At 38.1% G+C, this 144,179-nt stretch overlaps 4 protein-coding genes across 4 annotated transcripts in view; all 4 read right to left on the reverse strand.

Moving 5' to 3' along the window:
• LOC308688262 (B-cell receptor CD22-like) overlaps positions 1-16,000 on the reverse strand; it is a 50,847-nt gene extending 34,847 nt beyond the window's left edge. The window contains exons 1-4 of the mRNA XM_081361219.1: positions 15,965-16,000; positions 3,504-3,569; positions 2,812-3,147; positions 2,468-2,716 (exon numbers count right to left, since the gene is read on the reverse strand). Of these exons, the coding sequence (XP_081217345.1) occupies positions 2,468-2,716; positions 2,812-3,147; positions 3,504-3,567 (649 nt within the window). The 5' untranslated portion in view covers positions 3,568-3,569; positions 15,965-16,000. The remainder of the gene's footprint in view (positions 1-2,467; positions 2,717-2,811; positions 3,148-3,503; positions 3,570-15,964) is intronic.
• An 18,757-nt stretch (positions 16,001-34,757) lies between these two features.
• On the reverse strand, positions 34,758-58,168 carry LOC308687954 (B-cell receptor CD22-like; the record flags this gene model as incomplete). The annotated part of the gene is made up of 7 exons (XM_081360773.1): positions 34,758-35,110; positions 35,195-35,449; positions 35,537-35,785; positions 35,885-36,226; positions 55,865-56,009; positions 56,105-56,176; positions 58,157-58,168. The coding sequence occupies 7 exons, from the start codon at positions 58,166-58,168 to the stop codon at positions 34,758-34,760; spliced, it is 1,428 nt and encodes a 475-aa protein (XP_081216899.1).
• Positions 58,169-58,407: 239 nt separating this feature from the next.
• LOC308688261 (B-cell receptor CD22-like) lies at positions 58,408-92,452 on the reverse strand. Its single transcript, XM_081361218.1, has 13 exons — positions 92,416-92,452; positions 87,555-87,620; positions 86,850-87,200; positions 86,503-86,751; positions 81,326-81,673; positions 80,979-81,227; positions 77,683-78,030; positions 77,336-77,584; positions 60,562-60,816; positions 60,235-60,477; positions 60,055-60,151; positions 59,895-59,934; positions 58,408-59,288 (listed from the first exon to the last, which is right to left on the reverse strand). The coding sequence occupies exons 2-13, from the start codon at positions 87,616-87,618 to the stop codon at positions 59,232-59,234; spliced, it is 2,550 nt and encodes an 849-aa protein (XP_081217344.1). The 5' UTR covers positions 87,619-87,620; positions 92,416-92,452; the 3' UTR covers positions 58,408-59,231.
• Positions 92,453-113,104: 20,652 nt separating this feature from the next.
• LOC308687955 (B-cell receptor CD22-like) lies at positions 113,105-118,293 on the reverse strand (the record flags this gene model as incomplete). Its single annotated transcript, XM_081360774.1, has 8 exons — positions 118,241-118,293; positions 118,023-118,079; positions 117,036-117,389; positions 116,689-116,937; positions 114,730-114,984; positions 114,319-114,570; positions 113,981-114,235; positions 113,105-113,223 (listed from the first exon to the last, which is right to left on the reverse strand). Exons 2-8 carry the CDS (start codon positions 118,075-118,077, stop codon positions 113,105-113,107), a joined length of 1,539 nt encoding a protein of 512 aa, XP_081216900.1. The 5' UTR covers positions 118,078-118,079; positions 118,241-118,293.
• Positions 118,294-144,179: the final 25,886 nt, after the last annotated feature.

Consider the following 144,179-nt stretch of genomic DNA (forward strand, 5'->3'; position numbering starts at 1 on the left):
TTAAGTTTTGCGACAAGATTTCGAGCCACGTTTCTTCTGCAAAGCCAGCTTCAAACAAAGACTTTCATTCCGCCAGCACGCCACGTGACTGACCACGTGACCCAGACATCAGGCACGCGGAGACCAGCCAACGAACGGACCGGGAAAACCCTTTACACCCAACAAAAGGGAATCCCCAAAAGCAAAGACAAGCAAGTACTGCCTCCAGACTCTTAAACTGAACTGGTGTATTTGATACTGATTTAATAACCTAGGAAACGATAAAAGGGTTAAACTAATGATTGATGGTTCATTCAGGTTGTGTTTTATAAGTGCATAGAAACTTGGGATTACATCATCTCACTCTTAAACTCACTCTTAAAACTTAATCTTTCCTTACTCTCTTTCTTTCTGCAACGCGTATGAATGTGTGTGTCTGTGTTAGATATTAGTTGTATGTGTTAGAATAATCAATAAAGTCTTGTTTGTATTTTAAAGAGAAATATTACTTGTGTTATTGTGCTTACAAATTTAATGTCTTAAACTTCTGATCTAAGTTACCTTGCTAACTATATAGTGTTTCACTATAGTTCGGATATTTATATCCGTTGCAGAGTTGATAATTGCAGCCAGTTCAAATGAACCGCGAACGAGTCATTTGCTCGGTTGTAATAAGTGACTCTTTTGAATTCCCTATAAATTAATTAATAATTCCTTTGAGCTAAATTGTAATCACTACAGAATACATAATATCTTACATTACATATATTTAGAATGTGTTTTATGGCCTTATTTCAGAAACTTTAGTTTTTTGTTTTTGAAAAAAACATGCATAAACATTATTCTATCAAAAATACAAACATGTACATGCAAGTTGTTCACATATTATGGTAGCCCTGTTTGTGCTAAATAGAGTGAATTTACACCTTTGCCATTAATATGTTTATAAGCAACTGAAAAAAGCACAAATGTCAGGGCATGTCAGAACATCTCAAGGACCCCAAAAACCCCTCAGACCCCAGAGGGTTAAAAATGTCACAATGTTATTTATTGTTTTGATCAAATAAATGCAGCCTTGGGAGCATAAGACTCTTCTTTCAAAAACATTTTTAAAAATCTTAATTTATTTAAAGACCACCCATTGGCCCAAAGACTGAGTCCAACGGTCTTGGTGAAGGTATAATGCGTGTATGTCTTTTCAGCGCTCCAGTGAAGTTCACTTAATTTATTGGAATTTAGTTTCAATATTACTTTAGCTGTACACTTAATCTGACTTCAATTGCAAATGATAATCAAATTTAGATTGTGTTTCTTATTAGAAAATATTCATAAATATTGATTATGAATTAATTTTGATCTTTGATTATTCTGGGTATCCCATATTTTAATTATTCATTCATTAAGGACCCGGTGTCGCTTTGAGACGTCACGTCACGAATGTGCGCTCCCGATCACAAACATAGCCAGTTCTGAAACAGTCAGAGGATGCAGTGCAAACTATTTTACCCTTAAGCAGTTGCCCATGCTTCCCTAAAGGAGTATTTTTTTGTAATAGTCGCAAGATGCAACGTGCTAAGTCAGTGATAGTCAGAAATCGGAAGGTCTCTTTAATGATGTGCCCCATGCTCCATTCATAGTGCCTTCGGTGTGATCTATCCTGGACAGAGATTTGCGGGAACACCAGACTACACATTAATCTACTACGAATAATGATTTCAAAATACTTTTGTACTAGAATAAATCAAGATGTAACATTTATTTGTCAGGTAAAAACGTATCATGCCAAATACACAAGTGATTAAAAGCCAATTCAGAAATAATACATGACATCAATTACTCAAAGATGACTCTAAAAGTAAGCAATGCATTCCTGACAGAGACACACAGGGGTGTGTGAGTGTGTTCCAAGTGTAAGACTTGAGAAAACACTGACACAGCACTGCATGGGCTTTTTCCTGGTTACAGGTTCCCAAAGTCTTCCCAAAGTCTGCCACTTCCTCTTAAATACTTAGACCAGAACAAAAGGGTTATACCAATATTTTTTGAGTTGTTTTGGGTCAATTCATGTACCCCAGGGGGTAACGCCTGGTTTCGGACATTTAGACATTTAAACTGAGACATTTAAAATGATACCAAACATGAAAAGGAAAAACAATAGATTTACAAGATACATCATTATGTGATATATAGACATTATTACTTTTGGTGACTTGACTCAGGAGGAGAGGAAGGGAGAAGGGAGGAGGGAGATGGGATGCAGAGATAAGGCAGAAGAAAAGTTTGGACAAGACAATGTCCTGTGCTCTTTCTTTGTGATCTTCTGTCCAGGGTGCGTTTTATTGCTTTATTGTACAGTGAATTTTATCTAAGCTTTTGTTTTAGCAGGAAAATCAGTTCTTACATTTAAAACTTATGACTAGTAGGGGTGAATCGTCAACGAAAATACGTTGTTAAATAAAACACTGAAGTACATAAAACACATACTCACACGTGACATTGAGCTGAACATCAGGAGAGATGTGAGTGTGTCCGTCTACAGCACAGCTATATCTGCCTGAATCCTCTCTTCTGACTGACTGCAGCAGGAGTTCATTGTTTCTGTCTCTTCTCTCAGTCAATGGCTGTGAGTTTCTGTACCAGATGAATGTTGCTCTGTCAGTCAGAGCGCAGCTGCTTTTACATCTCAGAGTGACTGAATCTCCCTCTGTCACTCTCTTAGGAAACTCCACTTGAAGATCTGAACACAACACACACATTATATCTAGTGCTGCTGTCATACACTGATTATTATTCAACATAATGCACAGAAGAGATAAACCTCATCAAACTCACCTGTGACAGTAAGAGTCACTCCTGGTTTACCAATCCATTTGTCTTTATTAGTGATGAATCTGAAATAGTACATGTGTTCATCCTTCAGTGTCACATGACTCAGTCTGACGGTGCAGTTCTGCTGTTTATCTCCCAGATACTGAAGCCTCTGATTGTATTCAGGGTCCTCAGACAGATCTGGTGGCTCGAAACCGCTATCGTATTTGGTCCAGAACACTTTCATGATCTGATATCCAGTAGGGTATGTATAAGTGCATCTCATTATCACTGTTGAGTCCTTTAGTGCACAGATGTGTGAAGGACTGTAACTCACACCCCAATCAGCACCAGAAACCCCTGAAACACAGATTATAGGGATAGTTTACACACACACACAAAAAAATATTTTACAATTACCCTCATGTAGTTCCAAATCTTTACGCTGTTACTTTTTTCCCTGGAACACATGAACTGTCAACATTGCAACACAATTTAAATAATAGTTAGTGATTTACAGTACATAACTTGTACATTGATTTTTATCTTGATATGTTGTAGTTTGGAGGAAACAATGAAACATTTAGATGAACTTTAATTTTTTATTAAACTAAAGACTAAAATTTGCTTAATATTATATTTTTGACTCATACAAAAAATGTGAAAGGGGGTTCAAAAGGATGATTGACTAAAGTTAAAATGAACTTGTAGCTCACCGTGAAATGCAGGAATCATGAGCAGAAGTATCAGAGGAAGAGGAGGAGCCATTCTGACTGACATCACTGCAAGATCAACAAAATAATCAGGCTTGATTCCAGAATCAGATCACTGAAGGCGCTTCTGAAATTAGTTACAGTGCTCAAAGTGCTTGCACTCCTTGCATTATGTATCCCCATTATGTATTTAAACAAAAAAATGAATGTCCAATCTGTGGCAAGAGAGTATTGTTGGTGAATATACTTGGCATAATGTAGCGTGTGCACAACGCTCCTGCTCCTGTCTGCCTCGCTGCCTGCTGTGAGTGTGTTTGTGTGCTTCGGTGCGGTAAGCTCCGTCTTAGCCTTATATTTCTTTGTTTTGAACCATCATTTTACTACCATTTCTAGTTGTTTATACTACTACATTTTACCCAACATCTCAGATTAACCTGACATCGCTAGCTTTTGTTATTAGTACTACTAGCACAAAACGCTAGTAATTCGCTAGCCTGCTAACGCGCCACCCGTGCGCTCAGCTATTTTATTTATTTATTTTTCTCTCGTGCGTCCGCGCCTTTGAGTTCATAAAAAGCTCAGGTGAGTAAGAATCAGTCAACAAACACGGTGAGTAATGTCTTGTCCTGTTATTGTCACTTGCACTTCATGTCACATGTTTAGCATAGGCTTCTCTGTCGACAATATAGGATTTATATGTGATAAATGTAAGGAGACAGTTAGGTTGACAGAGAAGATTTCAGAATTAGAAACACGCATCCAAACTTTAATTGAGGATAGTAAGAGTGCTAGTGCTTTAGATGTTTTGGATGCGCATAGAATAGTGAACACTTTACATGGCGTGGTTCCGGCTGAAGTAGAGCCCGTGCAGCCGGGCAAATGGGTGACAGTGAGGGATCGCTATAGTCGCGGATCTAAAAACCACTCTTCCGTTCCGATTACCATAACAAATCGATTTGCCCCGCTCAGTGAAACACCCACTGAGAATGATTGTGCCCTAGTTATTGGCGATTCTATTACACGGAACGTGAAAATAGAGACACCAACCACCATAGTCACATGTTTGCCGGGAGCCAGAGCGCCTGACATCAAAGCAAATTTAAAAGTGCTGGCTAATGCTAATCGTAAATTCTCTAAGATCATTATTCATGTCGGCACTAATGATGTTCGACTCCGCCAGTCGGAGATCATCAAAATTAATATTAAAGAGGTGTGTGAACTTGCAAGTACGATGTCAAGGACTGTAATTTGCTCTGGCCCCCTTCCTGTTCGCAGGAGTGATGAGATAGTTAGTAGATTGTGTTCGCTCAATGGTTGGCTGTCTCGGTGGTGTCCGCTTAATAATATAGAATTCATAGACAATTGGAAAAGTTTTTGGGGCAAACCTGACCTGTTGAAAAGAGATGGTATTCATCCCTCCTGGGATGGTGCTGCTCTTCTCTCTAGTAATATGGCTCATAGTCTTAGAGCTCAAACATGACAATCTGGGGCTCAGGTCAGGAAGCAGACAGACTGGCTTAACCGACTGTCTGCTAGCGGCCTCACGTCACCAAGGTCAGATAAATCCCATCACATAGAGCCTCTTTCACCTAGCTATCATCATATAGAGACTGTGTCTGGTCCCCGAATTTGGAAATCCAAAAAACGTTTAAACCCAACTAAGGTTAAAAATTTAATTGATGTTCAACAAATAAAAAACAGCTATATTACAGATGAGCAAATGCTAAAGCTTGGGTTGCTGAATATTCGATCGCTTACTTCAAAAGCACTCGTTGTTAACGATATGATTTCAGATAATAACCTAGATGTGCTGTGTTTGACAGAAACCTGGCTAAAACCAAACGATTACATTACTTTAAATGAATCAACCCTGCAAGATTACTGTTATAAACATGAGCCTCGTCTGAAACGCAAAGGGGGTGGTGTTGCTGTAATTTATAGTAATAGTTTCAAAACCACTAAGAAATCAAGTTTTAAATATAATTCTTTTGAAGCATTGGTGCTTAATGTAAAAATATATAGTGTAAACGATAAATTACGTTTGAGATTTGTGCTGGCTGCTGTATACAGGCCACCAGGGCACCATACAGGCTTTATCAAAGAATTTGCGGACTTTCTATCAGAATTAATATTGACTGCAGATAAAGTACTAATTGTTGGTGATTTTAATATACACATCGATAATGAAAAAGATGCATTGGGATTGGCATTTAAAGACATTGTAAATTCAATTGGAGTTAGACAACACGTGTCAGGACCTACTCATCGTCGTAATCATACTCTAGATCTAATATTATCACACGGAATAGATGTTGATGCCGTTGAAATTCTGCAGCAGAGCGATGACATCTCAGATCATTACCTAGTCTCGTGTAATTTGCATTTAGCCAAGGCTGCAAAGCCGACTCCGTGTTTCAAATATGTGAGACCTATCACTTCTGCTACTAAAGATTGCTTTATTAATAATCTTCCTAATCAGTTTCATCATCTCAGCATCTCAGATAGCTTAGAAGAACTCGATATTACAACAGAAACGTTTAACTCTCTCTTTTCCAGCACTTTAGACACAGTTGCTCCGTTGCGCTTAAAGAAGATTAAAGAAAATAGTCCAACGCCGTGGTACAACGAGCACACTCGGGCCCTTAAGAGAGCAGCCAGAAAAATGGAGCGCAACTGGAAGAAAACAAAACTAGAGGTATTTCGCATTTCATGGAAAGAGAGCTCAATTACTTACAGAGAGGCTTTAAAAGCTGCTAGATCTGCTTATTTTTCAACTCTATTAGAAGAAAATAAACATAATCCTAGGTATTTATTTGAAACGGTGGCTAAACTAACGAAAAATAAAGCTTCAAGCACCGAAGTTTCCAAGCAACACAGCAGTAATGACTTTATGAACTTCTTCACTTATAAGATTGATAATATCAGGGACAAAATTATAACTATGCAACCGTCTATTACAGTATCGCATCAGGCAGTGCATTGTAGTCTCCCTGAGGAAAAATTTGATTCATTCGTTGTTATAGGAGAGGAAGAATTTACTAAACTCATTAAATCATCTAAATCTACAACATGTATGTTAGACCCTATGACGACTAAGCTACTGAAAGAGATGCTTCCAGAGGTCATAGATCCTCTTCTTAATATCATTAATTCGTCTTTGTCTCTGGGATACGTACCAAAAAACTTTAAGCTGGCTATGATTAAACCGCTTGTTAAAAAAACGCAACTTGATCCTTCAGAATTAGTCAATTACAGGCCGATCTCGAATCTACCTTTTCTGTCAAAGATATTAGAAAAGGCAGTATCCTCACAACTGTGTTCCTTTCTTGAAAGAAATGATATCTGCGAGGATTTCCAGTCAGGATTTAGACCGTACCATAGTACAGAAACAGCTCTCGTTAGAGTCACAAATGATTTGCTCTTATCATCCGATCGTGGTTGTATCTCGCTATTAGTGTTACTCGATCTTAGTGCTGCATTTGACACCATCGACCACAACGTTCTTTTAAATAGATTAGAACATTATGTTGGCATTACGGGAAATGCACTAGCATGGTTTAAATCATACTTATCTGACCGTTATCAATTTGTAGCAGTAAATGATGAGATGTCTCATCGATCACAAGTTCAGTATGGCGTACCACAAGGCTCAGTACTAGGACCGCTGCTGTTCACTCTGTACATGCTACCCTTAGGAGATATCATTAGGAAACATGGCATTAGCTTTCACTGTTATGCCGATGATACTCAGCTCTATATTTCTTCAAAACCTAACGAAACTTATCAATTCACAAAATTAACGGAATGCATAGCGGATATAAAAAATTGGATGACTTGTAATTTCCTACTTCTAAATTCTGAAAAAAACAGAGTTTCTAATTATTGGACAAAAAACTTCCTCACATAATAATCTAGAATACTGTCTAACACTCGATGGCTGCTCTGTTAAGTCTTCGTCGTCGGTTAGGAACCTAGGTGTGCTCTTTGATACCAATCTTTCATTTGAAATTCACGTGTCTAGTATCTGTAAAACTGCATTTTTCCATCTTAAAAATATATCTAAATTACGTCATATGCTCTCATTGACAAATGCGGAACAATTGGTTCATGCGTTCATGACCTCAAGGCTAGATTATTGTAATGCTCTGCTGGGTGGTTGCCCTGCACGCTTAATAAACAAACTACAGCTAGTTCAAAACGCAGCAGCTCGAGTTCTTACCAGAACCAGGAAGTATGACCATATTAGCCCAGTTCTGTCAAAACTGCATTGGCTCCCTATTAAACATCGCATCAATTTTAAAATATTGCTGATTACTTACAAAGCACTGAATGGTTTAGCTCCGCAGTACTTGAGCGAGCTCTTAACGCATTATAGTCCTTCACGTCTATTACGATCTCAAAATTCCGGCCAGTTGATAATACCTAGAATATCAAAATCGACTGCTGGCGGTAGATCCTTTTCCTATTTAGCACCAAAACTCTGGAACAGTCTTCCTACCATTGTCCGGGAAGCAGACACACTCTGTCAGTTCAAAGCTAGATTAAAGACACATCTCTTTGACCTAGCATTCACATAATACATTATAGACTTCTATAATTTAATGTTAGGCTGCATATAGTAGGTCAGCCGGAACCGGGAACACTTCCCAAAAATCCTGATGTACTCGTTACATCATGAGAAGAATGGCATCTATGCTAATTTTAGTGTCTGTGTTTATCCCGAGGTTTTCCTGCAGCCTGCCGGATCCAGGCCGTATCCAGATCTGACGAAGGACCTTCGCCTGGACCGATGACAACGCAGTGCTGAAGTGCCAACTAGTCTCTCCCTATGGAGGATCCCTCTACCACTATACAGATAAGGCGTTGTCGGGAAAATTCGTCTCGCGGTCCTACCCCAAAGCAACAAATAAAATATAATTCCTTATCAAAATTTATAGGGAAAGACAAGTATTTTGTTTAGGCTTGGCTTGTAGGGAATTCCAAACCTGCGTATATTCAAACGCACATAACTATAGAACCCATTCTAAATGCGCATGTGAACGCCATCAGCGTTCCTCACAGGATCGCGTTTAAAGTCTGTGTAGAGAGAATGGTGTCGTCTTAGCGGCCCCTAATTTAATAACAAATGATCATTGCGACAGAAGCAAATCAATTAAAACTAACTTTAGATGGAAATAACTTAACTCTGCTATAAAGCCAAAACAATCTCTGTTACCTTAAATTATACGCTTATCTCTGTAAAGCTGCTTTGAAACAATCTACATTGTTAAAAGCGCTATATAAATGAAGATGACTTGACTTGACTTGACACATTGCTTCTCTCACCAACACACAGACGCAGCAGTTCACATTTTTGCAAACCATACATAATTACAAGGAAAAATATTACCACACAAAGGAAATCATTGTTGAGTCCATGAAGATGTGAAAAAATAGGCATAAATCTAGCTTACACATTTACCCAAATTATCATACGCCTGTTTAACCGAAGCTTATTTGGGTGGGTTTCTCCCGTCCCCATTCAATGTCACTTCTCTGTGTTTTACGGCCCTGACGAGAATGTTGGTCTCCTCGGCTGTGAACCGCTGATGGCAAATCCACCGTTATAATAGAAATCCGCCATGGAACAAGCGTGCCTGCTCTTAAAGGGAATGAGAGATGTCGCTCTGATTGGTTTATTTCACGTTACGCCCAAACCACACCTATGAATAATGAAGCTACTTCAGACCAACACATTTTAGATTTGCGTCGGGCGCAAGAGTCATTTATCCCGCCGGTATAATAGCAACAGTGCCCGAGATCCACCCACAAAGTTACTTGCGTTTCGCGTTTGATACTTGCGTTTCAGATCGTTAAAATAGGGCCCTAAAGCAATATTAGTGCAATAAAAATTGGGGTGTAACGATACTCGTATTCGTATTGAACCGTTCGGTACAAGGCTTTTGGTATGCATTACAAACCGAACGAACCGCTGGAATGGTTGGAACTGAACGAATGGGTTGGAGCATTTTTCCTGCAGACCAAAATTACGTTATTTCAAATGTAGGCGCATGGCAAGCGCGCTCATAATGTAAGAGATGCTGGCGCGACCACAACATTGCCCAACATCAAATGACAAACGCAATGAAAGTGGAACGAAACTGCGTTACTCGTTATTTTGTGCTTCACGGACCATTTATAAGTTATCAGACCAATGCAGCGCAAGCCGATCTTGATCAAGCGACACTGTTATTACACAGCGCTAAGAGATCCAGTACAGAACGTATTTGAATTCGCCACTGAAGTAATAACATTGCTGCGAGATCTAGTGAGAAGCATTCACATTCTCCGTTATTAACGGATCAAACAGAACTGACGTGGAAACCAGGAAGAAACAAACCTTGTGCTTTCAAGTAACGTTGGTTTTATTTCGACATTATGAATAAAATTGCTGCCCTCAAATGTTAATCTGAAATAAAATAAACCTTTGTTTATTACTACTACAATATTACATTTCTTTTCTTTTTTTTATAAGGAGCTGTATTTGTTTTATATGCTCCAAAGAAGAGTCAAGTATAGCTCCATCATTGCTCAAAGTAAAAAAAAAATCATAATTTATGATGTTAGTGTCACAGGTCGGGGTGGACTTCCCTCCCCTTCGCAACGTACCACCTCGAGGAGTTACCCAGAGACACGACAGACCAGACAAGATATTGATCAAAAACGTATATTTTATTTAGTTAAAAACAAGTCCAATCTCCACTTAAATCCAGCAGGTCGCGTGGGTAGTTCACCCAACAGTTCCTCTCGACCAGAGGTAAACGATGGAGCAAGCACTGATGGGGTTTCGCACAGTGGTTCCTCTTCAGCCGGACGTAAGTAATGGGGCGGGTACTGGTAGGGGTTTCGCACAGCAACTCCTCTTCGGCTGGAGGTAAGTAATGGCTCAGGCACTGGCAAGGGTTTACACAGCAACTCCTCTTCGGCTGGAGGTAAGTAATGGCCCAGGCACTGGCAGGGATTTGCACAGCAACTCCTCTTCGGCTGGAGGTAAGTAATGGCTCAGGCACTGGCAAGGGTTTACACTGCAACTCCTCTTCGGCTGGAGGTAAGTAATGGCCCAGGCACTGGCAGGGATTTGCACAGCAACTCCTCTTCGGCTGGAGGTAAGTAATGGCTCAGGCACTGGCAGGGATTTGCACAGCAACTCCTCTTCGGCTGGAAGTAAGTAATGGCTCAGGCACTGGCAGGGATTTGCACAGCAACTCCTCTTCGGCTGGAGGTAAGTAATGGCTCAGGCACTGGCAGGGGTTTACACCGCGACTCCTCTTCGGCTGGAGGTAAGTACTGGAGCACGTGCTAGTGGGAAATTGACAGCAAAGGAAGGGGATTACTCGTCTCACAGGACAACATCAATTATTTGAGTGTCGCCTCTCTTTGGGATAGAGGGGAGGATCGGGCAGGGGAAGCGTCAACCGCGCTCCAGCACTTCGTCGCAGATGACCACCGAGGAACTCTCTCGTTCCCTCCACGGGACACACTCACTAGCTGGGGGCAGCTCCCCCTCCACAACCGTCGAGTCGCAACAGTCGCTCTCTTCCCCACAGAACGGTGTTGGCCACTTCCACTAACAGGGCAGTCCTCAGAGCAGCGATGGCAGTATTCGATAGCAGAGGGCAGTTTATTTATGTTCAAAGAACCACAGAAATGAATACAGGTTTCAATCGTCAACAGCTGAGCCTTCTCCCCACAGGACAGCGACAACAGCATTCAATAGCAGAGGGCAGTTTCTCTATGTTCACAGAACAATCGTGATGAATGGAAGACTTGACATTCAGCAACTGAATCTTCTTACCGCAAAGCAGCGATGGCAGTATTTAATGGCAGAGGGCAGTCTCTCTATGTTCACAGAACCACAGAAGTGAATGTGATCAGTGAATCGACAACAACAGATTTCCTCCAGTCTGCGTCCGCCCAAAAGACTTCTTACCCCAAAACTCCAGCACAAAACTTAGACTTCGCTGCCAGACTGCACAAAAGAACTTTTCAAAAGGACCACACTTCCTGCCCATCAACCGGATCCTTTTATAATCCCCCTCGTGGCTCAATCTCTGCTCATCGCCCAGCTGTCACTCGTTTTCCTAATCAGCGAGCTCCGTCAGACTGTTTACACAGGAAGACCCGGAACCGTTCCGGTGTTACATCGAACTTGCTCCCCCTGGAAACAAGTATAGAGCGGGGCAGTTCCACTTAATCGTCACCCCGTGACATTAGTTTGGATTAAAAAAAATCAAGGACATTTTTCTGGCATTACTTTTTTTTTTTTTTTGCTGTATCGAAAACGTACTGAACCGTCACACCAGTGTATCATATCGAACCGAACCGTGAATTTTGTGAACCGTTACACCCCTAAATAAAAAGTATTGCAACTGTTCAGATCTGATTTGTGTTGCCAGTGGCACTCTTTTATTTTCCGGAATATCCACATTGCACTGTAAAACTTTGACCTGTAAATTAATGGTAAAATAATTTAGAGTTCTTTGCTATAATCTACGGTATGTTACTGTTTTAATTGAAAATGGTATGTTACTGTCAGAATATGGCCATTTTTTTACTGCAAGGTTTAACTGTGTGGTTACTATAGCAATGATGTTGTGTTGGTATAAGCCAAAAAACAGCAACCGCAACATAGAGGGGTTTACAGTAAAGATGTAGTCTTATTTACAACATGACAACATGTAGTTGCCGGCTGAACTACAAATACTTTATAGGTACACTATAATAGTCACGAAGATAGTCTTGTGGGTTAAGATTATTGTAGGATTATCCTTGAACAGTCCATTTCATATTAACCCAACACCACATTCCACAGTTCGGAACGATTCCCCAGTGAATCATTAGTAAGTCATAAAACACAGTCATGGTGCCGAGATGGCTAAAGGAGATGTCACCCCCCTTTCCCGTGTTGTGCGTGTCTTATCTCAAACCAGCGATGCCAGGACAGCAGGAAAAGATTCCTCTTTGTTCCACAAACTTAAGACCAAATGGCCAAGAAACCCTGTGGTGACCCCAATGCATAAATCCACAGCCTTATCAGGAAACGAAGGATGCTAAAGCATTCTTATGGCCCAGAATCACCACAAACCCTAAACCAGAGGACACCCCCCTTTCTGCAGTTGTAAATTCCAGAGACTTTTGTCTCCAAAACCAATAGACTGAAATTAACCCACTTGTGGTTTAATACAAACAACGATCTCAAAATTGCTTCCAATAAGCTGAATTGATCACCAGTATTTACCTCACATATATCTTAAGTATCATGTATATTTTATGTAACCTGTGGAGTTCTTTCTGTGTGTTTAACTTTCATTACAGCCTATTTGTAAGGTTTTCTACCTCAGTTATAGGAACTAATCACCAGAAGTTGCCTCATACATGTGTATTCTCTGTATTATGTATGCTGTATATTACTGAAGTTAATTTTGTGTGTTAAACACTTATAACAGCAAAATCCTTATTTAGTTCCACCTCCACTATGGGAAGTATATGTATTTTGGTACCTACTTGATGGGTAAATGATTTCTAGAATGTTGATATAAAGTAGATGTGTGTAGGATGCACCATATTTAAACTATTAAGTTTACTTATTAAAGCGTTTAACTAAACTCTCAGGAGTTTGGGCACACGTGATCATGTGGACTTTACGCTAATTACATGCAAGAACCGGAAAACGGGGCGTAGGTCCCGCCCAAGACAATATCTGATTGGCTGTCGCACTAGGAAGGACGGGTCAGATGGACACGCTTATAACCCAATGACAAGCAGCTATGAGTTGCTTTTTGCCTTGCTTTTTGCCTTGCTTTTTGCCTGCCTTGTGCCTCGCTTTTGCAGTGACTTTTGCTCTTGCTGACCTTTCCATTGTCCAGCGTGTATGCTTACATACTCTTCAAACCACCAAGAGCTCACGCAAAACTCATCAACTCTTCCGTAAGATCCTTCGTTGAACTTCGTCAAAGAAACCCCTCTCAGAGTCGCTCCAGACTCAGAGGAAACTAGGGCTGTCAAAATTGCTCAAAAATTGACGTTCGAATATTCCCTCTAAAAAACACTCGAATATTCGAACTATTCGAACATCTGTTTGCGCATTTTGTCAATGACGCGCATTACTTCAATAACAGGACAAATTAATACAAAGAGACATAACTACTTGTATATGTAGTAAATTTAAGTTTAAACATATTTGACAATGTATTACCAACACAAAACCAAGTAAATAAACTAATGGCCAAGACCACAGACCTCACTCTCGCTCACTCGCTCACTCGCAGGCACTCTCTCTCTCTCTCTCTCTCTCTCTCTCTCTCTCTCTCTCTCTCTCTCTCTCTCTCCCTCTCTCCCTCTCTCCCTCTCTCTCTCTCTCTCGCCCTCGCGCTCACGCTGTCTCTGCGCATAACGGTTTAAATTAACAACAACAATAAGCACATGTTGAGTGCTGATCAAGAGTTTTGTGCGAGCAATTTAAGGTCGCGACTCTTGTCCCAAATATAGCAGGCTTTATTCAGTGATTGAAACAAATTTATTAACATTAATTGAAGTTTTACAGTATAGAACCGACATTGAACGCTCCGAGCGAGCTGTGCTGTGGTAAACATGGAACTTTTCTGTTTAACGTTAAATAAAATGAGGCACACAATTCCGAGAAATGTGACAAAGAAATTTTACCCTGAGGTTCATAAAAAATAAAGTGCTATTAAAAAAGAAAAAGGCTACTTACATTCTTGGTGCTTGTATTAAAAAAAGGAAAAACTGACTGCAATTTATTCCATTGTCTTTTTAGTGCACTGTCAATTTTCAGCAGTGACGCTGTGCTAGACAGTGCGACTCGTGTGACCTGTCCCTCAGGCAGCGCGTGCGCCCACTCGCAAAGCAGACAGCCGCGCCTCTGCTTCCGCGGGCGTGTTTTTCCATATTCGAAATTCACATTCGAATATTAATTTTCACGTTCGAATTCCTGTTTTTTAAAACTATTCGAATATATATTCGAATTTAGAATATTCGTTGACAGCCCTAGAGGAAACTCCGTTGCATAGCAACACGCAATCCAGGAAATCCCGCGAACGAAGCGCCACCCGGCAAAGCCAACCAACCACTCACCATCGAGTGCTGTCCCTCAGAACGCATCATCAACCGACTGCCAGCCAATCAGCGCCGAAGAGATTCCCTCTCCAGCAACTTCGTCACAGGGAACGCACGCGCTCAGGAGCATCTAAACGCAAGTACACAATTCTCCTAATTCTGGCTGAAGTGAACTGGTGCAAATCTTATTAAGAAAACGAACTAAGATTAAAGTGCTAGTAGGTTGATTCTCTCAGGTTGCGGTCAAGAAATAGTGTCTAACGCTAGACATTTGGGACTCCATTCACCCTCCGTTAATAACATCATAATAACATCTGTCACTGTTTGAATGAATGTTTGTGTGTTTTCGTGTTAGTTTAGTTTGTGTGTATTAGAGTAGTTCAATAAAGTCTTGGTTGATTTTACATACAAGCGTCTTGTGCTGTGTGCTTACAAGTTACTGCCTTAAACTGTAGATTTTGCTACCTTGCTCATATTAATCAGTTATCATAACTTTATGATATTATTACCGTAGGCCACGGGATAATATTCTGTCTAGAATTGATAAAATACCCTAATCTCAATTTATCGGTGGACGAATAGTTGATAAAGTGTTAAATATTAATTCTGAATAATTTGCATAATAATTCGGTTCTTATTCCCTGTAATTCAATCCCCTTTGAGTTATATTGATCTTAATTCCCTTATTAATCTTACATTATACAGTAAGAAGTAATGACACCAACTATGAAAAACAGCATATGTTGGTCTTCGTAATAAGCTTCGTAACAAGGATATTTACTCACTGAGCTGGAAAAATCATATAACATATTTAAATCAACAACAGCATATTATCTCATAAAATCAGAACAATTAGTACAAATGTGTGTGAATACGTACAGTATTCACACAGACAAACTGGGTTTAGTTTTCACACGTTTACTCCAGTGAATATTTCTAAAGGTAGATTTCGTTTTAAAAGTAACTTTCTGTATAGAGACACAGCTTAAAGACTTGGGCATGGCCCGTGCTAGGAAGGGGCTAGCAGTTGCTTCAGCACCCCCGTTAAAGACCAAAGCACTTCCATAACACCCTCACACATTGTTTTCTGGAAGTAATAATATACAGGCTGGGTGTTATATTTAATAAGTTGATAATAAAAGCAACAAATGAAATAAAATAAAAGCATTTGACTCATTACACATGCATGACGTGGTTTGCAGCTACTGTCACACTTTTTGTAATGTTATAGCATGCAAACCCACTAGAACTTTTGACCTTAAACCTTATAGTGACTGTGTGACAACTAGCCCCAGTCTCCCCTATAACATATTTGAATTTAAAGATTGATTAGTAAATGATGCTCTTACCCGTTTCACCAAAACTCCAATGACGAATGAACAGGCTGAAACCAGCATTGGGTTTTTATGTGGTCAGCATTTTATATTTAATATGAGGATATGAAACTTCATAGTGCTGACACCGGAAGCAAAGTTTAAACAGTGACATAGCAACATCAGAGAAAACATTAGACTAAAGTAATAAAACAAAAGTTAAACTGGATAAACTTTATGTCAGTCTATAGAGATGCTCATGAGCATGTTTTTAAACATTCATATTTAACCAGTTCCTATAGGACCAAGAACATACACAGCAAAAACTCCCGTGTAAACGAACTCTCCTGGGAGTTTATATGGCTCCAGACTCAAGAGTGTTAAAGTGTTAAAATATGAATGTTAAATTAACACTCAAGAGTGTTAAAGTTAATGAGCTAATTAAGTGATTGATTGATTGAGTGATGATTGACCATTATTGAAGACACCTGAGTTGGGCTCTTGACCCTTAAATCATTAACTTTAGATTTTGTTTGGCTGTTGTTTCTGGGTTGTAACTCTCGTATTAACAAAGAGAAAAGTTGATCAGGTGGTGTTGGTTATGTTTTGACATAATTATCATTTGACCTGAATCACAAATCTCATTTAGAGAGTTATGTCTACCTTGTTGATTACAGCAGCCCTGTTGCTTGATTGTGCATTTGATGAACCTTGATTCCTCGTTCCTCACCTCCTCTCGGTGCAATTACGGTGTTTTTCTCGGCTCGCTTTACTTTGGCTCTGTTCCTGCCAAACTTTGAATTCGTTAATTACTTATATCTGGTAATAATATATAGTATTATAAATATATATATATATATATATATATATCGTTTTTTTCGGAAAATGTTTCATTATGTACATTTCCGACGGATTTGCACGTCAGGACCGCTGCGGGCCTCCACCAGAGTTTCCTCTGGCTTCGCCCTGCCCAGGCATAGTTCACCATCTTTCGGGGTACCATTACGCGCGCTCTCGCTCCACCTCCCCAGCGGACCAGGTGAGACGGGCAGGTGGTGCATCCCCCTCCAGGGAGGGGGGATCCCACCTGAGCCGGCAGGCAGCGGCCTTCACCTTCATTGCGCCGTGGGGGCTCGTAGACACCCTCTGACTCGTGCATGCGTTAGACTCCTTGGTCCGTGTTTCAAGATGGGTCAGATGGGTGGCCGACATCGCCGCGGACCTCGAGCGCCCGTTTCAGCGTTTCTCTGAGGACATCTGCTGGTCAAATGCATGTAAATGCAAAGATAAGACCCAGGAACAAGCTAAATAATACAACACAATTTATTGATAATATCTGAAAAATCCTTCAACACACACAGTAAATTCCCCAGTGTTAAATCAACACTGCTCAGAGCACATATGGTCCCACTCTATATGGTGTTAAAGTAACACTGAAGCAGTGTTAAAGTTAATGAGACAATTAAGTGATTAATTGAGTGATGATTGAGCATTATTGAAGACACCTGATGATAACAAGCAGAATCTCTGAAGGAGAAAATCTCAAATTGTAAGCCACCGTTATGGTGATGGGTGTTTGCTTTAGTTGGGCTCTTGACCCTTAAATTATTAACTTTAATTTTTGTTTGGCTGTTGTATCTGAGTTATAACTGCCAGATGAACAAAGAAAAAAAGAAATCTGATGGTGTTGGTTATGTTATGACAATCATCATTTGAACTTTTTGACTTATGTTGTTGGTTACAGCATAACTGTGATTCTGCATAAATATCCAGAATTTTAGATATAATATAAAGCATTTCTTAAAAGTTTTTTTTTTTTTCTAAATCTTTCTTTTAGGCACACACAGACATAAAGATTCAGTCCATGCATCTCAACAATGGTAACGAGCAGAATATTCAATTAGGAAAAGTAAATTACATAGACAATTTAGATCATAATTTATTCATACCGCAATGCATGATGGGAGCCATTAATGAGTTGTGATTGGTGGCAGCCACTGCAACATGCTTTATTATTGTCACCATTGTTGAGATTCACTGGCTGATTATTGATGTCTGTGTTTCTAAATAACAGAACAATGTTTATTAAATATATTGGATTATAAGAAAAATGCTGATAATCATATGCTGTAGAATCACAGAGCTGCTGCTAACAAGTTACACCAAAGTATCTCAATAAGTTTCATTTTTCAGATCACAGCATGCTTACGTCAAAACATAACCAACACTATCAAATCACACTTTTTCTTTGTTCATTTGACTGTTATAAATCAATAACAGCAGACAAACAAAGTCTAAAGTTAATAATATACAGTAAGGGTCAAGAGCCCAACTAAAGCAAACACCCATCACCATAACGGTGGCTTACAATTTGAGATTTTCTCCTTCAGTGATTCTGCTTATTAACATCAGGTGTCTTCAATAATGCTCAATCAATCACTCAATTAATCACTTAATTATCTCATTAACTTTAACACTGCTTCAGTGTTACTTTAACACCATGTAGAGTGGGACCATATGTGCTCTGAGCAGTGTTAGTTTAACACTGGGGAATTTACTGTGCACTGATGGATATTTTAAAGACTATAGAACTTAATATACAAGAGAAGTCTTTCATGATTAATATTAGTGTTTTATTTGTGTTTTAATTTTAAATTAATCTTACTTATATGTAGCAGGATGCAGTTGACTGGCTCATGCCTCCCTAAGTGACGCTTAATTTGCTGCAGCTGAGAGTGGTTCTGGGCAGTTAACTTTGAGCCAATCGCAAGGGCTACACCCCTTTATAAACTGGGACTTTTCTCTTGACAAATGATGTCACCGGTATGCGACTTGTCTTGTTTACCTGCCCAGCGACCTGATGTCTGCCTGGTTATCTGTCTACCGTAGCGCCGCAGGTATGGTTAGCTTTGTTCTCATTCCACTTGTTAACTCTATAACGTGGGCTTATAGGGAATGTTTTGTGCTATAGAATCCCCAGTGCGGCAGCAGCCCTTTCACCAGCTGAGTGTGCGCCCTGCGATCAGCGATCAGAGCTCAGGGCCTGTGACGTAACGCTGTTAATCATAGGTATGTTGCTATACTGAGTAATAGTTGAATGGTTAATGTGGGACATATTTGTAAATGGACATCCTGTGCATTTTAGGGAGTGCTATTTAACCCGGGGTGCGGCCGCCAGTTGGCTACATTGACGCTGAACATCTGCTGCTTTGCTTATACTCTTCATGTTACATGTTCACGGATTTACGTCGTACCCGACTGCCTTTTCACACTGGACCAAGGAGTATTGAACTTAATAATTAGCTCAAGTTAACAGGCGACTGGCTAGCATGTTACATCGTTGCCTGTTTAACACTGTTTGATCCTTCTTCCTGTCTTTGTTGTGAATCAGTGTTTGAGAGTGTTTGATGGACTGACACCATTTTGATTTTGTTTTGTTTATTTCTTTTAACTCTTGTATGGAGGCCTTTTCTTGCTGCTGATATCCAAGAGGATTGGCCTAATTGTGATTTCTTTTTGACCTTTCTATGTGATTTTTGTCCAGGTTTGATTGTTTATTTTTGATTTATTGTGTGATTGAGTCTCTGTTCATATTGCTAACCCTATCACCTTGGGCTTTAGAATGGGTGGCTTATTAGACATTGTGTATTGTAATTTTTGTGTGTAATTTCATTTAACTTCCATTGTCTGACCATTGTCCAGGTGTTGAGAACTGCCAGTGGGAGCAGTGCCCCTTGCGGTGGCGGGTCCCTTGGTGTGCTGTGGCTGCGTGTTCACCAAGTGTGGTCATTTCTCTTGCGGTGTATGTGAAATTTGACACGTGTGATTGGGGTGTTTTTCATGGATGCTCATTGCACGAGCCACTAGCCTCCCACTATTAAGATTCCGCCCTATTGTCCTTCTCTCTCGTGTGTGCGTTGCGAATTGAGTATAGTGAGTGGAGTGAATATTGAGTGTTTTGTTATTTGATTTGGTGTACAGTGCATGTTGTTTATTATGAAATCTCAATCATTGTTGGAGTGAAAATAAAAATGTCTATTTTTGTACTGGACCACTGTCTCTGGCTATCCATCAATGAACTTGAGTGCCTGGTTAGAACAAAATAGTTAATTCTTTGGGTGTAAGTCCCATTGTGGCGTAGTCCGCAAACTGCTTGGGCCTAAGCCCTGAAATGTGTATCCTTTCATGCCACATATACAATATTTATGTTGGATTTGTGTAATTGTAATTATTGATTATATCTTATAGTATCTATGAAACATCTGTATATTGAGTGTTTAAGGTTTTTTTTAAACCCCTGATGTGTAAAAACCCACAACATTTTCAGCTCAGGTGTTTGCTCATCGCCCTCTAGCCTCAAAGCATCAGAATTTCAAAACATGGTTTGAAACAATATAAGCCAGTTTAATACACGCTCTAAAGCACTCATTCAAAACAGAAGGTTGAATGGCTTGTGTACCTTTTTAAAATTTAATGTGTTTTTAAAAAGGAATAAAGTTAAAACCATTTAATAAACTGCTATATATTATCGGGCATGATTTACTCACACAAGTCCTTTAAAGCAACAGCTCAGTGGTAAACCCATTTATTAATGAACATAAACCATTACTTTCTACAAAAGCAATGAGAAACATCACTTCCCTGCAGAATGGACACTCTAAAGGTGTGTTCACACACAAAGTTCTTCATTTTCATTGGTAGTTGTGATGTGGGCGTGTCCAATGATGCAACACAAGTTGAGTAAAGTTTAACTTGTGCTTCATCTTAGCGCTGCGTCTTGGCATGTATTGTTATTGTTAAGGGAAACACATTAGCTGAGATCGGAAAACATTTTTAAAAACCACATGAATAAAGCAAACACTTCAATGGTACAAATAGTCTTTCTCACATATTTTAACAATTTGATTACTGTTGGTGAGATTGCTCATTGCTCATATAGTATAGATTGAAAAGAATGAATGTAAAGACTGTATAGTATCTATTGAGTCAGAGTGATGGGAGTTTCTCCTTGAGAAGACTTGAAGAGCTACTGAAGAGACAGATTCTCATATTCAGAAGAGCCAGACTGGTGAACAGCAGGATCCGAGACAGACTGTGTGAAAGACAGAGAGATTATTACCTACATTTTGAATGAACAAACTGTTTTGCAATTTGCACATGTAGTTTTCAACATTTCTCTTACTGTGAGTGTGTCGTAGAGGTCAGACGATCTGGACTTGAGCTCAAGAGCTGCATATGTGTTTGCACTGGGATCATCGCTCTACAGGGAAACATACTCCGTTATTATAGCGCAACCACAGTTCCCTGAGATAACGGGAACGAGTACTGCATCGCTGGACACAATGGGAAATCTCCTTTTTCTCTGATTTACTGCAGTTTTAATAAAATCACGCAGTTAAACTGCACGAGCCAATGGGCAGGGCCAGCCCTCTATATAAGCATGCATTCTGCCCATAGGAATCAGGTTAATTTGACTGAAGCGACGATACGGCAAGTGACACAGTACTCGTTCCCGTTATCTCAGGGAACCAAGGTTACGCTTGTAACAGAGTACGTTGCGTATCGATACGGCTCACTCGTATTGCGTCGCTAGACTTAGAACTGTGGAATGTCAGATAGTCAGTCTATGGCCCAGGCCTAGGGCGCTTGAATAAGGGCCCAAGAGTGCCAAGGCTAAACAGGGCTGAAGTAACTTCTGAAAAGCCCTTTATTGAAATGTTATTTTCTTTAATGTGTTGTGTTACAGAGAAACAAGTAATTCGATAATGTTCGATAAAGTTAATGTTGTAAATACATTGGAAGGTAAGAAAAGATTCAGAGTTAATTCAATTTTGCCGGAGCTTGCAGCCAGTACTCCTGTCTTTTCCACTTTATTTCGATAACTTTGCAACTACATGTCAACTAACTCGTATTAATAGACTGTAGTAGACTGTCAGTAGACTGTTAGCTTATGGTTGTGTTAGGGTTCGGGTTAGTAGAATAAGTTGACTTGTAGTTGCCAAGTTACTTATAGTCAGTAGAATATCTGTTTGGAGAACATCAGAATAAAGAGTTATCAGATATTAAGCAGACAGTCTACACAGCAAAAACTCCAGTGTTAAATTAACACTCCTGGGAGTATATGTGACCAGTCACGGAAAGTAGGGACACAAGTCGGTTCTGGGGCATTTTGAGTTATTCACAGATTCTGAAAGTGTAGTTTCCAAGCTTTCCAACGATGTGTAACACATGGAAATCTGATAATATTTGGAGAAGTTGTGGCCATTTGAAGGTAGGCACTCAAAAAAGCTCAAAGGGGAGAAAACAGCCTCTAAAGATTGTTCAGTTCTCACCTCACTCTCCTGCAGGGAGTGACAATAGGGCTCATTTACATATTTAGATAAGCCATACCCCCTGTAAAGCTCCCCCCTGTAAAGCTGTAAAGCACATGGGGGAGCAAAAAGGTCAGGAAAATGTGAAAAAGTTTGCAAACAGGTAATATATAAATAAATGTCTCTTAGCATCTACCGATAAAACTGTATAGGCAACTCTTATGTAGGCCTACACTGAATAAAAAATAAGATAAACTCTAGACAATGTTCAAATCAAAAACAGGATGTGCTATGTGAGATATATATATATATATATATGTGTGTGTGTGTGTGTGTGTGACCCGTCACGGAAACCAGGGACTCAAGTCGGCAGCTCAACTTTCGAGCAAAATGAGAAAGAAGCTTTTTTTTTCAAAATTGGTGATTTTCGTTTTTTTGCAGAATCTGTTAGCCCTTATGTGCTGTTGGGGATGTTTTCATCCACTATGGGGTATTTTTGAGTCTAAATTTGGCCATAACTTTTTCTGTGTTTCAGCAAATGGAATGATTTTTGGTGACAAATCTTATTTTGACACATATTTTGAGAAAATGCTTTGAAATTTTTCAAAAACTCAACAGTACACTGTGGGCAAATTTACTACCCTTTCGTTATGTTTGTGGCTGAAAACAGCCACTACTTTAAACTGCTGTAAAAATTTATCAGATAAATATTTTTTTCAATTTTTTTTGCATAAATCTATTAATCAACCTCAGTCCTGCTCAAAAATACTAAATGTTTAAAAAAAAATTCAGGATTTTAACTCTTTAATTGCCAAATTTGTAAATGATGTCACTGATTTGGGAAAAAAACACACAAAATGACACATTTTCAATATAAAATGTGATTGTGGACTGGATTTTTTTTTACCTTTTATCACAGTCTTGGACATGTCAAAGATTAGAAACAACATTGGTTTTGATGCATTGTTAGTTTTTGTGCAGCATCAGATTTTAACTTTTTCTCCCTCATTTACTGTTCGTGGCTGTTTTTGCCCCATTGACTTCCATTATAACCATATTTTTTGATTGCAAAGCCATGACACCATATAATCATGCATTTTTGATTGTTGGTGGTTTTCCCTGTTGGGAAGAGGTAAAATTTGTAATTTTTACTGTTGATAACCGGGTGGCACCATTTACCCTTTAGATAGGCCTGTGCCAAAAAAAGCTTAGTTTCTGGCTTTTACATGGAGTTATATGGAGTATAACAGCATAATAAAGTGTGTGTTTGTGTGTGTGTGTGTGTGTGTGTGTGTGTGTGTGTGTGTGTGTGTGTGTGTGTGTGTGTGTGTGTGAACTCACCTTGATGCATCTAAGAAAATCAAAATATGCACCTCAGCTCTCAGAACTGCATGGAGTAAACAAAAACAAAGTAAGTGTATTTATGCATCTGCTGCCTTTTGATGGTGAGAAATGCAGACTAAACAAAAACAAAGCAAGTGGATTTAAACGCGTGCATGCAAGCCTGCTGGTCATTTGATGGTGAGAAGAGCAGCCAGCAACATGAGAAAGGGCTTGACTTGTAGTGAAGTTTTAGAGATGATTATGCAGCCTGACCCTTCCAGCGAGCTGCAGGATGTTTCGTCTTCTCCCTCTGACACCACAGACTCAGGAGAGTCAGATCCTGATTTGGATGTGGCACCCTCATCATCCTCTCTAGCTTCCACTGAAGGCGAGGAGGATTCGGAGGATCCTGGATCTGGGTGGATTGGGAGAAACGGCGAAGTGTGGTTTTCCACCAACGCGGAGACAACTCCCTTTCTTCAGCCTGCCAGTGGCGTGACTCCAGGGCCGACGCGCTATGCCTTCGCAAGGGTCCAGAACATGGATTCCGTGTTCAATCTGTTTTTTACGGAGGAGATGATTGACCTCATTGTCAGCATGACTTGCGTCAACACATACATGTTTGTACAGTCATACAAACATGTATGACTATGCCTTGTGATGGCATAGCGCGTCGGCCCTGGAGTCACGCCACTGGCAGGCTGAAGAAAGAGAGTTGTCTCTTTCTCCCGAGAGTTGTTAGTGGAAAACAACACTTCGCCGTTTCTCCCAATCCACCCAGATCCAGGATCCTCCGAATCCTCCTCGCCTTCAGTGGAAGCTAGAGAGGATGATGAGGGTGCCACATCCAAATCAGGATCTGACTCTCCTGAGTCTGTGGTGTCAGAGGGAGAAGACGATACATCCTGCAGCTCGCTGGAAGGGTCAGGCTGCATAATCATCTCTAAAACTTCACTACAAGTCAAGCCCTTTCTCATGTTGCTTGCTGCTCTTCTCACCATCAAATGACCAGCAGGCTTGCATGCACGCGTTTAAATCCACTTGCTTTGTTTTTGTTTAGTCTGCATTTCTCACCATCAAAAGGCAGCAGGTGCATAAATACACTTACTTTGTTTTTGTTTACTCCATGCAGTTCTGAGAGCTGAGGTGCATATTTTGATTTTCTCAGACGCATCAAGGTGAGTTCACACACACACACACACACACACACACACACACACACACACACACACACACACACACACACACACACACACACACACACACACACACACACACACACACTTTATTATGCTGTTATACTCCATATAACTCCATGTAAAAGCCAGAAACTAAGCTTTTTTTGGCACAGGCCTATCTAAAGGGTTAATGGTGCCACCCGGTTATCAACAGTAAAAAATACAAATTTTACCTCTTCCCAACAGGGAAAACCACCAACAATCAAAAATGCATGATTATATGGTATCATGGCTTTGCAATCAAAAAATGTGGTTATAATGGAAGTCAATGGGGCAAAAACAGCCACGAACAGTAAATGAGGGAGAAAAAGTTAAAATCTGATACTGCACAAAAACTAACAATGCATCAAAACCAATGTTGTTTCTAATCTTTGACATGTCCAAGACTGTGATAAAAGGTAAAAAAAAATCCAGTCCACAATCACATTTTATATTGAAAATGAGTAATTTTGTGTTTTTTTTCCCCCCCAAATCAGTGACATAATTTACGAATTTGGCAATTAAAGAGTTAAAATCCTGAATTTTTTTTAAACATTTAATATTTTTGAGCAGGACTGAGGTTGATTAATAGATTAATGCAAAAAAATTTGAAAAAAATATTTATCTGATACATTTTTACAGCAGTTTAAAGTAGTGGCTGTTTTCAGCCACAAACATAACGAAAGGATGTAAATTCTAACAATGCACAAGGGTTAGTTGAGATCACGAAGAAGCCTCTGCATGTTTGAGATAGCAGTATTGGTATATTTAAAAGCGTACATTTTGATTTTGAAATCGGCTTGTTTTTCGGAGATTCTAGCACGCAGTAGGGACGTGTCATTGTCTGTGTGTATTTCCATACTGAATATTACATATTTTCCTAATACATGTTGTCAGTGCCAATATATAGATCCGCCAATTTAACTAATGTGTATCTTAATGGTCCAGTGGTAGAGCTTTCGCCAGCTGTGTCAGAGGGTCTGAGTTCGAACCCGCCCTAGTATAGTTTTTTTTTTCGTATAGTTTTTTTTTTTTTCGTATAGTTTTTTTCTCTCATCAAAACGATTATGTTCAGCAGTGGTTGTATATCAAGCAGGGACACGCAAACGTTTGCATTATGTTTTGTGATATTAAAGGGTTAGTTCACCCAAAAATGAAAATTCTGTCAGTAATTACTCACCCTCATGTTGTTCCAACCGCGTAAGACCTTCGTTCATCTTCGGAACACAAATTAAGATATTTTTGATGAAATCTGAGCCATGTCTCACTCCTCCATAGGCTTCTATGTGACCGAAACTTGCTGGCCCAGAAAAGTTATTAAAGAGATCGTTAATATAGTCCAAGTAACTCCAGTGGCTCAATCTTAAGTATATCAAGCGACGAGAATACTTTTTGTGCGCAAAAACAAACAAAAATAACGACTTTATTCCACTATTCATTTCCTTCTCTCTGGACCTCTAGTTGGTTCGCATAGTGTTTTTGCGCAGCGCGTCTGTGTTACACGTCACCACGTAGGCTCACTATTGGCCGACGCCGGTCATGTGTGTGATGCGTGATGACGTGCAACACAGACGTGCAGCGCAAAAACACTACGAGGCCCAGAGAGAAGGAAATGAATAGTAGAATAAAGTCGTTATTTTTGTTTGTTTAACTGGCAGAGCATTCATTTCGTTCGTTTTTTAAATAAGAGACTAGCGCTGACATGTCTTTTTTAAAATCAAGTGATCAAACTGCTCGTTGCCGTAGCGATCAGTGGCGCGGATACAGTATTTTCTCGTGTGGCTCGCGCACACACCGCACTGTCTTCAATCTGTCTTCAATCGCGCGCTTCAATCCGTTGCGGATACTATCTATTTGTTCTGGTGAAACCACAAAACATAATGCAAACGTTTGCGTGAACTTATTCAAACGTTAATTATGAACAAAATCGTTTTGATGAGAGAAAAAAAAAACTATACAAGGGCAGGTTTGAACTCAGACCCTCTGACACGGCTGGCGAAAGCTCTACCACTAGACGATTTAGATACACATTAGTTAAAAAGGCGGATCTATGTATTGGCACTGACAACATGTATTAGGCTACATCTCATTAAACGACAAATTAAACCCCATGTAGCCTACTATTTAAATCGATTGCTGGACATCGTAATGTTATTGGCGTCCATCTTCATTGAATTTTGAAATCAGATAGAGCCGGCCAGAGCGCTGCATAATAGCCTAAGTAGCCACGCTGTTCCCTTGCAGGGTGGGGGCAATAACAAAATTCAGTATGGAAATACGCACCGACAATGACACGCCCCTAATGCGTGCTAGAATCTCAGAAAAACAAGCCGATTTCAAACTAAAAATGTACGCTTTTAAATATACCAATACTGCTATCTCAAACATGGAGAGGCTTCTTCGTGATCTCAACTAACAGATTCTGCAAAAAAACGAAAATCGCCAATTTTGAAAGTTGTGCTGCCGACTTGTGTCCCTGGTTTCCGTGACGGGTCACATATATGAGACCACACTTGTAGAGTGTAAAGTGTTAAAATATGAGTGTTAATTTAATTAACACTCAAGAGTGTTAAAGTTAATGAGATAATTAAGTGATTAATTGAGTGATGATTGATCATTATTGAAGACACCTGATGTTAACAAGGTCAGAATCACTGAAGGAGAAAATCACAAATTGTAAGCCACCGTTATGGTGATTATTGTTTGCTTTAGTGGGGCTCTTGACCCTTATATTATTAACTTTAGATTTTGTTAGGCTGTTGTATCTGAGTTATAACTGCCAGATGAACAAAGAGAAAAAGTGATCTGATGGTGTTGGTTATGTTATGACAATCATCATTTGAACTTGATCACTGAACTCTTATTTCTGACTTAAGATTTATGTTGTTGGTTACAGCATAACTGTGATTCTGCATAAATATCCAAAATTTTAGATATAATACAAAGGACTTCTTAAAAGTTGTTTTGAAAAAACAAATCTTTCTTTTAGGCACACAAAGACATCAAGATTCAGTCTATGCATCTCAACAATGGTGACGAGCAGAATATTCAATTAGGAAAAGTAAATTACATAGACAATTCAGATCATAATTTATTCATACCGCAATGCATGAGGGGAGCCATTAATGAGTTGTGATTGGTGGCAGCCACTGCAACATGCTTTATTATTGTCACCATTGTTGAGATTCACAGGCTGATATTGATGTCTGTGTTTCTAAATAAATCAATTCATTTGAAAGTCTTTTGATCAGAACAATGTTTATTAAATATTTTGGATTACATGAAAAATACTGAAAATCATAAGCTGTAGAATCACAGAGCTGCTGTAATTAACAAATCCAAACTATCTCAATAAGTTTAGTTTTTCAGATCACAACATGATTATGTCAAAACATAACCAACACCATCGGACACATTTTGTCTTTGTTCATCTGACTGTTATAAATCAATAACAGCAGACAAGCAAAATTTAAAGTAAACGTATAAGGGTCAAGAGCCCAACTAAAGCAAACAATAATCACCATTACGGTGGCTTACAATTTGTGATTTTCTCCTTCAGTGATTCTGCTTGTTAACATCAGGTGTCTTCAATAATGATCAATCATCACTCAATTAATCACTTAATTATCTCATTAACTTTAACACTCTTGAGTGTTAATTTAACACTCATATTTTAACACTTTACACTCTACAAGTCAAGTCAAGTCAAGTTTATTTATATAGCGCTTTTCACAACATGGGTTGTATCAAAGCAGCTTCACAGTAATAAATTAAAACAATACATCAATGTTTGTTTCTAGTGGAACGTCCACGTTTGGTAATGCTGATCAATGGTATCGTTGATTGATTAATTCAATTAAATATCCCCAAATATGCCCAACTGAGCAAGCCAAAGGCAACAGTGGCAAGGAACCGAAAAACTACATCAGGTGACCTAATGGAGAAAAAAAAACCTTGGGAGAACCCGGGCTCAGTCGGGGGCCAGTTCTCCTCTGGCGTTTATGAACTAGAGACCGGATTTAACTGTAAGATTAAAAGTATTATATAAATGCCTGGCTGAAGAGATGCGTCTTTAATCTAGTTTCTGAACTGGGAGAGCGAGTCTGAGCAACGAACAGTATCCGGAAGACTATTCCAGAGTTTTGGAGCTAAATGTGAAAATGCTCTCCCTCCTTTGGTGGATCTGGATATCCTAGGTATGACCAAAAGCCTCGAATTTAGTGATCTTAAAGAGCGCGATGGATTATTGGGCGATAGAAGATCGGTTAAATAGACTGGAGCTAAGCCGTTTAGGGCTTTATAAGTCAGTAGCAATACCTTGTAATTAATACGTGACTTTATAGGTAACCAATGTAGTGATGATAAAATTGGTGTTATATGATCATATTTTCTTGATCTAGTTAGAACTCTAGCGGCGGCATTTTGAACTAACTGTAGCTTGTTTATTGAGGATGCAGGACAACCAGCTAATAAAGCATTACAGTAATCTAGTCTCGAGGTCATGAATGCATGAACTAACTTTTCTGCATCAGAAACAGATAGCATATTACGTAGCTTAGCAATGTTTCTAAGGTGGAAAAAGGCTGTTTTTGTAACATATGAAATATGATTTTCAAAAGACAGGTTGCAGTCTAGTATAACACCCAGGTCTTTTACTTTAGAGGATGACAGGACATCATACTATGTTAAAGTTGTATTGTGAGAGGTTTTGTGGGTGGTCTTTTGAACCGATAAGTATTACCTCTGTCTTGTCTGGATTCAATAAAAGGAAATTGCACATCATCCAATCTTTTATATCTTTAACACACTCTGTCAATTTGGACAATTTAGCGTTTTCATCCGGCCGTGATGAAATATATATTTGAGTGTCATCAGCATAACAATGGAAACTAATTCCATGTTTCCTTATAATATTTCCAAGTGGCAGCATATATATTGAGAATAATAGAGGGCCTAAGACAGATCCCTGCGGCACTCCATAGTTTACTGGAGTTATGATCGATTTTTCTCCATTTAAATAAACAAAATGGTAGCGGTCAGATAAATACGATCTAAACCAGCTTAATGCTTGTCCTTGAACACCAGTATAATTTTGTAGTCGATCTAAGAGTATTGTATGATCTATAGTATCGAACGCAGCACTAAGATCAAGTAAAACTAGTATTGAGATACAGCCTTGGTCAGAAGCTAAAAGTAAATCATTTGTGATTTTAACGAGCGCAGTTTCAGTGCTATGATGTGGCCTGAACCCAGACTGAAACTTTTCATAGATGTCATTTTCTTGCAAGAAAGAGCCCAGTTGAGAGGACACAACTTTTTCTAGTATTTTAGACATAAAAGGTAGATTTGAAATGGGTCTATAATTTGCTAGATTATGTGGATCTAATTGTGGTTTCTTAATGAGAGGTTTTATAACTGCCAGTTTAAATGTTCTTGGAACATAACCTAATGATAAAGATGAGTTAATAATATTGAGGAGAGGCTCCTCCACTACAGGTAACACTTCTTTCAATAGTTTAGTTGGTATAGGATCTAATAAACATGTTGTTGTTTTAGATGAAATGATAAGTTTATTTAACTCTTTTTGTTCTATAGTTGTAAAGCACTGTAATTGTTCTTGCGGGGTGATAATTGAGGCCGAATTATAAGGCGCGATTGAGGATTGAACGTTTACAATTGTGGTTCTGATGTTTTCTATTTTCTCAGTGAAGAACTTCATGAAATCATTACTACTAAACTGTAACAGAATATTTTGTTCAGGAGACATCTGTTTATTTGTTAGTCTAGCCACAGTGTTAAATAAGAACCTAGGATTGTTATGGTTGTTTTCTATTAGATTGCGGAGATGCTCAACCCTGGCCTCTTTTAGGGCCTTTTTATAACGTGACATACTGTCTTTCCATGCGATTCTAAAGACCTCTAAGTTAGTTTTTTTTTCCATTTACGCCTTAAATTACGGGTTTCTCTCTTTAGAACATGCGTAGTATTGTTGTACCATGGTGCTTTACTTTTCTCTGACCTTTCTTAGTCTAATGGGTGCAACAATATCCAATGTACCAGAGAGAATGGTGCTCATAGTGCTAGTTAATTCCTCAAGTTCATCTGTTTGTTTGGGTTCACTGAGCAGCTGAGACAAATCAGATAAGCTATTTGAAAAATGATCTATGGTGGATGGAAGGATTGTTCTGCCTAATCGATAACGCGGCGCAGCATGATATATTACAGGGGTACGTAATATACAAGTTACCATGTAATGGTCAGTGACATCTTCACTTTGTGGAATGATATCTATATCGGTTGGATCGGTTCCATGTGATATAATTAAATCGAGTGTATGATTAAAACGATGAGTTGGTCCGGTAACGTTTTGCTTAATCCCAAAGGAATTTAATAAATCTGTAAACGCAGCCCCTAGCGCATCATTTGAATTATCTACGTGGATATTAAAGTCTCCAACAATTAATGCTTTATCGAAATTAACTAATAGGTCTGAGAGAAAATCTGCAAACTCTTTTAGGAAATCAGCGTAAGGCCCAGGCGGTCTATATACGGTAGCCAAAGCTAGAGATAATAGGGATGTTTTTCTAACATCTAAGAGCGTAACATTTAGTACAAGTACTTCAAACGAAATAAACTTATAGCCCGTTTTCTGAGTAACATTGAGAATATCTCTATAGATTGTTGCAACACCGCCGCCACGACCAATCAGACGGGGTTCGTGCTTATAGGAGTATCCTGATGGAGTAGACTCATTTAGACCGAAATAATCATTTGGTTTAAGCCAGGTTTCAGTAAGGCAAAGTACATCGAAGCTATTATCTGTGACTATTTCATTTACAATAACTGCCTTAGGTGTGAGTGATCTAATGTTAAGAAGACCTAGCTTTAGAAATTGTTTTTGATTACTAATAGCAACATTTTCTGTTTTAATAACAATTAGATTTTTTCTAGATCCTGCAGTAGATTTATTATTTGATCTCACTAAACGAGGAATAGACACAGATTTTATGCAATGTTCAACACTATTTATATCAGTTAAATTGGTGCAGCAGAGACTATGATTTGGACTTTTGGTTACTAGTCAAAAGGTATTTAACGTTTTGGAGATGTTATCTGACAGAAGATCCGATCCGAATCTGTTTGGGTGTAAGCCATCAGCACGGTAAAGCCTAGGACGCTCCCAAAACAGATTCCAATTATTTACAAAGAGCAGGTTCTGCTCAGTGCACTATGACATTAACCATTCATTTAGCGCGAATAATCTACTAAACTTTTCATGACCTAGTCGGTACGTGGGAAGCGGTCCTGACACAATGATCGTTATATCAGGCGATGTGCTGCGTACCGTATCGATCAGATTCCTGAAGTCTTTTTTCAGAACTTCCGTCTGGCGCAGCCTGATGTCGTTCAATCCCGCGTGCAGGACCACAGTTCCGACGCGCTCGTTCAGAATCTCGGGAAGGCGAGCGGCGATTTCAGAGACACGAGCACCAGGAAAACAGTGACTGTGCACCTTACTTTTATTTAACGTAGCGTGTATGTGTCGAACGATGGAATCGCCGATGATCACAGCATCGCGTTCTGTTTCGCGAAGAGGGGAGAAGCGGTTTTGTGTGGATATCTCGAAAACCGGGAGGGTCGGAGAGAGTTTTATTGGTCTAGACCTGACTCGCGTCTTCCGCTGCGGAACTATCCAGGCTTCGTGGTGGCATGTTGGAGCCGGAGTGAACGAGACCATGGCTGATCGCGACCTCGACCTCGACGCTCGGGATCGATGTTGAGAAACGCACGGAGTAGACGAGGTCGGAGTCAGCGGGTTAGTAACGTTAATCTCTGATTTGTGTGCATCGGCGCGTGATGTTTCAAGAGCCAAACGCCGGTCTATCAGCTCGGCTTTTCTCACTAAAAGGTCGTGGATCTGGTTCTCAACAGCTTCCAGCTCAGACTGCACAGCGTGCAGCTCAAAATTTGTCCTCACCTGTACCAAAACATAGGCTACTTACATCTGATATATTTGCCATTTTAACTGATGGATAGTACGTTAAGTTAGCAACGACGCTACCAGTGATGCTATCAATATTAATACTAATTTATGGCTTAAGTCTTGGAAATAATCCGTCTTTTTAGTGGTACGGGTGTAGAGTAGACGCACGATAGGCGAAAAAAAGATGTTTGTTTGTAAATGAATGCGGAGAAGACGCGTTCAGCCGTGATCCACGGACGTAACCTATAAGAGTATCCTGCGTTGGATCACTAGGCTTGAGACGCGTCTGCTCAACAGTCCGCGTTGTAACTATGAGGTGAGGAAAAGTAGAAAATGTTCGTTGTAAGTGAGTTTAAAGAGAAATCAAGAATTAAAAAATCAATCGATGGAGCTCCAAAGACAACAACGCGTTCAGACGCGACGCATGCACATTCCAAAAGTGTGGTCTCATATACACTCCCAGGAGTGTTTATTTAACACTGGAGTTTTTGCTGTGTACTAATACTCCAGTGAGAGTTAGTTGACATGTAGTTGCAAAGTTACTTATAGTTAGTGGAATGTCTAAAGTGGACTATCGAAATAAAGTGTTACCCTCCTGTCTCACAGCGTTTCTTTAATTATTCTACAGAGCCGGCAAGAGTGGTTCATTCAACTTACCCACACAGGCTTCCCAGCCCTGATGCTGGTAACACTCACTTAGTCCCATTCATTCAGCCCAGTGGCTCCATTCTTGCTTCGTCTCATGCTTGAGAGAAAAAGAATGGTGGAGAACGAGGAGTTGCCGCTTTCTTCAGAGAAAGCAGTCCAATAATGCAGCGAGGCGAGACTCGCGCCCTCATACTGAAAGTATCCGTTATCAATGAACGCGGCTTGCGGGGGGCAGGGCCGGTGTTGTGCCGAATTTTAACCCCCGCCAAATTATTACCCCCCTAGCATTAGTAGGTTTAGGATTAGTTGTGGGGGAGGGGTTATGATTAGGGGTGGGGTTAGGATTAGCCAATCAGGTACTGACTTCAACGAGGGGGGTAATAATTTGGCAGGGGGTCGAAATTCAGCACAACACCAGCAAGCGAAGCAAAGCGTTTTAGAGGCACGGCGTTTTAAAACAAACGCCAGCTAAAAGTGCTCTTTTAGAGAAATAGGCTCTGTTATTCTGTTTTTGTCATTCTCAGCCGCCCAATGTCAGCAGAATGCACCGAAATTTGCCTTTATAGTACTGGCCGGATAACTCAGCGGGCTCTGGCGGGCTTTCACGCCATAGGTTCGTTCCTCTCCGCGGAGCATCCTTTGGCTCGTGCAGTTTTACTGTGTGATTTTATTAAAACTTCAGTAAAATCTGAGAAAAAGGAGCGATGCAGTACGAGTGCACCGTATCGATAGGGAACAAGGAGAAGGACTTACAGTACAAAACAAGAAATTTTAAATGCTGTGAGTTCACATCTCAGTATTTGTCAGTTTGCCATGAGATGTTTGAGCAGTCTGATAATTTCCCAACATATTATGTAATCTGACTTGATCACAAACTGTTGCAGTAACAATAAAGGAAGAGTTTTTGCCAACTCCCTAGGAACAGAAGCGTCAATCAAGTATCAAAAGTGTTGTCACTCTACAGTCTCTTACTCAAACAGTAAAACATAATTATGCTCAAATCAATATTTCACATTGGACCAGCTGTAAAAAGAAAACCATCTCTGAATTTACAAAAAAATCTAATTTTATTCTTTCAATGATATTATTCTGTGGTTCTTTGATCATCTCACCTCATTTATAGCAGATCTTCTGTTTATCCTTTTCTTCTTACTGTCAAAAACACAAACAAGTAATTTCATTGTTTCATATAGCCTACCATTAATAATCAAATATCTTTCTGAATTAGTTTGAAAGTATTACTGTATATTTATGCACTCTTTATTGATAGACTTTTATTTACATAATAAATGATAATAATAATATGATGATGAAGAAAACTCCTCCAGATGCCGCTGTGATCACAATCACATTCCTACCAGCAACATGATGAACTGAAAGAGGAAGATCATCATGATTAACTCTCCAAACTGATGAATGATGTGAAGATACAGGAGTGTGTTAATAAAAGCTTCACCTGTGACAGTTACAGCGTCTGATCTCTGAGATCCATGTTGATTGTGAGCCTGACAGTAGAAGCGTCCACTCTGTAGTGCACTGAAACTCTGTCCAGATCCAACAGCTGAGGTTTCATTCTCCTTAAACCAGCTGAAGTTCAGAGCAGGAGGGTTTGAGTCACTGATGCAGTTCAGAGTCACTGAATCTCCCTCCACTATTACATCAGATCCACTCATCAACACTGAGACGCTCCTGGGAGGATCTAAACATAAAAATTCACTATATAGATATTAGAAAATGATGAACTTGGAAATTTGAAACAATGTGCAGATGATCATGAACTCACACATGACGTTTAAAGTCACAGCATCAGAGTATTTCTCTCCATGTTTATTGATGGACTTGCACTTGTATTCTCCACTGTCATCAGAGCTGATCTTTGAGATGCTGTAGATTCTTCCAGATCCTACAATCGTTCCTCCTTTAATCCAGCTGATTTCTGCAGGAGGGTTTGAGTCACTGATGCAGTTCAGAGTCACTGAATCTCCCTCCACTATTACACCAGATCCATTTATCAACACTGAGATGTTCTTTGGAGGGTCTAAAAAGTGCAAAAATTAAAACCTTAAATCATCTAATTCAAACACAATCTCCTAATCTTAAAATTAATTAATTAATCTGTACTCACACATGACACTGAGCTGGACATCAGGAGAGATGTGAGTGTGTCCGTCTACAGCACAGCTATATCTGCCTGAATCCTCTCTTATGACTGACTGCAGCAGGAGTTCATTGTTTCTGTCTCTTCTCTCAGTTAATGGCTGTGAGTTTCTGTACCAGATGAATGTTGCTCTGTCAGTCAGAGCGCAGCTGCTTTTACATCTCAGAGTGACTGAATCTCCCTCTGTCACTCTCTTAGGAGACTCCACCTGAAGATCTGAACACAACACACACATTATATCTAGTGCTGCTGTCATACACTGATTATTTATTCAACATAATGCACAGAAGAAGAGATAAACCTCACCAAAAACACTTGTGACAGTCAGAGTCACTCCTGGTTTACCAATCCATTTTTCTTTATCAGTGATGAATCTGAAATAGTACATGTGTGAATCCTTCAGTGTCACATGACTCAGTCTGACGGTGCAGTTCTGCTGTTTATCTCCCAGATACTGAAGCCTCTGACTGTATTCAGGGTCCTCAGACAGATCTGGAGGCTCGACATAATCTATTACCAGTGTTTTGGCCCAGAACACTTTCATGATCTTATATCCAGTAGGGTATTTATAAGTGCAGCTCATTATCACTGTTGAGTCCTCTAGTGCACAGATGTGTGAAGGACTGTAACTCACACCCCAATCATACCTAGAAACCCCTGAAACACAGAATATAGGGATAGTTTACACACACACACACACACACACACACACACACACACACACACACACACACACACACACACACACACACACACACACACAAATTACAATTACCCTCATGTTGTTCCAAATGTTTACGCTGTTACTTTTTTCTCTGGAACACATGAACTGTTTACATTGTAAAGCAATAAAAATAATAGTTAGTGATGTACAGTACATAACTTTGATTTTACATTGATTTTTATCTTGGTATGTTTTTTACTAAACTAAAGACTAACATTTGCTTAATATTATATTTTTGATTCATACAAAAAATGTGAAAGGGGGTTCAAAAGGATGATTGACTAAAGTTAAAATGAACTCGTAGCTCACCGTGAAATGCGAGAATCATGAGCAGAAGTATCAGAGGAAGAGGAGGAGCCATTCTGACTGACATCACTGCAAGATCAACAATATAATCAGGCTTGATTCCAGAATCAGATCACTGAAGGCGCTTCTGAAATTAGTTACAGTGCTCAAAGTGTGTAAGCAACGGCTCCTTGCACCACCGTAGCAATAGCATAATGTACATGGGAAACTTATGAGATTACTAGTCATAACTTCAACAAATAATTATGCAACAGCGTTCAATAATATTATTAGGGCATGTGTTGCTGACTAATGAGAAAGTGATTTCATTAGTCAGTATCAAGACCAGTAAAATTTCAGGATTCTTGGTAGCAATTTCACTCCAAAGCAAACAATAATTGGATCACACTCCCTTTAACCCTTTACGAATTTTATTTAACTATTTAAAAAAAAAAAAAAAAAAAAATATATATATATATATATATATATAATTAAATAATCATTTATAATTCTAAGTAAATGCTAATATTATTTACTTATCTAATAATACAATTATGTAACTCTCAGATATTTTTTTTTAATGAATCTGTTATTCTGTATTCTTAATCTGTTATTCGGTTAATCTTCTTTCTTTATTTTTTTATTGAATTAATTTTTATTTATTTTTTTGGGACAATTTTGTCTTGTCCGTTGCCATGGTTATCACTATGTCAAATCATCGCAATTTCGGGAGTGACTCACGGAACGAATATTTAGCGTATTCATTAGCAGTTGTTACTCCTGAATCTTTGCAGTGTGTACGTGGCCATCGATCCAATTAGCAGCATGAAAAACAAAACTTTCATTCAAATTGTGAATGGATTATACATATAAATCCCTTTATAATCACTGAAGCTGTCAATCACTTCAGTTTAGTGCGAGCTCTTCATTCCTGCTAAATTCCCGTTCTAATCAATTAAGCTGACTACACTGCATAATGACTCATTTACACTTTGTTGGTTATAATGAGAGGATTCACAAGAGTGCAGAACTCAGTGTTGTATTGAGTGGACTCTGACTAACTGAAACACATCTGATTGGCCATTGCTTTTACGTGCTCAGAATGAATATAGTTTCAACTGCTCTTTAGCACCCCGTTGAACCAGGCCTGAATATAATACATGCATCAGGATAAAAACACAATCTTTATCTTCAAAAGCATTGCCATAACGCATCATGATGCTCTGAGCAGAGTTTAGAATGAGAATATTTCTACAACAGTATTAAACTGACTATATTCACATTTTAACCTGAGGATCTCTTACCGTGTTCTGGTGTGTCTGATCAGCAGGCATTAAACTGATGACTTTAACATGGTTAACAGTATTTATTTAAAAAAGCCCTGACAGAAATGTTTCTTCCTCTTTCTTATCTCCTGTGCACACAAGGAACAGCTGAGTGCAACTAATAGACCATTCTGATTACGAGAATGATAATGTATAGATAAAAAAAAAAAAAAAAAACATTTATTTCGGTTCCTGAGTCATTCGAAACATTTTCTGATTTGGGAAAAAGTCTTGAGTAAGAGTGGATGGTGTCACATTGGCTACATTCACACTGTCAGTCTAAATCTGTTCATTTGTGTATCCAATTGGAATCTAATGTAAAATTATTGACTGTCCACGATGTGTATTGCAACTATCCAGATCCGATTTGTGTTGCCAGTGGCACTCTTTCATTTTCCGGAATATCTGCATTGCACTGTAAAACTTTGACCTGTAAATTAATGGTAAAATAATTTACTGTTAATTGAACAGTTCTTTACTGTAATCTACGGTATGTTACTGTTTTAATTGAAAATGGTATGTTACTGTCAGAATTTGGCCATTTTTTTACAGCAAGGTTTAACTGTATAAGCCAAAAACAGCAACAAACGCAACATAGAGAGGTTTACAATACAGATCTTGTCTTATTTACAACATGACAACATGTAGTTGCCATGCTGAACAACTGCATCTTATGAGGCAGAACCGTATGAAGCTGGTATGAGCGCATAAGTCACACTGTTAACCCTTGCTGTAAAAAAAGGCCAAATTCTGACAATATCATACCATTTTCCATTAAAACAGTAATATACCGTATAAAATAAAACTAGCCTACAGGAATATACTGTGAATTAACAGTGCTCAAAGTCGACAATCAGAGGCTGTTTTCACTCACACCCTATATCCTCAATCACTATTGCCTACATTAGTTCACTAATATAGTCCACTTGAATGAAAAGAAGTGAGTGAATTGAGAAACTGATGAACACCTGATAAGCAGAATCACTGAAGGACAGAGAAACAAGAACAGAAAAAAGAGAAACACAAAAACTACAATTGACTTCCAGGAACACTGAGTGTGAAACCAGTTTACAAACCAGTTTACGATTATTTGTTTCAGACATGTACAAAAGTTCTTGTTGAGAATTTACAGAGATTGAGTTAATAATAAAGTTTGTTTTCACCATGATGGAGATCAGTATTTGCTTTAGTTGGTCACTTGTCCCTTGACTACTTACCGTTCATTTCTCTCTGGCTGCTGTAACAGTGAGTTTATAAAACACATTTGTTGTGGCAAGAAAAAGTCAAGAGGAAGATGATTAGTTATTATTGGCTTTTGTGATTGTTTACCAATCATCCTGGACATGTCTGATATTCAGATCTTTCCTGTATATTCTTTGAATTTATGGGTATTTCATATTTAGCATATATAATTGTGAATCTACAACATGAAATCAACATTTCTATTATCAGGTCTTCTGAACAATATAGTAATCATATAGTGCATTAAAACATGTTTAACTCCTGGTTGACTCAGACACACACAGAAATCAACAATCAGCACATGAATCTCAACAATGGTGACAATCAAAAGTTTCATGTCGCAATGCATGCTGGGTTCCAGGATAGTATAAAACTCCCAGCATGCACTGCTGCATGAATAATAAAAAAATATTGCCACCATTGTTGAGATTCATGTGCTAAATTGTGATATCTATGTTTTTCTAAAAGACAGCATAGCTTTGTTATTTTTTGGTTTATGCATGATGTGTTAAACAAATAAGTAATTATAATTTATTGCTGTGGTTTCACAGTGCTAATGTAACACTTTTAAATGAAGATAAAACTCTGAATGAGTAGGAATGACCTCCTTAGTGAATAAACAGGCAATATGATGATTTTATCACCATAATCAACATAACCGCATTCATTCATAAACTGTGTGTGTGCACAAGTGTGACTTGCACAAAAACACAGCTGAAGCAGCAAAAGAAACACTAATGTTTTAGCATCAGCATCCCAACTAAAGCAAACACTGATCTCTAAAATGGTAACTTCAAACAAACGTTTTCAATTAAACATCTCAATAACAACTTCTGTAGATGTATGAAATAAAGTCATACTGGTTAATAATAAGTGTAATAATGTGTAATGGCTGGAAGTCAGTTGTAGGTCTTGTGTTTCTCTATTTTCTGTTCTAACAGCAGGTGTTCATCACTAATGCTCAACAATCACTTACATATTCCCTTAATTATCTCACTGCAACACTGTCTCAATGTTACTTTTACTCTTTGTAGTGTGGATTTCCCTGTGGGGTTGAAAGGGTTAACAGTGTAAGATAAAAAGACACACCCACAGAATGTATTTTACAGTAATAAACTGTAAGTTAAAAAACAGGTATATACTGGCAACACTGTTGCCAGTAGTTTACTGTAAAATGTATTTTTTGGGTCACCATTGTGCAGAAGAGTAGAGCCTGTGCTTCAGTCCAGGAGAAGATCTATAAACATTGATGATTTGCTGCATGTTGCTTTATTTAACAGGCAGTGACTGTGTAGATGCTGATCCAGTGGAAATCTCTTTATTTACCGAAATTTTTTTGTGGTTTCAAATGAAATAAGTTCACAGTAATACTTTGCTCACTTTATTAATGCATTATAAATTTTAGTTAATACTTTTAAATGACAGTTGGTTAATTTAAGACAGTCGGTTTCGGCAAGTGAAATTAGTTAACTCGAGTTTTAGTGCATTTTTACAGTGCATTTTATTCTGAATGTGCCAATGTGTCAGATTGACCTAGTGGTACTGAGAAATTCTCCAATGTCAGGTCTGTCTATTTTTTGCTCCAGAATACAGTCATGATCTGATGGTCAGTAGGGTATGTATAAGTGCATCTCATTATCACTGTTGAGTCCTTTAGTGCACAGATGTGTGAAGGACTGTAACTCACACCCCAATCAGCACTAGAAACCCCTGAAACACAGAAATTAGCAGCAAAGTAGCAGCTATTGTTTATAAAAAATGTGGTATGCAAAATCTTTTGAGAGTTTCTGAAGTGTTGCACTGACTAACCGTAAGCCATGAGCAGAAAGATCAGAGGAAAATGAGGAGGAATTCTGACCGACATCACCATAGCAACACCTACAACAAATGTACAGTGGCTTATTTCTGTTAAATTCAATGGTTTAATTATGTTGTCATTTTTATAGTACATTACCTAGTAAACAAACAAATATAACTTAAAAAAAAAATCACTTCAGTCATACTCATTGCAACTGGTTTAGAAATGGTTAATTTAAACACACAAGCCCTTAACTTCCTCTTTTGGGCCAGTTCAAATTGAGCACCATCAACCGTACAAGCTGTTGACGAAGAATTGAGTGATGATTGACCATTATTGAAGACACCTGATGTTAACAAGCAGAATCACCAAAAGAGAAAATATTTTTTTTAAGATACCGTTATGAAGATCAGTGTTTGCTTTAGTTGGGCTCTTTATTCATAAACTGTAAACATAAGATTATCTTTGGCTGTTGTACCTGAGTTATAACTGCCAGATGAACAAAGAGAAAGTTGATCAAGTTTTGTTGGTTATGTTTTGACATAATCATAATTTCACCTGTATTACTGAACTCATTTAGAGTCTAATCTCTGACTTAAATGTATATTGTTGATTGCAGCGTCACTGTGATTCTACAGCATAAGATCTTTTTTTCTAACTAGTCTAAAGGATTTCTTAAAAGTTGTTCTGATAAAACAAAATCTTTCTTGTAGGCACACACAGACATCAAGAATCAGTGTATCAATCTCAACAATGGTGAGAAACAGAATATTCAATTAGGAAAAGGAAATTAGTAAGACAATTCAGATCATAATTTATTCATTCCGCAATGCATGATGGGAGCCATGAATGAGTTTTGATTGGTGGAACCCAGAATGCACTGCAACATGCTTTATTATTGTCACCATTGTTGAGATTCACAGGCTGATTCTTGATGTCTGTGTGTCTAATTAAAGCAAATTTCTAGGTATTTTTATCAGAATTTTTAAGAAATATATTGCATTATATTGAAAATAATAAAATTAATTTGCTGTAGAATCACAGGCTCTGTAATCAAAAAGGTAAATCTGACTCTCTAAATGACAGCTGATATTCAGGTGAAATTATGATTATCAAATCATAACCAACACCACCTGATCACCTTTTTTCTTTGTTCATCTGAGAGTTATAACTCAGATACAACAGCCAAACAAAGTGTAAAGTTAATGATTTATGGGTCAAGAGACCAACTAAATCAAACACTGATCTCCATAACGGTTACTTAAAAAAAAACAGATTTTCTCCTTCAGTGATTCTGCTTGCTAACATCAGGTGTCTTCAATAATGCTCAATTATCACTCAATTAATCACTTAATGAGCTCATAACCTTTAACACTCTTGAGTGTTAATTTAACACTCATATTTTAACACTGACTCTGGAGCCATATAAACTCCCAGGAGAGTTAATTTAACACTGGACTTTTTGCTGTGTAGGCTATAATAAAATGATGCATGGAAAAGAAACTGTCGACAGTCTCAGTGAGTTTATGCTGGATTTAGTGCGTAAATCATTTTGTTTACAAATTAGATGCTTTGCAGTTGTTATATAACCTACATGTTAAAGATTTTATTTTGGATGTGTTCATTGTGATTATATTGGCTGGGTTTATAAAAGTTTATAAAATTGAAAGGATCATTGCTTGGTGCATTTGGAAACAAAGCTTGTCTATTTCTAAATGTAATCGCGTGCATCTGTCTGTGTGTTGAAAAAAAACTTCGATTAAACACACTCGCAACAGACACAAAGCGAGACGTTAGCGGCACTGAGCGGACTTTTGCCTCATTCGCGCCGCGGGACCTCTAGACGCACGTAAACGCGTCTTTGCATTGACTTAACATTGAAATCACTCGCGCGGCGTCGCGCCAGACGCTCTATTCGCGTTTGGTATAAACGCACCATAACAATAACATTAGAGCGACAGCACTACCAACGTCCACAAGCGACTAGCGACATACAGCGACAAAATCTGACAAGTTAAAACAATATGACCTTTTCAGCTCATCATAAACCTGAACATGGGAGGCCCCTGAACTTGGGAGGCCCCTGGGCTTCAGCCCAGGTAAGCCCGTGCATTAATGCGGGCTTGGCAATGTCAACAAACTCAGTTTCAAGTAGGGCTGGGCGATATATCGCGCGATATTGTTAGGCGCATCTCATCAGTAAAGCCGGTTCCCTTGATTAGTAGTAAATCGCCATCACCTGCTTTCAGATGGAGCGGTGTTAAATTAACACTCCTGGGGCGAATGTGTTGCCTGGGGCTGTGAGTGTATATGAGTCCACACTCAAGAGTGTAAAGTGTTAAAATAAGAGTGTTAAATTAACACTCAAGAGTGTTAAAGGTAATGACATAATTAAGTGATTAATTTAGTGATGATTGAACATTATTGAAGACACCTGATGTTAGCAAGCAGAATCACTGAAGAAGAAAATCACAAATTGTAAGCCACCGTTATTGTGATGGGTGTTTGCTTTAGTTGGGCTCTAGACCATTACATGTTTACTTTAATTTTTACTGTTGTTTGTCTGCTGTTATTGATTTATAACAGTTAAATGAACAAAGTAAAGTGTGATCTGATAGTGTTGGTTATGTTTTGACATAATCATGCTGTGATCTGAAAAAGAAAACTTATTGAAATAGTTTGGTTTGATTTGATAGCTGCAGTTTTGTGATTCTTCAGCTTACGATTATCAGTATTTTACTTGTAAATCAAAAATATTTAATAAACATTGTCCTGATCAAAAGACTTTCAAATTATTTTATTTTAGAAACACAGACATCAATAATCAGCCTGTGAATCTCAACAATGGTGACAATAATAAAGCATGTTGCAGTGCCTGCCACCAATCACAACTCATTAATGGCTTCCATCATGCATTGCGTTATGAATAAATTATGATCTGAATTGTCTATGTAATTTACTTTTCCTAATTGAATATTCTGCTCGTCACCATTGTTGAGATACATTGACTGAATCTTGACGTCTGTGTATGCCTAAAAAAAAAAAATTTTTAAAACAACTTTTAAGAAATCTTTTATATTATATTAATAATTCTGGGCATTTATGCAGATTCACAGTAATGCTGCAACTAACAACATACATCTAAGTCAGAAAGAAGGATCTTAATGAGTTCAGTGATCAAGTTCAAATGATGATTGTCATAACATAACCAACACCATCAGATCACTTTTTATTCTTTGTTTATCTGTCTGTTATAACTCAGATACAACAGCCAAACAAAGTCTAAAGTAAACATATAATGGTCTAGAGCCCAACTAAAGCAAACACCCATCACCACAATGGTAACTTACAATTTGTGATTTTCTCCTTCTGTGATTCTGCTTGTTAACATCAGGTGTCTTCAATAATAGTCAATCATCACTAAATTAATCACTTAGTTATCTCATTAACTTAAAGACTCTTGAGTGTGGACTCATACACTCCCAGGGGTGTTAATTTAACACTGGATGTTTCGCTGTGTACAAAGAGCCGTAGTTAACTGACAAGCTGAGCCATATCGCATTAAATATCGCTGGCGATACGTCCGCGATATTAATGCGATATGGCTCAGCTTGTCAGTTAATTACGGCTCTTTGTAGTAAATGCCGCTTCATCTGAAAGCAGGTGATGGTGATTTACTACTAATCAAGGAACCGGCTTTACTGATGAGATGCGCATAACAATATCGTGCGATATATCGCCCAGCCCTAGCAAGTTATTTTTATTCACACTGTAAAATCCAACATTGGTTCTTACTAAAACTTTTTTAGTTAACTTTACTTAATGTCTTAACTTAATTGTAAAAATCTAGTAATCTGTACTATTCACATACTATGTTTTATTTACTCAGAAAACCCAAGTTAAGATTAATTGATTGGTTTGAGTGTGGTTTTTGAGGCAGGGAAATTCTTAATGGACCTTTCACTCATTTCCTCCACTTCTGCAGTTATTTGTCTTTGTTTGCATTCACTCATTTCCCAAAGTAATCTTGAATGTTGAATTGTCAATACAACTGAAAAATTTGTGAGAACATAACATAAGTTGACTACATAAATTGATTTTGATTTTCCTAAAATATTTATGGCGATTAGTGATCCCTTTGTTTGGGCATTAGGAACGATATTTTCTTTATTATGATTCTCTTTCTGTTGATGCAGTGATGCAACAATAAATCAGTTGTTTAGTGTCAAAGAAAGAGAAGGACACAGCAAAATCCCCAGTGTTAAATTAACACCGAAAAGTGTGAATTAAATAAACTCTGAGCAGAGTGTTAAACGAACACCGAAGCAGTGTTAAAGTTAATGAGATAATTAAGTGATTAATTGAGTTATGATTGAGCATTATTGAAGACACCTGATGTTAACAAGCAGAATCACTGAAGGAGAAAATCACAAATTGTAAGTTACCATTATGGAGAATAGTGTTTGCTTTAGTTGGGCTCTTGACCATTACATGTTTACTTTAAATTTTGTTTGTCTGCTGTTATTGATTTATAACAGTCAGATGAACGAAAAACTAATGTGATCTGATGGTGTTGGTTATGTTTAGACATAATCGTGTTATGATCTGAAAAATCAAATTTATTGAGAAATGTGGTTTAATTTGATAATTACAGCAGCTCTGTGATTCTTCAACCTATGATTTTCAGTATTTTTAATATAATCCAAAATATTTAATAAACATTGTTCTGATCAAAAGACTTATTGATAAACACAGACATCAATAATCAGCCTGTGAATCTCAACAATGGTAACAATAACTTTTCCTCTGGCTGCCACCAATCACAACACATTAATGGCTCCCATCATGCATTGCAGTATGAATAAATTATGAACTGAATTATCTTAGTAATTTCCTTTTTCTAATTGTATATTCTGCTCGTCACCATTGTTGAGATGCATACACTGGATCTTGATGTCTGTGTGTGCCTAAAAGAAAGATTTTTATTTATTTTTTTCAAACAGTAATCCTTTGTACTATATCTAAAATTCTAGATATGTAGAATCTCGGCTATGCTGTAATCAACAACATAAATCTAAGTCAGAAATAAGGGTCTCATTGAGTTCAGTGAAGCTAATCAAGTTCAAACTAGGTTATGTTGGATTTATGTAACATTATTTATTTCAATTAACTTAAGTTAATTACATAAGGTTAATCCAGTACCGTTTAGTTGGATAAGGTTAACAGTCTTAATTTTGTCCAAAATTAACTAAAAACACTAAAGGCCATGTCACAGGTCGAGGTGGAGCGCCAGCGGGCCGCCCACCCCTTCGCTTGCGTGCCGCCCCTGAGGAGCCGGCCGTGGGCACGAAGGACATGGCAGACACAGCATTCAAAATAAATATACTCTTTATTAAATAATAAAAACAATGTTAAAAGTCTCTTCAGTTCAAGTTATCTCTTCATGTATCTCTTCGCATTTCTCAGCACCTTCGGACAGAGAGAGGAATGGACATAATCCACAACTTCCGCATTCTCTTCGCGTTTCTCAGCACCTTCGGACAGAGAGAGGAATGGACATAATCCACAACTTCCGCATTCTCTTCGCGTTTCTCAGCACCTTCGGACAGAGAGAGGACTGGACACAATCCACAGCTTCCGCATTCTCTTCAGCGTTCTCTTCGCGTTTCTCGGCACAGCATTAGCAGGCTCTTCACTGGACTCAGACAGAGGGAGGAATAGACACGTGTAACTCACAGCATTAGCAGGCTCTTCACTGGACTCAGACAGAGGGAGGAATAGACACGTGTAACTCACAGCATTAGCAGGCTCTTCACTGGACTCAGACAGAGGGAGGAATAGACACGTGTAACTCACGGCATTAGCAGGCTCTTCCAGCATTAGCAGGCTCTTCAAGCATTAGCCGGCTCTTCAAGCATTAGCAGGCTCTTCAAGCATTAGCAGGCTCTTCACTGGACTCAGACAGAGAGAGGAATAGACACGTGTAACTCACAGCATTAGCAGGCTCTTCACTGGACTCAGACAGAGGGAGGAACAGACACGTGTAACTCACAGCATTAGCAGGCTCTTCACTGGACTCAGACAGAGGGAGGAATAGACACGTGTAACTCACAGCATTAGCAGGCTCTTCACTGGACTCAGACAGAGGGAGGAATAGACACGTGTAACTCACGGCATTAGCAGGCTCTTCCAGCATTAGCAGGCTCTTCAAGCATTAGCCGGCTCTTCAAGCATTAACCGGCTCTTCAAGCATTAGCCGGCTCTTCAAGCATTAGCCGGCTCTTCACTGGACTCAGACAGAGAGAGGAATAGACACGTGTAACTCACAGCATTAGCAGGCTCTTCCAGCATTAGCAGGCTCTTCAAGCATTAGCCGGCTCTTCAAGCATTAGCAGGCTCTTCAAGCATTAGCAGGCTCTTCACTGGACTCAGACAGAGAGAGGAATAGACACGTGTAACTCACAGCATTAGCAGGCTCTTCACTGGACTCAGACAGAGGGAGGAACAGACACGTGTAACTCACAGCATTAGCAGGCTCTTCACTGGACTCAGACAGAGGGAGGAACAGACACGTGTAACTCACAGCATTAGCAGGCTCTTCACTGGTCTCAGACAGAGGGAGGAACAGACACGTGTAACTCACAGCATTAGCAGGCTCTTCCAGCATTAGCAGGCTCTTCAAGCATTAGCCGGCTCTTCACTGGACTCAGACAGAGAGAGGAATAGACACGTGTAACTCACAGCATTAGCAGGCTCTTCACTGGACTCAGACAGAGGGAGGAATAGACACGTGTAACTCACAGCATTAGCAGGCTCTTCACTGGACTCAGACAGAGGGAGGAACAGACACGTGTAACTCACAGCATTAGCAGGCTCTTCCAGCATTAGCAGGCTCTTCAAGCATTAGCCGGCTCTTCACTGGACTCAGACAGAGAGAGGAATAGACACGTGTAACTCACAGCATTAGCAGGCTCTTCACTGGACTCAGACAGAGGGAGGAACAGACACGTGTAACTCACAGCATTAGCAGGCTCTTCACTGGACTCAGACAGAGAGAGGAGAATATGTATAACTCACAGCATTAGCAGGCTCTTCACTGGACTCAGACAGAGAGAGGAGAATATGTATAACTCACAGCATTAGCAGGCTCTTCACTGGACTCAGACAGAGAGAGGAGAATATGTATAACTCACAGCGTTAGCAGGTTCTTCCAGCATTAGCAGGCTCTTCACTGGACTCAGACAGAGGGAGGAACAGACACGTGATTGCGAGTGAACAGCAGAAACAATTCCCACACTCACATTTCCACCACACACTGTAAGGTTTCACTCGTGCTCATTTCCACAATAAAACCGCAACTCAACAGACCCACAGTGCACCAAGGCCTCCGCCCGCATTCCAGCCGAAGTTCTCTCTGGCTCTCTCATCTATCTCTCTCATCTGTCTCTCTCGTCTGTCTCTCTCTCGTTCTGTCTCTCTCTCGTCCTCTCTCTCCCGCGGCCTCCCGCCGCGACCGCGGCCACGGCCGCTCACCTGCTGCGCGTCTCACCCCTCACCCTCCTTGTGTGTTTTATCCTCCCAAAAAGCGGGAGTGGCCTCAATCAGACGTTCAGAGTGAAGTCCCTACACCTGTCGCCAATCTGCCGTTTAGTTGTCATGACGACAAACACTCATACAGATCTGGAGCTGTTTGTCACCCCGTGACAGCCACTCAGAAGGCCACTTAAAAAAGAAAAGAAAAAAAAGAGCAGCTTGCCTGTAGTCACCATGCTGCAATGAACTGCGGAAATGAAAACCCGCTAGAATCGACGTCATGACTTGACGCCAATGAGAAGAGATGTGGAGAGACGAGACGTGCAGCCCTGCCTCAATCGACGTCATCACTTTTCCACTAACCAATGAGAAGCATTGTCTGGCCTGTTGAATACCTTGGTCCAAAGCGGGCCAGCTCGGGCTAGAGGTTACGAACAGACATGGAGTTTACCTGAGTCTAGAGACGGCAGCACCGGATGATTCTGTCAGCATTAAAGACTTTTAAAATAATTTACCTCACTTTCATGTTTGAAGGACTTCTGTTTGTGATCCGATGTGGATTCTGATCACCGTATAAGGTAGACATATTTATACGCTATGCAAAAGAATATGCACGCTAACCATTAACATAGTAAATATGAACGCTTGAAGAAATCAGACAAATCATAATGGCTATCACAATCATGTTTTTATTTGATCTGTCAGTTGCCTACGTCTCGTCTCTTTATACCGGACTATCATAAAATAAAGCAACTTTTTTTTCAGGAGCTTCCTCTGTTTCTCTGACTGAAAATATAACTGTACTGGGAGAGAGTGCTAAAGCTCCAGGTCGTATTTTTGGTGGCATATATTTGTAGAAATGATCATTCTTTCTAAATGTGATGTAAATCTGTCCTGTAACTACCAAATAAACAGAACGTCGATGCTTGTGTTTTAAATATTCAAGTAAACAACAAAAATGCCAGCAAACGGTGGCACGATCTCACTGTTTCCAGTGATTTTTTTCTGTTTAGTTTTTGGTAAAACTTCTTTTTTTCTATTTTATAAAACTTCCATTTGTTGGTGTAAAGATGGGTTAGTGTCACGGGCACGTTTTAGCGAAGCAAGCACTGTGGAGCTTCTGGCTCAATAGTGGAAACACAACTAATATGAACAAATTCAAAAATTAATGGTGTGCAGAGTCTACAGTTTAGACTCACAAAGACAATAAGAATCAGCACATGAATCTCAACAATGGTGACAATGAACAAAATATTAACAAACAGATCAACTCTGAACATCACAAAAAAAAGCTACTAAAGTCACAAAAAAAAAAGCAAAAAAAAAAAAAAAAAAAAAAAGCAAACAGGAACAATCAATGACAATTACAGGACAATTCAGCTGCATAATATATTCATGTTGCAATGCATAATTGGAGCCATGGGTGCGTTTTGATTGGTGGCTCCCATCGTGCACTGCAACATGAAGCTTTTTGCTTGATTGTTACCATTGCTGAGGTTCATATGCAGATTTTTGATATCCGTGTGTGTACAGAAAAAAAAATTGTCTAAAGGCATTTCTGAATCTTAAGCAGTAACATCACAGATTTAATGTAGTAAAAAATTAACAAACCTTTAATAATGCTGGATAAGACAGTCTGTGATTCAAGCAACTACATGATGAAAATGTCATCAAAACATTTATACTGTCATGATCTTGGCTGCATTTCCCTAAACACTAAGTTGATTGTAGAACAATTGCAACAAATGTTCTTTATGATCAATGTAATTGGCTGTAATGTGACCACAGTTATAAATGTGATTGGTTATAAAAGGCACATGTGGTCCGAGTTAGCCATTATGGTTCAGGTTGTTTTGGCAACTTAAAATGATAGTGTAATCATCATTAAATAGCCTGATTCATGATCTCATTCATAATATAATAACTGATGCTGATTGGTTTGCCCTTATTTTTAAGTTTTGAATTGTCATCCTTGTATAACTACAGCATGACATGTACTGTAAAAACACAGCAAAGGATTTTTTTTTTAAATGTTCTGCATAAGTTTTTGTTTTTTTGTTATAGTCAGTCACTCTGAGACATCAAGAATCATCATGATATTCTAAATGATAAACCACCCGTTTTGAATTATCTCAGCTTCTCCTAATAGTGTTAATGCATGGTAGTGATCAAAGTAATATTTTTTAAGTTGTTTGACAAAGTACATATTTAATTCATATTATATCAACCAACTGTAAGTCATACTAACAATCAGGTTGTACTTTCCCAGCGACTTACCCTCAACTGCATACAGTCAAACTAACCTTCTTCAGATGATCTCTCTTCATTTATATTACAACATACAAATGTTTTTAGTAAAAACACAATTGCAGATGCTGAAAAAAAATTAATCAACAAAAGTCAAGGGTCAAGAGCCCAACTAAAGCAAACACTGATACACAAAATGGTGATTTCAAACTATTATTTTCAATAAAACATCAACATCTAAACTGTTAATTCACAATAAAAGTTCTGTAGACGTCTGACAGAAATAAAGGTTAGTAATAAGTGAAGCTGGTAATGCTGTTTGTGGAGTTGTTTAATCCTCCTCTGCTGAGATCTTCATAGATTTAACCCCCTGTGGTCGGCTCGTTTTTTTTCCGTATGAGTACAAAAAAAGAAAGAAAAAAAAATATTAATTTTTATCTTATACATCAATCGATCCTGTTTAGTGTGTATTTTTTTTTGTGTGCTCATAATAAAAACAAAGTGTTGTGCTTTTCGCTAAATAAAGAAAAATAAACATGATGCGAGTTCTGCCTACTCTCCATCAGTGAAGTCAATTCTGAAACGCGTCCGAAAATGAACTGTAACTCAGCGAATACTCAGTCAAACAGGCATACAGACACACAGGCATGAAGCTTGAATTCTCTTATTTTAAATGAAGTAATTTTTATAAAAAACAAATATTCACAGTTTATATAATATGTATGTAAAGAGAGAGATGTCAGTCGTTCTCATCTCAGCTAATTAAGTTTTAATGTGACTCCGCCTACGGAGACCGCGCTATTCAAACGCAAATGTGAGGCGATCAAAACAAACCTGTGAAACGCCCACATCCGCTGGATAAGGCGGGTGAAACACTGGATGCGTGGCGTAAGCGTCTCAGCTGCGTGGCGTGTCCGTTTTTATTTCGGCTCCCATGTTAACAGTTTAGAGTTTGCACACTGCCTGTGTGAGACGCGCGTCTCAGGCCCGGCACGAGCCGCGTGGAAAACGCGTGCATTCTAGAAATAGAACCAACGCCTATTTTTCACGCGACACGCAAACGTCTTGGAAGCGTTTCCATGCAAAATTGAATAGGAAAATCTGTTTATTTGTCATTTTGACACGAATACATATTAATAAATGTCCTTTTGATGTTTAAAAGTGTCTAGGTTTTGACATAAATGCAAATATAAATGTAATTTTACAAAATATGATTGATTTTCAAATACTGCTGTATTGAATGAACAGCTTTTAGCAAACTCTATTGCTATACTGAGATGAGGAATATATACTGTATGTGTTTTGTCAAAAATAAAGTCATCAACTAACTAATGAATCCTTTACTTTGAAATACGTATGATAAAATGTATACTTTAGTTCTGAAAGACGTTGACTAGTTTTGAAAAGATTATAAAGTATGTATGTGCATGCATATATGTGTGTGTATATCAGAGCATGTGAGCGGAGTGGAGCGGTGAGAATCTCTGCTCATCGCTCACGGAACTGTTCACCCCTCCGTTCCCCCGCTCAAAGCTACATCAGGCCGCTCCGCTCATTATCGCTCAGCGCTCAACGAAGTTTGCTTCGCGCTCCACTCAAATCGCCTCCGCTCGCTCCAAAAAAGGAAAAAAATCTACATGTATATCACTTTTAGCTTAGACCACAGCCTTACCTCCTAAACAACTAATGAGTAACAACAACATTTTTCAAATAGAAATGTTTTATTTCAAATTACAGGCCTATGTAAGAAGGAATATAGCCTACACAAAAAGTCCTGTAAAATTAAACGAATAAATGGGCCTAATAATATAAATAATAATTATATAAACAAAAATATACATACATTTTTTAAAAGTAAATTAACTATAAGGCCAGAATTTTGATAAGTGAACTTTTGCGCAACGCACACAATTAAAATTTAAATTGGCTTCCATACACACAAACTGCTGTAAAATTAAACGAATAAATGAGCCTAATAATATAAATATTATTATGGACGACACAAATTCGGCTAAATAAAACGAACCATTAGGTCTACTTGAATGAAAAAAAAACAAATTTGTTTGAATATTACGCTATATTTAGGCTAATTTACACTTTGTTACAAGTTACCGTATTCAATTTGCTAACCTTTTGTTTTCTTCCCAGCGTGTTCGCGTAGCTCACGTTCATGTTTTCGAGAGATGTCTTTTGAGATTCCAAAATGAATCTTTGCTGACTGAAACGATGTCTCCACATTCGTTTTCTTGTACCACATTATCATTGTTAGTTAGTTATATTAATAGTAGGCTACACCTGACCTGTATGACTTCTCATTTTCCTTTTTGAAGTATAGCCTACTTTTTGAACTCCATTACTGAGCCGAGTTTTGACTGAAAATAGTCTACTGTTGATGACTGTGCAAGACAGATGGATCCTGGTTTAGGTTTGACTGAGCATGCTTCAGACTCGTGGTGTGAGCGGAGCGAAATTGGAGCGGGAAATAAGGCGACGCTCTGTCCTTTTAAAAATGCCGCTCTGCGCTCTGTCCAAGATCCTCCCGCTCCCCGCTCGCTCCCGCTCCACTCCGCTCACATGCTCTGGTGTATATATGAAGAGTTCAGATGCAAAAGCCTCTAAATGCCATCTGAAATTTTCTCCAAGAATGATCATTTTTATGAAGCTTGTATATTTAAGTTAGCTATAGGTGACACACCTGAATGAATGGCTCATTAAGTATGCAGGGACGTAGTCTCACCAGGTGTGAACTACTAAATATGCATGATGCTGTTGGAGCGTTTACGCCCCATCCGCATATTGGCTTTCCAAACTAAAAGTGTTTCACAAAACTAAAATCAATGTATCGTTTTATGTGAATGATTAGGCAGGATGATTTTCACATCATTTTGAAGAAAAAAATCTAGGCGATGACATCCATTAGACAAAAGTCTTATTGCCACATATTTAGTATGTGTTTTGTGGCCTTATTTCAGAAACTTTAATTTTTAGTTTTTTCGATAACCATGCATAAACATTATTCTCTCAAAAATGAAAACATGTACATACATGTGGCTCACATATTATGGAAGTCCTGTTTGTGCTATATAGAGTGAATTTACACCTTTGCTATTAATATGTTTATAAGCAACTGAAAAAAGCACAAATGTCAGGGCATGTCAGAACATCTCAAGGACCCCAAAAACACCCCAGACCCCAGAGGGTTAATGTCTTCTTTTCTCTTCAGGCTTTCATCTTAGGCTGTGGCTGAAGTCAGTTGTAGTTTCTGTTATTGTTGTTCCTCTTTCCTTCTGCTTTTTATTAATTAATTATCTCATTAGCTCTGACATGTTGCCTGTAGTGTGCACACTGAGCAGTGTTCATTTCATCTGGCTAACCCATGTGGGGCCTACAAGGAAACTGTGGACAAAACTGGCTGGAACCCAGTTTGATAACCCAGGCCAAACCCATCTTGGTCCCATCTGGTTGTGCTGGTTTGCTACATGATTGGGCAATTCAGTAATGGGAAATGACATCAATCAAACATAAAACTCATATATTATTTTAAAACAATCATGAACAGTTTTACCAGACTCTTATAAGGATATGAACTGCAATATCTGCACAGAGACACAGCAATAATATAAATATATATAAATTATTTCTGAGGGGTGGACTTCAAATTTGCTGTGGGATCATAGCCCTCTAGTGCCAAATTAACACAATTTCAAAACATGGTTTGAAACATTATGGGCTTGTTCGACTTGAACCGGAGCTGCACAGACTGATTGTGAATGACACCAAAGTACCGCAAGAGCGATTAGAGAGCAGACGGCTCGTATGCTTTTGAATCACTCTCGAGGTACTTTGACGTCATAAACCGATCGGTCTGTGCAGCTCCGGTTCAAGTCAAACAAGCCTAAAACGTACTAAAGTCTCGTTTGTTGAAATCACGTGACAGGTTGATACGAGCTTCAAAGCACCAATATGAAACAATGGGCTGAAATTGGTCCGTTTATTTTTGCAAATTTAATTTCTATTTAAAAAAAATAAAATAAAGATAAACTATCAGTCACACAGTTCCTTTAATAAACAGATAATATTTGCACATAATTCAGTCACACTATAATATGTGTAAGGTCCTTTCAGCAATAGCTCATAGTGAAAAACATGTATATTGATGACAATACTGTTCATTCATCACACACTTGAATATAATCCATTACTTTGTTCGACAAAAACTATAAACATACTTATATGAAAAATATAAGAACAGAAACTCTACAGTGACGCTCACAGATAAAGTCGCTCATTTTTATTGGTAGTTGTGATGTGGGTGTGTCCAGAGATGCCACAAAAGTTGAGTAAAGTTTAAGTGTACTTCATTTTACCATGGCGGCTTGTAGTGTGGCTACAACAGATATGAGAGAAGATCATTTAAGTGATTATAATTGATGAAAATTAAAGTGATGTTCACTATCTATTGACGAGTACGAGGACAATTTCTCTATTGATAATATATTATATAATATATTGAGAAGACCTGAGGATCTCACACTTACTGAAACATTTTCATTTTCAGAAGAGCCCGACTGGTGAACAGCAGGTCTGGGATGAACAGTCTATGTGAAAAACACATAGATTATTTATTATCTGAATTTTGAATGCAAATCTTTTGCACATGTAGTTTTAGACATTTCACTTACTGTGAGTGTGTTGTACTGGTCAGAAGATCTGGTCCTGAGGTCAAGAGCTGTATATGAGCCTGCACTGGGATCATCTTTCTACATATATTTATATATATATATATATATATATATATATATATATATATATATTACACACACACACACACACACACACACACACACACACAATCTCTGCATGGATGAATATGATTTCTCTACTCACCTGTGATATCCACCTGTCTAACGCTCTCCTACTGTGAGTCTGGCACCAGTTTGTGAGGAAGTGAGCCGTGATCCCTCTACTCACCTGTGATACTCACCTGTCTACTGCTCTCCCACTGCGAGTCTGGCACCAGTCTGGAAAGGAAGTGCACCTTGAACCCTCTACTCACCTGTGATACTCACCTGTCTACTACTCTCCCACCGTGAGTCTGGCACCAGTCTATGGAGGAAGTGAGCCGTGATTTCTCTACTCACCTGTGACATCCACCTGTCCAACGCTCTCCCACTGGGCGTCTGACACCAGTCCGTGAAGGAAGTGAGCCTCGATATCCTTACTCACCTGTGATACTCGCCTGAGATACTCGCCGGTCCATACCCGCGGCGGTGCTGTTCTGGGTTCCTGGGAAGAAGAGGACAAGGAATTTTAGATTACGATTTCTTAATTGCTTTTTAATAGAAAATAAAGTTGCCATTCCTTTTACTCCTGCCTCTTGCCTCCTCCTTGATACGCTCCTCTGGGTGACAGTGGTTTAGGGGTGGGCGCAGTCTGGCTTGGCCCACCCCGACCTGTGACAATTTTAACTCTGAATTATAACTTCAAGTTTAGTCTTTTTCGACAAAAAAAAAAAAAAAAATAGGAAAAAGCAATTAGGCTTCAGAAGACTTGCAACACAACCCATAACACATGAGTTGTGAACTCATTGATTATTTTTAGGATCTTTTCTGGGACATTTTTGGAGCTTAACCATTTTTACATAAATTGTTGCATTGAATTGAACTAGACAAGTGTACATAAGAATGGTTTAATGAATGATTTACACATTTTTTTCATGCAGTGAAAGCGAACGGTGACTGGGATTGCATTGTGCATGAGATCTGCTTTTGGGTTCCACAGACAGAAAGTCAAACAGGTTTGGAACGTCACAAGGCTGAGGAAATTATTAAATTTCACAACTATCACTTTAATAACATTACTAACAGTAAATGTTGTACTTTGCAGGGAACTCGGTAAGCTGAAATACAAGTTTGATCAAGAATAAAAATCCTCCTGTAGACCTGAAAATCATTGAAGTGTCTGGACCATCCACCAGAAAAGAAGAAAAACAAACGGAAAACGATGCTGTACCTTTTCACTTTTCTAACTCTTTAAGTACCTCACACCAACTTGGTCCCATAGTGACATTTTTGACCACAAACGAAATTGCTGATCGTGTGGATTCTTAGTGAAATGACTGGAATTCACCAGTGAACATTCACAGAACAACAGATAATTTTACTGCACCTTAATACTGTTTCCGGGTCAAAGCCTCTACTTCTACTTCCTCTTAGCCTGGCAAGCCAGACCTCAAGATGTTAGGTCTGGAAACTCACCATAGTCACGGCTCAATCCGAGGGGCGGGATAAACGGCTGTCTTTCTAATTCCCTCTGCACGCAATAGGACAGCGCTTCAACCAACCAGAGCGTTTTCCCAACAGCGGAGCTTAGTTGATAGATTCAACTTTTGCCATATCTGGCCGGCAAAACGACGAACACATCTTCCTTTTTTTAAGAATGACTTAAGTGCCGTTCTTTGCTCTTTTCTCAAAGAAAAACTTAACTCCAAGTCCTCCAGAGTCGCGGCCAAAGCCGATTCGAAAGACCGTTGTTCTCCATCAGCAGCCGCCATTCTTTGTTTTCAAGTAGCAGCAGCCAGGTAACCGTCGCAACTCTGTCGTGTATGTTAAGCCCGCCCCCGCCTACTCTATACACAACGTGATTGGCCTGACCCAATCTGGGTTTTTGCAGCGAGAAGGTTTATTGAGAGTTGCTAGACGTACCTGGCTGCGAAATACATTTTGCTGCCGCTAGGGTGCGTCTAGATTTCTAGGCTAACTTCCTCTGTCTTGTTTCATGAGAATACTCAACAACCATTTATGAACACTGTTGATTCAAGTCACACATTTAAGCTTTTCAAAAGCCACAGTGTACATTACAGTCTCCAGTCTAACGGTATCCCAGACTTCAACACTTTATGATTCAAAATAGCTGAATAACTAACCATCTGAGATTTCAGTATAGAGATAAAGGTTACAGCACAATGAGTGTATATTAGCACTGTTTGTTTGTTTTTGGCATCTGATAGAGCTTTTGGACTTGGAAACAGTGATGTCAGACTTACCATCGGACTGAAACACAAATGTTTTAAAGTTAAGTATGATGGACATTTTTAATTAGTTCAAATGTTATTTTTTTACATTGATTTATTTCGTGGAACATATGTGTTTCCATGCATTTTGTTGAGATATCTTTTCTTGTTTATCTATTGTATACACATGGTTGATTATTCATGTTGCTTATGTATTATACTATTTTTTTGGGTATTCATTTATATTAAATGAGGTTTTATTTAACAAAGTTCGGGAGGAGCAGGTTCAGATAATTAACCAAATCATGCACAGCTGTTGATTAATCAGTAATCAACTCAATGACAGAGTATAAATTCACAGCAGACCTGTCTCTGTTCATTGAAAGTTTGTCAGCATCCCTCCTCCACCCCATCTCCTCACTTCCAGTTCCATCTACACTTCCATTTCCATCTACTCTTACCAACTGGGGGGAGTACTTTTAGTTCGGGCCTAACTCCGAGCTCGGAGCCCTCCCCCCGGACAGCACGCCAAATACGCATAAACTTATTGTATTACTTATATGTAGATGTGAACTCGTGAATCTGTAGTTAGCTTTTTTTCCCCATGTGCATGGAAGTGTATGTATAAAAATGAATATCAAATATGTAATAAACAATTCTTATTTTGTATTTGGTTCAATTTGTTTATTATAATAGATGTCAAAGGTAACCATAGTAACAACATGAAATTAAATATTTAAAAAAATGAAATTTGGTTCCTGGAGGCACCCAAAGTGGTTCCACACAGTGCCTAATATAAGAGTTCCTCAGGAAACCTGTGTGGTTCCTCAGAGAACCTTTTATTTTTACAGTGTGGTTTGAAAAAACTACTAGCCAGTTTGATACACACTCTAAAGCACACATTCAAAACAGAATGTTGAATGGCCATGTACCTTTTTATAATTGAATGTGTTATTTAAAAATGAATAAAGATAAACCCTTTAATAAACTGCTATATATTATCGGGCATGATTTACTCACGCAAGTCTTTAATAAAGCAACAGCTCACAGTGGTAAACTCATTTATTAATGAACATAAACCATTACTTTCCACAAAAGCAGTGAGAAACATCACTTCCCTGCAGAATGGAAACTCTAAAAGTGTGTTCACACACAAAGTTCTTCATTTTCATTGGTAGTTGTGATGTGGGCGTGTCCAATGATGCAACAAAAGATGAGTAAAGTTTAACTTGTGCTTCATCTTAGCGCTGTGTCTATTGTTATTGTTAAGGGAAACACATTTGACAAGGTCTGCAAACATTTTTAAAAACCACATGAATAAAGCCAACACTACAATGGTACAAATAATCTTTCTCACATATTTTAACAATTTGATTACTGTTGGTGATATTGCTCATATAGTATAGATCGAAAAGAATAAATGCAAGGACTGTATAGTATCTATTGAGTAAGAGTGATGAGAGTTTCTTCTTGAGAAGACTTGAAGAGCTACTGAGCTACAGATTCTCATATCCAAAAGAGCCGGACTCGTGAACAGCAGGATCCGAGACAGACTGTGTGAAAGACAGAAAGATTATTACCTACATTTTGAATGAACAAACTGTTTTGCACATGTAGTTTTCAACATTTCTAGCGGGCTTTCACACCATAGGTTCGTTCCTCTCCGCGGAGCATCCATTGGCTCGTGCAGTTTCAATGCGTGATTTTATTAAAACTTCAGTAAAATCTGAGAAAAAGGAGCGATGCAGTACGAGTGAACCGTATCGATAGGGAACAAGGAGAAGGACTTACAGCACAAAACAAGAAATTTTAAATGCTGTGAGTTCACGTAGTATTTGTCAGTTTGCCATGAGATGTTTGAGCAGTCTGATAATTTCCCAACATATTATGTATATAGATATATAGATATTGACTTGATCACAAACTGTTGCAGTAACAATAAAGGAAGAGTTTTTGCCAACTCCCTAGGAACAGAAGCGTCAATCAAGTATCAAAAGTGTTGTCACTCTACAGTCTCTTACTCAAACAGTAAAACATAATTATGCTCAAATTAATATTTCACATTGGACCAGCTGTAAAGAAAACCATCTCTGAATTTACAAAAAAAGCTAATTTTATTCTTTCAATGATATTATTCTGTGGTTCTTTGATTATCTCACCTCATTTATAGCAGATCTTCTGTTTATCCTTTTCTTCTTACTGTCAAAAACACAAACAAGTAATTTCATTGTTTCATATACCATTAATAATCAAATATCTTTCTGAATTAGTTTGAAAGTATTATATTTATGTGCTCTTTATTGATATACTTTTATTTACATAATAAATGATAATAATAATAATAATATGATGATGAAGACAAATCCTCCAGATGCCGCTGTGATCACAATCCCATTCCTACCAGCAACATGATGAACTGAAAGAGGAAGATCATCATGATTAACTCTCCAAACTGATGAATGATGTGAAGATACAGGAGTGTGTTAATAAAAGCTTCACCTGTGACAGTTACAGCGTCTGATCTCTGAGATCCATGTTGATTGTGAGCCTGACAGTAGAAGCGTCCACTCTGTAGTGCACTGAAACTCTGTCCAGATCCAACAGCTGAGGTTTCATTCTCCTTAAACCAGCTGAAGTTCAGAGCAGGAGGGTTTGAGTCACTGATGCAGTTCAGAGTCACTGAATCTCCCTCCACTATTACATCAGATCCATTTATCAACACTGAGACGCTCCTGGGAGGATCTAAAAATCAAAATTCACTATATAGATATTAGAAAATTATGAACTTGGAAATTTGAAACAATGTGCAGATGATCATGAACTCACACATGACGTTTAAAGTCACAGTATCAGAGTATTTCTCTCCATGTTTATTGATGGACTTGCACTTGTATTCTCCACTGTCATCAGAGCTGATCTTTGAGATGCTGAAGATTCTTCCAGATCCTACAATCGTTCCTCCTTTAATCCAGCTGATTTCTGCAGGAGGGTTTGAGTCACTGATGCAGTTCAGAGTCACTGAATCTCCCTCCACTATTACACCAGATCCACTCATCAACACTGAGACGTTCTTTGGAGAGTCTAAAACAGACAAAAATTAAGATTCAATATAGATATGGCCTGGCGAAAATTGCAATTGCAGGAATTTATATTAAGTACATAAATATGTTAATGTATTTGTAGTATACTTAGCATAAAATAAATGTAGTTCAAATAAAATATTTTCGTCTATTTCTTTTTCACAATGGTAGCAGAAAATATTGTTGGTGAATATGTAACGGGAGGGGAACACTGACTGTTTGACAACCTGTGAGGGTGGGTTAATGTCTATCAAGTGTGCATGTGTATCAAGTCTCTGTTCACAGGTGCATCCAATATTACTGATGAGCCAGTGGTACAACGCGATTGGCAGATTCATTGAATAAAAACCAGCAGGCAGCCCTCCATGGTGTGCTCCTTCACCCCAACTAATGCCCGAAACGTGACGCCCGAAATTCTTACTACTTACGAATGAGTGGGCACTGACGTGTATCTGTTTAGAACTGATTTCCCTTCCCCTGTCGCGCAGCTCGGATCAACGGCTCCGGTTTCCCTGCTGGCCATTTGGAGTGTACTGGAAATTGTCCAAAGCCGTGAATTGTGTGTGCAACTGCAGACTACCGCCTTCTTGCTGTTAGTGTCTTCCGTGTGCACTACCAGTGCGGAGTGGACTGGGTCGTGAGTGAAGGACTTTTGACTGTGTTTCATGAAACTCTGCTAAATGCATATAACTGTAATATTTTGCTTGTTTGCATTTCCCTTGGCTTGGTGGGATAGTTATTGTGGCTGCTCGCCTATGTTTTATAGTCAACTGTCCATGTCATCCTCCATACTGGAGTAAAATAGTTACCAAAAAGTAATACTTAATACTTTTAATACTTAAAAAAGGCTACCATTGATTAAACTAATAGTTGTGGAATTGTATCTCCCAATGTGTAGGGTTCATTTTGCAGTGCTTACATCAGTGTTCGCTTTAGTTGGGCAGTTTGACTCTTAGCTTTTTGTCAGTTTGTGGTCTTTTTAACACTGTTTACCAAAACACATAATTTGTTGCAAAGGAAGCCAGAAACAAAGACGATCAGGTGATATAGTTTTCATCATAATAAAATTCAATTATTTACTTTATTCCTGACCAAAATTGGTTATTGTTATGAATAGATTTTATTTGTAACCATAATACTTAAAAAACACAGGACTTTCACCCTTGTGATACACAAGTAACAGACGTACACAGAAATCTTGTAAAAGTGCAAAAAATATTTATCATAAGTATCTTATGATTTATATCAAAATATAAGTATCAGTTTTAAAACTATACACAGTAATATGCATGACCAAGAAGGCGGAAATACACAATAAATGTAGCTTACTACTCCAGTTCAATGGCTATGGGGAATGTTAAAATCTGGCGCCCCCTGGCTGGCCAGCGAATAAAAGTGAGAGGCTATAACACGAATTTCCCTTATGAAGTTATATCTAGCACAGCACAGTCACACGTGAGATTTACAAAGCAAAAGCAAATAGCAGGTATAATAACGTACAGGTCACCATAATGGTGACCAAACATTTTCAATAAAACAAACATCTTAACCTCTGTCAATTCTCAATAAGAACTTCTGTAGATGAATGGCAGAAATAAAGCCAGTATGGTTAGTTATAAGTGAAGCTGGTAATGCTGTTTGTGGAGTTGTTTAATTCTCCTCTGCTGAAATCTTGAGAGATTTAATGTATTTTATCTTCAGTTGATTCATCTAAGGCTGTGGCTGGAAATCAGTTGTAGTTCCCTATCATTTGGTCACTCTGAACGTACGACGTGACTGATGAATAGGAATCTCGCTAGAGAGGCCAATCTACTTCGAGTGAAACTAAATGAGCCAATGCACATTGGTGTGCCATCATTTGCATCAGCTGCTCAGCCACACAGTGCTGGTATATAATGAGTAGAAGGTGCGATTGCACTTCAGCTTTTTGCTTCGGAGCCAAGCGTTTCGATGCTTTTTTGTCTACTGAGTGATCAAACAATAAGCAAACGCTTCAGGAGGATCTCTCGTGTCTGGTGCGGGTGATGCAGCGGAGTCAAATTTCTTTCTCTCTCTGTTTTTGTGTTACTGAGCAAAACAAAAAGGCTGTTTTCACAGCTGGTGACGGTGCGCCAAGAGCGCTGTATAGCCGTTCTTACGGCTGGTAAGACCGGCATGACAGGTTGCACATTTCCTGTCTGTGTCCGCTGCGACCGTTCCCCTGCGTGCTTCAGGACCAAGGAGAGCATTCCCCTGAAAGAGCTTCATGGGTATGAATTGCGTCTTTCTAAAGATGACATTCCACCCTTGTGTTTCTGGTTGCGGTCATTTACTGTCCTCACTGACGGCCACGATCACTATCTTGCTTGCCTGGGAAACATGTGAGACTGTGTTCGTGGGTGGTTCATGTTTCCGCATGAGGATATGACCCTGTCGGCACACCGGTTGACTCTTTTTTCTCCGGAAAGCTCGAGTCCCCTCTGTTGTTGGCCAGCCACTGCTTGTGTGTAAAAGCAGAGCTGCAGGTCTGCTCGACACTCTAGGAGAACGTGAAGATCTGCGAGAGCTTCTGCCGGACAAAACCCGACGGGTCTCTCGCTCCTCAGCGTGTCGTGTGCCGCCGAGTTGCCGGGCTGCAGCGTGGGTTGTCATGGCAACCCAGTGCTCGCTCTGCACTCTAGGTGCACGGCCTCTTTGTCTATTCACCATTGTAGCGTCCTGAGCAGCTTCTGGATGGGATTGCTGGTCCTTAAAAAAAAATAAAATGGAGGAACTTAGCGTTTCATTCACGGCTCCAGCTGAGGGCAGATGTCGATTGTTGCATCAGAGAGAGGGGAACTGCTATTTCGCTCTGGAAATGAGGATGATGCTGAGTTCCCACTGTAATAGTGTGTGTACTTATGCTGAATCAGATTCAGACCTGACAGCCATCCTTTCCCGGGTCTTTCTCGGATGTGCATTGAAAACTTAGCAGTATGGAGTTATATTGGTGCCAAAATATGGAACACCAAAAGTGCCAAATTCTGCATAAAAGTTTTCACCTCTCTCACTACTCTTGACGGTGGGGCCACCTCCGCCAGGCCACCTCCGCCCTGCATGCGAGGCCAAGGCACTCTTATTGCACAAGGATAGTTCTGAGCCGGATTTGAGCTGCGCTTGTCGATCAAGTCACAGCGCTGGCCCTCGGTCAGACGATGTCCACCTTGGGGGTCCAAAAGCGCCCCTGGCTGTCCTTTCAGAGGTGCGAAAGGTCGTTAAAGTACGCTTTCTAGATGCTCCCATCTTACAAGGTGGCCTTTTCGGCGACACTGTTGAGGACTGGCCCAGCAGTTCTCCGCAGTTCATGTCAAAAGGGAAAAGAGCAAACTCTGCCCTGTACAAAGGATCTCTTTTCTCAGTATGGAGTTGGATTTGGTCGCACAGACAGCGCGCCTCACAGAGGAACGCTCTCAGTCGGGGCTGAGCTGCTTGAACACTTTCAAAGGCAGGACGGCGGTCCCACTGAAATTGGGAAAAGCGGTAACTCTGCTCAGGCTGCTCCATATGAGACCGCTTCAGCACTGCCTTCACAGCCGAGTCCTGAGATGTGGCATTACAGCACTAACCGGGTGACAATCACACCGGCGTGCCGCCATACCTTCAGCCCGTGGTCAGACCCCTCGTTTCTGCGGGCAGGAGTGCCCTTGGAACAGCTGTCCAGGCATGCTGTGGTGTTCACAGATGCCTCTGCCACAGGCTGGGGTGCCATGTTCAATGGGCATGCAGTTTCAGGGGTGTGGACAGGCCCCCAATTGCATTGGCACATCAACTGCCTCGAGTTGCTAACAGTACTTCTCGCTCTGAGCCACTTAAAAAGGCCACTACAGGGCAGGGACGTGCTGGTCCATATGGACAACACTGCACCCGTTGCGTACATCAACCGACGAGGTTGTCTACGCACCCGTCGCATGTCGCAACTTGCCTGCCATCTCCTCCTCTGCTCCTTGCAGCATGAATTAATTATGCAGCTGAATTATTTTTTGATTGTCACCATTGTTAAGGTTTGTATGACAAGTGCTGATGTCGAAATGTGTCGTTTTAAACTTTATATTTGAAGAATCTTACACAAATTTCTTCAATTACAAATTATTTTTATCACATCAATTGAATTCATTACCTTCTTTTCTAATTACTTTCAAGTTCCAAAAGTGAGCAAAACTACAGTGAAAGCAATTGTTTAATATAGTCCTTTGTCTGTTATTAAAACAGACATGTTGTTCTCCATAAACACCTGCAAATGCTGATAAAGCGCCAACTTATACAAAGTCAAGGATCAAGAGCTCAACTAAGGCAAACAGTGATCTCCATGATGGTGACCTCAAACGAAACATTTTCAATAAGACATCAATATCTAAACCTCTGTTAATTCTCAATAAGAACTTCTGTAGATGTGTGACAGAAATAAAGTCAGTCTGGTTAGTAATAAGTGAAGCTGGTAATGCTGTTTGTGGAGTTGTTTAATCAGATCTTGAGAAAGTTAACTTTTATCTAAGGCTGTTTCTGAAGAAAGTTGTAGTTTCTGTTCTTATTACTCTTTCGAAAGATGATTGAAAGAATGTTTCAGGAACATCACACTAACCTTTAAATAAAAAATAAATAAATCAACGCTCCTATAATGTTTTTTTTAATCAAAATTAAGTTGAAAGAACGTTTGAGGAACATTATACCTTTGTTAAGCTGCAACCCCACTTTTGAAAAATCCCCAGAAATGACATACCCAAACTGAAACAGATACAGTTCATGAACCCTTTGCACTAAAAGCACAAGTATGATCTCGTTTGAAAGCTGACACCTGGCAGTTTATTGTAAATGTAGAATTAATTATTGTCATAATGACAAAAATTGATATAAATAGCTTCAAAGTTTTGTGAAGTTATTAGAAATTAATTTTTATGAAACATCCTCATGAAAATAAAATTGAAGTTGGCACTGTAGCAATCTAGAAATGCACTGCAGTTAAAGCCACATGTCTGACCATTTTATATTTAAAATCTGAAGATAATAAGTCCAAAACTCTGTATTTAGTTAAATGTTTTTCAAGACCATGTCAAATGACTTTATTTTGATTTGACGCTAAAATGCTACTGATGTTTATTGTCATCTTCTAAGCATCTATCCAGTATACTGTCTCTATTGTTTTGTGGTGCAAACGATCCCCATTCAGTCTCCCCATGCACACATTCACACCTCTCCAGCCTGGTTATGGCTCTAAATATGCATTTCTTTTGTCTGCATTATAGTTACTAACGACTGGCTATTCACAGGCTATTCATAGGGTTTCAGTCCCTAATTTCTTTTCTCAAAGTTCACCTCACATTTTAAACTGTATCAAATGCATTTCTTGAATAAAGAAACATTTCAGTAAGCATTCAAAAAATAATAAAAGTATAACTTCTAGGTAGCAGGTGCACCTAGGGCTAGCTAGCATGTTAGCTTAGCACACCATCAATACACAACAATTTATGAGATTAAAACCATGTTTGTGCTCCAAACGTACTTTTTAACGCACGTCGAGTATTTTAAATAATCTGTGATGTAATTTGGCTTCAGATAAAAAAATCAGACAGAAAATATACTATTGGACAGTGTTCTGCACAATGATAGTCTATATAGATTAGTGTCACAGGTCAGGGTGGGCCAAGCCAGACTGCACCCACCCCTGGGACCCCGGAACCACCTCGAGGAACGTGTCAAGGACCAGACAGACAAGGAAGTGAAGGAATAACAGTTTTCTTTATTAAGTTAAAAACAGGAATTTGGAAAAGTCCCAATTAATATCTTCTTTCTTGCCGCCAGAGGGAATTCGGTAGTCTTCTGGACCGTAGAGGGAGGAACAATCGTGGCGGCCCTACGGTTCGTTGGAGTGGGATCAGAGGGAAGACTCGCACCGTCTAGGTAAGTCACTGGGTAAGTACCCTTGACAGGACTCAAGAGGAGATCATGGTTATACGGACCCCATTCGGACTGGAACCAGTTAAGTATTCAAGGGCGGACGTGAAGCGAGTCACTGATGCTGCTCCGAAGGTAGGTACTCGGGGGACGGTTGCCTCAGACTCGGACGGAACGCAGGGGAACAGGTGGCGAGCGGGCCGGGCCAGGAGAGGAAACAGATAAGTATATCCCAGTAGGTGTCTTCAACGCCGGGCAAGAGTAGAACAGGGGCCTTTAGCCGGAGCGTGAGGGGACCTTTGGGCAGCAGGAAGACACTTCGATGGAGGCACGTGCTACAGCTATTCCCTGGAACGACACAGTTAGCTGACACCAACAGGTGAGGATACTCAGGTGGGGTTACCTTCTCCTTAAGGGGGGAAGGCAGAACTGGAATGAAGCCCGTAGGAACCACCAGGCGGGAATAACCCCTTTTTTTAGACGGGAGCTCCCCTTCGGCTGTGCACTGCGACGATACAGCAAAGGTTTAACTGTTCAACAGTATATGAAACATTCAGCTGAAATACCTTCTCTCTTTCTGAACAGGGCAAGGCTTCCAATAGGAGCGTATGGAGACCACCAGGCGGGGAGGACACTTTGGACGAGACGCTCCCCTTCAGCTGTACACTGTAACAATGTAGCAGCGTTTAACTGTTCAACAGCATATAAAACATTCAGCTGAAATACCTCCTCTCTTCCAGACAGGGCAAAGACTTTCAATTAGGACGGGTGAAGACCACCAGGCGGGGAGGACACTTTGAGCTAGACGCTCCACTTCGGCTGTACACTGTAATGATGTGGCAGGGTTTAACTATTCAACAGTATGTGAAACATTCAGCTGAAATACCTTCTCTCTTTCCAAACAGGGCAAAGCTTCCAATAAGGGCGTGTGGAAACCACCAGGCGGGAAGGACACTTCGAGCGCAACGCTCCACTTGGACTGTGCACTGCAACAGTGTAGCAGGGTTTAACTATTCAACAGTATATAAAACATTCAGCTGAAATACCTTCTTTCTTTCTGAACAGGGCGGAGGCTTTCAAATAAGGGCGTGTGGAAACCACCAGGCGGGACGGACACTTCAAGCGAAACGCTCCACTTGGACTGTGCACTGCAACAATACAACAAGGTTTAACTGTTCAACAGCATATAGAACATTCAGCATTGACAGAGCCGGGTTGTCTCAACATAGTAAGTTGGACGCTTGATGTATCGGAAGCCCTTCCTTGGAACAGCGGGTGAAAGACTGTAAGAGGAGAGTGCGCAGCAGACTTCTATTACTTCTCCACACAATAAACTTCACTCCATAACACCAACCGTGTGAATCGTCACTTCAAGCACTACATCTCCACTCTCACACCGTGCATTCGGGCCAGCACTCACCCACCGGTCTTTCTCCCACCGGATCAAGTCTCGTCTTTTACGAGGGCTCAGCTTCTCTCCAGAAAAAACAGAAGACGGGTGCAGTTATTGTCACATTCGGCAAAGGGGAAGACAGAAGTTGGAGACCGATCAACAATTCACTCAGTGTACTAGTTCACTCGTGCCACACACTTTCCAAACTCTCCACACCACTTCAGTGTTAGTGCATATAAACAACGAATCCAATACTCATCCCTTTGCGTCTTTCCCACTGCTGACGATATTCTTTGGGTTTTCGCTGACAAATCTTTCACTCTCTTCTCTCTGCTTCTCCACTTCGACCCTCGCCCGCTCCACAGCCCAGGCTCAATAAAAAGAACAACCCGTCGACAAACACAGTATCTCACGGGAGGAGAACCACCCCGCCAGTCTGCTTCCTCTCTGTTTTAAAGCCTCATCAGAATACGTGTCCCTCTCACAACTCTCCCTGTAATTACTCCACACCTGCCGTCAATCGGGCAATTAGCCTTGCTGCCATGGCAACTAATTCGCAGTGCATAGAGACGGGTGTCCACTGGAGATCTCTAAATAACACTGCATTCACAAGGACTTTAGTCCTGTTCTCATTTTTAAATATAATCTATTATTATGAAAATACCTGGCATGGCTTAAAAAACACAGGTAACTCAAATATCATTGCAATCATGTTTATTGTCTTCAAAACATCTTTATCTGCATGTTACAGCGCGATCTCTGTAGCTTTGTGTGTATCAGTGACGTCCTGGAATGTCACATGATCATGGCTCTTCTTCATGTTCTATATTCACCTTATTCCGCCCCGCCCACTTTTACTTCTGTCCAGTACTTCCGTTGTAAACCAACTTCCGGTTTAGTGGACCCTCATTCAATTTCGAGGAGAACTGCAGAGAAGTCTCACTGATAAAATGTCACATAAGATAAGCTAATTTGTGCCAAATGTGCTATGTACGTGTGTACCAACAGCACAGCAATGCACTGTTTCTCGGGGTAATTTTTAAACGACTTTTAGGTGTTTATATGACCCGTCTGCCTGTCTGATCGCAGCCCGGCCGATGTGTAGTGTTTAGCCTACATTAGCCACAAACATCTAATGTTGTAATGGTCTCACTACAGGACACATACACATGCTATACCTTGTTTGAAAGCTATGGTCCTCTAGAATTCAGTCGCTGGATTTATTTTACAGCCATTACTTGTGTTAGAGATCAAACCATAAGAAATTGCAGCTAGCAGTTAGCTAAGCTAACGTTACCCTCTTGTTCATCTAGTTGAGGCTCTACTTTCTTTCTACACCAGTTCGTGGCTATTTTTTTCTCATCTGTTGGCTATACACTGCAAATGTATCTGCACTGTTAGACCTTACCGGGTTTTTTTACGGTGAAATACTGGCAACACTGTTGCCAGTAATTTACTGTTAATTGTGCAGTTCTTTACTGTAAAAGTGCACTAAAACTCGAGTTAACTAATTTCACTTGCAGAAACCGACTGCCTTAAATTGACCAACTGTCATTTAAATGTATTTATATATGCATTAATAAAGCTGTGAGCAAAGTATTACTGTGAAATTATTTCATTTGAAACCACAACAAAACTTTTGCAAATAAAGAGATTTCCACTGGACCAGCAACTACACAGTCACCGCCTGTTAAATAAAGCAACATGCAGCAAATCATCAATGTTTTAGATCTTCTCCTGGACTGAAGCACAGGCTCTACTCTTCAGCACAATGGTGACCCAAAAATACATTTTACAGTAAACTACTGGCAACAGTGTTGCCAGTATATACCTGATTTATGATTTACAGTTTATTACTGTTAAAATACATTTTGTGGGTGTGTCTTTTTATCTTACACTGTTAACCCTTTCAACCCCACAGGAAAATCCACACTACAAAGAGTAAAAGTAACGTTGAGACAATGTTGCAGTGAGATAATTAAGGGAATATGTAAGTGATTGTTGAGCATTAGTGATGAACACCTGCTGTTAGAACAGAAAATAGAGAAACACAAGACCTACAACTGACTTCCAGCCATTACACATTATTACACTTATTATTAACCAGTATGACTTTATTTCATACATCTACAGAAGTTGTTATTAAGATGTTTAATTGAAAATGTTTGGTTTGAGGTTACCATTATAGAGATCAGTGCTTGCTTTAGTTGGGATGCTGATGCTATAACATTAGTGTTTCTTTTGCTGCTTCAGCTGTGTTTTTGTGGAAGTCACACTTGTGCACACACACAGTTTATGACTGATTGCGGTTATAATGATTATGATGACAAAATCATCATATTGCCTGTTCATTCACTAAGGAATTCATCCTCAATTAAAAGTGTTTCATTAGCACCACTGTGAAATTAAACAATAAATTACAATGATTCATTTTTTTAACACATCATGCATAACCAGAGAAACAGAACAACACTGTCTTTTAGAAACACAGAGATATCACAATTTAGCACATGAATCTCAACAACGGTGGCAATATATTTTTTTTTATTCATGCAGCAGTGCATGCTGGGAGTTTTATATTATCCTGGAACCCAGCATGCATTGCGACATGAAACTTTTGATTGTCACCATTGTTGAGATTCATGTGCTGATTGTTGATGTCTGTGTGTGTCTGAGTCAAGCAAGAGTTTTTTAATGCACTATATGAATACAATATTCTTCAGAAGACCTTATTAAAGAAGTATTGATTTTATGTTGTAGATTTACAGATATATGCTAAATATGAAATACCCATAAATTCAATGAATAAATACAGAAAAGATCAGAAAATCAGACATGTCCAGAATGATTGTGACTTTATCACAAAAGCCAAAAACACCTGATCATCTTCCTCTTGGCTCTTTCATGCCATAACAAATGTGTTTTATAAACTCACTGTTAGAGCAGTCAGAGAGAGATGAATGGTAAAAAGTCAAGGGACAAGTGACCAACTAAAGCAAATACTGATCTCCATCATGGTGACAACAAACTTTATTATTAACTATATCTCTGTTAATTCTCAACAAGAACTTTTGTACATGTATGAAAGAAATAATCGTAAACTGGTTTCACACTCAGTGTCGCTGGAAGTCGATTGTAGTTTTTGTGTTTCTCTTTTTTCTGTTCTTGTTTCTATGTCCTTCAGTGATTCTGCTTATCAGGTGTTCATCAGTTTCTCAATTCACTCACTTCTTTTCATTCACTCTGTCAAGGGGACTTTATCAGTGAACTAATGTGGGAATAGTGAATGAGGGTATAGGGTGTGATTGGGAAAACAGCCTCTGAGTGTCGATTTTGAGCGCTGTTAATTCACAGTATATTCCTGTAGGCTAGTTTTGTTTTCTACGGTATATTACTGTTTTAATGGAAAATGGTATGATATTGTCAGAATTTGGCCTTTTTTTACAGCAAGGGTTAACAGTGTGGTGATTAAGCAAACAAACTGTGGTGTAATAATGTTTCAAACTTTACATGTAGTAGTGTTTGTGCACATCTTCATAACTAAGTAATAGCTATTAGAAAGACACAGCTATTAAATAATTTGATTGTGGCATTGTTTCAAAAGCTTCAAGTGAAATGTACTTTAGTACGTTGCAGCAGTTGTTAATAACCATAGGCCAACACATTTGGCTATAATATTATAGTCTATCTACTTGTATCAAGACAGATAACAGATTGGACCCATAGACAGTATGATTGGACCAGGGCAAACAAAGCGCTAAGTAGCTAAACCAGGAAGTGAGATTACGCGGATGGCGCCACCCAGTGCTACTTCCGGAATAAGGTGAATATGGACTATTATTGTGCATGTAGCGCCCTCAGGCTATTGGTATGAATTGAAAACACAGTATCAGAGTACCAAATGCTCATAAAGATTACATCGACGCATTTGGGTATAAATTCAATAAATATTATTCCTGTCTATAGAAATATGATGTAAATCTATGAGAATCTATCAATATTTCTCCAAATCTGTACATTTTTGAGCTAAAGCCCTGAAGGACGTTGTTTTGTGAATTGCTGTCATGACGACAGCACAGGAGTTTTTTATGAATGAAAGCGGCTGACGGTCATAATTCATATTAAAGGTATCGACTCATTTTTTCATTTCATAACTCCTGACACAAATTAAGACATAACTGTCACTATGAGTTTCTCAGAATACAATAGTGGTCAAATACTGAAACTTGAGTATAATATCTTTTTAATTATGTATAGTTTGTCAAGGTATAACATTAAATCTGATAGTAATTTTGAATTAAATAAATAAATAACGCTTCAGTGCACGGGCGCACTGGCAACGTTTAACAGGTTAAAACACGTTCCTCTAACGTCAAGAAAACTGGACATTTTTCACGTTCCCAGAACCAACACTGAATATTTGGAGAACGTTCTTATAACAAAAGTCTGTTAGCTGGGAAGTAGGCCAAATATACTTCTGAGAAATAAATAAAATATATTTCTGAGAAGTGTACAAAAAGTGGACTGAAAGTATACTTTCTTATTTTAAATTTAAAAGAAGTATACTAATAGCACACTTGAATAAATACATTTTTCATAAGGGATGTCTCGTAAGCGATTGGGGTGTTTAGTTGTTGGATGTAAGAGTGAACATAGCCTTACTTATATACTTGATGTTATATACTTGACGAACATATACTTGTTTACTAGTCCTGACATCAGAGCCGCTAGTGTTGTCAAAAGTATCGACTTCGAAACCAAGGTGTAACCCAGGTTACAAAAATAAAATAAAAAGCATTAACACATGAATGAGCAGAATATTAATTTTCTTTTCATTTTATTAGTTATTTTTGTGTGTTTTAGAAAAGCCAATTAAAATAATTTTTGTTTGGAAGGGCCGACCAATGAGAGTTGGGAATGTTGTGTAGCGCATTTTTTGTTTTCTCAGTCTGAGCTGAGAACTGCTAAAACCTTACTATAGCCTACAGTCGACAAAACTAAAAGTTGATACATGTCTCCAGTATGTTAAATACGTTATGTTTTGATTAAAACATTATAAACATTTACTTTGCACCCTTAAAACCTTGGCAAGAGTTTACGTCAAAAATGTATATCAACTTACTTAGGAATTAAATTAGCTGTTCCTGAAAATAATGTTTTAGTATAATAATAAATGTTTAGTTTTACAATTGATTCATTGTGTTTCCAATCTTTAAAATAATACTGTGAAAAGACAGAATGTGATAAACATGTTTTCAACATGTTTTATTTTGTTACAAAATACTTAAGAAACATGCATTTCGTCCCTCTGAAAAAAATTGCACGCATGCTCAGCTCAACAGCTCATCAGCTCATCAGGTTCTCAGTATGTCGAACATGTCCGAAATAAACAGTTCTCCAACAGAGAACTGCTGTACCTGTACGTTCGGTAGTGCATGCATGAATAATTTCAGTGGAGTTACCGTTATTATTTTTCGCGTCATCAACCCTTTGCAGGGAGTTTGATTGACAGGTGATCTGACCAATCATAATCCGCCATCCACCATTTTGTCCGACAAAGCAGTCAGGAGAGTAGTAGATTAACATTGGAGGATTTAAACTTGAAAAACGAAGTGTACCGACGTCTTTCCGCGGTTAAAACAACATTCCTTCTTATGTTCATTCATGTTTATTTGATGCTATAAATTAACTAGAAGGAAGAGATGATCGGTTAACGAGCAGCTTTAACTGATCGATCTGTCAGACACATTAAAGAGACACAAAACGGTATCTATTGTTAAATTTCTTTAAAAAATGACTAAATTTGAAAAGTGAGACTTTGTTTCATATAAAAAATAACCTGGTCTGTCCTGTCTGTCAGTGTGTTGTCAGTGTCCTCTCTGCTCCGCAATGTGTGTTTCACTGCGTGAGAACTTGGTGTGGCGTGAGAGGCGTCGCTTGTTGGACATAGCAACGGTAACTAAAGGGGGCGGGTCTTTGCGAACGGTCAATTGGATGGGAATATACGTTGCAATTGACGCACCACTACAAGACGACTCGACAGATTCGGCGACATTCATTTGCGGCAAATCATTACATGTAGATTCCTTTAGATGTTAAGGGGAAGATTAAAAAAGAGAAACTGGATCTGTGAATTTTCACAGAATCACAATTAAATTCATATGTTGCTACTCATTCAGAATCTTATTAACCTGGAGTCCCAGTCTCTGTCACAATAATCATAGGCTATGTGATGTTTTAGGCCTATTGGCAGACATCCATTTAAAATGTAGGCAATGGCATATAAAGAACCTTTTTTCCAAATCCACTTAGGTTTCTCAGCTTGCACTCTACACAGTAAAAACCCCAGTGTTAAATCAACACTGCTCAGAGCACATATGGTCCCACTCTACAGAGTGTTAAAATTAACATTGAAGCAGTGTTGAAGTTAATGAGATAATTAAGTTAACACTGAAGCAGTGTTGAAGTTAATGAGATAATTAAGTTAACACTGAAGCAGTGTAAGTTAATGAGATATTTAAGTGATTAATTAAGTGATGATTGGCCATTAGTGGTGACACCTTATGATAACAATTAGACTCACTGAAGGAAAGAGAAACAAGAACAGAAAAAAGAGAAACACAAGAACTACTGACTTCGAGCCATTATTGCACTTATTATTTTACCAGTTTGACTTTATTTCTGTCATACATCTACACACGGTCTTATTTAGATTTAACAGAAGTTTAGATGGTAATGTTTTATGGAATGTTTCGTTTCATGTCACCATTATGGTGGTCAGTGGTTGCTTTAGTTGGGCTCTTGACCCTTTCCTTTTTAACATTAGTTTTTTTTCTGGCTGCTCCAACTCTGTGTTTATAAAGCATATGTGTTGTGGCAAAAGAAACAGTGACTTTGGCTGTGTTTCCTGAAAGCATTACAAGCCTAATTTGATCGTACAGACCATTTGTTGCAGTTGGTCTGCAATCAAGTAAGGCTTAAGATGCTTTTGGAAATGCAGTCCTGGTTATGATTTGATGATGAAATTACTAATGACCTAATTCAATGATGGCACCCATTATTATAACCTGATTATCCACATGTTTTATGAATTTTTTACTACAGTAGTTACTTCCAGCAATATTTTAATGATCTGAAAGATTTAAAATCACACACAGATATCAAAAATCTACATATGAATCTCAACAATGGTGACAATCAAACAAATGCTTCATGTTGCAGTGCATGATGGGAGCCACCAATCAGAACGCATCAATGGCTCACATCATGCATTGCAGCATGAATAAATTATGCAGCTGAATTGTCCTGTAATTTTCATTGTTTTTTTCTGTTTGCTTTTATTTTGCTATTGTTTTGTTCTGACTTTAGTAGCTTGTTTTGTGATGTTCAGAGTTGATCTGTTCGTCACTAGTTTGTTTATTGTCACCATTGTTGAGATTCATATGCTGATTCTTGATGTCTGTGTGTTTAAATACAATAACTTCTGTGCACAAAGTATTTTCAAAATTTTTCATATTGCTGTTGGATCTCAAACTGTAGAATCTCAGAGCTACAATCACCAATACTAAAATGAGAAATCAAGAATATAGTCAAAGATTTAGACTCTGAATGACATCAGTGAATCAGGTCACTACATGATGATAACGTCACTATCATCAAAACATATTGTGAGCAGATCATGTTTTCTCTTGCAGTAACAAATGTGCTTTATAAACACAATGATGGAACAGTCAGAGAAAAACTAATATTAACTAAATGAAAAGAGTCAAGAGCCCAACTAAAGCAAACACTGACCACCAAAATGGTAACTTGAAAAGAAAACTTCCATAAAACATTACCGTCTAAACTTCTGTTGAATCTCAAGAACTTTTGTCGATGTATGACAGAAATAAAGTCAAACTGGTAATAATAAATGCAACAATGTGTAATGACTCGAAGTCAGTAGTTCTTGTGTTTCTCTTTTTTCTGTTATTGTTTTTTTCTCTTTCCGTCAATGATTCTGCATATTAACATCAGGTGTCACCACTAATGGCCAATCACTTAATTAATCACTTAATTATCTCATTAACTTCAACACTGCTTCAGTGTTAACTTAATTACCTCATTAACTTCAACACTGCTTCAGTGTTAACTTAATTACCTCATTAACTTCAACACTGCTTCAGTGTTAATTTTAACACTGTGTAGAGTGGGACCATATGTGCTCTGAGCAGTGTTGATTTAACACTGGGGTTTTTACTGTGTAGTAACATGTAGCTTTGCATAAAAAATGGTTGTCATTCGCAAGGCTACTTTTACTTTTATACTTCAAGTAAATTTCCAAGCCTGTACTTTGTACTTTTACTTGAGTAAAGAAGTTAAATCAGTACATCTACTTTTACTAGAGTATTTTTTAACACAAGTATATGTACTTCTACTTGAGTATGGGAAGTGAGTACTTTTGCCATCTCTGCCCATGCTCCATTCATTAGTGCCTTCGGTTTGATCTATCCTGGACAGAGATTTGTGGGAACACCAGACTACACATTATTCTACTACGAATAATGATTTCAGAATACTTCAGAATAAATCAAGATGTAACATTTATTTGTCAGGTAAAAATGTATCATGCTAATTACACAAGTGATTAAAAGCCAATTCAGAAATAATACATGACATCAATTACTCAAAGATGACTCTAAAAGTAAGCAATGCTTTCCTGACAGAGACACACAGGGGTGTGTGAGTGTGTTCCAAGTGTAAGACTTGAGAAAACACTGACACAGCACTGCATGGGAGTTCTCCTGAGTTCTCAGTCTTTCTCATAATACCAATAAACTGCAATGAAATTAAGACCATTTACTCATCTCATCACTGAGACATTTAAAATGATACCAAACATGAAAAGGAAAAACAATAGATTCACAAGATACATCATATGTGATATATAGACATTCTTAGTGAACTTTTGGTGACTTGACTCAGGAGGAGAGGAAGGGAGGAGGGAGAGGGGGATGCAGAGATAAGGAAGGAGAAAGTTTGGACAAGACAATGTCCTGTGCTCTTTCTTTGTGATCTTCTGTTCAGGGTGCGTTTAATTGCTTTATTGCTTTATTGTAGGGTGAATTTTATCTCAGCTTTTGTTTTAGCAGGAAAATCAGTTCTTACATTTAAAACTTTGAATCGTCAAAGAAAATATGTCGTTAAATAAAACACTGAAGTACATAAAACACATACTCACACGTGACATTGAGCTGAACATCAGGAGAGATGTGAGTGTGTCCGTCTACAGCACAGCTATATCTGCCTGAATCCTCTCTTCTGACTGACTGCAGCAGGAGTTCATTGTTTCTGTCTCTTCTCTCAGTTAATGGCTGTGAGTTTCTGTACCAGATGAATGTTGCTCTGTCAGTCAGAGCGCAGCTGCTTTTACATCTCAGAGTGACTGAATCTCCCTCTGTCACTCTCTCAGGAGACTCCACCTGAAGATCTGAACACAACACACACATTATATCTAGTGCTGCTGTCATACACTGATTATTATTCAACATAATGCACAGAAGAAGAGATAAACCTCATCAAAGTCACCTGTGACATTAAGAGTCACTCCTGGTTTACCAATCCATTTTCCACCAGGTTTATCAGTGATGAATCTGAAATAGTACATGTGTGAATCCTTCAGTGTCACATGACTCAGTCTGACGGTGCAGTTCTGCTGTTTATCTCCCAGATACTGAAGCCTCTGACTGTATTCAGGGTCCTCAGACAGATCTGGAGGCTCGACATAATCTATTACCAGTGTTTTGGTCCAGAATGCTATCATGATCTGATATCCAGTAGGGTATGTATAAGTGCATCTCATTATCACTGTTGAGTCCTTTAGTGCACAGATGTGTGAAGGACTGTAACTCACACTCCAATCAGCACCAGAAACCCCTGAAACACAGATTATAGGGATAGTTTACACACACACACACACACACACACACACACACACACACACACACAAATTTATTTTACAATTACACTCATGTTGTTCCAAATCTTTACGGTGTTATTTTTTCCCTGGAACACATGACATGTTTATATTGCAACGCAATAGAAATAATAGTTAGTGATGTACAGTACATAACTTGTACATTGATTTTTTATCTTGGTATGTTTTAGTTTGGGGGAAACAATGAAACATTTAGCTGAACTTTAGTTTTTGCTAAAGACAAAAATTTGCTTAATATTATATTTTTGATTCATACAAAAAATGTGAAAGGGGGTTCAAAAGGATGATTGACAAAAGTTAAAATGAAGTTTGTAGTTCTGAACTGGATGGGCAATATTAGCTGTTATAGTGAGCACGGATCCATACTTCGAAACTCCATCAGAAATAGAAGACCATACAGGGACTTCTGGCATTCTCTTTTCAACATACTATGCTTTGGGACATACTTATTTTAATATCACATACTGTTAAGGATATACAGCATGGACATTGAGACGCAGGGTATCACTTGTTTCAGCATCTTCTTCTTCTGTTTTGATACAGAGATTCTGTTCTCTTTCAGAAGAAGTGTAATAGCGCCCCCTACCGTGTAACAGTGAAAAAACTGATAGCCTAAAATTTCAGTCAGTGGCTGGAAAAAGTAAATAGATTTGAAGTAAATTCCTAAGTACACTTCCAGTGGACTAGCCTACTCAAAAACTCAGATGCTCAGAATTAGGAGCATATCTGTTTTCTTTATAAATCAATATTTTCAAAACACAACCACAAGCCGCGTATACTTAGAATACTTAATTATACTTTTAAGTATATCTCAATCAAAAGATAGGTACAAGTAGGCCAAATATACTTAGACCTTTCTGTCAGTATGTCAAGTATACTTAAGTGCAATTTTAAGTATATTTCTGAGAAATACATAAAGTATATTTCTGAGAAGTGTATAAAAAGAAGACTGAAAGTATACTTTCTTATTTTAAGTTTAAAAGAAGTATACTAATAGCACACTTGAATAAATGTATTTTCCGTAAGGGATGTCTCGTAAGCGATTTGGGTGTTTTGTTGTTAGATGTAAGAGTGAATATAGCAGTCTTCATTTACTAGTCCTGACATCAGAGCCGCTAGTGTTGCCAAAAGTATCGACTTCGAAACCAAGGCGTTACTGAAATTGAAAAAATGTGACGAAACCAGCATTTCCCTCTAGCATTTAGAGCGCTGTTGAACAGATTCTTAAATACCTCTGATTGGCCATTGCATTCACACGCTCAACATATGTCTCTGATTGGCTACAATAATCAACACTTCAAAACATGTTGTAAATAGACATCTTACACAGCGCTTAGATACACACCCCAGCGGTCACCTTGATGTCAAAATTAGGTCAAGAAATAGGTCAAAAATGAAAGTCATATTGACGTCAAAGTGTTGATGTCAATTTGACGTCAAGAGTTTGACCTCTGCTGATGTCATTTTGCCAAACATAAAGGTGAAACGCATGGCCGTACACTTATTACCAGCTTCGCTTAAAACTAACCAGATTTACTTTATATAATTTCCATTTTTATGAAATCATTAAAATTTTGTATTTTAAAGTCACCATGATGGTGGTTAGCGTTTGCTTTAGTTGTGCTCTTGACCCTTCACTCTTTAATATAAAAGTTCTTTGGCTGCTATACTTGATATAGGCAAAATAGTCATGAGAAGATAAGGTCAGGGGATGTTGGCTGTTTATAGATGATGTCGACAATACCATCATGTAAATGCCTGATTCCCTAATCGTGTTCAGTGTCAAATGTTTTGATTATATAGAATTTATTGTTTTTATGACGTATTACAATAGAATCTATTTAATTTTACAGCATTAGAGTAATTTTGTTTATCGAAGACTGTAAATGATTTTAAAAACATTTAGTGCATTAAACATTTTACTCTACATTATTACTTAGCCATCAAGAATCAGTGTATGACTCTCAACAATGGTGACAATCAATGAAATGCTTCATGCCGCAGTGCATGCTGGGTACCACCAATCAAAACTCCCAGCATGCATTGCAGCTTTAAGAAATTATGCACCTGGAGTTGATCTGATTATCTGGATATTTTGTTCGATTGTCACCATTGTTGAGATTCATATGCTGTTTCTTGATGTCTGTGTGCGTCTAAGTCATGCCATAGATGACAGGGTTTTGTGCACTAAATAGTTTTAAAAACCAAGTACATTATTTGATAATCAAAACTGCTAGACATGCTGTAGAATCAAATGACTTCTGTTATGAATAAAACAGTTTTGAAACCGCAAGTCCTATATAATCAGAACATAAGACACTGAATAAGATCAGGGCTTCAGGCATTTACATGATGATATCATCGTCATCATCATCAATAAACAGCCAACATCACCTGATCTCATTTTCTCATGGCTTTTTTAGCTACAACAACAGAGCTTTATAAACACACAATTATAGCAGCCAGAGAAAATGTAATATTAAGAAGTCAAGGGTCAAGAGCACAACTAAAGCAAACGCTAACCACCATCATGGTGACTTTAAAATACAAAATATGATTTCATTAAACTGGAAATTAAATAAAGTAAATCTGGTTAGTGTAAGTGAAGCTGGTAATAAGTGTACGGCCATGCGTTTCACCTTTTTGTTTGGCAAAATGACTTATTATCAAACTCTTGATAGAGGTCAAACTCTTGACGTCAAATTGACATCAACACTTTGACGTCAATATGACTTTCATTTTTGACCTATTTCGTGATCTAATTTTGACATCAATTTGATGTCATATTGATGTTAAATTGACATCAAACACCCACTGGGAAGGGGTGAATCGTCAAAGAAAATAAATCACTAAATAAAACACTGAAGTACATAAAACACATACTCACGCATGACATTGATCTGAACAGCAGGAGAGATGTGAGTGTGTCCGTCTACAGCACAGCTATATCTGCCTGAATCCTCTCTTCTGACTGACTGCAGCAGGAGTTCATTGTTTCTGTCTCTTCTCTCAGTTAATGGCTGTGAGTTTCTGTACCAGATGAATGTTGCTCTGTCAGTCAGAGCGCAGCTGCTTTTACATCTCAGAGTGACTGAATCTCCCTCTGTCACTCTCTTAGGAAACTCCACCTGAAGATCTGAACACAACACACACATTATATCTAGTGCTGCTGTCATACACTGATTATTATTCAACATAATGCACAGAAGAAGAGATAAACCTCATCAAACTCACCTGTGACAGTAAGAATCACTCCTGGAGTGCTAGTCCATTTTCCATCAGGTTTATCAGTGATGAAACTGAAATAGTACTCGTCTTCATCCTTCAGTGTCACATGACTCAGTCTGACGGTGCAGTTCTGCTGTTGATCTCCCAGATACTGAAGCCTCTGACTGTATTCAGGGTCCTCAGACAGATCTGGAGGATTTTCATAATCTATTACCAGTGTTTTTGTCCAGAACACTTTCTTGATCTGATGTCCAGTAGGGTATGTATAATTGCATCTCATTATCACTGTTGAGTCCTTTAGTGCACAGATGTGTGAAGGACTGTAACTCACACCCCAATCAGCATCAGAAACCCCTGAAACACAGATTATAGGAATAGTTTACACACACACACACACAAAAATGTTTTATAATTTCCCTGGAACACATTAAATGTTTACATTGCAACGCAATTGAAATAATAGTTAGTGATGTACAGTACATAACTTGTACATATATTTTTTATCTTAGTACGCTTTAGTTTGGGGGAAACAATGAAACATTTAGCTGAACTTTAGTTTTTAGTAAACTAAAGACTAAAATTTGTTTAAAAGGATAGTTCACCCAAAACTGAAAATTCTGTGATCATTTACTCTCCCTCAAGTTGTTCCAAACCTGTATGAGTTTCTTTCTTCTGCTGAACACAAAAGAAGATATTTTGAAGAAAGTCGGTAACCAAATGTCTGATGGACCCCATTGACTTCCATAGTAGGAAAAAAAAATACTATGGAAGTCAATGGGGACCATCAACTGTTTAATTACCAACCTTCTTTAAAATATCTTCTTTTGTGTTCAGCAGAAGAAAGAAACTCATACAGGTTTGGAACAACTTGAGGGAGAGTAAATGATCACAGAATTTTCAGTTTTGGGTGAACTATCCCTTTAATATTATATTTTTGATTCATACAAAGATCTGAAAGGGGGTTCAAAAGGATGATTGACAAAAGTTAAAATGAAGTTTGTAGTTCTGAACTGGATCCTCCTCCAAAGTGCTATGGATTGTGGGCAATATTAGCTGTTATAATGAGCACGGATCCACACTTCAAAAATCCATTAGAAATAGACAACGCATTCTCATCCTTGGGCGTCATAATACTGACGCTTTTGACGTTTAATCTACATCGAACGCACATGGCACCCTTTAGCGTCAATATGAGACGCACAGAGCTTTGTTCAGTTATGGGTAGGTTTAGGTCTGGTGTAGGGTTAGGGTTAGACCGCTAGGAGGCGCCTTCTGGCCCATTTCTATCTGCGTCTCATATTGACGCTAAAGGGTGCCATGTGCGTTCGATGTAGACGAAATGTCAAAAGCGTCAATATATGACGCCCTAGGATGAGAACGGGCTGAAATAGAAGACCATACAGGGACTTCTGGCATACTCTTTTCAACATACTATGCTTTGGGACATACTTATTTTAATATCACATACTGTTAAGGATATACAGTATGGACATTGAGACGCAGGGTATCACTTGTTTCAGCATCTTCTTCTTCTGTTTTGATACAGAGATTCTGTTCTCTTTCAGAAGATGCATAATAGCGCCTCCTACCATATAACAGTGAAAAAACTGATAGCCTGAAAAAGTAAAGAGATTTGAAGTAAATTCCTAAGTACACTTCCAGTGGACTAGCCTACTCAAAAACTCAGATACTCAGAATTAGGAGCATATCAGCTTTCTTTATAAATCAATTGTGGCGAGCAGGACGAGGCCACGAGGCCAGTGGCGTGATTGCTGAAGAGCGACACCTGTGAGACTCACCAGTCTCTTATCTCTCACGGAGGAGCGGAGGCACAAAAGGAGGAGTGACGACAGTGGAGATCGAGAGAAGACAGGCCTGAACTTGTGTTGTGCTTTGTTTTATTGTGACAGCAGTCGTCCGTGAGGGGCTGCTGTCTTTTACTTTCGTTTTGTATTTGTTTGTTTTTTTATATTAAAGTTGTTGAATGTTCGCTGGTTCCCGCCTCCTTCTTCCCATAACAACGAACCTTGTTACACTGGTGCCGAAACCGGGTAAGGAGGCGGAACGTGCTGTCAAAGAGCCCTCGCCGCTGTGGGGGATCTGCGGTACCATCGAGCATGGCGGGCAGTTTCCGAGCTCACTGCCGGCCGCCTGGGTGCTAGAGGGGCGGCTGCCGTCCATGAGGGAGCAGAGGAGTAGCCGCCGTTTGCCAGAGGCGGGAGTCTGCTGTCGTCCGCCTTGATGGGGAGGAGCAGGGAATGGGGGACTCCTGCCGACTGCCCGAGGCCGGTGGCGTGATTGCTAATGAGCGACACCTGTGAGACGCACCGGTCTCATATCTCTCACGGAGGAGCAGAGGCACAAAAGGAGGAGCGATGATGACAGTGGAGATCGAGAGAGGACAGGCCTGAACTTGTGTTGTGCTTTGTTTTTTTGTGACTTCTTCCCATAACAACAAATCTTGTTACATCAATATTTTCAAAACACAACTACAAGCCACGATACAATACAATACTTCATTATACTTTTAAGTATATCTCGATCAAAAGATAGGTACAAGTAGGCCAAATATGCTTAGAACTTTCTGTCTTTATGTCAAGTATACTTAAGTGCAATTTTAAGTATATTTCTGAGAAGTGTATAAAAAGAAGACTGAAAGTTTACTTTCTTATTTTAAGTTTAAAAGAAGTATACTAATAGCACACTTGAATAAATGTATTTTCCGTAAGGGATGTCTCGTAAGCGATTGGGGTGTTTTGTTGTTGGATGTAAGAGTGAACATAGCAGTCTTCATTTACTAGTCCTGACATCAGAGCCGCTAGTGTTGCCAAAAGTATCGACTTCGGTACCAAGGCGTTACTGAAATTGAAAAAATGTGACGAAACCAGCATTTCCCTCTAGCATTTCGAGCGCTGTTGAACAGATTCTTAAACACCTCTGATTGGCCATTGCATTCACACGCTCAACATATGTCTCTGATTGGCTACAATAATCAACACTTCAAAAACATTTTGTAAATAGACATCTTACACAGCACTTAGATACTCACAGGAGTGTTTAAAAGCAGACATCTCTCAGCAGATCCCTAATATATCCATTGATAGACGGATCCCCTGATAGACAGATGTGCTGATAGACACCTGCCTTCAAACATTCCCGTGTGTATCTAAGCACTCGATGAAGACAACATGTTTTTGAAGCGTTGATCATTATAGCCAATCAGAGCACCTAAACACAATGGCCAATCAGAGGTGTTTAAGAATGCATTCAACAAGCGCTCAAATTGCTACTATATTAAAAATGTCACTGTTATTTATTGTTTTGATCAAATAAATGCAGCCTTGTGAGCATAAGATACTTCTTTCAAAAACATTTTTAAAAATCTTAATTATTTATGTAAAGACCACCCATTGGCCCAAAGATGGAGTCCAATGGTCTGGGCGAAGGTATAATGCGTGTATGTCTTTCCAGCGCTCCAGTGAAGTTCACTTAATTTATTGGAATTTAGTTTTAATATTACTTTAGCTGTACACTTAATCTGACTTCAATTTCAAATGACAATCAAATTTAGATTGTGTTTCTTATTAGAAAATAATCATAAATATTGATTATGAATTAATTTTGGTCTTTGATTATTCTGGGTATCCCATATTTTAATTATTCATTCATTAAGGACCCGGTGTCGCTTTGAGACGTCACGTCGCGAATGTGCGCTCACGATCACAAACGTAGCCAGTTCTGAAATAGTCAGAGGATGCAGTGCAACTATTTTACCCTTACAGGAACAGGACGGAAGCAATAGCAAGTGCAATGATGTTTATTAACAATGGTTCACTCAGGAAACTCAGAATAGTCAGATGCATAAATGCAGAACTCAGCGTAGGCAGGCAGTCACTCCGAGAGAGAGGGTCAGACCAGGAACACAGACAGCAGGAGAGCGTGACGCAGGGACTGAGATGGACGATCCTGAGGTGACTGAAGAAGATGACGGTGAACCAGAGGTGAGAACGGGAGTGAAGCAATCCGGTATCCGGTGAACAGGAAACACGAGGAAAACAGGAACAGGCACGAACATGGGAAACTTCAGGAGAGCGTGACGCGTGAGCGATACATGACATCAATTACTCAAAGATGACTCTAAAAGTAAGCAATGCATTCCTGACAGAGACACACAGGGGTGTGTGAGTGTGTTCCAAGTGTAAGACTTGAGAAAACACTGACACAGCACTGCATGGGGGTTTTCCTGGTTACAGGGTTCCCAAAGACTGCTCTGTCACCTACCCTTAAATACCCAGACCAGAACAAAGGGGTATCAATATTTTTTAGAGTTGTTTTGGGTCAATTAATGTACCCCAGGGGGTAACGCCTGGTTTCGGGGGAGTGTCACGGTTGGTAGATCCACTGTCTCATTCTAGTCTTGTGTGTTTGGGTGTGTGAGTTGTCTCGTTACGCTGATTGTATTATGTGGGCGTTACCGCTGATTATCAGTGAATCAGTGCTGCATGTCATCTCACTAGCCTATTTAATCCCCTGTCTTTCATCTCATGTTTGTCAGATTGTTGTTGAAGTTTCCCATGTTCGTGCCTGTTCTCGTTTTCCTCGTGTTTCCTGTTCACCGGATACCGGATTGCTATTGCACTTGCTATTGCTTCCGTCCTGTTTATCATTACAGGGAGAGGGGAGAATTATCAGATCATTATCACCCAAAGAGGAGAACAGGATTCTCCTAAGTTCTCAATCTTTCTCATAATACCAATGACTGCAATGAAATTAAGACCATTTTACTCACTGCACTGAGACATTTAAAATGATACCAAACATGAAAAGGAAAAACAGTAGATTCACAAGATATATAATTATGTTATATATAGACATTCTTTGTGAACTTTTGGTGACTTGACTCAGGAGGAGAGGAAGGGAGAAGGGAGGAGGGAGAGGGGGATGCAGAGATAAGGAAGGAGAAAAGTTTGGACAAGACAATGCCCTGTGCTCTTTCTTTGTGATCTTCTGTTCAGGGTGCGTTTAATTGCGTTATTGCTTTATTGTACGGTGAATTTTATCTCAGCTTTTGTTTTAGCAGGAAAATCAGTTCTTACATTTAAAACTTATGACCAGTAGGGGTAAATCGTCAAAGAAAATACGTCGTTAAATAAAACACTGAAGTACATAAAAAACATACTCACACGTGACATTGAGCTGAACCTCAGGAGAGATGTGAGTGTGTCCGTCTACAGCACAGCTATATCTGCCTGAATCCTCTCTTCTGACTGACTGCAGCCGGAGTTCATTGTTTCTGTCTCTTCTCTCAGTTAATGGCTGTGAGTTTCTGTACCAGATGAATGTTGCTCTGTCAGTCAGAGCGCAGCTGCTTTTACATCTCAGAGTGACTGAATCTCCCTCTGTCACTCTCTTAGGAAACTCCACCTGAAGATCTGAACACAACACACACATTATATCTAGTGCTGCTGTCATACACTGATTATTATTCAACATAATGCACAGAAGAAGAGATAAACCTCATCAAAGTCACCTGTGACATTAAGAGTCACTCCAGGTTTACCAATCCATTTTCCACCAGGTTTATCAGTGATGAATCTGAAATAGTACATGTGTTCATCCTTCAGTGTCACATGACTCAGTCTGACGGTGCAGTTCTGCTGTTTATCTCCCAGATACTGAAGCCTCTGACTGTATTCAGGGTCATTAGACAGATCTGGAGGCTCAACAGGATCTGTTACCTCTGTTTTGGTCCAGAACACTTTCTTGATCTGATATCCAGTAGTAGGGTATGTATAAGTGCATCTCATTATCACTGTTGAGTCCTTTAGTGCACAGATGTGTGAAGGACTGTAACTCACACCCCAATCAGCACTAGAAACCCCTGAAACACAGATTATAGGAATAGTTTACACACACACAAAAAAATTGTTTTACAATTACTCTCATGTTGTTCCAAATCTTTACGCTGTTATTTTTTCCCTGGAACACATGAAATGTTTACATTACAACACAATTGAAATAATAGTTAGTGATGTACAGTACATAACTTGTACATTTATTTTTTATCTTGGTACGTTGTAGTTTGGTGGAAACAATGAAACATTTAGCTGAACTTTAGTTTTTACTAAACTAAAGACTAAAATTTGCTTAATATTATATTTTTGATTCATACAAAAATTGTGAAAGGGGGTTCAAAAGGATAATTGACAAAAGTTAAAATGAACTCGTAGCTCACCGTGAAATGCGAGAATCATGAGCAGAAGTATCAGAGGAAGAGGAGGAGCCATTCTGACTGACATCACTGCAAGATCAACAATATAATCAGGCTTGATTCCAGAATCAGATCACTGAAGGCGCTTCTGAAATTAGTTACAGTGCTCAAAGTGTGTAAGCAACGGCTCCTTGCACCACCGTAGCAATAGCATAATGTACATGGGAAACTTACGAGATTACAAGTCATAACTTCAACAAATAATTATGCAAAAGCATTCAAAGTATTATTAGGGCATGTGTTGCTGACCTAGTAAAGGGGTAACAACCAGGATAATGAAAAATATTTATACTGTATAAATATTATTTTAATTCTCCTGGTTGTTACCCCTTTATTCCCCAAATTTACATATTGTTCCCCATACTTACATGCAAGTACTTTATAGATACACTATAATTACCGAAAGTTGCGCTGTAAAGTCGTCTTAATTATGCAGTACTTTCCGGGCTGTAATCTAAATCGTTACCGACATTACCATTGCAACACCTACAACAAATGTACAGTGGCTTATTTCTGTTAAATTTAATGGTTTATTTCTGTTGAAATTTGTATAGTACATTACCTAGTAAACAAATATAACTTAAGAAAACTAAAACAATTAACTTCAGTCATACTCATTGCGACTGGTTTAGAAATGGTTAATTTAAACACACAAGCCCTTAACTTCCTCTTTTAAATCAAATTGAGCACCATCAACCGTACAAGCTGTTGACGAAAATAGTCTTGTGGGTTAAGATTATTAGAAGTAATGACACCAACTATGAAAAACAGCATATGTTGGTCTTCGTAATAAGCTTATATTTAAAAAAAAAAAAAAAACACACACACAAAAAAAACACATCTAATCATCACATAAAGATTTTAAAGTTTTAACCACAAGGATATTTACTCACTGAGCTGGAAAAATCATATAAAATATTCAAATCAACAACAGTATATTATCTCCAAAAATCAGAACAATTAGTACAAACGTGTGTGAATACGTACAGTATTCACACAGACAAACTGGGTTTAGTTGTCACACTTTTACTCCAGTGAATATTTCTAAAGGTAGATTTCTTTGTAAAAGTCACTTTCTGTATAGAGACACAGCTTAAAGACTTGGGCATGGCCGGCGCTAGGGAGGGGCTAGCAGTTGAGAAAGACCAAAGCACTTCCATAACACCCTCACACATTTTTTTTTTTTTTTCTGGAAGCAATAATATACAGACTGGGTGTTATATTTAATAAGTTTAAAAGAAAAGCAACAAATGAAATAAAATAAAAACATTTGACTCATTATGCATGCATGACGTGGTTTGCAGCTACTGTCACACTTTATGTAATGTTATAGCATGCAAACACACTAGAACTTTTGACCTTAACCCCTTGCCCGTCATAGGCATGGGCCTTATAGTGACTGTGTGACAACTAGCCCCAGTTTCCCCTATAACATATTTGAATCTAAAGATTGATTGCTCTTACCTCAAATTAACTGATATAAATACTAGTGTAGAACATTGCATAGAAACTGTGTCTATTCCTCGTTTAGTGCGATCAAATAATAAATCTACTGCAGGATCTAGGAAAAATCTAATTGTTATTAAAACAGAAAATGTTGCTATTAGTAAACAAAAACAATTTCTAAAGCTAGGTCTTTTAAACATTAGATCACTCACACCTAAGGCAGTTATTGTAAATGAAATAGTCACAGATAATAGCATAGATGTACTTTGCCTTACTGAAACCTGGCTTAAACCAAATGATTATTTCGGTCTAAATGAGTCTACTCCATCAGGATACTCCTATAAGCACGAGCCCCGTCTGATTGGTTGTGGCGGCGGTATTGCAACTATCTATAGAGATATTCTCAATGTTACTCAGAAAACGGGTTATAAGTTTATTTCATTTGAAGTACTTGTACTAAATGTTACGCTCTTAGATGATAGAAAAACATCCCTATTATCTTTAGCCTTGGCTACCGTATATAGACCACCAGGGCCTTACGCTGATTTCCTAAAAGAATTTGCAAATTTTCTCTCAGATCTATTGGTCAATGTCGATAAAATATTAATTGTTGGAGATTTTAACATACACGTAGATAATCAAAATGATACGTTAGGGGCTGCGTTTATAGACTTATTAAACTCCTTTGGGGTTAAGCAAAACGTTACCGGACCAACTCATCGTTTTAATCATACACTCGATTTAATTATATCACATGGAACCGATCCAACCGATATAGATATCATTCCGCAAAGTGATGATGTAACTGACCATTACATGGTAACTTGCATATTACGTACCCCGGTAATATATCATGCTGCGCCGCGTTATCGATTAGGCAGAACAATCCTTCCATCCACCATAGATAATTTTTCAAATTGCTTATCGGATCTGTCTCAGCTGCTGCCTGAACCTAAACAAACAGATGAACTAGACGAACTAACCAGCACTATGAGCACCGTTCTCTCTGGAAAATGGGATATTGTTGCACCTATGAGACTAAAAAAGGTCAGAGAGAAAATTAAAGCACCATGGTACAACAATACTACTCGTGTTCTAAAGAGAGAAACCCGTAATTTAGAGCGTAAATGGAAACAAACTAATTTAGAGGTTTTTAGAATCGCTTGGAAAGACAGTACGTCACGCTATAAAAAGGCCCTAAAAGCGGCCAGGGCTGAGCATCTCCGCAAACTAATAGAAAATAACCAAAACAATCCTAGGTTCTTATTTAACACTGTGGCTAGACTAACAAATAAACAAGCGTCACCTGAACAAAATATTCCGTTACAGTTTAGTAGTAATGATTTCATGAATTTTTTCACTGAGAAAATAGAAAACATCAGATCCACAATTGTAAACGTTCAACCTTCAATCGCGCCTTATAATTCAGCCTCGATTATCACCCCGCAAGAACAATTACAGTGCTTTACAACTATAGAACAAAAAGAGTTAAATAAATTTATCATTTCCTCTAAAACAACAACATGTTTATTAGATCCCATACCAACTAAACTATTGAAAGAAGTGTTACCTATAGTGGAAGAGCCTCTCCTCAATATTATTAACTCGTCTTTATCTTTAGGTCATGTTCCAAGAACATTTAAATTGGCAGTTATAAAACCTCTCATTAAGAAACCACAATTAGACCCAAATAACCTAGCAAATTATAGACCCATTTCAAATCTACCTTTTATGTCTAAAATATTAGAAAAAGTTGTGTCCGCTCAACTGGGCTCTTTCTTGCAAAAAAATGACACCTATGAAAAGTTTCAGTCTGGGTTCAGGCCGCATCATAGCACTGAAACTGCGCTCGTTAAAATCACAAATGATTTACTCTTAGCTTCTGACCAAGGCTGTATCTCAATACTAGTTTTACTTGATCTTAGTGCTGCGTTCGATACTATAGATCACACAATACTCTTAGATCGGCTACAAAACTATACCGGTGTTCAAGGACAAGCATTAAGCTGGTTCAGATCATACCTATCTGACCGCTACCATTTTGTCTATTTAAACGGAGAAAAATCGATCATAACTCCAGTAAACTATGGAGTGCCGCAAGGATCTGTGTTAGGCCCTCTATTATTCTCAATATATATGCTGCCACTTGGAAATATTATAAGGAAACATGGAATTAGTTTCCATTGTTATGCTGATGACACTCAACTATATATTTCATCACGGCCGGATGAAAACGCTAAATTATCCAAATTGACAGAGTGTGTTAAAGATATAAAAGATTGGATGACGCACAATTTTCTTTTATTAAATCCAGATAAGACAGAGGTAATACTTATCGGTTCAAAAAACCGCCCACAAAACCTCTTACAATACAACTTTAACATAGTAGGGTGTCCTGTTACTTTATCCTCTACAGTAAAAGACCTGGGTGTTATATTAGATTATAACTTGTCTTTTGAAAATCATATTTCATATGTTACAAAAACAGCATTTTTTCACCTTAGAAATATTGCTAAATTACGTAACATGCTATCTGTTTCTGATGCAGAAAAGCTAGTTCATGCATTCATGACCTCGAGACTAGATTACTGTAATGCTTTATTAGCTGGTTGTCCTGCATCCTCAATAAACAAGCTACAGTTAGTCCAAAATGCCGCCGCTAGAGTTCTTACTAGATCAAGAAAGTTTGACCATATAACACCAATTTTATCATCACTACATTGGTTACCTATAAAGTTCCGTATTAATTACAAGGTATTGCTACTGACTTATAAAGCCCAAAACGGCTTAGCTCCAGTTTATTTAACGGATCTTCTATCGCCCTATAATCCATCGCGCTCTTTAAGATCACTAAATTCGAGGCTTCTGGTCATACCTAGGATATCCAGATCCACCAAAGGAGGGAGAGCATTTTCACATTTAGCACCAAAACTCTGGAATAGCCTTCCTGATACTGTTCGTTGCTCAGATTCGCTCTCCCAGTTTAAAACTAGATTAAAGACGCATCTCTTCAGCCAGGCATTCATATAATATTTTAATCTTACAGTTAAATCCGGTCTCTACTTCATAAACGCCAGAGGAGAACTGGCACCCCGACTGAGCCTGGGTTCTCCCAAGGTTTTTTTTTTTCTCCATTAGGTCACCTAATGGAGTTTTTCGGTTGCTTGCCACTGTTGCCTTTGGCTTGCTCAGTTGGGGATGCTTAAATTGATTAATCGATTCACCAGTGCTATTGATCTGCATTACCAAACGTGGATGTTTTACACCAGAAACAAACACTGATGTACTATTTTATTTAATACTGTGAAGCTGCTTTGATACAATCTGTATTGTGAAAAGCGCTATATAAATAAAGTTGACTTGACTTGACTTGACTTACCCGTTTCACCAACACTCCAATGACGAATGAACTGGCTAAAACCAGTGTGTGGTATGTTTATGTGGTAGCATGTTATATTTAATATGAGGATATGAAACTTCATAGTGCTGACACCGGAAGCAAAGTTTAAACAGTGACACAGCAACATCAGAGGCAACATTAGACTAAAGTAATACAAACAAAAGTTAACTTTATGTCAGTCTGTAGAGATGCTCATGAGCATGTTTTTAAACATGCATATTTAACCTGTTTCTATAGGACCAAGAAAATAATTGCTTGATTGTGTGTTCACTGTAAAAAAGAATACATTGATTTTATTGATATCTAATCAATAAAATTGAGGCAACAGATTACAAGCAATATTATTAATTAAACGTAACAAATTAGAATTGAGTAATAATTAATCAAATTAATTCTTTAAAAGTTAACCATTTAAAATGAGTAAAATGTACAAAATATCTTTTATTACCAACATTGAAGACACCTGGTGTTAACAAGCAGAATCACTGAAGGAGAAAACCATAATTAAAGTCACCATTGTGGAGATCGGTGTGTGTTTTAGTTGGGCTCTTGACCCTTACATTATTAATTTTAAGTTTTGTTTGGCTGCTGCACATGAGTTATAACAGCCAGATGAACAAAGAGAAAAGGTGATCTGATGGTGTTGGCTGTGTTTTAACATAATCATTATTTCACAATCATTAGACCTGAATCACTGAACTCATATAGAGTCCAATTAAGTTAGATTAACTTTATTAATTAGACAAATGTCAAAAATCACAGTATATCTTAACTAATTAAATGACAAGCTATGTGGTTTAAATAATTTACCTCAAAACTCACTTTCATGTTTGAAGGCCTTCTGTTTGTGATCCGATGTGGATTCTGATCACCGTATAAGGCAGAAATTTTTATATGCGATGCAAAAGACTAACACTAACCATTAACATAGTAAACATAGTAAATATGAACGCTTGAAGAAATCAGACAAATCTTAATGGCTATCACAATCATGTTTTTATTTGATCTGTCAGTTGCCTACGTCTCATCTCTTTATACCGGACTATCATAAAATAAAGCAACTTTTTTTGGCAGCTTCCTCTGTTTCTCTGACTGAAAATATAACTGTACTGGGAGAGAGTGCTAAAGCTCCTCAGGTCGTATTTTTGGTGGCATATATTTGTAGAAATTATCATTCTTTCTAAATATGATGTAAATATATAGCACCATACACGCTCTAAAGCACTCATTCAAAACAGAAGGTTGAATGGCCATGTACCTTTTTTTAATTTAATGTGTTATTTAACCACATAAACTCCACCAACCCGGTACCGGGATTTAAAATCTTTGTTATGATGTTCGTACGTTCTTTTAATAAACTTCCTTATATGGTATCAGACAATTCATGGTATCATTTTAAAGCTTAGAATCTAAGCTTTACAAAGAATAGCATCACTTTCGTTTTCATGATACATGTCGAATGAAATATTAGCTTAAATATGCATTGGTCCCAGGCAAAAAATTCCGCTTTATGATTGCGAAGAAATATTTCTACAAATATTTATTTTTTATATATTTCACAAAACAGTCAAGTCATATATCACAAGAAAGCTCTCATTCTAAGGAATTTGACGATGTAGATTATTACATTGTGAGACAATCATAGACCGAAATATCTTCAAAAGAATCGCGCAGTGAAATAAAATCAAACAGAGATGACAGATAAAAGTATCACATTCCTGCTCCGATGACGGCTTCAGTCAGCCGCAAACAGCCACATAATCTATATCACCTTTTAGCTTAGGATGTTATCTTTAAAATGAGACCATTTTCACGTTTCTGTGAGCTTTCGTTGGTAAGAAAAACCTTTTCGAATGAACTGAGAGAAGACGCGCTCTGAGCGCAAGACACTGGATCTCCAACTCATCTGTACAGGCGCGAGCCTACTTTGTGCTACTGCTAAGGAAAGTCATTTAGTATATATATCTACCCGGAACTAAGCTCGCGTCAGATATCAGAGAGAGACGGACGCGAGTTCAAGAGACAGACGGACGCGCTATGGGTGCGCTCACTTGATCACTTCCGGGTCAGCGCGCAAGCTCTCTTTGGAGTAAAATATTCGGGAGTTTGCGTGTGTTATTATAGTTTTTATAGTTTATGAACTGTTTTGATTTTTATAATTGCATATAGAAAGATAAAAGCAGTTATAAAAGCGATCTTTGGAAGTGCAACTGGTTTCTAAATGGACGTTTTGGAGAAGTTTTGAATACGCACTGACTGAGCTTTTGGGTACGTATAACCTTATGGTTTTTCAGCATTTACAATGTTTATATAAATTTTTTGATAAAGTTATTGTTAGTTTGAAATGTGAAAGCACAGCAACCAATCTGATAAACTATTATTTGAAAAGAAATGTCTAACGTTTTGGAAATGGAAAGTATGATTGCGCAATAGCTTCCAACTTTCCATAAGTGGAATAAAATGGTCATTTCAGTAAATCTACATTTTGATATTGTGAAATGGATATTATTACAGTGCAGAAACTATGTATAAATAGTGGTTTTCTTTGTTTCATGTTCTGTTGAAGATTGGCACTGTTGGCACTGTTGGCACAGCTGGCATCAGATCTCCTGGAGGCTGGCTGGTGATGTTGAGGTGATGCACAACACAGGTGACAAATCTGATGCCAATATAATGAATGATATAAATCTGGAGGATGAGGATCCTGTTCTAGATTGTAATAGACCACAGATTTTAGGCAAATAATTTGTAAAATGATAAGTCTTGTATCTTCTGAAAGAATAAAATGATAAAAATCATAAAGCGCCTATTTTTTTCTTTCTGTTTATTATATCACAGACACCATATACTATAATATTTATCACATCCAGCAGTGTTTTATATAATTTCAAAGTGTTTTCTGTAAAATGACACTGGAATATTGCATATATTCCACTGTATATGGGTATGAGCAGAGTTTAGATTTGGGTAGGTGGATATTACATAAAAAAAAGGTAATAGTCCTCCCTTCTGATTAATATGCACATCTTTTTCATTTTTTAGTGTAGAGAAAAAAATCTTTTTTTCAGTGTTTGCTGGCATCTAGAGGAAACAGCCATAAGTGTCTGCATGTTGCTAGACCCCACAGGGCCTGAGTTACACACTTTCAAAAATTAATTTAAAATTAAAAAATCAAAAAGCGCCTATATTTTTTTGGTTTGATTACAGCTCAGACAACATATACTTAAATGTTTATCACTTTTGGCACTGTTTTATGAATCTGCAAAGGGTTTCCTGTAAAATGACACCAAAATTGTCTATTTTGGAAAAAATATGTGGAAATGGGAGGCTTTTCAATTTCGGTAGGAAAATCCAGGCGGAAATCCCCAAAAATGGTCGAGGAGTGTAAGAGGTTAAAAAGGAATAAAGATAAATCTTTTAATAAACTGCTATATATTATCGGGAATGATTTACTCACACAAGTCCTTTAATAAAGCAACAGCTCACAGTGGTAAACTCATTTATTAATGAACATAAACCATTACTTTCCACAAAAGCAGTGAGAAACATCACTTCCCTGCAGAATGGAAACTCTAAAAGTGTGTTCACACACAAAGTTCTTCATTTTCATTGGTAGTTGTGATGTGGGCGTGTCCAATGATGCAACACAAGTTGAGTAAAGTTTAACTTGTGCTTCATCTTAGCGCTGTGTCTATTGTTATTGTTAAGGGAAACACATTTGCTCAGATCCGCAAACATTTTTAAAAACCACATGAATAAAGCCGACTCTACAATGGTACAAATAATCTTTCTCACATATTTAAACAATTTGATTACTGTTGGTGATATTGCTCGTATAATATAGATTGAAAAGACTGAATGTAAAGACTGTATAGTATCTATTGAGTAAGAGTGATGAGAGTTTCTCCTTGAGAAGACTTGAAGAGCTACTGAGCTACAGATTCTCATATTCAAAAGAGCCAGACTGGTGAACATCAGGATCCGAGACAGACTGTGTGAAAGACAGAGAGATTATTACCTACATTTTGAATGAACAAACTGTTTTGCAATTTGCACATGTAGTTTTCAACATTTCTCTTACTGTGAGTGTGTCGTAAAGGTCAGACGATCTGGACTTGAGCTCAAGTGCTGCATATGTGTTTGCACTGGGATCATCGCTCTACAGGGAAACATACTCAGTTATTATAGCGCAACCACAGTTCCCTGAGATAACGGGAACGAGTACTGCGTCGCTGGACACAATGGGAAATATCCCTTTTCTCCGATTTACTGCATTTTTAATAAAATCACGCAGTTAAACTGCACAAGCCAAGTCACTGATGCAGTTCAGAGTCACTGAATCTCCCTCCACTATTACACCAGATCCACTTATCAACACTGAGACGTTCTTTGGAGGGTCTAAAAAGGACACAAATTTAAACCTTAAATCATCTAATTCAAACAAGATCTCCTAATTTTAAAAAGAAAATGAATCTGTACTCACACATGACATTGAGCTGAACATCAGGAGAGCTGTGAGTGTGTCCGTCTACAGCACAGCTATATCTGCCTGAATCCTCTCTTCTGACTGACTGCAGCAGGAGTTCATTGTTTCTGTCTCTTCTCTCAGTTAATGGCTGTGAGTTTCTGTACCAGATGAATGTTGCTCTGTCAGTCAGAGCGCAGCTGCTTTTACATCTCAGAGTGACTGAATCTCCCTCTGTCACTCTCTCAGGAGACTCCACCTGAAGATCTGAACACAACACACACATTATATCTAGTGCTGCTGTCATACACTGATTATTATTCAACATAATGCACAGAAGAAGAGATAAACCTCATCAAACTCACCTGTGACAGTAAGAGTCACTCCTGGTTTACCAATCCATTTTCCACCAGGTTTATTAGTGATGAATCTGAAATAGTACTTGTGTGAATCCTTCAGTGTCACATGACTCAGTCTGACGGTGCAGTTCTGCTGTTTATCTCCCAGATACTGAAGCCTCTGACTGTATTCAGGGTCCTCAGACAGATCTGGAGGCTCTTCACCATGTATTAACAATTTAGCCCAGAACGCTTTCATGATCTGATGTCCAGTAGGGTATTTATAAGTGCATCTCATTATCACTGTTGAGTCCTTTAGTGCACAGATGTGTGAAGGACTGTAACTCACACCCCAATCAGCACTAGAAACCCCTGAAACACAGATTATAGGGATAGTTTACACACAAAAAAAAATGTTTTACAATTACCCTCATGTTGTTCCAAATCTTTACGCTGTTATTTTCCCTTGGAACACATGAACTGTTGACATTGCAAAGCAATATAAATAATAGTTAGTGATGTACAGTACATAACTTATATAAGTACATAAGTACATTGATTTTTATCTTGGTACGTTGTAGTTTGGTGGAAACAATGAAACATTTAGCTGAACTTTAGTTTTTACTAAACTAAAGACCAAAATTTGCTTAATATTATATTTTTGATTCATACAAAAAATGTGAAAGGGGGTTCAAAAGGATGATTGACAAAAGTTAAAATGAACTCGTAGCTCACCGTGAAATGAATGCTCACCGAATCATGAGCAGAAGTATCAGAGGAAGAGGAGGAGCCATTCTGACTGACATCACTGCAAGATCAACAATATAATCAGGCTTGATTCCAGAATCAGATCACTGAAGGCGCTTCTGAAATTAGTTACAGTGCTCAAAGTGTGTAAGCAACGGCTCCTTGCACCACCGTAGCAATAGCATAATGTACATGGGAAACTTATGAGATTACAAGTCATAACTTCAACAAATAATTATGCAACAGCGTTCAATAGTATTATTAGGGCATGTGTTGCTGACGTAGTATAACTAATAAGTGATTTCATTAGTCAGTATCAAGACCAGTAAAATTTCAGGATTCTTGGTAGCAATTTCACTCCAAAGCAAACAATAATTGGATCACACTCCCTTTAACCCTTTACGAATTTTATTTTATTATTATTTTATTGAACTATTAAAAAAAATAAAAAATAAAAAATTATAATTAAATAATTATGTATAATTCTAAGTAAATTCTAATATTATTTACTTATCTAATAATATAATTATGTAACTCTCAGATATTTTTTAATTAATCTGTTATTCTGTATTCTTAATCTGTTATTGTTTAATCTTCTTTCTTTCTTTTTTAATTGAATTCATTTTTATTTATTTATTGGGACAATTTTGTCTTGTCCGTTGCCATGGTTATCACTATGTCAAATCATCGCAATTTCGGGAGTGACTCACGGAACGAATATATAGCGTATTCATTAGCAGTTGTTACTCCTGAATCTTTGCAGTGTGTACGTGGCCATTGATCCTATTAGCAGCATGAAAAACAAAACTTTCATTCAAATTGTGAATGGATTATACATAGAAATCCCTTTATAATCACTGAAGCTGTCAATCACTTCAGTTTAGCGTGAGCTCTGCATTCCTGCTAAATTCCCGTTCTAATCAATTAAGCTGACTACACTGCATAATGACTCATTTACACTTTGTTGGTTATAATGAGAGGATTCACAAGAGTGCAGAACTCAGTGTTGTATTGAGTGGACTCTGACTAACTGAAACACATCTGATTGGCCATTGCTTTTACGTGCTCAGAATGAATATAGTTTCAACTGCTCTTTAGCACCCCGTTGAACCAGGCCTGAATATAATACATGCATCAGGATAAAAACACAATCTTTATCTTCAAAAGCATTGCCATAACGCATCATGATGCTCTGAGCAGAGTTTAGAATGAGAATATTTCTACAACAGTATTAATCTGACTATATTCACATTGTAACCCGAGGATCTCTTACCGTGTTCTGGTGTGTCTGATCAGCAGGCATTAAACTGATTAATTTAACATGGTTAACAGTATTTATTTAAAAAAGCCCTGACAGAAATGTTTCTTCCTCTTTCTTATCTCCTGTGCACACAAGGAACAGCTGAGTGCAACTAATAGACCATTCTGATTTAAAGAATGATAATGTATTGATAAAAAAAAAAATGTCTTTACTCTTTCTTTCTGTTCCTGAGTTAATTTTCTGATTTCGGAACATGTCTTGTGTAAGAGTGGATGGTGTCTACGAGTTAGACTTTTCCTCCAAAAGAGGAACAGAAGACGGCGCTCGAATCATTCTTTTGCAAGAGGGGCGTTTTGGCTGTTTTGCCGACCGGATACAGTAAGAGTCTATAATCTACTAGTTAGCTCCGCTGGTAGCTAAGCAATAACTTGTTGTGATTGGTTGCAGAGTTATCCAATTGCGTGCAGTGAGATTTTCAAATGCATGCTTGGTGCCGCCCCTCAAGCTGGCTGATTTTCATTAGTCGACGCCAGACCATTAAGCTTTTAGATTTAGGTGTGGATTTCCATCCTAACATAGAGGGGATTACAATACAGATCTTGTCTTATTTACAACAAGACAACGTGTAGTTGCCGTCCTGAGCAACTGCATCTTATGAGGCAGAACCGTATGAGGCTGGGATGAGCGCACAAGTCACATAAACCACTCGAAATCCAACCAGAGCGGTCAGACTGAAACAGATTTCCAGAAATGTGATTTGAAATGGATTTAGCTCAAAACGGGTTTGTAAAAATCACATTTCATGGGATTTTTTTTTTCTGTTCACACTTGCTAAATCTGATCAGATTTCAATCAGATATGCACAAAAATCAGATTTGGTCTGAACGTAGCTTTTGACTACAGATGGACAAGTGAACGGAATGAGCAAATGTGTCAGATTGACCAGGTGGTAGTGAGAAATTCTCCAATGTCAGGTCTGTCGGACAGGTCTGAACAATAATAATATTTTTCGCTAAAGAATACAGTCATGATCTGATGTCCAGTAGGGTATGTATAAGTGCATCTCATTGTCACTGTTGAGTCCTTTAGTGCACTTTAAGGACTGTAACTCACACCCCAATTAGCACTAGAAACCCCTGAAACACAGAAATCAGCCTGAACAAAATAGCAGCAGTTGTTTATAAAAAATGTATGGTATGCAAAATCTTTTGAGAGTTTCTGAAGTGATGCACTGACTAACCGTAAGCCATGAGCAGAAAGATCAGAGGAAAATGAGGAATTCTGACTGACATTACCATAGCAACACCTACAACAAATGCACAGTGGCTTATTTCTGTTAAATTTAATGGTTTCATTCTGTTGTAATTTTCATATAAGAAAATTACAAAATTTATATTTTTTCAATAAGCTTATATTTACAAAAAAAAAAAAAAAAAAAAAAAAAAAAACATCTAATCACATAAATATTTTAAAGTTTTAACCACAAGGATACTTACTCACTGAGCTGGAAAAATACAATATTTGATCAACAACAGCATATTATCTAAAAAAATCAGAACAATTAGTACAAATGTGTGTTTACAGTGTTCACATATACAAACTGGGTTTAGTTGTCACACTTTTACTCCAGTGAATATTTCTAAAGGTAGATTTCTTTTTAAAAGTCACTTTCTGTATAGAGACACAGTTTAAAGACGGGCATGGCCGGCGCTGAGGGGTGCAAGCAGTGGCTTTAGCACTCCCAAAAAGACCAAAGCACCCCCATAACACCCCCACACATTATTTTCTGGAAGAGATTATATACAGGCTGGGTGTTATATTTAATAAGTTGATAATAAAAGCAACAAATGAAATAAAATAAAAACATTTGACTCATTACGCATACATGACTTGGTTTGCAGCTACTTTCGCAATTTTCATAACGTCATAGCATGCAAACACACTAGAACTTTTGACCTTTAACCTTATAGTGACTGTGTGACAACTAGCCCCAGTCTTCCCTATAACATATTTGAATGTAAAGACTGATTAGTAAATGATGCTCTTACCCGTTTCACCAACACTCATACCAATGACAGATGAACAGGCTGAAACCAGCATTAGGTTTTTATGTGGTCACCTTATATTCAAGACGGACAGTTTTCACTTCTCATAATGGCTCAGACACCTACGAGATTTAAGACGAATATGTGCGGTGTTGTCATCGCAGTTTTTTTCCCCATCACATCTTTTGAAGCACTTCTTATTCATTTCTCTGAAGCACTTCTTATTCATTTCTATGGTCTCCACAAACAGTAGGTGCTTATCATTTCTTATTTGTGCATCCTCATTTCCTTCCCTCGCTTCCGTTACCTTTAGGATGTGAGGGAAGGATACACCTGTGTGTCCTCATTCATGCTCCTTGTTCCTCGCCTCCTCGCGTTGCAATTATGGGGCTTTTCACGGCTCGCTTTACTTTTGCTCTGTTCGCCGCCTCTACTGCTGTGACATCAGCGTAAACTCAACTAAAAAAAAAAACACACAAAACATTATACAGCAATTTCTTTTTTCAAGTTGTGACGGTCACTTAAAGCAAGTCGTTTAAAAAAGTTGTGCGAACAAATGATACTGCGGTGGCTGTTGCTGACTAAATCTACACAGCAAAATCATCAGTGTTAAATTAAAGCAGCTCTATGCAGCTTTGCCGATTTCTTCGCTGTTTTCTCGCTTTTTGCTCGCGGGTTTCTCTATAGAGCTCCCCCTACAGCTTATATCAATCTTGCAGTGATTACTTCTTCAGTTTAACCAAACGACAGCCTTTAAATGTGAGATCAATCATGGAGAGTTTCAGTTTTATCTTTTTCAGAGGAACTAAAAGGGTGACTATCAAAGAAGATGACATGACGACCGAAAAAATCGGCAGGATCTTTCAGGTAACTTATTGTAGTTTCATCTAAAAAGAAGTCTTACTTGTTCTGTAAAATTGCACTGATGTAACGTTAACTGTTAGCTAACGTTACTTTATTTTATAACTAACGTTGTACCCTTTCTTCACTGTTTACATTTGCAAAGGTACATGGCCCCAGTCTCTACAACACCGATGACAGCAACATAGCCCTATTTCCTGGGCCTGATGGCCGTTTTAGCACTTTAGACCTCATTGTAAGAGGACATTACGAGGTGCACGGCGAAAGCAGCGTGGAAGACTCATCTACCGGCAGTGTGCCAGCAACACACCCTACCCGCTTTTCTTTCCACCGCCCAACCAGCGCTGCAAGTTCTGCTGCAGGTTCTGCTGCAAGGGCTTCAGCAAATCAAAGAGCTAATCTGACAAAAACATTCCAAAGGTGACCAAATAAAACTTTCACCATCACACCAATGTTAAGAGTATGTTAATACGATTACAGTTGTGTTCAAGGCAATGCTATGCTTGTTATAATGCTAGCCATAACTACATACAGAAATAACATTTTTTCAGAAGTGTGACTTTAGCATATTTGACACTGATAATACATCTCCAGAAGAATGCGCTTTCAATGAAATGGCTTCATTATGTTATCAAGTCACTACTATATCTGCATAATTCACCTGGATGCATTTGATAGGCTGCATTATGAATATGGCTGTATCATATAAAGCCTAAACAATATAAATTAAGTAAAATAAATGTTTTCTATTATCAATATTCAGGAACATCTTCATCGCTGAACTTGTGGATGGCAAGTTGGAGACTAGCACAACGCTGACTGTGCGTTTTTCAGAATTTGAAGCTTATGTTATGGGCATCCTCTACAAAGTCAATGATGCCCTTGAACAAGAGGATTCACGCATCCTCACTGACGGCCAGGGGAACAAAATCTTGGACTCTGAAGGAACCAGAGGTATAACTGAACACTTTGTATTGTTTATATAAAAAAAATATGAAATAGTATATATAAATCCAGGATACCTTTATTGTATGCTTCGAATAAACTTATTTGTATTAGGAGTTATTGCCCATCTCCTGAGACATGCCATGCCATTTGCATAATTAATGGACTATTTTCTACACAGGATCAGCATTTTGGAAGCAAAATGCAAGGAAAATATTTGCTGTGAAGGAAGAACACTTCTTGCAGTTACAAGCTAGTAAAAAGAGGAGACTGAGGTATTTAATTTGGTAAATGCACATTATTATGGTCGCATATTTGTTTGTTTTTTAATAAATTCATAGGTGAGGAGTAACTGTAAGATGTTTTGCCAATATAGGCCCCGTTACAGATAGTCACAAATTGTTCCAGGGAAAGACATTTGACATTTGTACCAGTCACCCTGAGACGTTTTAAATGATTCTAAATATGTATAATATTCAATGATAATTATTCACATTAAACCATATAGATTCTTGTGTGAGTTACAGTTGATCTTGGCATGAGAGAGAGGGTGAGGGATGAAATGTAGTTTAGAATGAGTTCAAATGTTAATTTGCAGCAAGGTCCTTTGTCTACTCGAGGAGTGGTCATTCCTAGTTGGCAGAACTAGTTCTTTCAGTTTTTCCAGTCTTACAGCATAAAACCATCTGGCTATTCAATACTATGTCAACAGTGACCATAGTAGATATTGTCAGGGTTAAAATTGTTGCATTTATTTGATATAATTTGATATAATGGGGATGCTTAAATTGATTAATCGATTCACCAGTGCTATTGATCTGCATTACCAAACGTGGATGTTTTACACCAGAAACAAACACTGATGTACTATTTTATTTAATACTGTGAAGCTGCTTTGATACAATCTGTATTGTGAAAAGCGCTATATAAATAAAGTTGACTTGACTTGACTTGACTATAATTTGCTTGTTGCATATTGTGCTTTTTTTCAGTCGACGAGAAGATACAGGCCTCGATCTGGTTTTTGATAGAATTGAAGAGGTGGTCCTGGCATCCCAGGGACTGCAAGAATTGTCCACTACAATGAAGGAGCTGATGGAGTTTGCAAATTCCAACCGCAGAACAACACTGTCCCTGACTGAGGCCCAAGCAGCTGCTGTTAGAGATGCCTTTGCCTGCATTGTCTGCAAAAGTAATTTAAAAAAAAAAAATATTGTTTTCTTAAAAACCTGTATTACCTATAATTCAGAAGTTGTTAAAAAAACATAAAGATAAATAAGCAAAATCCCAGGTCAGGTGTTCTGACTTCTGACAACCACAGATGTGGATACAGTAAATAAACAGATGGTACCATACCATGCCATAGTACCAAAGTTTAGTCTACTTAACATATGTATATGTATATATATATGTATGTATATATATATATATATATATATATATATATATATATATATATATATATATATATATATATATATATATATATATATATGTATATATATGTATATATATATATGTATATATGTATATATATATATATATATATATATATATATATATATATATATATGTATATATATGTATATATATATATATATATATATATATATATATATATATATATGTATATATGTATATGTATATGTATGTGTGTGTGTGTGTATATGTGTGTATATGTATATGTGTGTGTGCAACTAATTAACTCTTTCCATGAAGAACATATACCAAATATAGCAATTCAATTCAATCAAATACTGTAGTTTTTGAAACTGTTTTCTGATTTAAATTGGCAGGTCCAGTGGTTGAGCCCATGGTCTCATCGTGCTGCCAAAGTCTTGTTGGCTGTAGGAGCTGCATTGAAGAGTGGCAGAAAAATTCTGCCTTTTGCCCAAAATGCCGAATTGATGATTTTGGTGGCAACATTCAAAGACTTACTGGACTCTCTGATGCATTGACTGCATTGGGAAGCATACTCAGGGAGTAACACTGTGTACAAAATGCAATCATGTGTAATTGCATTGTTTTACTGTTTTTTGTGTTCAATTTGTTATTGGGTAACATGTCAAGTCTACAATTTAAGAAAAAAATGTTTTTCCTCATGTTTCAATGCTGTGAAAGCTAAGTTACAATCCCAGATTTGCACTACTTTGTTGTATATTTTCTTAAATTGTTTGCATTTGGAAACATACTCTAGGAATTATATTGTACACTAAGTAGGCTATTCATAATAGCGTAGTTTTGCCGCTTTGTGTTCTATTTCTTCTTGAACAACAGGTCGAGTTTACAGTTAAAGCACTATTTCATGCGTGTAGTTTTATTAGGTCATTTTAATGATTTCAAAACTTGTTACAATCTCAAATTTGCACTATTTTATGTTGTATATTTTTCAGTATTTTAAAGTTAACAGTTTAAATTAAGCATATAAAGTCTGCCCTTCTGGCAATACTAGTGCAATACTTTGTCATTGTATGCAATATTTTATTTCACCTAAAAGGGTTCAATACAACAGAGTTTAAAGCAAAGATTTATTTGTCAAATTATTCAACTGGCAAGTTGGGGGCACAGTAGCAGCTACATACGATTTTTATAACAATCTGTATGCCTGGGTTTTTTTAAAGAGCAGGGTTATCCAGGGTGCTCTCATAAAACATACAGTAAAAAGTGCAACAATTAAGAGGGTATCAATAGAAGCTGTATGCAGACTGATTACAGTTTGATGAAGTAGAGAACAAAACATACTGATACCGATCAATAGTCGATTCCAACAGTGTGGAGGCCAACAAAGATTTTATATAAAAACTAAATGCATAAAGGGTTGACAAACTTTGAATCAGCACTGTAGCATAACACAGTCTGATGTCCTAGCTACTCAATACCACAGCATTTCAGTTACTTTTTTCAAACATATCTTTGGGTGACATTTATAAGGTGCAACAAGGCATCTTGGAAAGGTGTATAGTCATTGTTTACCACATGATTAAAAAGAAGAGAGATGTCAGGGTAGGTGTCTGCAAAGTCTTGTTCTGCATGACATCTATCCTCCTCAGATGAAAATGGGTCAGTTCCAAAAACAGACTCCCAAGTCAGCGAGGATCCCAAATCTGGCTCATACATGTTTGCCACAACAGAGGCATTGGGCAGCAGCTCTTCAGAGATTTTAGCTGGACAGCCACGTGCTGCGAGTTCATTGGGTATCCCACGGCCTAAAACAAGGAAACAAATAACTAAAAAAGCAATGCCATTTATGCTGTATGTGGTTGGAGTGTTCTACATACTCAGTTTAGCATACCTGGGATTCTGTGTGCATTCCACGATTGCACCACTTTGCCTAGTCCAATTTGACTTAATTGACATGTCAGGTTTGAAATGCAGAATTAAGTCAAATTGTCTTCCATGTTGAGGACTTCTTGGTCCAGCAGGTGTACCAGGGCGTATTTCAATGGGTAATTCACGCGATTGTTTACCTCGGGCCAAATCCTTTCCACTCGAAGATTCTGTTGGAACACAAACATGATTTTAGATGGTATGAAAATGTAATAGGTTGAAGATTAGTTTGGGAAATTAATTCCCATTTTAAATGCTTTCACTCCTTATTTGTTAGAAGAATAAATGGCCAGAGTATTTCTTTCTTTACTATGTTTGATTATATTAGTTGTACTGTTTGTCCGTATTATAAAAACCTCAACCTTTTTGATGTTGTTTGAAGGTATGGTGGCCTGCTAGGGTTGTGTCTATGTCTTGACAGCATCTCTTGCATGTACAAGCACATGTAAAACTCCTTGCCATGGTCAACCCTGACTTGGTCCCACATCCCATGGTTAACCACTGCAGATCTGGGATAAAATAATGTGTACATGAGCAAAGGGCTGCACTGAACTTAATTTATCCAATAATGAAAATTACATTCAATGAAAAGAGAATATACATTGAACAGAAAGTATTATGACAATTACTTTGGTTCTGAATGTATTCACCTGTAAACTTCCTCATAAATCACAAGGTTATTTTTCACTGGCATGGTGGCATTGGCAACAATTTTGCTGCTGTAGCCATCAACTGCCACGACATGTGTCACACCAAACATAACAAGCTTCTCGTTTTGGTCCAGGTGAATTTTATGGCCCATATATTCAGCATTATACGGGATGGGATTTAGATTACGAGCACCCTGAAGAAATGTTGTTACAACAAATAAATTATTATATGCATGGGCTGGTTATATTATTCTAGTTGTTTTAAGTTCAACTCCTAAATATATTTAAGCTTTTCTAATGATGATCTACACCAATCAGCCATAACATTATGACCACTGACAGGTAAAGTGAATAACACGAATTATCTTGTTATCATGGCACCTATCAGTGAGTAAACATCATGTCCTCATAGCTGATGTTAGAAGCCAGAAAAATGGGTGCCGAAATTTTTCTCAGTGTTTGTGAATTATACCTATATTTAAAAAAGACAGGACTTAATTTCGTGTTAAAATGCATTGTAGTTCGTTTGTTGGCCAAAAGAACTGGCCCCCTGACTGAGCCTGGGTTCTCCCAAGGTTTTTTCTCCATTCTGTCACTGATGGAGTTTTTTCCGTCTTTCTTCGTCTTTGTGTCCATTACCTTTTGGCTTGCTTAGTTGGGGACATTTAATTTTATATTTATAAATATTATTACAACATTATTTTTCTGTTATCTATGTAAAGCTGCTTTGAAACAATCTGTATTGTAAAAAGCGCTATATAAATAAAGGTGACTTGATATTGTAATGCGTGTTCTTGAGATTGTAATGGGGTATAATATCACAGATTTTTATTTTGTAATGCGTTAACTGCGTTACAGCAAAAAGCAATAAATTAGGCCTACTGTATTTGCGTTACTTTTGTAACGCGTTACTCCCAACACTGGCAGGTGGTCATTATGTCATGGTTGATCGGTGTTTTTACTATTATTAATATTATTAGACCACATAACAATATCCTGTAGGCCTACTTGATTCTTAGCATATGACTTAGCCTACCTGGCGTCGGAATTCGTGGTATGGCTGATGAATCTCTCTGAGGATTTTCCCAACTCGACATTCTCCTGCACGGACTCCCATTGAAGACAGATAGCCAGTCATGAACTTGCGGCCATAAGACGGGCCTGTCTGTTAAGAAAAATACAGCTATTAGTTACAACATTTGAAAGACGGGCAGGATATAAAATGTGAAAACCTAATACCTTACTTCATATATTGATCCAACCACAGCCCTCTCCAGTTCTGTGTCTGATACATGTCTTTTTCGCTTAAGGTTGTGCTGAACACAGAATCTTCTCACACTCATTTCAGAACATCGCTGGATACCCATTTTCTGCAGCGTAGTGGAAATCTCTTTATGTGTCTTATTGGCAGTTTCAAATAAGTCTTTAATTAAATCAGCATATGATTCCAGTGCGGCCATGGTGTCGATACGAAATTACTCAAAAAATACTGGGTCAATCACTGCAAGATTGAGGTTTTTCAGGCTTCCTTTAACTCTTTGCAAAATTGCGGCAAACTTCCAAGTGCAACACACACACACACACACACACACACACACACACACGAAGATAACTTCTGGTTCACGCAAATGGAACAAATTAAACATCAAAATCAAAATCGGTCGTGCCCCCTTTATTTCATTTCCTATTTTTGATCTAAGCATTAAATCAAAAGTATGAAAAATGACCCGTTATTTGTTTTTTGGTATCACATTTATAAACAAATAACGAAATAACAAACCGTTTTTTCATTTTCCGATTTTGGAATCTCAATTGAATATGAAAAGAACGAATGATACACGGATTAAATTGGTCCGTTTATTTTTGCAAATTTAATTTCTATTTAAAAAGAATAAAGATAAAATATCAGTCACACAGTTCCTTTAATAAACAGATAATATTTGCACATAATTCAGCCACACTATAATATGTGTAAGGTCCTTTCAGCAATAGCTCACAGTGGAAACATGTTTATTGATTACAGTACTGTTCATTCATCACACACTTGAACATAATCCATGACTTTATTTGACAAAATCTATAAACATACTTCACTGCAGAACAGAAACTCTACAGTGGCGTTCACAGATAAAGTCGCTTGTGACGTGGCCTTGTCCAGTGATGCCAAAAAGTTGGGTAAAGTTTAAGTGTGTTTAATTTTACCGTGGTGACTTCTTGTGTGGCTACAACAGAAAGGAGAGAAGATCATTTAAGTGATTAAAAGTAATGAAAATTAAAGTGATATTCACTATCTATTGATGAGTACAAGGAAACTTTCTTGATTGCTTATATTGAGAAGACCTGAGGATCTCACACTTACTGACACATTTTCATATTCAGAAGAGCCCGACTGGTGAACAGCAGGTCTGGGATGAACAGTCTACATAAAAAACGATTATTTATTACCTGAATTTGGAATGCAAATCTTTTGCACATGTAGTTTTGGACATTTCACTTACTGTGAGTGTGTTGTACTGATCAGAAGATCTGGTCCTGAGGTCAAGAGCTGTATATGAGCCTGCACTGGGATCATCATTCTACACACACACACATATATATATACATTACACACACACACACGCACACAATCTCTGCATGGATGAAGAGGCTAATTTCCTTCTTTTATTGATTTTATTCAGTGATTATTTGATCATCTCACCTCATACTCATGTATTGCAGATCTTCTGTTCATCACTTTCCTCTGACTGTCAAAAAGAAAAAAAGAAACATCTCGGTTATGAATGGTAGCCCTTGTTCCCTAAAACATGCGGACATAATTCGGATCACTTCAGGAGGCCCTATCATCTTCGAGTGTATACAGAACGAGCCAATGCATATTGGTTTGCAAGATTTGCATCTTGTGCCCCGGCCCACAGCATGGGTATAAATACAGAAGAGGATGCACGCACCTTTGTTTTGTTTTTTTCCCTGAGGAGCCAAGATAGTGACGGCCGTACAGCGATGGCACAGGAACCGTGGCAACAGGACGTAACGTCTCCCGTTCCCTAATTCAGGGAACGAGGGTTACCATACATAACCAAGACATTCCCGTTCAGTCAGCCATGTTCATCGCTATGTCGACATGCTGATGTAATTGGGATCCCTATGGAAAACGCCACCATTGCTGCCACCTCCAGCGCCCTACAAAAGTCTCTCAGCCCCTCAGCTGACTGGGTCGGATAACTGTTCCTTATAACCCACACAGTAAGACTCTTTGGATAACACTGGGAAAGTGTGCACCTTCCAGGGGAGAGGAAGGGGTTGGGAGGTAATATGTGGAAGTTACACATATGGACTGGCCAAGCAGGGCAGTACAACATATGGAATGTCACCATAGTAGGGGGACACAACACCGGACAGTGACGGGCCTACCGCAGGGAGCCATTCCATGGAAAAATACACATATGGGATCACTGCAGGGATCACTACATATAGGACCCAGCCTAAAACAGGTTCCACCAATGCATACGAGTGTTAAGCCTGGCATCGGACACTCTGCCACGTCTGACTGTCAAGGGGTGTGAAGGAACACACTGGAGCAATAAGTGCACGTCTCTGCTCCATGGGGAGGGGAATGGCGCAGCAAGCCAACACTAGAGCGGGTACTTCAGTGTTACTGGCTACTTGAGGCGAGCACAAGGGAAGAAACTGGCTCTACACGTAGGCTATAGAATCTAGCAAACGTGTTAGGTGCCACCCAGCCCACAGCTCTACAGATATCTGCCAGCAAGGTGCCATGCGTCAGCGCCCAGGAAGAGGCAACACTCCTAGTGGAGTAAGCTCTCAACCCAAGTGGGCAAAGCACTCCTTGGGACTGGTACGCCAAGGCGATGGCATCCACTATCCAGTAGGCTATCCTCTGCTTGGAGGCCATCCATCCGTAACAGATCCCTGAAGTGATCCCAATTATGTCGGCACAACAACTTAGTGTCGAACATGACCGACTGAAGGGGAACTAGAAATATGAAACAGTTTCATATATAAATAATCATCAAATATCCTTATGCATTAGTTTGAAAGTAGATGATATTTATCATCTCTAATATTGTATTTACATTATAAATAGTATGGTGATGAAGATGACGATGATGAATAATCCTCCAGATGCCGCTGTGATCACAATCACATTCCTACCAGCACCATGATGAACTGAAAGAGGAAGATAATCATGATTAACTTTCCAAACTGATGAATGATGTGAAGATACAGGAGTGTGTTTACCTTTACCTGTGACAGTTACAGCGTCTGATCTCTGAGATCCATGTTGATTGCGAGCCTGACAGTAGAAGCGTCCACTCTGTAGTGCACTGAAACTCTGTCCAGATCCAACAGCTGAGGTTTCATTCTCTTTAAACCAGCTGAAGTTCAGAGCAGGAGGGTTTGAATCACTGCTGCAGTCACTGAATCTCCATCCACTATTTCACGAGAGACAGACACTAAGACATTCTTTGGAGGGTCTAAAGTAGAAAACATAACAAATTTCACATCACAGAAAATGTTTAGAGGATTTAATTTCACAGTTACTGAACGTCTCGGTTCCGTTTTTAACCCTTGTTCCCTGAAGGAGGGAACGGAGATGTAGTCGACGTTGGGTCAAGCGTTGGGATCACGCTTAGGGAGCCTGTCATCTTCGAGTATTGTTAAAAGGAGCCAATGCACATTGGTGTGTGAGATTTGCATCTCACGCTCCGTTTTGAAGCCCGGAGTCAGCGGTGGACCAGTAATAGTGGCGACGGGACTATGTCTTCATTCCCTCCTTTAGGGAACAAGGGTTACATACGTAACTGAGATGTTCCCTTTCATTTCGGTCACGTTCGACGTAGTCAACGTACCCACTGATTGGGATCCCCATTTAAATGCCACTATTGCTGCCACCTTCCAGTGCCTAGACAAAAGTCTCCTGCTCCCCCCGCATTATTGAGGTGGAGATAGGACAGGGCTTAGGCCAGGGAAGTCACTGCTGTTCCGCAAGACCAATTCAGTCAGACTTGGACAACACTGGGAAAGTGTGCCCTTTCGGAGGAAAGGAAGACACTGTGGAAGCCACATCCTGCCCTTAGGGAGGTATACATGTGGAGGTTAAACATATGGACTTGGCGTTACCGGGCAGTACAACATATCGAATGTCACTGAGGTGGTTCCAGCCTATAACAGGGGGAGATGCACTGGTCAGAGATGGCAGAGCGGGCTCTGCAAAGAGAAAGGGAGCCGTACCGTGGAAGAATACAAATATGTGACCGCCATAGGGATCACAACATATGGACCCAGCCAAGCACTGGTTCCACCAGTGCATACGAGTGTTAGGCCTGGCATCGGATGCTCCGCCACGTCCGTTGCCGAAGGGTGTGGAGGAACTCAACAGGGATCGGCAAAAGAGGAACTCTACTGGAGCAAGAATGGTGCACATATCCAGTCCAGGGGAATGGCGCAGCAAGCCGACACTTTGAACAGGGCTTACAGTGTAACTAGCTTCTATGCGAAGGGAGCACACGGGAAGCAACCGGCTCAACACGTAGGCTATAGAACCTAGCTAACGTGTTTTATGTTGTCCAGCCCACAGCTCTACAAACATCTGTCAGTGAGGCACACTGTGCCAGCTCCCAGGAAGCAGCTACACTCCGAGTGGAGTGGGCTCGCAACCCAGGGGGCATGGTGCATCTTGGGAATGACACACCAAGATGATGGCATCCACTATCCAGTGGGCCAACCTCTGCTTGGAGACAGCCTTTCCCTTCTGCTGGTCTCTGTAACAGCCTCCTCCGGGGGCAGTGCTTGCAGGCTCACCACCTGGTCCCGAAAGGGAGTGGTAGGAACCATGGGCACATATCCAGGCTGGGGTCTCAGGATAACGTGAGAGTTAGTCAGCCCGAAACCCAGGCACGATTCGTCGACCAAAAATGTGTTCAGGTCCCCTGTCCTCTTAATAGAGGCCAAGCAAGCAGGAGAACTGTTTTTAAAGACAGCACTTTTAACTCAGCTGCCTGCAGGGCTCAAAGGGAGGTCTCTGCAGTGCGGTCAGGACCAGAGATAAGGAACACCTCCGGGGGTCTTCTCGGAGAGTAGAATGGGACCGGAGGGACCGGCTCTATTGCATCCTTTGCCAGTAGGACTGCGATGTCCGCACACATAACAAGGGCACGAGTCCAAGGCGAGTCTCAATCTCAACACCACAATGGTCATGTTCCCGCAGTGGGAACATGACTTATCCACAAAAGCTGCTTCAGCGTGCTGTAAGCCCAAACACGTGATGAAAATATTGTGACCATCAGAGGGGGACAGGGTACGACCGCATCCAGAAATGCACAGATGGAATGGCATCTTAAAAAAGACGCAAACGCACCCATGTTGCTCTTTCAGGAAATGGGACCCTTCACCAGTGCCGGAGCACATAGGGGAATTACCGCGGCAAGACTGACAGGAGATGGTGCAGCCTGTAACAGTGAAGCACTCACGTCTTTGCCCTCTAACCAACCGTCAACAAACACACAGAAATGATGTTGTTAAAACAGCAGTTGAGAGCTCAGAGGGCTCGCGGTCACCGCTGAACACGCTCTGTAGAACCACCAGCACTGGGAGACTCTTTCAGAAGAACACCGACACACCCGTTCATTGAAAACAGCAACACTCTTCAGAGACATCAACACTGATCGACTCCGAAGCAAAAGACAACTGGTGCGTGCATCCACTTCCATATTTATACCCGTGCTGCGGGGCAAAGCGTGAGATGCAAATCTCTCACGCCAATGTGCATTGGCTCATTTTAACAAAACTCGAAGACGACAGTCTCCCTAAGCGCGATCCCAATCAGTCGGTGCGTCGACTACGTTGAACGTGACCGAAATGAAAAGGAAACGTCATAAACTCACACATGACGTTTAAAGTCACAGCGGAGTATTTCTCTCCGTGTTCATTGATGGACTTGCACTTGTATTCTCCACTGTCATCAGAGCTGATCTTTGAGATGCTGTAGATTCTTCCAGATCCTACATACGTTCCTCCTTTAAACCAGCTGAAGTTCAGAGCAGGAGGGTTTGAGTCACTGATGCAGTTCAGAGTCACTGAATCTCCCTCCACTATTACACCAGATGGACTGATGAACACTGAGACGCTCTTTGGTGGGTCTGAAAAAAAAAAAAATCATTGAGTGAATCACAATAAAGCTGCCATCACAATGTTTAAAGGATTTAATGTCACAGTTACTTACACATGACATTTAAAACCACAGCGGAGTATTTCTCCCCATGTTTATTGATGGACTTGCACTTGTATTCTCCACTGTCATCAGAGCTGATCTTTGAGAAGCTGCAGATTCTTCCAGATATTAAAATTTGTCCTCCTTTAATCCAGCTGATTTCTGCAGGAGGGTTTGAGTCACTGATGCAGTTCAGAGTCACTGAATCTCCCTCCACTATTACACCAGATGGACTGATGGACACTGAGATGCTCCTGGGAGGATCTAACACAGAGAAATATTGATATCATTAACAATCATATTAAACTTGACATCACAGTTGTTTAGAGGATTTAATGTCACAAAATAAACTCTATACTCATGTTTTGCATTTGTTAATCCACTAATTTGTTGATCACAGTTACTGAACCATCATTTACTCACACATGACGTTTAAAGTCACAGCTTCAGAGTATTTCCCTCCATGTTTATTGATGGACTTGCACTTGTATTCTCCACTGTCATCAGAGCTGATCTTTGAGATGTTGAAGATTCTTCCAGATCCTACAATCGTTCCTCCTTTAATCCAGCTGATTTCTGCAGGAGGGTTTGAGTCACTGATGCAGTTCAGAGTCACTGAATCTCCCTCCACTATTACACCAAATGGACTGATGGATATCACAGGATTCACTGGAGGATCTACAGGTGAAATATTTTATATTTTTATCTTTAGTTCATCATCAAAAGCCTCAAAGTGTCAAGGGAAACTCTAAATTGAACATTTTTTTATTAGTATTTTGATTCACTCACACTGACTCACACAGACTTCATGCAATCAAATTCTTCCAGACCAGAGTCAGTAAGTCATTTCTTTATAAATCTCACAGCGGGGTTTGATGGGGCTATATAATCCCCCTAAGGATTTCCTAATGATTTTCCTGTTGTTTACTCTAAGATTTAATAACCGTTTAACTGTGCCTAAATGCATAAACAATGGTCTTGATGGGGGAGTAGTAGATTAGGCCAAGCTTATGTACTGCAAACATTAGCAAATAGCAAATCAAGAGCGATCATAATGGAGCTCTATTAAAGGTGCAGTAAGCTGTACAAACAACAACTGCACCTTGACCAATATCGCACCTTATAGCCAATCAGCAGTAGGGGGTGTTTCCACTCATGATAGGGGATGAGAGAGAGTGAGCAATAGGGAGATTTGAAGAAAGAGTGTAGAAAGAGAGATGGCTGAGAGACATTACAAAAGAGAAAAGGTCAGAGGAATATCACTGGAAAAAAGGGTTATAATCAGGAGCTTTGGAACCCATGTTAATATAATAAAATCTTTCCAGTGCTGGAGAGACCTCAGCGGGAAGGCCTGAAAACAGATGCTGAGGTTTCGTTGTTTCTGCTCCATACGTGAGTAACACTGGTTTTGGGTGTCATTGGTTTTCTGGAGCTGCTGTGCTGCTGGCGACTAACAACCAACTCTTGTTTGTCTTGTGTACTGTATGTTCATTGTTTGTGCTTACTTGTTGTTCGTTTGTCATCTTCCTTCTATTTTTCACAAAGCATTATTCTGCTGTGCTTTAGCTATGATAAACAGATACCCACACCTGCATTTCGGTGGCGGAGCAATGAAGAGCCCAGATAGCAACATTGTTTCGGCCCGGATACGGCCCACATCTGGCACTTGTGGAATACGGATCTGGCCCACCTGCAGCGTGGAATGACGGCCCTTGGGTGGCCCACTCCTGTTTGCCAGATCTGGGCCAGAAGCAGGCCATAGCAATGCCACATGTCAGCCAAGAGCAAAGAAATAAACCAGAACTGGACCTTATCTGAGACACAAAATCTGTGTATATTAAATATGGAGTCATCTCAGCCTTAATAAGCCTGTTAACAAGCAGAATCACTGAAGAAAAGAAGAGAACAGAAAAAGAGACGAGCAGAAACACAAGAACTACAACTGATTTCAGCCACAGCCTTAGATGAAATCAACTGAAGAGAAAAGAAGACATTAAATCTGTGAAGATCTCAGCAGAGGATGTGTAATAAGCAGAGTTTACGTGTGTTGTGGACCCACGTACATGCTCATTTTACTAACGTGCTCTTTAAATAACAAACAAAATATTATGCCATTGACTTTAGACCAGATTTCAGTTGGTCAATGGCTCAGTTTATTTCAGTTCCTCAAATAGCAACGTGCCAACAATGCGCCTGAACACACCTCGTTTTCTGACCAGCAGCCCATGGGTGAACATATGTATTTGCTATTTAAACAAATTGGCATGACGTGAAAATGAAAACTGCGTCGGGCTGAAACTAACAAAAAACACCTGGAGCTGCATTGCATCGGGTGTATGATATATTATACACTAAATATAATACTAATAATAAGATACTCACACATGACATTGAGCTGAACAGCAGGAGAGATGTGAGTGTGTCCGTCTACAGCACAGCTATATCTGCCTGAATCCTCTCTTCTGACTGACTGCAGCAGGAGTTCATTGTTTCTGTCTCTTCTCTCAGTTAATGGCTGTGAGTTTCTGTACCAGATGAATGTTGCTCTGTCAGTCAGAGCGCAGCTGCTTTTACATCTCAGAGTGACTGAATCTCCCTCTGTCACTCTCTCAGGAGACTCCACCTGAAGATCTGAACACAACACACACATTATATCTAGTGCTGCTGTCATACACTGATTATTATTCAACATAATGCACAGAAGAAGAGATAAACCTCATCAAACTCACCTGTGACAGTAAGAGTCACTCCTGGATAACCAATCCATTTGTATTGATCAGTGATGAATCCGCAGCAGTAGTAAATGTCTTCATCTTTCTGGTTCACATGACTCAGTCTAATGGTGCTGTACCACTGTTCGTCTTCCAGACTCAGATACTGAAGCCTCTGACTGTATTCAGGGTTCTCAGACAGATCTTGGATCTCTACCCCCCATATTAAAGAAGGTTTGGTCCAGAACACTTTCGTAATATAATATCCAGTAAGGTATGTATAATAGCATCTCATTATCACTGTTGAGTCCTTTAGTGCACAGATGTGTGAAGGAGAGTAACTCACATGCGGATCATACTGGCCATAAACTCCTGAAACACACAATAAAGGGATAGTTCATCCAAAAATTCTAATTAGCCCATGATTTAATTTAGAACGTCATATATACCTAGGATGACTTGAGGGTGAGTTAATCATGGGCTAATTTTCATTTTTGGGTGAAATATTTTTTTATATGAACTATTTGATTGAATTATAACATTTATGTGAATGAATTGGCCTATCGGGAGAGAGAGAGATAGAGAGAGAGAGAGAGAGAGAGAGAGAGACGCGCGCGCGTGTGTGTGTGTGTGTGTGTGTGTGTGTGTGTGTGAATGATTGCATCTGTGCAGCATCTCTCTATAGCAATGAAGTTTAGAGTTTAATGAAAGCAGCGCATTAATATAGAACAGTGATTAAACTGACATGGAACTACCATTAATGGTTTTATTGCACACCTTTCAGCCAATAAGAATCAAGTAGTAAAAAAAAAAAAAAAAAAAAGTATTCAGACAGACCATGGTATAAATGACATTGTATATCTGATTAATGCAAACACAAAAAATTAAAGGGGGTTCAATGATTGGCAGTTCCCAGCAAAAGAAAGTCACAAAAAAAAAAAAAAAACAGGTTTATATGATAAGTAACTATGTAACGTTAATTATGTTAATTCTCCAATGACTCACTGTAAATCATGAGCAGAATCACCAGAGGAAGACGAGGAGCCATTCTGACTGACATCACTACAATTTAACACACACATGATTAGAAAAAAAATGATTTAGCTTCCAAAACATTTCCATGCATTAGATTTTAATGAGGATATTTCCTATTGAATAGACCAGAGGTTTCCACATAAGTATTAATCTGAATATAATCACATATTTACCACTGTAACTCTTACCGTGTTCTGGGGTGTCTGATCTCGGGCAGGAGGTAAACTGATTTCACATGATTAACACAGTTTAAAAATCCCCATGCAGGCAGAAATCGTTCCTTCCTCTTTCTTGGGTCCTGCCCTTGTGTGAGAAACTTCAGACAACTTTTCATCATGATCCAGTGGCATGTATCGTAATCTAAAAAGTCTTTAAACCCCAAATTCTTTAACAGTAGGAATTCCTATTGTTAAGGCATTTTGGGTTTAATGACTTTTGTTATAATTTGTTGGTCCACCACTTTAACCGATCAGTGAATCTCAGATTTATTGACATATTGTCAGATATTAACGGACAGTTTTGCTTGCTTTTTCACATATTAAAACTGAAGAGATGTTTAATATGAAGAGATGTTTAGATATTTATAAATCATATAAAAATAAAACTGGCTGTTCATACTGGCCACGGTTTCTTCCTAGAAACATTTTCTGAATAATTTTGAAACATATATTGAGTAAGACTGGATGTTGTCACTTCGACCGTAGAGAGTTATTTTTTGACATTCTTGAGAGATGTTCTTTTTGCCTTCAGTTTGTTGGCAAAAATAAAAAAGAGAGAAGTGACAGGAGGTGGTGGATTGTGGTTGTTCGGCATATTTTTAAAATTCTTCAAATTATTAGATTGCATAACACTGCTGGAGCTAACGCTGCATTATCACAGAGTCAACATAACAACATTTGTATGCATTAATAATACTAATGTGACCACTTTATGACAGTTATATCATTATCAATTAGTACCAACATCACCTAATCTCACTCCTCCTTGGCTTTCTTTGCCACAACAAATGTGTTTTATAAACACACTGTTACAGCTGCCATAAGTAAATCAAAAAGTCAAGGATGAAGAGCCCAAATAAAGCAAACACTGATCATCAAAACCACAATCTGGTTAGTAATAAGTGAAGCTGTTAATGCTGTTTGTGGAGTTTTTAAATTAAGATATTTCCTCACCTTAAGATATTTAATTGATTTGACTTGCAGTTGAATGTTCGCATGTCTTCCAATAACTATAAAGCTGAAATGTATTTAATATTCTGAGTAAATATAACTTAAAGGTGCTGTTGGTGATTCTCTGCAGAAACATTTTTTTGTTATGCTGGTTGAAAGTCTCCTCATATCCTGATCACTCTGTCAAGCGACAATAATATATGTCGTCTGTGGAAGGCGTAGGACCATAAAATGTTCGTTCAATCGTATTGTTCGGTCCGAACAGTCCTATCGCATATGTTCCCTGTCGGTCAATGTGTGTTTGCATACCACTGCGCAAGCTGTTCACGCAGACATAATGAGTCACATAAGTCATCAGCACGTTCACGTACGCTGTTACGCACGTACGCTGTTCAATCTTTTAAGATTGAACATTGGTCTGGGGAGTCTGCTATGTATTTTCTACTCAACGGGCATAGTTCAAATGACTCTGTACGCAATTGGACCAACGATCTGGGTGATGTACTTTGCAGAGCAACGCGAAAACTCCAGGCAGGAAATGTGTAACCAAACGTGTTGATCAGCGGTTTGCAGATGCAGCGATGGAATCGAGAGATTTTTGCAGGTTATGCAAAAAAAACAAAAAAAAAAACATGAAAGTTAATGGTATTTATACCCACTCGAGCGATTTGTGTGCTAAAAAGAAGCCATTAAGCATTGTCGAGAGGTTAAAAGGAATTGGACAGAGCTGTAACGGCTCTGGAATTGGATTGGATTAAACCCGCCAATAGTGCGCCATGTGGATAAACCAGTTTGTGATTGGTTCCCGCAAATTTGTAAATGAAGCAGCAGAGATAAATGGACAGGTTTCCAGCCGGAGTTGCAGGGCGAAATCAAATCACCTGCAGATCAGGCTGGGTTTACCCAGTCTAGTATGCTGTGCAGACAGAGCGAGAATGGCAGGCAAACAGCAACAACCTAACTTTCCTTCTGGACCGACAACAAGTGGCACTGGCAAAGGATCTACGATCTATATATCTTCATCAGAGCCAAGCAGACTCTCATCGTGGAAACCCTGTCATGCCAGATTTATTATTGCACTGACAAGTTTGGCTAGCTAAACATGTAAATATCTGATAAACTGCATTAATATTCTCCTACACAGTATTGTGTTATGTATGTATGTATTAAATTTATATGTTAATAAGACATTGTAGTTCTACAGTGTCACCTTGTCTGTTCTGCTTTTATTTTGAAAAGCTCCGTTTTTCTTCTTCTGATGTTTTTGTGATGCTAAACTTCCTGCTACTCTCTCTTCACAATGTGGTGCTCTCGCGTCGTCGGAAGAACGGTAAAAACTTGTAAACACGCTAGTTATTTATCATGTTCATCCATTTGAATCTTGTAAAGAAAGAGTTTACACATGATATACTTTATTATTTTTGTATTGTTCGTACATGTTATTTCTGAGCTCCGAACTGTGAGGGTGTGTCGAGGGAGAGTGCATGCTAGCTGATGGCGGAAACTCTTTGATTAGCGCCCTTGGAGAGCGGAATGAGGTATGAAGGAAAAATGTGTGGAGTGTGTATTATTATCAGAAGAGATTTTGTTTAAGGAAAAGGGAATGTCATTATTTCATTTGTTTATGGGTTAATTGCACGTCATCAATATAAAAACAATATATGTGTGATATTTTATTTGTCATAAAGGCTTAAAAAAACATATTTCATACTGGTTATTATTTAAAATGTTAAAATGATCTGTATTGGCTGTAAACACGATTAATATGTGAACACGATTTTTGTGCAAATTATTTGTGAAGCTACATAGAAGCATTTTGTATTTCTTCTGTTTATTCTGTAGTTTTCACAGTGTTCATGGTGCTTGTGGTGCATGGTGCTTTTAGAGAGGGAGAAATAAATCGACACCCGTTTGAAACTCTCTGCATCTTGATCAATAAATCCAAGGTGGCCGCTACAGTGAAAACTCATCGCACATGTAAATTTGCAAAGGAAAGACCCGAAACAAGCTAAATAATACAATACAATTTAATAAAAGAGCACAATATCCTTAAATACACTGCTGAATATTTGCAGAATGTGCAGAACAACACAGACGCGAATATCACTGAATATTTTAGATTATATGAAAAATACTGCAAATCATATGCTGTAGAATCACAGAGCTGCTGTAATTAACAAGTTAAACCAAACTATCTCAATAAATTTCATCTTTTTGGATCACAACATGATTATGTCAAAACATAACCAACACCACCAGATCACATTGACTCTTTGTGCATCTGACTGTTAGAAATTAATAACAGCAGACAAGCAAAATTTAAAGTAAACATATAAGGGTCAAGAGCCCAACTAAAGCAAACACCCATCACCATAATGGTAACTTACAATTTGAGATTTTCTCCTTCAGTGATTCTGCTTGTTAACATCAGGTGTCTTCAATAATGCTCAATAGTCACTTAATTAATCACTTATTTATCTCATTAACTTTAACACTCTTGAGTTGAGTTGAGTTGAGTTGAGTTGAGTTGGAAAAAAATCTAATTTTGGTTTGACATTAAAACAAAATTTATGGTTTTAACTAAATCATAAATACAATTTGAGAAAATCTAAAAAAATTAGCTGTAACAATTTTTTTTAAGTTAATCCAAAGTATCATTTTTTTCAGTGCAGCATTATCAGTCAGGATAGGGGATATTGAAACTATTGCAGGTGTTTCTCGTTGCAGGTTTTTCAGTTACAAATCTTTCAATTTTCTTAATTTTTTTGTGAATTTATTTGATAGTTTGAGGTGGGGGTGCCAGATTTTGTTAAAGGTTTAAAGGGGGGCATGATCAAAAAAGTTTGAGAACCACTGTTTTAGCATCAAATTATCAGAATTTTAAATTTCGTTTCGTTTCACATTGTATGACCTAACAAAGCCTCGTTTTTTCTGAAATCACGTGCCTTGGCCAGTTTAATACGCACTTTAAAACACAGATATGAAACAGAATGTTGAGTCTTCGTACCTTTTTATCATTTAATGTTTTATTTGAAAAGGAATAAATCTGTCACATGCACTCTTTAATACACAGATAAAATGTATAAAATATTACAGAAACAACTCTAAACTCATTAATTACACATTGACTGTTTATTAATGGCACACAAATATAATCCATTGCTTTCTGCAGAATGGAAACTCTGAAGATGCGTTTAAAGAAGGCTTTGCCTATCTTAGCGTTTTTGTTCCCCCTGCTGGTCTTTATATTACGGAAGCCCTGAACCGCAAGGTGAGAAAAAAAATAAAGAAAACTTATCTCGTTATTTCGACTTAATAAGTCGTTATTTCGACATAATATCTCGTTATTTCGACATAATATCTCGTTATTTCGACTTAATAAGTCGTTATTTCGACATAATAAGTCGTTATTTCGACATAATAAGTCGTTATTTCGACATAAATATCTCGTTATTACGACATAATAAGTCGTTATTTCGACATAATATCTCGTTATTTCGACATATCTCGTTATTACGACATAATAAGTCGTTATTTCGACATAATATCTCGTTATTTCGACATAATATCTCGTTATTACGACATAAGTCGTTATTTCGACATAATAAGTCGTTATTTCGACATAATATCTCGTTATTTCGACATAATATCTCGTTATTACGACATAATAAGGGGACATTCTAATATGCATTAAGCTACATTTAGCGTTCTTATAATGAGTTTCTATGGGAGGAAAATGCTTAACGTCAAATTAAACGCTTTGCGTTCATATTCTGGACTTATCTGATTTTTGTAGTAGCATAGCCTACTTTATTATGATTTTAGTATCATATTGATTAATAAATGATAAATGTTGCAGATATGTTTTTGGCTACTATCCACAAACAAATTGCTTTCAATTATGTGTGCAAAATTCAGAATTCAACGAATGCAGTGCAACAACAACAATAATAGTTAAATTAATATTAGTATTATTAATAATAATAATAATAAAGGTCGCCGTAGTGCTAGGCTAAGGCAGTGCAAGCCAAGTCAAGTAAAACAGAGTTTCTTTGCGTTCATAGTCTGGACTTATCTGATTTTTTTGTAGTATACTTTATTATGATTTTAGTATCATATTGATTAAGAAATGCACGCACAATTATCCTTGAACTTGATAAATGTTGCAGATATTTTAGGCTACCCATAAACAAATTGCTTTCAAATGTGCAAAATTCAGAATTCAACGAATGTGCAGCGATTTGTACAAATAGAGACATTTTTGTGTATAAAAGACATTTTTGTTTTATTTTGTATTAGTGATTATAATTTGCGCGTCCATTTATTGACGTCTGAGTCGATCTCATTTGAGTGTATTCGGCAATTTGCTTAACGTGGAATTAAACGCGTATATTCTGAGCTCATCAGATTTTGTTGTGCATATACTTTATTACTATGATTATTTACTGTGTTTGGTCTGTTAGTAAATATGTTAAGATTTGTATTCATTTCGATATGCCACTAGAGGGCAGAATAAGACCGGGAATTATAGAATGCATTGTAGTTATGTTGACCTACTGTTTTCATAACACTGGATATTCTACTAATTTATACTTTTCTAAAACGTTGCATATTAATGGCAATTAACTTTGGCAATTACACTAATAATAATAAAAATGATAACAGCCGCAGTAGTGGTATAAGGCAGTGCAAGCCAAGTCAAGTAAAACATAGTTTCTGATCTGCAAAATAGGCTATCTGCGATTGAGTTGTGTAAAGTTAACAAATAAACCAAATCTAGATAAACTATCAAGCTGGCTGAAAGAGCAATACTGACAACAAAACTAGCACAAAACTATGTGTAATTGCCAAATGTTAAACAGTTTGAGAATTCATGAGTAGGCCTACAGTTTATAAACTGAGCGGATGGGATGGGTACTTTTCAATTAACATACTACATTCATAATCTGGACAACTGTTGGGTACGCACTGCGCAGTGTAACGAAATATTGTCTCTGCTAGTGTCTCAAGGACACTTCTCTTCACTTCAAAATCTTTTGTTTATTTGTGATAATCTTAGCACTTTATTATTATTGTCTAACCTGTATTATGACTGATATTTGACGAATTGCCTTGTTCCTTTTTTTTGTAAGTTTTGGACAAAAGCGTCATCTAAATATGTAGCCTAAAATGTTATTAATATTTGAGTTTATAACTATAAATGAGTTAACTTAAGACAGTAATATGTTTATCATAAAATAGTTTATGAATGCTATATTTGTAAGCAAAAATTATGCAAAAAATGAGGCCTATTTTATCCAAAACTGTAAAAGCATTTATAAAAATAAAACATTGATAAATCATATTATTAAATTATATTATGACAAACATATTACTCTATTACTAAGTGAACTCATTTATAGTTATAAACTCTAATAATAATAATAATAATAATAATTATTATTATTATTACATTTTAGTCTACATATTTAGAAGACGCTTTTGTCCAAAACGTACAAAAAAGGAACAAAGCAATTCGTCAAATATCATAATACAGGTTAGACAATAATAATAAAGTCCTAAGATTATAACAAATAACCACAAGATTTTGACGCCCATCATTCATATTAAATCGTCTATTCCAACATATTCCACCATTATTGTGGAGCGCACACTGCATGATAAGTCCAGAATTCCACTGTTGATAGGAAGATGCAAGTGATCTCGCCGGCATGGAGGCGCCGGCGAGATCACTTGCATCTTCCTATCAACAGTGGAATTCTGGACTTATCTGATTTTTATAGTAGGCCTAGGCCTATTCTATATTACGATTTTAGTATCATATTGATTAATAAATGCACGCACAATTATCCGTGAACTTGATAAATGTTGCAGATATGTTTTAGGCTACTATCCACAAACAAATTGCTTTCAATTATGTGTGCAAATTTCAGAATTCAACAAATGTGCAGCAATTTGTACAAATAGAGACATTTTTGTGAATAAAATACATTTTTGTTTTATTTTGTATTTACACACACACACACACAGTAAAATACATTTAAAATTCAAAAGCATATGAATGTTGTTAAATAAGGTTAGATGTTAAAAACATTGTTAATTTAATATTCGGTTTAAAATTTCGACCACACACTGCATTCTTACAATAGCCGTTCTTACAATATCACTATGTGTAATTGCCAAATAAGTTATTTGCCATTAATATGCAACGTTTTAGAAAAGTATAACTTAGTAGAATATCCAGTGTTATGAAAACAGTAGGTCAACATAACTACAATGCATTCTATAATTCCCGGTCTTATTCTGCCCTCTAGTGGCATATCGAAATGAATACAAACCTTAACATATTTACTAACAGACCAAACACAGTAAATAATCATACTAATAAAGTATATGTACAACAAAATATGATGAGCTCAGAATATACGCGTTTAATTCCACGTTAAGCAAATTGCCGAATACACTCAAATGAGATCGACTCAGACGTCAATAAATGGACGCGCAAATTATAATCACTAATACAAAATAAAACAAAAATGTCTTTTATACACAAAAATGTCTCTATTTGTACAAATTGCTGCACATTCGTTGAATTCTGAATTTTGCACATTTGAAAGCAATTTGTTTATGGGTAGCCTAACATATCTGCAACATTTATCAAGTTCAAGGATAATTGTGCGTGCATTTCTTAATCAATATGATACTAAAATCATAATAAAGTATACTACAAAAAAATCAGATAAGTCCAGACTATGAACGCAAAGAAACTCTGTTTTACTTGACTTGGCTTGCACTGCCTTAGCCTAGCACTACTGCGACCTTTATTATTATTATTATTATTAATAATACTAATATTAATTTAACTATTATTGTTGTTGTTGCACTGCATTCGTTGAATTCTGAATTTTGCACACATAATTGAAAGCAATTTGTTTGTGGATAGTAGCCTAAAACATATCTGCAACATTTATCAAGTTCACGGATAATTGTGCGTGCATTTATTAATCAATATGATACTAAAATCATAATAAAGTAGGCTATATGCTACTACAAAAATCAGATAAGTCCAGAATATGAACGCAAAGCGTTTAATTTGACGTTAAGCATTTTCCTCCCATAGAAACTCATTATAAGAACACTAAATGTAGCTTAATGCATATTAGAATGTCCCCTTATTATGTCGAAATAACGAGATATTTATGTCGAAATAACGAGATATTATGTCGAAATAACGAGATATTATGTCGAAATAACGACTTATTATGTCGAAATAACGACTTATTATGTCGTAATAACGAGATATTATGTCGAAATAACGAGATATTATGTCGAAATAACGACTTATTATGTCGTAATAACGAGAAATTATGTCGAAATAACGAGATATTATGTCGAAATAACGACTTATGTCGTAATAACGAGATATTTATGTCGAAATAACGACTTATTATGTCGAAATAACGACTTATTATGTCGAAATAACGACTTAAGTCGAAATAACGAGATATTATGTCGAAATAACGAGATATTATGTCGAAATAACGAGATATTATGTCGAAATAACGACTTATTAAGTCGAAATAACGAGATAAGTTTTCTTTATTTTTTTTCTCACCTTGCGGTTCAGGGCTTCCGTATTATATATTCTGCACTGATTGGTTTTATTCAGTTTTGGGGGTTGGGTTCAAAAGAACAAGCGCATGTTGAATTTGCCTCAGTCCATAGCAACAACAACACTTAAATGAGGCAATGTTTAATAATTCTTGATTGTGGCATTTTGTATGTTTATGAGGGAGTGCATATAAAAGTAATTGTTTTCATATTTCTGCATTATATTGTGTGAACATTCTGTATTAATTTCTCCTGTTGTACATTGTTGGACTCGTCATTTGTGACAGTTTATTTATGTATTAATTTTGTTTTTATATTGTTTTACAGTTTTACACATTTATTCAGCAAATCTGAACTACGACTCCGGTGTCAAGACTGTTTATTGAGTGGATGTGTTTAGCTTGCTGGGTACGAAGCCAGTATAGTAGTTGTGATGTGGATGTGTCCAGCGATGAGACAAAAGCTGAGTAAAGTTTAGCTTGTGCTTCATCTTACTGTGGCGTCTTGCTGTGGCTACAACAGAAATAAGACACACATTTACATAAATCAACACTACAAATGGTACAAATAATCTCAGAAAAAAATATATATTTCTGTCAGTGAATCGACTCGTATAATCCATCTTGTAACAGAAAGAAAAGACTGTTTAGTATCTATTGACTAGTTGATTGACTGCTGAGGACATTTTCTGGTAACACTTTAGAATACTGTTCCTTCATTAATGAATAACTACACAGGAACAAACGAGTAACGAATTATTAACATTCTAGTAACTACTATTAACTAACAAGAAACTCTGATTAACAAATTAGTAAGTAATAGCGCTCAGATGAATGTAGTAGTTCACTATTAGCTAATCAATAACTACTATTTTTTTCATACCTCCCAGAGAACTACTATCTACAGGTTCATAATTAACATGAATAATTTATAATAAAAGGTAATGGTAACCCACTAATAATGACTCAAGTATTACTACATCATTCTAAAGGAACTACTAATAATTTGGATCAGTATTCTAAAGTGAAAAACATGATAACTACCTAATATTGACTGAAGTCATTGTAAGCTTTTGAGATTTTTGTAAGATTTTGAATAGCAATTCCTTCCAATGGATTTGGTAACACTTTACTAGTCATTACTAGTGTGTTCCCATGATCTTCACTTTAGAATACTGATCCAAATAATTAGTAGTTCCTTTAGAATGATGTAGTAACACTTGATTAATTACTAATGGGTTACCATTACCTTATATTAAACATTGTGCATTATAAATATTTATTAACCTGTATATAGTGGTTCTTATAGTCTTCAGTGAGGTATGAAAAATAGTAGTTATTGATTAGCTAATAGTGAACTACCACATCCGACTGAGCGATATTACTTACTAATTCGTTAATCAGAGTTTCTTGTAAGTTAATAGTAGTTACTAGAGTGTTACTAATGCATTACTCATTTGTTCCTGTGTAGTTATTCATTAATGAAGGAACAGTATTCTAAAGTGTTACCCATTTTCTTTATTTTTTGATGAAATTGAGAAGATGAGGATCTCACACTTACGGACAGATTCTCATATCCAGAAGAGCCCGAAGGGTGAACAGCAGGTCTGGGATGGACAGTCTATGGGAAAAACACATTGATTATTGAATCTGACTTTTGAATGAACAAACTCTTTTGCATGTGTAGTTTTTGATATTTCTCTTACTGTGAGTGTGTCGTAGAGGTCAGGTGATCTGGACTTGAGGTCAAGAGCTGCATATGTATTTGCACTGGGATCATCGTTCTGCAGGGAAACAGAGAGAAGGACTATCACCACAAAACAAGAGATTTTGCATGAAAATCAAAAGTGTAATCACTCCACAGTGTGTGTTCTCACATACAATCCTGTAAAATCTTGAGCGTGGTAATATATATTTTGCGTGTATAAAGAGGCTCTAATTGATTTATTGGTAGCCTGTGATTCTGTGGTTCTTTGGCCATCTTACCTCATACTCGTGTATTGCAGATCTGCAGTTTATCCTTTTCTTCTGACTTAAAAAACAAATGGAAACGAGCCATTTCATTGTTTCATTTAATAATCAAATGTACTTCTGCATTAATTAAAAGCAAATTATATAACTCTTTGTTGATACATTTTATATTTACATTTTATACAATACGATGATGATGATGATGATGATGAATATTCCTACACATCCCACTGGGATCCCCAACCGGACGGGCCAACCTTTAACAGTGACAGTTACAGCGTCTGATCTCTGAGATCCATGTTGATTGTGAGCCTGACAGAAGAAGCGTCCACTCTGTAGTGCACTGAAACTCTGTCCAGATCCAACAGCTGAGGTTTCATTCTCCTTAAACCAGCTGAAGTTCAGAGCAGGAGGGTTTGAGTCACTGATGCAGTTCAGAGTCACTGAATCTCCCTCCACTATTACACCAGATCCACTCATCAACACTGAGACGCTCCTGGGAGGATCTAAAACAGAGAAACATTGATGTCATTAACAATCATATTAAACTTTGAATTACAGATGTTTAGAGGATTTAATGTCACAGTTACTGAACCATCATTAACTCACACATGATGTTTAAAGTCACAGTATCAGAGTTTTTCTCTCCATGTTCATTGATGGACTTGCACTTGTATTCTCCACTGTCATCAGAGCTGATCTTTGAGATGCTGTAGATTCTTCCAGATCCTACAATCGTTCCTCCTTTAAACCAGCTGATTTCTGCAGGAGGATTTGAGTCACTGATGCAGTTCAGAGTCACTGAATCTCCCTCCACTATTACACCAGATGGACTGATGGACACTGAGACGCTCCTGGGAGGATCTAACACAGAAAAACATAGATATCCTTAACAATCACAGTAAATTTGGAATCGCAGATGTTTACATGACTTTTACATAGATGTGATTCTGGCCCCCACATTTTCTACATACTGCTACCATTCCCATCCATGTTCACTGGTGTTTGTTACTTGGGATTGAGTGAACTAACATTCAGCCAATCACATGCAAGTTGTATTAGGCCAATCAACTCTCACACTGCGATCTCTCTGGGGGATCGACAGGTGAAATATCTCAAATATTATTTTTAACCACTAGTATTTCCCTAAAAAACCTCCAGCTGAAATAAAAATTAAAAATTGGAGGCTTTTACATGAATATTAAAAGTGTGAAGATGGTGATGGGTCGCCTGATCAAGATTAGTTCTCTCACATTGACTCTGTAACACTTTTAACCACATGTGCATGTTGGATATTTAATTTCAAAATAATGCTTTCACTCTTCTGCAAAAGCTTTCCATTAGATGTTGGACCATGAAACCCATTAATTACAAGAACTGCACATACTTTTTGCCCATCCCTGGAATTTTCTTAATTTGGAAAGAAACTTCAAAGAAAAAAAGTGCATACATTAAATAAAATGATCTCACACATGACATTGAGCTGAACATCAGGAGAGATGTGAGTGTGTCCGTCTACAGCACAGCTATATCTGCCTGAATCCTCTCTTATGACTGACTGCAGCAGGAGTTCATTGTTTCTGTCTCTTCTCTCAGTTAATGGCTGTGAGTTTCTGTACCAGATGAATGTTGCTCTGTCAGGCAGAGCGCAGCTGCTTTTACATCTCAGAGTGACTGAATCTCCCTCTGTCACTCTCTCAGGAGACTCCACCTGAAGATCTGAACACAACACAAACATTATATCTAGTGCTGCTGTCATACACTGATTATTATTCAACATAATGCACAGAAGAAGAGATAAACCTCATCAAAGTCACCTGTGACAGTAAGAGTCACTCCTGGAGCACCAATCCATTTTCCATCAGGGTCATCAGTGATGAATCTGAAATAGTACATGTGTGAATCCTTCAGTGTCACATGACTCAGTCTGACGGTGCAGTTCTGCTGTTTATCTCCCAGATACTGAAGCCTCTGACTGTATTCAGTGTCATTAGACAGATCTGGAGGCTCAACATTATCTTTTACCAGTGTTTTGGTCCAGAACACGTTCTTGATCTTATGTCCAGGAGGGTATTTATAAGTGCATCTCATTATCACTGTTGAGTCCTTTAGTGCACAGATGTGTGAAGGACTGTACCTCACACGCCAATCATCACAATCATCCCACTGGCTACAAACTCCTGAAACACACATTAAAGGGATAGTTCACACAAAAACGACTGTTTCATAATTATTGACCCCTCGTGTTCAATACATTCTTATTTTATATTTTTTTATGTTTTATTTTTTTTTAGAACACATGAAATACTGCCATTTCAAAAACATTCAAATAATCATTATTAAAGGAGAACTCCGGTCAATTTTAACATTGAGCTCATTTTATTGTACATTTGGAGTGCTGTCAATACAGAGAACAACGACAAAAATCGGTGTTGCCTACACCGAGTTATTCTATTTTTAAAATTTGCACCCTGTTGACTTCAATGGGGCAATATTTAAACCTGCTTTTAGGCTCTTAACATCCTTGATGTGTCATTACAAGTGCACAGAAAATGTGAGTGATTCCTTCTGAGTGAACACGAGTGGATCTGACTGCAGTAGATGTGAAAGATATGTATAAAAATGATGTTATTTAAGCCAGCGCAAATACCTGTGTTTACATCCTGTTTTTCGGTTGAAGTCCAAAGTAGTCGATTGCCGAGTTCACGCGCGTGATCATAGGTAACTAAACCTATGCGCGTGAACTCGGCAATCGAATACTTTGGACTTCAACCGAAAAACAGGATGTAAACACAGGTATTTGCGCTGGCTTAAATAACATCATTTTTAAAAGCAGGTTTAGTACTTGCCCTATTGAAGTCAACAGGGTGCAAATTTTAAAAATAGAATAACTCGGTGTAGGCAACACCGATTTTTGTCGTTGTTCTCTGTATTGACAGCACTCCAAATGTACAAAAAAATGAGCTCAATGTTAAAATTGACTGGAGTTCTCCTTTAATGCACATATTTATATTGTACATTAATTTCAGTGAGAATAATTTAAACATTTATCTTTTAATTTTATCTCTGGCTGCCTTTATTTTTTACTTTATTTGCATGAATTTTTTTTCCACAAAATTTGTTTGTGAAAGGGGTTTTAACAGGGTGCTGCCGGACTCATGGTTTTAAAAAGAAAGACTTTGATGAGTGACTAAAGAACATTAACATATTCTCCATCAGGAGCGACTCACCGTGAATCATGAGCAGAAACACCAGAGGAAGAGGAGGAGCCATTATCAGTGACGTCACTACAAGAACAATAATACAGAATCACACAGTTGTTCCTAATCCTGGACGATCCTCAGCATTTTAGATGTCTCCTTAATCAAGCACACCTAATTCAGTTCATCAGCTCGTTATTAAAGGCTCCAAGGCCTTAGATGGGTTTGTCAGATAAGAGAGACATCAAACATGTGCAGTATTGGGGGTCCTCAAAGACCAGGATTGGGAACCACAGGGATAACACACTCAATGAGCATTATAAAACAATCTTTAGCTTTAAAAACATTTCCATAAATAATATTTCACTGAGAATATTTCCAATTGATTAGTTCAGTGGTTTCTACAACAGTATTAATCTGACTATATTCACACAGTAACCAGCGTAACTCTTACCGTGTTCTGGTGAGTCTCTCCAGCAGGCGTTGAACTGATGAATTTCTCGTGGTTAACAGTGTTTATTTTAAAATACTTGCACAGACAGAAAATATTTCTTCCTCTTTCTTGACTCCTGCCCACACAAGCAACTTTAGACAACTTTTCATCATGATCCAATGGCATTTATTGATATCTAAAAAGTCATTAAACCCAAAATGTTTAAGAATATGAAGTTTGTCCACCACTTGTATTTCTCTTCTACAAAGATGTATTAACATTTAGGACATATTTACAGTTTAACTTGCATTTCCACATTTTAAAAGTGAGGGGATCGATGTTCATAAATATATAGAATACAAATAAAAGGGGGTTTTAAACTTAGTTTGTATAGCCTTTCTTTCTGGAAAACATTTTCTGTAGAATTATTGAGCAAGATGCAAGATAGGAACTTGTATTGAGTAAGACTGGATGTCGACACTTTGACCGCGGACAGACAAGTTGTATTTTGACATCCTCAAGATCATTTTTGCCTTCAGTTTATTGATGAAAAGAATAGCGACAGGAAGTGGTGGGCAGTAGAGGTGGGTGGGACAGGAAATTACCTCATCCAGAATCAGTTCACCCACACATAAGCGCCAGCCCATAATGAAGAACACATGCACAGCCCAATGTGTCTCAATGTACGTCATCGCTCAAAATGAATTCTTAGCTAATATTGCTTAATACAAAAACCCCTAAAAGGACATGGAGATTTAAAAGTATGAGATGGGAGGAGAAATTATATTAAAAAATAAAGTATAAAGTCAGCAACACCTAAGCTCCAAAATTATCAAAAATATTTATTTTCAAGACAACTATCGCATAGCGTATGTGACGTTTCGAGCACGCAGGCTCTTCATCAGACAAATTGACTACAGATGTGCAACCCTCTATATCTCCAGGTGATCACATGTCCAAACATCATGTTACTAACCAATACAACTACAAAACGAAAAAAGAAAAAAAATATATACACACAAAAATATCTAAAAAACTATGCAAAATACAACAGTATCATTGTCACAGGTCGGGGTGGAGCGCCAGCGGGCCGCCCACCCCTTCGCTTGCGTGCCGCCCCTGAGGAGCCGGCCGTGGACACAAAGGAAATGGCGGACACAGAATTCAAAATAAATATACTCTTTATTAAATAATAAAAACAATGTTAAAAAGTCTCTTCGGCATTCTCTTCGTGTATCTCTTCGCATTTCTCAGCACCTTCAGACAGAGAGAGGAATGGACATAATCCACAGCTTCCGCGTTCTCTTCTTCAGCGAGCTCTTCGCGTATCTCAGCACCTTCAGACAGAGAGAGGAATGGACATAATCCACAGCTTCCGCGTTCTCTTCTTCAGCGTTCTCTTTGCGTATCTCAGCACCTTCAGACAGAGAGAGGAATGGACATAATCCACAGCTTCCGCGTTCTCTTCTTCAGCGTTCTCTTTGCGTATCTCAGCACCTTCAGACAGAGAGAGGAATGGACATAATCCACAGCTTCCGCGTTCTCTTCTTCAGCGAGCTCTTCGCGTATCTCAGCACCTTCAGACAGAGAGAGGAATGGACATAATCCACAGCTTCTGCGTTCTCTTCTTCAGCGTTCTCTTCGCATTTCTCAGCACCTTCGGACAGAGAGAGGAATGGACATAATCCACAGCTTCCGCGTTCTCTTCTTCAGCGTTCTCTTCGCATTTCTCAGTACAGCATTAGCAGGCTCTTCACTGGACTCAGACAGAGGGAGGAATAGACACGTGTAACTCACAGCATTAGCAGGCTCTTCAAGCATTAGCAGGCTCTTCACTAGCCTCAGACAGAGAGTGGAGCATACATATAACTCACAGCATTAGCAGGCTCTTCACTAGCATTAGCAGGCTCTTCACTAGCATTAGCAGGCTCTTCACTAGCATTAGCAGGCTCTTCCAGCATTAGCCGGCTCTTCCAGCATTAGTAGGCTCTTCACTAGCCTCAGGCAGAGAGTGGAGGATACATGTAACTCACAGCGTTAGCAGGCTCTTCACTAGCATTAGCAGGCTCTTCCAGCATTAGCAGGAAGATGTGCTTTATAAACACACAGTTATAGCAGCCAGAGAAAATTATATATTAAAGAGTCAAGGGTCAAGAGAACAACTAAAGCAAACGCTAACCACCATCATGGTGTCATCAAAATATGTTTAATTTATTTTAAACTATTTAAATATTATATTTATTTAAACCGGAAATTAAATAAAGTAAATCTGGTTAGTTTAAGTGAAGCTGGTAATAAGTGTACGGCCATGCGTTTCACCTTTTTGTTTGGCAAAATGACATCAGCAGAGGTCAAACTCTTGACGTCAAATTGACATCAACACTTTGACGTCAATTTGATTTTCATTTTTGACCTATTTCTTGACGTAATTTTGACATCAATTTGATGTCAAATTGACATCAAATGCCCACTGGGAAACTAAAGTCAATTTAATGCATTTTCTAGAAATTAACGATAATGATGATACTGATCCGGCAAATGTATGGGAAACAACAAAAGCTTATCTTCGAGGCTTGATGATTTCATACTGTGTTGCTAGGAAAAGGAAAACTATTTATGAACAAAAAAGACTAGAGTCAAAATTACAAGAGGCTGAGACTAAACATAAGCACAGTCTTTCCGCTGAAAGCTGGGATCAGGTTATGGTTGCTAAAACAGCACTCAATTCATTGGAAATCCAAAAAACAGAAAGAGAATTATTTTTACAAAAGTATAAACAGTATGATAGTCATAGATCTGCAAAATATTTAGCAAGCTTAATTAATATTAAAAAACGCAAGTCCGCAATATCAAAAATAAGAGATAAAAGTGGTAAATTGGTTTATACATCAGGTGAAATAACAGATGTGTTTAAAGGATTCTTTGGTGATTTGTACAAATCTGAGAATACAGATGTGAAAGGGATATGACTTTGTTTTTCCAGAAGCTTAAGTTACCTAAACTTGATTTGCAGGATAATCTGTCACTTGGTGCTAAAATTACAGTTGATGATGTGAAAAAGTCAATAAATTCTTTAAAGAATGGAAAAGCATGTGGTCCAGACGGTTTTCCAGCAGAGGTCTACAAAACCTTTGTGGACATTTTGGCTCCTTTACTTACAAAAATGTTTCAGTATGCTTATGATGAGAAGAAATTGCCAAAGACAATGCAGCAATCTATTATTTCATTAATACCAAAAGATCACAAGGATCCAGAAAACCCTGCATCATACAGACCATTATCAATTCAAAATACAGATTCAAAGATTTTAGCAAGTGTTTTGGCAACACGATTAAACAATGTAGTACATAAATTAGTCTCTACCCACATAGCAACATTGTGACGGCCCAGATCCGGCCCACATCTGGCACACGCGGAAAGATGATCTGGCCCACATGCAGCATGGACTTACGGCACTTGGGTGGGCCACTCCTGTTTGCCAGATCTGGGCCACAAGCAGGCCATAGCAATGCCACATCTCAGCCAAGAGCAAAGAAATAAACCAGAACTGGAGGATTAAACAACTCCACAAACAGCATTACCAGCTTCACTTATTACTAACCAGACTGACTTTATTTCTGTCAGACGTCTACAGAAGTTTTTTATTGAGAATTAACAGAGGTTTAACTATAATGTGTTTCATTTAAAGTCACCATTACAGTGAATGGTGTTTCCATTAGTTGGGCTCTTAACTCTTATTATATATTTTGTCTTCTTTGGCCGCTGTGACAGTGTGTTTGTCAAACACATTTGCAGCAGCAAAGAAAGCTAAAGTGAACTGAGATCAGGTGATGATGGTTACCTGTTGATGGTTTTATAATCATCATGAAATAACCTGTTTCACTTTTTATCGCTTTATGCCGATGATGTTTGTTAAAGTCTTCTAACTGATTGTTATAATATTGCTGGACCTCACGCTGCAGTAACACAGGGTTTGTGATGAGAATATATTAATGGTACAACACAATTGTGAGATTCAAATTATCTCAGTGAAACAGGTTATTTCATGATGATTATATGTTTATATTATTTAGATTATGATTATATTATATGATTATAAACCTCTGTTATTTCTCAATAAAAACTTTTGTAGACGTCTGACAGAAATAAAGTCAGTCTGGTTGGTATTAAGTGAAGCTGGTAATGCTGTTTGTGGAGTTGTTTAATCCTCCAGTTCTGGTTTATTTCTTTGCTCTTGGCTGAGATGTGGCATTGCTATGGCCTGCTTGTGGCCCAGATCTGGCAAACAGGAGTGGCCCACCCAAGTGCCGTAAGTCCATGCTGCATGTGGGCCAGATCATCTTTCCGCGTGTGCCAGATGTGGGCCGGATCTGGGCCGTCACAATGTTGCTATGTGGGTAGCGATCAAACTGGCTTCATTAAGATGCGACAGTCTAGCGCCAATGTAAGGCGACTGCTTGGGATTTTACAGTATGTAGCATATAAAAAAGAAAAGGCAATGGTCATTGCATTGGACGCAGAAAAAGCTTTCGATCGCGTTGAATGGAAGTATTTATTTAGAGTTTTAAAAGAATTTTCATTTAATGAAAGTTTTATCAACTGGATTAAATTATTGTATACAAATCCTCAGGCAGCTCTTTTGATTAATGGAACTACATCTGAAACATTCTTGTTGGAGAGAGGAACAAAACAAGGATGCCCTCTATCCCCTCTCTTATTTAATTTAGTTATTGAGCCATTGGCGGTATTAATAAGAACGAGCGAGGAGATAGAGGGCATTGAGACAGATAGTGGTTCCCACAAGATATCGCTTTATGCCGATGATGTTCTTTTATTTTTGAAGAATCCTACTAAATCTATCCCTTTACTAACAAAAATGATTGAAAGCTTTAGTAAGTTTTCAGGATACAAAATAAACTACGAAAAATCCTTAGCTTTTCCGCTTGGCGATAGAATAAGCTCATTAAGCTATCATCCTTTTAAAGTGACCACAAAAGGATTTAAATATCTTGGTATATATTTTAGTCCAGATCTTTCAAAATTGATAAAACATAATCTTTTACCTGTAATAGAAAAAATAAAAACTGACCTTCTAAGATGGACTAATCTTTCACTATCTCTATTGGACCGCATAGCTATAATCAAAATGAATGTTCTCCCTCGCTTGTTGTATGTTATCCAAATGCTACCTATTTATATCCCATCCAAAACGTTTACAAAAATACACAGTGCGGTAGGAGTATTTGTGTGGAATAACAAAAGGCCAAGGATGGAACTTCGAAAACTTCAACTACCGATCAAAAAAGGAGGACTTGGCATCCCAAATTTTAAATTTTATCATTGGGCTGCACAACTAAAATTCATGGCAGAATGGATTAAAAAAAGCCATTTCTGCTTCCCAGATTTAGAAGGTATAGGTCTGGATAGGGTTCAATTAGAACACCTTCCGTTTATTTGTTTCACAAAAATATATACCAAGATTAAGAAAAATTATATATTGAAAAATATCTGTAGATCTCTCAGTGCTATCCGTAAATATTTTGGTCTTGACAAATATTCAGTGTTGGCTCCCATTGCTAATAATCCAGACTTTAGACATGCCTGTATCGATGTTGGTTTTAATGAGTGGAGAGAAGCTGGTATCATAAGAATATTAGATGTTTATGCAGATAATGCTCTTAAGTCTTTTCAGCAATTACAGTATGAGTTTAATATTTCTCAAGCCCATTTCTTTCGATATTTACAAATGAGAAGTTACCTTAGTTCTATTGAATACTATAAACAAGGTGGGAAAACAAATGTGCTTGATAGCATTTTATTAAAGGCATCTGCATTGAAAAGTAAAACATTGACATATATTTATGACCAAGTTACAGCAAATAATAAAGGTCTAATAAATATTAAACAAAGTTGGGAACTTGATTTTGGTGCTACACTGGAAGACCACACTGTTAGCCCTTGCTGTAAAAAAAGGCGTAATTCAGACAGTATCATACCATTTTCCATTAAAACAGTAATATACTGTAGAAAACAAAAATAGCCTACAGGAATATACTGTGAATTATCAGTGCTCAAAATCGACACTCAGAGGCTGTTTTCCCAATCACACCCTATATACCCTCATTCACTATTCCCTACATTAGTTCACTAATATAGTCCCCTTGACAGAGAGAATGAAAAGAAGTGAGTGAATTGAGACACTGATGAACACCTGATAAGCAGAATCACTGAAGGACAGAGAAACAAGAACAGAAAAAAAGAGAAACACAAAAACTACAACTGACTTCCAGCAACACTGAGTGTGAAACCAGTTTAACATTATTTTTTTCATACATGTACAAAAGTTTTTGTTGAGAATTAACAGAGATTTAGTTAATAATAAAGTTTGTTGTCACCATGATGGAGATCAGTATTTGCTTTAGTTGGTCACTTGTCCCTTGACTTCTTACTATTCATCTCTCTCTGACTGCTGTAACAGTGAGTTTATAAAACACAATTGTTATGGCAAGAAAAAGTCAAGAGGAAGATGATCAGGTGTTTTTGGCTTTTGTGATCATGTCACAGTCATCTTGGATTATCTGATTTTCAGATTTTTCCTGTATATAGTCATTGAAATTATGGGTAAGTCATATTTAGCATAAATCTGTGTATCTACAAAATGAAATAAAAATTTCTGTAATCATGTCTTCTGAAAAATAACAATCATATAGTGAATTCAATTTTATTTTACTCCTGCTTGACTCAGACACACACAGATATCAACAATCAGCACATGCATCTCAACAATGGTAAAGTTTCATGTCGCAATGCATGCTGGGTTCCAGGATAATATAAACTCCCAGCATGCACTGCTGCATGAATAAAAAAAAAATAATAAAAAATATTGCCACCATTGTTGAGATTAATGTGCTAAATTGTCATATCTCTGTGTTTCTAAAACATAATGTAGCTTTTTTTTTGGTTTATGCATGATGTGTTAAAAAAAATGAGTCATAGTAAATTATTGCTGTAGTTTCACAGTGGTGCTAATGTAACACATTTGATCAAGGATAAAACTCTGAATGAATAAGAATTAATTCCTTAGTGAATGAACAGGCAATATGATGATTTGGTCACCATAAGCATTTCAACCGCAATCATTCATAAACTGTGTGTGTGCACAAGTGTGACTTGCAACAACACAGCTCAAGCAGCAAAAGAAAAACTAACGTTTTCGCATCAGCATCCCAACTAAAGCAAGCACTGATCTCTATAATGGTAACTTCAAACCAAACATTTTCAATTAAACATCTCAATAACAACTTCTGTAGATGTATGACAGAAATAAAGTCATACTGGTTAATAATAAGTGTAATAATGTGTAATGGCTGGAAGTCAGTCGTAGTTATTGTGTTTCTCTATTTTCTGTTCTTGTGTTTCTCTTTTCTTCAGTGATTCTGCTTGTTAACAGCAGGTGTTCATCACTAATGCTCAACAATCACTTACATATTCTCTTAATTATCTCACTGCAACACTGTCTCAACGTTACTTTTACTCTTTGTAGTGTGGATTTTCCTGTGGGGTTGAAAGGGTTAACAGTGTAAGATAAAAAGTCACACCCACAAAATGTATTTTAACAGTAATAAACTGTAAGTTATAAAACAGGTTTATACTGGCAACACTGTTGCCAGTAGTTTACTGTAAAATGTATTTTTTGGGTCACCATTGTGCAGAAGAGTAGAGCCTGTGCTTCAGTCCAGGAGAAGATCTACACACATTGATGATTTGCTGCATGTTGCTTTATTTAACAGGCGGTGACTGTGTAGTTGCTGGTCCAGTGGAAATCTCTTTACGTTCAGTAGTTTTTTAGTGGTCTCAAATGAAATAAGTTCACAGTAATACCTTGCTCACATTATTAATGCATTATAAATTTTAGTTAATACATTTAAATGACAGTTGGTCAATTTAAGGCAGTCGGTTTCTGCAAGTGTAATTAGTTAACTTGAATTAGAATTTAGTGAATTTTTACAGAAACAAACTAGATTACAGTAAAGAACTGTACAATTAACAGTATTTTGCTGGCAACAGTGTTGCCAGTAGTTTACTGTAAAAAAACCCGGTAAGGTCTAACAGTGCAGATATGGAGCAAAGTATTAGATCATGCAAGACAAATTCCTAAATCAAACAAATCATATGAAGTACAATATAAAATCATTAACAAACTGCATGTGACTCCTTTAACTCGAAGTAAATATGACACATGTACAAAATTTTGTCTGAAGTGTAAAAAAGATATAGGAACTTATTTCCATTTAATATGGACTTGTCCTTTAATTGCATCATTCTGGTCTTCGGTTGTTCAGGAAATTGAAAAATCTTTTGGGATTAAAGTGCCACTGGATCCCAGATTGTGTATCCTTGGTGTAAACAATTGTGTGCCGGAAACAAAAACAATATCCATAATGTTGTATGCTGCTCGCCTTTCCATACTTCATGTATGGATTAAAGAACACTCTCCTACTCTAACTCTTTGGCGTGAAAAACTCTTGTCATTGTTACCATACGAAAGACAGCATAATGTACTGGATGGAACTCTGGATATTTTTGTAAATGACTGGTCTCCCCTTAAAGACTATTTTGGACGTGAATGGCAAGCAATAACATGTATTAATATGGATTGAAAACAAGAAGTGTACATTTATTGGATTCCCCCCTTTTTTTTCACTCCTCGAAAATAAGTATTTAAATATGGTCTGCGCTCTGTATAAAACCTGTGTAGAGAATGTGTATATATGTGTGATACCTACCTGTGTATACATGAAGTATAAAATGGACACTGCTAACTAACTAAATGTAGATAATGCAATAGTTTTTTTTTTTTTTTTTTTGTATCTTGCTTTTTTTTTGTTTTTTTTTGTTTTTTTGTTTATGGTAAGAAGAAGAAAACGTGAAAATAAACAGTTTAAAAAAAAAAAAGCTGCAAAATGCTGTGCAACTGGACTTTTTGGATCGTGGTGTCTAATTGCACATCGATGTTCAGAAATGCGATTCTTCAAAGGTCTACTAGTCTTACCAATGTAACATAAGCCACAAGGGCAACGCAGCATATAAATAACGTTGGCCGTCTTACACGAAATGGTGCCTCGAATTTTAAAAGTTTTTGCCGTATGAGGATGTGTAAAAGTTGATGTCTTGTATGTAAAATTACACTGTTGACAGTTACCACATCTATAATTACCATGAGGTATTTTATTCAAGAAGTGAGGAGCCGGTTTCAAATCCGGTCTAACTAAAATATTTTGAAGGTTAGGTGTTTTTTATACACTAAACCAGGTGGTTTATCGAAGCATTTTTTGAGATTGGGATCACTCTCTACAATATGCCAGTGTTTAGATAAAACATTATTAACATCCTTGGTAACAGGCGAATATTGCATATAACAATTAACACGACATTCCGTTTTTTTTATATTTTTTAACTAGACTCTCTTTTTGTGACACATCTTTAAAACGACTCGCTGCAGACTGAATCCACTCTTCTTCATACGATCGATGTCTGAATCTCTCTGATAAAATATGTGACTGCTGTTGGAAATCATCATCACTGCTACAGATACGGCGAATCCGACTAAATTGAGAAATTGGTAACGAACGTTTTAATGACACCGGATGATAGGATTGTCCGTGCAAGATAGTGTTACGATCAGTAGGTTTTCAATACAAAGTGGTCTCAATGCCCGACGTGGTGTGAAGAACAAGCACATCCAAAAAATTAATTTTCTCTTGATGGAAATCAATGGTAAATGTTAACGCAGTACATTTATTATTTACCAAATTGTGAAACTCTAATAGCTCAGCTTCAGTGCCACTCCATAATAGAAAAACATCGTCAATGTATCTTTTCCATAAAAGAATGTGCTTTAAAAAATCGTTAACAGGATTAAACACAAATTGATGTTCAAACATCCCACAAAATAAAGATATTGAAAATATAGAAATAAAGAAATATAAACCCCATACTGACCCCCGAGATCTGCAAATAATACTCAGACCCAAACAAGAAATAATTATGCAAAAGTACCAATTTTGCCAAATCACTCAAACATACAGTACTAGGAATTTGACAAAGACGTTGATTCAGAAAAAATTCAATTGCCTCTAGCCCACCCTGAAACGGAACATTGGTATACAACGATTCAACGTCCATAGTGACTAGAAGAACAGGACAATCCGGTAATTTCATATTGTTAACAAGTTCAATAAAATGCATCGTGTCTCTGATATAAGAAGGTAAAGACATCACCAAAGGTTGTAAATGAAAATCGACGAAAGCTGAATTTTTTTCTGTAAGAGACCCAATTGCTGCCACTATAGGTCTCCCAGAGGGAATATCACTATAAGGTTTATGAATTTTGGGCAGTGTATATAACACCGGTGTAATCGGATGTTCGACACACATATATTCATATTCAGCTTTCGTAGGGATGGGCGATATATCGCACGATATTGTTATGCCCATCTCGTCAGTAAAGCCGGTTCCCTTGATTAGTAGTAAATCGCCATCACCTGCTTTCAGATGGAGCGGTGTTAAATTAACACTCCAGGGGCTGGGAGTGTATATGAGTCCACACTCAAAAATGTGTTAAAGTTAATGAGATAATTAAGTGATTAATTAAGTGACTATTGAGCATTATTGAAAATACCTGATGTTAACAAGCAGAATCACTGAAGAAGAAAATCACAAATTGTAAGTTACCATTAAGGTGATGGGTGTTTGCTTTAGTTGGGCTCTTGACCATTATATGTTTACTGTAATATTTACTGTTGATCGTCTGCTGTTATTGATTTATAACAGTTAAATGAATAAAGTAAAATGTTGTTTTATAGTGTTGGTTATGTTTTGACATAATCGTGCTGTGATCTGAAAAAGGAAATTTATTGAGATAGTTTGGTTTAACTTGTTAGCTGCAGTTTAGTGATTCTTCAGTCTATGATTATCAGTACTTTTACTTATAATTCAAAATATTTAATAAACAGTGTTCTGATCAAAAGACATTTAGAAAAATTCATTTAAAACACAGACATCAATAATCAGCCTGTGAATCTCAACAATGGTGACAATAATAAAGCATGTTGCAGTGGCTGCCACCAATCACAACTCATTAATGGCTCCCATCATGCATTGCGGTATGAATAAATTATGATCTGAATTGTCTATGTAGGGCTGGGCGATTTAAATCGCGATATTGTTATGCGCATCTCGTCAGTAAAGCCGGTTCCTTGATTAGTAGTAAATCGCCATCACCTGCTTTCAGATGAAGCGGCATTTAGGGCTGAGGAAATAATTAAGTGATTAATTTAGTGATGATTGAGCATTATTGAAGACACCTGATGTTAACAAGCAGAATCACAGAAGGAGAAAATCACAAATTGTAAGTTACCATTAAGGTGATGGGTGTTTGCTTTAGTTGGGCTCTAGACCATTATATGTTTACTTTAATTTTTACTGTTGTTCGTCTGCTGTTATTGATTTATAACAGTTAACTGAACAAAGTAAAATGTTATCTTATAGTGTTGGTTATGTTTTGACATAATCATGCTGTGATCTGAAAAATGAAACATATTGAGATAGTTTGGCTTAACTTGTTAGCAGCAGTTTTGTGATTCTTCAGCCTATGATTATTAGTACTTTACTTATAATTCAAGTTTAATAAATATTGCTCTGATCAAAAAGACATTCAGACATATTCATTTGAAACACAGACA

Source organism: Scardinius erythrophthalmus, assembly GCF_964197995.2.
Source record: "Scardinius erythrophthalmus genome assembly, chromosome: 3".
In the NCBI taxonomy this organism is placed as follows: Eukaryota; Metazoa; Chordata; class Actinopteri; order Cypriniformes; family Leuciscidae; genus Scardinius; species Scardinius erythrophthalmus.

What these genes read in the sequence shown, in the direction of transcription:
- LOC308688261 (XM_081361218.1), bottom strand. Translation starts at nt 87,618, where the DNA reads ATGTCAGTCAGAATGGCTCCTCCTCTTCCTCTGATACTTCTGCTCATG. An exon ending in TGTTCAGCTCAATGTCACGT is followed by an intron (nt 60,817 to 77,335) that starts GTGAGTATGTGT and finishes TGTCTGTTTTAG; the next exon opens with ACTCTCCAAAGAACGTCTCA. An exon ending in GAAGATCTGCTATAAATGAG is followed by an intron (nt 59,289 to 59,894) that starts GTGAGATAATCA and finishes TCTTTCACACAG; the next exon opens with TCTGTCTCGGATCCTGCTGT.